Here is a 110211-nt window from a genome sequence, read left to right as displayed (position 1 = left end):
TCTTGCAGAGGAAAGCTGGCGTTTCCCTCGGGGAAACTCCTGCAGCCATGCACAGCAGGGCCTCCTGGTGCCTTCAGGCCGTGCAGGAGCGCAGCGCTGGCTTGGGATTGGGAGGTGCGGGTCTGTCTGGCTGCCTGGTGGCGGGCGAGATGGGTGTGTGTCGGAGATGCCTGAATGTGTTCCTGACTTTGTCCTCTTGGGTGCCCTCCAGGAAGGAAAAAGCACTCCATAGCCTGCCTTGTAGCACAGCTCGCTGTCACGGGTGGCAGCTGCCGCAGCAGCAAATAGGTTTGTATCAGACTGATGCTTTCTGAATACCGAATACTTCTACAGCCTTGTGCGTGCTCATTTGTGGAGCAAGCCTGTTAGCTGTAGATTAAAAAGACATCTGCTCTGGGACAGGCTGCTCCTGCCTTCCTGGGGAGGGTGCTGATACTGCCTTTGAGTGTCAGTTGTTCCCCTCCCTCTCGCAGACACTTCTTAACCTGCTGTCTGAAGTCTCTTTGCTTCAGCCTGGTGGGGGCTTCTCTGTTCGTCTCCTTCCACATGTGACGTGTTGGGTTTGATCAAGGCTCTTGTCTTGAAGCTTTATTCAAAATTCCTTTTAATACATCCCTTGTCTTTCTTGAGCAGCCTTCTCTGTGAGGGTAGGACACGTGCAGGAAATAAGAGCTCTCTGTAGTGCTGACTAGATGTTCTTGCTTCAGATAACCAGTTTTGAGAGCGGCCGAGTAGAAAAAGAGGTTGCTGTGCTAGTAGAAAGATGCCTTAAATTCCCAGATTAGGAACTTACATCTTGCCCAGGGCGAAAGGACATTGGGTGACATTTCTGTACGTGCTGTCAGTACTGCCCCCCAAGTAGGATATTCCATTCTGGGGTTTCTAAGCATTGTCATAAACGTTTGGGATCCCCTAGGAATATAAGGACTTTCTTCTCATCACAGCCTAGATTGCGTTTTGGCTGTAAAACCACCCTCCCCTGTGTGCAGCTCTGCCTGCCAGTCCCCCAAGCAGGCGCTCGCACGCTTCCCTGTCCGTGCTGTGCAAGAACTGGCCCGGGCACGGCTGCCTTTTTATGCCCCGCTGTGCCCGAGCACGCCCATCGCCTCTCGCCCTGTGCCTTCTGCGGGCTCTGCTCTCTCCCCTCCTGCAGCCCGAGCCCCCCAGCTCTGGGGGGGTTTCCCTGCCTGGGTTGCCATGGAAACTCTTCTCAATTCAGCATCTCGGATTGCTGCCTCTTCTCTCACCTGGACCCTGGGCGGCTGCCGAACACCACGCTGGCACGGGCGCTGTGCCGGGGTGTGCGCGAGGGGACAGTCCTGCACCCGTGCCAGCCCTCCTCATCCTCCTGTCTCCTCTGGGTGTGAAACCATCACCCGGCCCTGCTGCTCTGAGGGGCTCGGCACGCACGTGCTCCTCCGCCTCCCACCTTGCGGGGCAATTCTGTCTGGCCTTGACGCTGATGGGCCTGTAGGCACGTGCCAAGACTGGCTGTTTTGTGTGTGTTTAAGGAAATATTTGTCTGTTCCTGGAGCATTTCCCCCCATCTCTGCCCCTCTTACAGAGGAACAAACATCTCTGAGGAGTGCTTCCCAGAAGTTTTGCAGGGAGAAGGGAGAGGCTGGGATCCTCCTAGGTGAGATATATGGTGTTTGATAAATCCTCCACACTGGCACTTCTGCTGAACAAGGAAATGTGGAAACTGGGGACAGGTTTGGTAACATGGCAGTCACCTTCAGGAGCTGGCACCCCCTTCATATATGGATGCTGTGTCAGGCAGGAAACCTCCGGATCTCTACAGTGAAGAAAAGGCAGCTGCAATGAAACAGTCTGGGGTAATCTTTGGGCCAGGCTTTTGATTTCTCTCTGCTGAGACAGCAGTGCGGCATTGGAGCTCATGTTCCAGCTTTGCTGCTGCTGGCTGCAGGTGCAGGCTTTTTCAGCTCTCCCCTCGCGGGGCTGCACTTGGTGCACACACACCATCTCTGTGTGCATTTAACACGGCTGCATAGCCATGTGGGTTCTTCATGCTGTCCGAAATCTCGCTGGTCTAGCCTGCGCTGCGTCAGCTGCTGCTTTACCTTTGGATGCTCTTTGCAAATACAAACTCAGCTGTTTTGAAAGCCTTAAAAAGCTGCTTAACAAGCTTTTCTACCAGGAATGGCCTTTTCCCCTCCAAGCCCTTCTCCCAGGGCAGCGTGCGTGCACCCCTGGGGGGCCCTGCCACCAGGCTAGCCGGTAGATGGCAGTTGGTGTGCTCTGGACACCCTCACTACTGCTCTGGTCCTTGGTCAGAGGGAAATAGAGCACAGGGCTTCTTGGCTGGGCAGCTGGCTATTAAAGATTCGGCTTGAGAAAGCAGGGAGACAGTGGGGGGACAGGGCCCCATGCAGCAGTCAGGCCCCAACTGGGTGCCGCTGCTGGCAGGACCCTCCTGGGTCAGCGCTTCAAGCCTCAGCATTTTCCCTTTACTTGCAGGGCAGGACCGATCCTGAACCCTGCAATACTGCCTCGTAGTTATGGCTGCTTCTCCGTTCCAGGGCTCTCCTCCCAACTCCTTGCAGTTTCTTTGTTGAACCTTCACCTTCCCTGCTGCACCTTAAAGCTCTTCCCTGCCAGTTTTTGCTGATTAAACTCCTTGTCCGTGGCACACCCTCATTCAGGGCTTAACTGCAGCTGCCTGGACATGTGTCTTCACTCTGGGAAGGACACGCTTGACATTGTAACTCCCCTAGTTCTTCCCTGCCAGCATCAGGACTCCAAAAATGCGACAGAGGGAAGGAATACCCGGAATTTTTTTTCTTCTGTGCTAAGAAAACCTCCCTGCTGGCTCTGTTTAATTCATACCCGTCTCACTCCCTGCAGCAGCTCTGTCTCCTGGGAACGCATCCCTGCATGACTTGCTTTGGATTCCTGTCACCTCTGGGAGGGAGAGCAGTTGTCAAGGAGCAGAAGACTCTGCTCCAGCCTTGCAAAGAGAAGCTGTGAGCACAGCACTAGCCTGTTGTAGTGGCTCATCCCCATCCCTTCATCTCTGCTCAGTACTTCCCAGTATCATTCTTGAATTCCCAAGCCCAAACATCACAAGCTGTGCTGTTCCCATGTTGAGACCACAGGAGAGGTGGCACTCATGACACCGATCTCTAGGCTCAGACACTGTTTTAATCTACCCATAACAAGGTCTGGACATTAATATCTCCAGCCAGTAAGGCCAGAGTGAAATGTTTTCTGTCTGTTGCCTGCTGGGATTTGAAACCCTGTTAGCCCAGCATCGGTGGAAACAGAAGGCAGAGACTATATACAGCATCCTCTCTCACTTGTTGCTCTACCAGCCCTTGGCAAAAATAAGCCAGCAACAGGGTGAGGAGCTAGTGCGGAGGCAGAGAGGCTGCCCTGTTCTCTCTGGAGCACACGGTGTCACACGTACGCAGACTGCAGGATGGGGTGCGTGACAAAGGGGTGACAATTCACATCAGGGGCAGCCTATGTAAGTCCCAGTGAACTACAAAGGGGACATATGCCCTGGAATAGCTGACGCTGCAGACTGCAGAGCCCTCCCCTGCACGTCATGGGGACAGTGATGATGCCATGGGGACAGAGGCGATACCAGCCTCCTGCCCCTTTCCACCTGGCAGCTTCCTACAGCTGCAGTTGACAGTGGCATCCGAGGAAAGGGAATTTGGTACCTTTGATTCTCACTTCCCAGGCTTGCGCTCAGCAGAGCCCAGGGAGCTGAGGGGATGCAAACAGTGCTTCAGCTGTGAGCGGACTGGAGCGTGCAAGTGTTGCTCCTTTGGATTACCTGTTGCTGGAGCTGCCACGTCTCTTGTGTCTGGAGTGTTGCTTGCTCTTACCACAAGTGTCTCATTTCCAGCATTATTCCAGCTGCTGCTTTTTTGGTAGGGTGGAGGGAAGCTGATGGAGGAGGTAGGACCTTGTGCAGAGATGATTAGTGCTGTAGCTCATGTTCTTTTCCCTTGGAGCAGAAACTGCCTTTACACACCACAATCTAATAACAATAATAATTATAAATTACTCTGGGAAAGGGGACTGTGAACCTCACTGGATTTGAGGGCTTTATTATGTGTTCGTGGACATTTTCCAAAACACACATTTAATTGCCTTCTCTGGTGCACACGGAAATTGTCTTCCAGTGTGTGCATGTGGAGGGGGGGTGTTACACTCACAGAGTATGCTTGCCTGTGCTGTCAAGTGTAAACAGACCATTTCTGAACTAAAAATAACCGATCCTCTGAGTAACAGAGCAGCTGATCTCTGCAGCCCAGATGCAGGAGCTCAAAAGGGTTAGGTCACCTATTTTTCATTAATGGTGCTATTTAATTACAAGTTCCCCCAAGTCTGATGCTTTGGAGACTTAAAACAAAGTGCCTAGTTGCTTTCCCTCCATCAAGCACTTGCTTCAGTGTGTTCTCACAAAAATACAGATATCAAAGACAATCTTAAGTAACTTTGATGTGAGGCTGCCTAACAACACAACACGCATTACCAGGGGGCTCTGCAGCGGCTTTTTGGGAAGAGAAAGATTTTACCTCTTGTTTAAAATCACTCAATGGACTTAGGGTATTAACCAGTCTGGCCTGTGCTAACCTTTTCTTCTGTTGGCTCTCCAGGCACCTTGTAGATGCTAGTAATTTAAGTCCAACAGTCCTTCAGGGAGGGTAATTATTGACTTGGTGGAAGAGGAGGAATCAAAGCCTGGAGAGGCGAGAGAGTTTGCAGTGTGAGCCAGCGGCAGAGCCGGTGGTGGTCTGCTACTCTGACTGCCAGGCCAGCTCTAGGTCCGGACTGGCTTTGCATTCCTGTTCAGCCTGGAAGGCCTGTATTGGCATCTGTCAGATGGCGTTTGCATTAGACACATCCTTTTTCTGAGGCTCTATTATTGGCACGTCCTGTAACAGCAAAGCTTCATTTCCTTTTGGTGAGCTGGTCAGAAGGACTTTCTCTTGGGTCTGGATTCAGAGCAGAGAATCACACCTTGCTGCTGTTCATCAGAACGTTGTGCAAAGAGGGGAAGGTTGCAAGACTTTTTATTTGTTCATCCTGATCTCATATGTGAACCATTTTCCCCATGTTCCCTTTATTAATGTTCTGTCTAGGTTTTCTATGAATAATTAAGATCCTAATTTGCCAAAAGAATTAGGTCTCTCAAGGTACCTGCAATCAGCAGCATTTCTCCTTGAGCAAGGAAGCCACTGTTATTTAGTTGCTGACAGTAATTGTTATTGTGAGACAGAAGCAAACATAAAACCACAGGCTTGCCATTCAGCACGGGCTTTTGTAACACAAGATTTTCTCCTTTTGAAGCAAGAGAAGCATAAACAGGGAAGGGGTGAGGGTTGGGAAGTGCATGGTGGGGATGTGTTAGAGTGCTCCTGTTCTGAAACACAACTGAAGTTCTTTTTAAATGCTCACTAGAGTGGGGCAGATGGAATTAGTGTTTTGCTGCTATACCATCTACAGTAGGGTTGTCTCATTGCTAACTGCAGATTTAGGGCATTTGTGGAAATAGCTGGTGATGAATGGGTTTTCATTAGTTTAGAAGAGGGGAAGACTGCAACGGAAAGTGCCTCCCAGAACCATCCATCACACCGCCCTGCGATGCCTCAATAAAAGACTTTTAACAAATGCTGAGCACAGGACAGATCTCATCAAAAAGCCACTATTCAGATTATTCTGGCAAGGAAAAGAATTGCAACTAGCACCCGTGGGGAAGAGCGTAAAGGAAAATGGCCTCTGTTCCTGGTTCCTGACAATGGAAGAGCAAAGGAGCACAGCCAGGACTGTGACTAGCTGATGCACACCAAATGCATGCAAAGTACCGCTGGCCTCAAGGTACACCGTGAGCAGGGAAACGGCATCTCGCATCCTGCCAGGGACAGGGCGGCTCCAACGGCAAAGTTTGTTTGCAATGAACAGCCTGCTCAGGAAGTTTAGTAGATGGGCCGTCTTTGTTCCTACTGCAGAAGTGTTGATTTCACAAGAGCCAAGTGGAGGAATTTGCACTTAATATGACCGGGTGTAATACTTCCCCCACTAGACAGAAACACGACTTCCAGGGGGTTACACCTTCTCAGGATATCATATATCGGGCTGCTGAGTGTCGAGAGGAGGCACTGGTTGAGGATCCCTGCATGACCAGTGCATAGCAACGCTGTCTTGTTGGGACCCAGATACCCTATCCACGGTTGGAGCTCAGCAGCACTCTCAACGCTGATTTTACACACTGCAATGATGAGAGACCTGGGGGGCTCGGACTGCTTCCATAGGCACCTTGTGTGCAGCCACACCGGGGCTTTGGCTTCGTATGGGACATGAGGATAAGCGGGAGCCTAGAACTTGTGCCTTCTCATAGCACTGGGTTTTGGTTTTTTTTTTTAATGGCATTTTTTTAAAAGGAGTCTGGCCCCAGCTGACTCTCAGCCTGACATGAAGAGGTTGAACACTGTGTGAAACAAGGAGAGCTTCCTGCAGGATGTCAGTGGAAGATTAGCTGCAGATTCCTTGTATTTGTGACTTGTAGATCTTCTTGCACTCAACCTAGACTGTCAATGGGTCAGTTGTCTTTGCTGCAGGTCTAGGTGGAGTTCTCCAGTGATGCTAGGCTGTGCTTTGAGGATATAAAATGCATAAGGGATAAGAAGAGGTTTAAATAGCGTAAGAGCTGGGTCTCATGCTATACTGCTGCCTGACGCAGGTCAGAGCCAGTCCTGGGGAGACTGGCAGGCAGCACGGCGTTCCATGAAGCTGTCAGAGCTGCTGTCTCTGCTGAGCACCACGCTGCAGCTTGCGTCTGCCTCTCCCCCACTCAGAGGGAGTCCTGCTGGGATGTGCGGCAGCTTGACTCAGGTCCTCCCTCTCACTTTTTGGGAACGGTCTGAGCATGGCCTCCCTCGGGAGAGGTGACTCACCCAGGCGTGGCACACGCGTCTGGTCAGCCCCCATCAATGAGCAACACAAACACAGGCACCGGCCACGACAGTGGGCTATGAAATGGTCACTGCCAGAATTTAAGGATCCATATCCAGCTCCACCTTGTGGGTTGCAGCCACAGAAGAGAAGTGTGAGAGGGCAGTAGTAGCAGAGAACGCAAGAAACTTTTGCTCAACTTTCTCCCATACTCGCAAATCCCACCCTCCTCCTTCCATATTACAGTGACAGAGATGCAAACCAAACACACCTTTCTTGGAGCTGATCTCTATTTCAAAAGAAGGCTGCTCCTGTAGGAATAAAATATGAACACTGGCATGGGGTGGTAAACAAGTCCCTAGAAGTTTTTGCCACCCAGTTACTTCCTTCCCTTCTTAAATACCCTGAAACAAATATTACTACAGTAGCTCCAGTCCCATACAGTTGTGAGAACACTTCATGCAAAAAGAAAAAAAAAAAAAAAAAGAAGAAAAAAAAAGGTAAAAACCAACAAAAAACTTCCCAACCCCAAACCAGAAAAGCCCTTCCCTGCCTCTGCAGGTCTGGAAATCTCGATGTTTCCTCATCACCCCTGGGAAAGGGAAGGGCTTTGCCTAGACGCAATCCAGCACAGAGTCACCAGCAGTTCTCCACTCCAGCAGATTCCCAAGGTGCCAGACCTAAATCCTGCCCTGACTTGCAGGCAGTGCATGGAAGCTGTGGGTTCCTCTCGTGGTCACCAGGTGAGTGAAAGGAGAGGCAGGCCCTGAGGAGCCGCACCACCTTTCCACAGGTCTGCCAAGGTTCGGCTGGGTGCGGAGAGGGCAGTACTTGGCAGCCAGCGCTTGCTAAGTACCAGAGTTTCTGCAGACCTGTGAAATATTCCCAGGATTACTGCTGTCTTTGCTTAACTTGCAGCGGCAAAGAGGGCAAAAAAAACCAACAACAAAAGCCAAATCCATCAACACTCCTGTAAGGTTACTAACTACTTCTACACAGATACTGCTTCGTCATTCAGCACAGGGCTAAGCATGCTCCTAGGTAACTACGGGGGCACAGCAGGCGCCGGGGACGACAACACAACTTTCCAGGTTTCTGTGGTGCCTCCCTCAGGCCTTGCTCAATTCCTATTACTAGACAACATCTACGATAACTCACAAACTTCCCACAGGCCCCGCAGGGCACTGGTCCCAGCATGCTCCAAACGCCTCCTGTTCTCATTTAATCTGGCCAAGCATGGCAAGCTGGGACCTGTACCCTTCACAAGGAATACTGCTCGGCTGACATGGAGCAGGACATCTCTGTGGACTGTTTCCCAATAAAAACAGAAAAAAGAAACCAAGAGCAACTGCGATTTGCTCCATTTAATTTCAATTAACTGCAGCCCTTAGAGGCCGGGAGAGATGCCAGTCTAGCAGTTTGTTGGCCATCCCCTCAGGGATGTCCCATTTCTCAAATGCCCCTTTCCCAACCACGCTTCTACTCTTCTCAGCTTAAAGTTTTAACAAGTCATCAAATCCCACTGTGTTAAACTAATAAGAGCTTTAAAACCTGCAGTTCTTTTTCTTCTGGAGGATGTGACTGAACAGTGGAAAGGACACGTGGTCAGGCAAGCACCCTTCTCTGCAGTGAGGGCTCTGCTACCTTTGGAAGCTCCTGACAGTGACCAGTGTTACTGGATCCTGTTAGAAAGACACGATTTAGTTAGGGCTGGGGAGAAAAGGAGCAACTGTTGTCCTCAGTGTGCTAGAACTTCTCCTCCCTCCCTAGGTGGGGAAACAGGCAGCTTATTTGCAAAAGGCAAGTGGTTTCCTAAAAAACTACTGAAAAAAACGCGAAGGCTGCTCAGCCCCTTCCCTTAGAAAACTGTAAAAATGTTGGAGACACAGTGTGGCAGCAGGGAGGTTGGGAAGGCAGCACAGGGACACCTGCGGTCTCTGGACCATGCCACAGCCACGGCAGGGTCCAGAGAGGTCTGGCTGTGACTTGTAGATGCTCACTGTAGAGGATTCAGGAGCTCAGGTCCTCTCTGCCCTCTGTCTGGGTGTTCAGCGGGCAGTAAGTGGCTGCGGCTGGTCTCCACACTGTCCAGGCAGCTGCTGGTATGTTGGCGTATCCTGCCCGAACAGACCTCGAGGCTGTTCTGTGACTGTAATTGCTGTCAGTGACCAGTCCCAGCTCGGGCTCCTCTCCTCCGGAGGTGTCTCCTCTGAGTGTGCTGCTGCTCAGTTGCTCTCTACCAGCTTGGCTAGTCCCTGCCGGATCTCACTGAGCTCAAATATCTTCACATCCATTATCTCTGCCACCTTGGTGACCTCGTTCTGGATCTTCTCCCTCTCGGCTAAGGTCTCCGCCAGCGTCTGCTCAGCCAAGTGAAGGCGCCGCTCCAGCTCTGCGTTGCGTGCCTCCAGCTCCTGCCGAAGGACACAAGTGCAGTGAGGTGGCTGCCCCAGCACTGATACACGCTGCTCTCAGACCACCACCCTTATCTCCACAAAAGAGCCCTGCTAGCACCCCAGCGCCAGGCTACCCACATCCAACCAGCCCGGGTCTCCCATCAGTTCTTTCACCGAGGGATCTCCCTATCTTGAGCCCCAGCACTCCGGCATGCACACACATGTGAGCACGTGTTCCCCAAACCCAGGCATTTGTCCACAGTTTGCCAAGGTGTATAAATGCAGATCTCCTCACGTGCCTATCATGTCCAGGTCTGATGGCATTTGATGTTTGGACATATTATTCTGCCATGAAAGCCAGAGCCTGTGTATGGGGCTGAGCCCCGCAGCAGATCCCCTTGTTCAGCAGCTCAGAGGTAAACACAGGCAGGCAGTGCCCCCAGAGACCGCACGACAGATCGTGCTTCCATCTGTGTCCTTGCCCTGAGGTGCAGAGCAGCTTGCATCCCTCCTGCCAGCCTGACTCAGAGCTCTGCTCCCCAGCCATCCCTGGCCATCCAGCAAGCTAAGCAGAACTTGAGAGAGATGGAGGGTCACAGGGCATCACCTGTCCTGCTCCAGTCCTACGTCAGGGGCTACTGCAAGTGCTAGAAGAGAGTACATGAAGGCTGGGTTTGCTATTGCCTGCTGATTGTGCCCCATGTCATATCTCTGAGGGATACAGGGAGGGTGGAAGGAGGCAGAGATATAGGCAAGGACCTGTTCCCATCATCCAGAGGCAGAGATAGGCACGGCAGCTCTGTGGCATTCACTCTTTGGCTCAAAGGAGAAATGGGGACGGATCCCTCTGCTCTGACTGCAGAGGTGTCCCAGATCTGCCATCCTTACCTGCAGCTTCTGCAGTGTCTCCTCACGCTCGCCCTCTGCTTCCCATCGGCCACACTTCTGGCTCTTTAGCATCTGAATCTCCTAAAACACAAGGAAGCCCATCATGTCAGACCCACTCCTGTCCCAGTGGGGCCAGCTCCCGCCACAGACCCGAACCAAGGCCCCTTCCCTCTCTCCAAGGATCACATAACCACACTCAGCTCCAAGTTTTAATACCTCCCTTTCTAACCTTCTACTTCTGCTGTACCTGCCGCCTCCCTGTAAGCCGTTAGTCCCTAATCAAGCTGACCGGCTGAGTGCCAGCAAGGTTCAGTGGTCTCTGCACCCTGCTGCATCCTTGCTCAGGATCAGATCCCAGGCTCTTGGGGCCAGGATCCCTGCTCAGCTGTTGGGTGAAAGCTTTTGCACCCCTTTGCCTTGCCCCAGCATTTTTCCTTTAGCCTGAGTAGCTCTGGGGAGGGGGGAGATCTCTCTTCTCACTAAGGATCAGGAACCCCAAAACACCTCCCCTCCCCAATCCCTGCTTTGTGGCTCCAACCCTAAGGTTCTGTCCACCCACCCTGCTGACGCATGGCCACCAGCGAGCCTGCAGATGTGCAAATCAGAGAGATTCTCTCCACATCTCCCCTCCTTCACAGCCTCTGTAATTAAAACTCTGCTTTAAATCATTCATTTAAATGCAGTGAAAGCGAGAAGCAATTACTACACTAGAGGCTAACTGCAGCTGCAGACGGCTGAGAGGGGAAGGGGTGAGACACAGCCCTGTCATTTGTGCAGTGGCCAAGACTCTCCACTCAAGGCTATTTGCACGGGAAACTCCCAGCACTTTACTCTCACTCAGCTTTGCTTCTCTGGGGAAGGAGACCACTGGGGGGGCTGTGCTGGCTTACAGAGGCTCCTGGCTTGCACAGGCAGCATGTGTAACAGCACGAGCTGCCCTCTGATCTCATACAAGCTGTAATGACAGACAGGGTGTTAGTGATTGACAGGCTACCCAGCTTCAGGCTTTGCTCTGCTTTGTGGGGTATTACCTCATCTTTAGCCTTGATCAGTAGTTCCAGCTCCTCCAGGGTTTGGCTCAGCTCTTCCTTGTTGTTCTCGCTGGAGGAATCGTGAGCCCCCTGTGACTCCAGTTCTGCTACCTACATGGAAGCAAGCACAGGGAAGGAGCGCTCAGAGATACAGGAATGTCCTGACACCTTATCACCCACAGTCATTCTCTGTCATGTTTTGGCTTCCTTGCAAACCCAACCAGGCTTACAACAGGGTAGCAGCTCCCACCCTGGGGCTGTTAGGAAAAAATTCTCTCCTTCTGCTCTGCCTAGATCACAGACAGAAACACATTGCGGCAAAACTTGGTCTAGAGACCCTGTCTCTGCTTTCCCCTGAACTCTTGCACTTCCAGCAAAGCTCAACTGGCTGACATCAAGCACACGAGCCTACAACCCAAAGTGATGGCTAGATCCAGCTCCATTTACATCCCTGGGCAGAGATTGCCGAGGGCAAGGGAGTTACAGCAGCTCAACCACAGCAGAGCTGGGAGGGTTTGCCCAAGTGTACTCCCCATTCCTGAAAAATTCAGCCCAGTGGCTTAGATTATTCATGAAGAGAATTCATTTTTAAAAGCTCATCAGAAGGTCTGCAGCAGCTATTGCCAGGGCCCAAGCTTTCACGGAGCCTGCACTGAGCTCTACGAGTGCGTCTCCAGCGATGGGTACTCTCACATAGATGGGGCTCAGACCCTGGTGTGACACTTCCCCATGAGCAGGGGCGGCAGGGCAACACTGGCTGGACTGGGCCTCTGCCAGGCTCCATGTAAACAGTGGTTGTGAGCCGTCAGGCTCACAGGGTCAATCGCCAGAATCAACCAGCTCTGGTCCCAAAATGCTCCGGGTTAGGGACAATAATCTAGACGTTTCACTGAGTTAGTTTCTTCTGTGATTCTGCAAAGTCACCAGTGGTTGCCCTTCACCCAAGGCTGACAAAATCCTCACTCCTAGATCCTGGCTGTGAGAACAGCCACAGAACAGCCGAGTACGCACAGAGCAACGGCAGGGAAAAGGCAGCCCGATCCAGCCAGCCCCAAAACCGCACGTATATATAGGCACAACCAAGATCTCTGCTATACCTAGGGCAGGCTCCTGCTGCAGAGGAGAAAATTTGTTCCGTGCAGCTCTTTTCCTGTCTGACTCCAGCACTGAGAATTAGCAATGGGCACAGTGAATCCTGGGGGACGGCTGTTTACTGCACAGACTGGCCACACAACAGCCATCAAGTGGAAACAGCTGTTAATTGCTATAAATCCCTGCTGTCTTTTGAATGAGCTATTGGAAGTGAAATGGCTTTATGCCACCTTTTCCAGGGCTCCAGAGTCCTCTCCCAGCCAAACCCCAACTGTCCCAGAACCCTTTCCCAAGTACTCTGCAGTTCTTCCCTCCCAACAAACCCAACCGTGTGACTGTCACTCCTCTGCCCAGATGCACACAGGCCTCCTCAGTTGATCTGTGACCCCTCTGACATTACATAGGTCAAATGATCCTATTATTCCAACCGAACAAGGGCTCATTTGTACTGCACCACCCGGGTTTCATGATGTTGCAGCTTGGATTCGAGCTAATTATAGCAGATACAGCAATCTTCATCCTTCCTGTCAGCAGCCAGAAGACTGCCCCAATGCCCAGCTCAGGGAGGGCACAGGCCTTACTCAGTATTGCTGGCAGCTGGGAACTACCCCCAGAAAATCTGAAGGGAAGCTGGTATTTCTTGACTTTGTGCTCTGGTTTCCTCCCTTTATCCACCGGGACTCAGCACAACCCCAGCTTGCTCTGCAGAAAACAGAAGCTCTTGTGAGAGCTCCCTCGTTACATGGCCTTATTCCTTGACATGTTTTCCCTGCCAGGCTCATGCAGCATCCTGGATTTCCATCCCATCTCCTGCTGACACCCATGGAAATTGATGGGAGAATGGGGTCAAGGGCACCACCTGGCTCTGGGACGGGGCTTCCTCTGACCTGCTCTGCAAGGGCTCTCTCCTGTGCTCACCCGCTGCCGCAGCGTTTCCGTCTCCTCCTGATAAGCAGCCAGCTGCTTCTTCCACTGGTCCACATTGGCGTTGGCTTCATGGAGAGCAGCTACGAGCTTGTTGTTGTTGTCCTGGAGGCTGAAGAATTCGGCCTCCCACTGGACCTCGCTCACTGAACTGTGTGAGAGAACAGGGGAAGTGTGCAGGAGAGCGTAAGAGAGTCTCAGCAGGCAGGTTTCTTCCCCCAGTGCTAACATGCACTGAAGTCATGCTCTTGGAAGTGCTGGGCAGCTCCCTGTTTTCTATTTGGCTTTCACATCACTTCCCAAATTTAAATGCTTCTGCCAGCCCTGAATCTGCATCTCTTTCCTTTATCCCTGGATAATATTTGACTTTAAGGCCATGTATGCTTGCTTGAAACTGTAGAAACCACGCTGTGAGATTAATGGGGTGTGGGGATGGGGGAGATACAGCTCCTATAAAAGAGCTTTGCAATGTGGGACTGTGAATCCATTTTTAAAATCCTTGTTAGATCTGGGTTTGCTTTGAATAAAACCCTACCACCCCAGACTCAGGAGAAGGTAGCAAAGGACACTTGCTTTTGATTTAAAAATATTCTAAGTGTTCAGCTGGGAGCTCAACAGGAGCCACAGGGCAGAATCCAGCCCAGAGTCTTTTGAACAGACAAAGAGCGGAAGCAGCAGGGAGTTTGCTGGAATCATCAGGGGAATTAACACAAATGCAGCCCTGGGCCAGCTGGAAAAGTGTGAACATCTTCTGGTATCGCAAACTACTGATCTGTAGATAACTGGCATCAACTCATCCCCACTGCGGGCACAAAGCATTCTCCTTCCCACACCTCCTGACCAGCGGACTTCACCTCCAAGCTGGAATAACTTTCTACTGGGGAAGAGGGGAAATTGGTACGATGGAGGGTTTGAGCAGCAGCGGATACGGGGCATTACTCAGCTACCTAAAAAAGTAGCACTGGGTCAAAAGCATTTGGGATGACAGAGACATGCACCAAATCCTGCCAGAATAGACAGTTTAGGAGTCAAGAGCAGAGAGCACTTGTGGCAGCCTCACCCTTCTGAAAGCATCTTCTTCAGCCGCTCTTTCTCTGTTGTTATCTCAACATCGGCACTTTGGCTCCGGAATAGTTTATCTTCTCCTGGCCCATTGGAGCTGATGATGGGGCTGGGAAGTACCTGGGGGATGAGGAAGAGGCGGTTATCACACAGCAGTGAAGACAGGCCATGTAGCCACAAGGTCTCTGCAAACTCATTCACAGCCCAGTTTCACAGGGCTAGTTCTCAGTCCCTGAACCCCTGTGAGAAACGCTGGCTTTCAGTCCTAACTCTTAGGTAGTGCTGTGCTTGTCTACACGACAAGGGGTGGCAAAGATCCTCGCGTACGGCTCAGCAGCACCAGTCATGGCACAGCGATTACTTCGGAAGCTATGCGGACACAGGGCTTTCTCTTGAATAGGCAGGTTAGTGCTTCGCTCTTCCAGCAGCTGCCCTGCTGCCACGTCCTCCTTTCCCTGTCTCCATGCCATGCCGGGGCAGCGATCCCAGTGCACAGACACCCTGAGCAGGTGGGCTCACAGCTTGCATGCACCAGCTATTCCTCCCTCCCGACTTGAGGTACTGAATTCTCTGGCCCTCAGCTTCCCCTTGACAAATGCCAGCGATGTTACAGCCCGTAACCCGAGTCCCACGGCTGCGCACAACGCTCGAGCTGCTCAAGCTGGCCATTTCAGGGTTTTGCTGAATTCTTAATAGGATTTTCTTACTGGTTCTCAGAGCAGTGGAAAGACTTAATAAACTCTACACAGACCTGCCAGGCCACCTGGGTTCAGTCACAAGTCCAGCTTCTGTACCTTGAATTAAGACACCAGGTGCCGTTGGGATAGTGTTTCTCAGGCTCAGGGGAGGGAAACTGTGCTATTGCTCAGATGACTGTGGCACCCACTTTCCAAAGGTGTGGGAGAAGAAACTCACAGCCCCTGCACCAAAGAATACCCTTCTCTGGCTCCATATTCCTGCATACATCAGAGCTAGCAGAGACAAACACTTCATCCTCCCAGGCTGGAGGGAACTGACAGCGGAGCAGAGATGAGTATGCAGAAGCCAAAGCAGACTTTACATCCTCCAGCCCCTCCAGAAGACCCTGTCTGCACGGTCTCCTCTCGCAGCAGGAAAGCAGCTTGGCACTGACAGGGCAAACTGAGCTATAAAAAGACTCTCTGTGAGCAATGAGTCCCTGGGATCCCAAGTTGGGGGCTGTGAGACCAGGTGGCTGGTGAGCCTGCTGGAGTTCATCGGTAGCCCTCAAATGCCTGTGGTAAGGACAGCCACCTGCCTTCGGGGTCGGCTGACATCTATAAATAGAGCCAGTCAGGGCCATGAGATGTATTGAACACCAGCTTCATGAAGCCCTCCAGAGAGGGACTGAGAAGTGAGACCTGCAAAACACAACCCTGCCTCACCTTTACCACAAGGTGGGGAAACTGAGGCAGGGAAGGGGCAGAAGTTTCCTGTGCTGGTGTGCTGAGCCCTTGTTGAGTCCAACTGAAACTGGTAACAGCTGAAGATGCTCCACACCGTTTTGTTGCTTACATTATCCACAGTGATATACTCTGTGTTGGGGATGCTAAATGGCATGGGGATTGGCCTAAAAGGTACTAGAGGACAGAAGAGAGCTGCTATCCTGGGATTTCCCCAGCTTGGAAATTCTGAAGCCTAAGTAAACTAGTGCAGATGCAGAAAATGAGGGAGCCCTGATTTAATTTCAGGAGACAGATCTGCTCTCTGCTCACTTGCAAACAGAAACACAATCAATTATTCAAGGATGAAACTCATGTTTGAAGCTCTGCTAATGTAGAGACTGCGAATCAGCAGTGGGACAGTGGGAGAAGGGACGATGGGCTGATGTACGGACAGGCTGGGGAAGGCAGGAAACGCAGGACAAGATCTGCATGCCCACATGGCAGGGGACACCGCATGTGTCACTGCGTCAGCATGCTGGCTGCAGGATGGCTGCAGGCAGGGGCTGTGCATACTTGTGTCCAAGCTCTCCCACTGAGAGACAGGCAGGCTGAATAAGAAGAGTGAGCGTGGGTTCACATCGTGGCAGTTTTAGTGCTGCTGAGTCAGGTAAGAAGAACGAAGAGAGCCTTAGGCCATTTCCCTGATCTGTGTTTAACCTACACCTTCTGACCTCCTCATCCCTTCTGTTGCTAGTTGCCATCACAGCACAGGGGAGAGGAACGTGTCCTGTTGTGGCACCTGATGAGTTCTGCCTGGTGTACGTAGAATAAGAGGGAGTATCTCTACTCCCAGCCTCCACCTCCTGGCCAGGGGAGCTAGGAAATGCAGGCCGCAGCTGGCCATGAATCTCTGTCTTGGGTAATTATTACTGACCACAGGCTTTTACCTAGAACTTTGGTTCTGCTAGGAATGCTCTACTCTACTCCCTTCTTCATTTGCCACCCATTAGGATGGGGCTTAGAGCTAGCAGGAGCCAAAAGCTAGGCAGATTTTCCCCATTTTTGCACCCCACATGACATTTCCAGTCTCTGCAGAGCCACCGCCTCCACCTCCCCCTCTTTTCCCTGCAGGCCAAGGTACTGTTCACACTCCCTCCTCCTCCTCTGCTGCCACTCCATCTGTACTCAACCCAGAGAACGCAGTGTCCCCCATCTTACAGCTCCTCTCCTACTGTCAGGAGCTCTGGGAAATGCAGAGTCACCTCTGGAGTGAGCTATTTGGGAGGGCAACTTCACCATCAGCACTGAACTGCTTCACCATGGGAAAAAGCAGGGTAGAGTTCTCCACAGCTTATCCTCTCCCCTCCATCCCACTGCTGCTGGAGGTGGTTTAGCTATACAGGGAGAAAGGTAACAATTGCAAGTGCAATGCATGTGAGAATGATCTGTGATGGGCTTGAGCTTTCTGGCTTGGTCTCCTGGGGGAAAGAAAATTGAATGACTGGCTGTCATGCGTGCAGTTCTACCTTAGGGGAGAGTTCCCAAGGGGGGGAGTGATTTCTACTCTCATAGCACAGCGCCTCTTCCACAGTGGAAATATAACAGAAACAGAAGAAGTCTGGCCAGGACTCCTCAGTCACCAGCTGTAAGAAATCACTTTGTTTTTTCATGGACCCCCATGGACAGCACCATCACCTATCAGAGACACTTGGAGAAGAACCCCCTGCAGCCCAGAAGAGGAAGAAAAATGGCTGGCAATGCCACATGTCTTCCTTGCTATGTTCTTCAACCAGGCGACATGCACTCCTGCATGCTACTTGCCTGTTCTTGTCACGCTGAGCCCAGGGAGAGCCAGCAGCTCTAAAGAAAAAAAGAAACACAACGAAAAACACCAAACCAAAAAATCCCAACTACCACAACAAAAAAACCCCTACACCTCCAGCATGGCTTTGTAAAACATCGAATGGTTTTGATAGTTTAACTGACAAAGAGGGAGGAGCGTGAACCTTCCCAGGAGCTCCACTGAAGCACTACTTAGTTAATCTACATCGTGTGTTTCAGTAGAGTGACCTCAGGGCCACAGGTGTCATCAAAACGTGAAGCTCCAACCTCAGTGTCTGGCAAGAAAGCTCCCAGAGAGAAAGGGATGAAAGCAAGAAGTTACTAGAGGAGATCAGCACAGTGGCCATTTTCCCTAGCTGTCATCGCTCTGCAGTGAGCTTTACTCATGCCTCTCCAAGCATTACCTGGTGAGATGTGATATTCAGGGCAGGATTGGTCAGCTCTGTTTTATCCTGGGACTTCTCCCTCGCCAAACGGGCTGCTTCTTTCACTTCCTGGAACTTCTCTGCAAACTGGAGGGGAGCACAAAAGTCACTCCGGTGCTACACTGAAATGCGGAACGAACTAGAATTGATGCCTGGGTTACTCCTCCCTTTGCAACTTTGTTCAACATGCTTTTTAATTTCTCTTCAACTAACAATAAAATTCAGGGGATAGCCCCTTCCTGCCCCTGCCCATGATTCTGGCACTCGGGGCTGTGGGGTTAGCTAAACAGCAATGACAGAAGTTGAGCGTGAAGTCCTAATTCAATTTGTGATGCTCAAAACACTCTGCAAGTATTACTTCAAAGCTCCTCCTAGCATCTTTGCATCTTGCATTAGATTTTACCACAGTGGGAACAGCATTACATCAGGTTCCTAAAGTCTCTTCTCCAGAGGCTGATCTCCCCTTCAGGGTTTCAGGGACATTCCCCCTGCTAGCATCAGGTTTCTGCCAGCACCTGCAGCATTACCTGGGAGAGATGTTGCTCCGAAGCAAAGCCCAACCCATACACCGTGTTGGCTCGGCTGTCTGCCCACTGTCCAAATTTCTGGGACGTCTTTGTGAAGGTCATGTTGGGGGTAATAGTGCTGTTGATGATCGCCTGTAGAGAGAGGCAACAATGAGAGTCAGAGGAAACTCCAGCCTGCTGCCCTGGTGTAGTGGTGTGGGACTGATCACTATAATCCCTGTGTACTCTAGGAACTAAGGGTAGAAAGCTCTGGCTTTTAATCTATAAGACAACAGTTTGGGCTTTTGGTGACAAAAAGTCTTTTGAGCTTGGCTACGTGACACGAACACATCTCAATCATCTTGTCTACTGAAAAAGAAAGAAAAAAAAAAAAAGCCTCGGTATCAACAGCTTCCTCCATTGCTGGAAAAGCAGATAAGAGACAGCATGTCTCTGGGGACTTAACAACTTTCTGATGTTCTCCATTTTCATGGCAAGTAAGAAAAAAAAGGCTTAAACAGCAGTCAGGACTAGCTATTACGAAACACTCTCTGCTGGTTAGGGTAGCAACAAAATAAATTGCCTGGCAAGATTGCTGAATCTCTGCCATCGGAGGTCTTCAAGAACAAGTCAGGAAAATGCCTATCAAGAACAGTTTAGGGAGAGTTAATCGCATTTTGTGGAAGTGACTGAACAGACTACCTCTGAGACTCCCTCAACCTCTGTCTCTCATTTCATTATATCCACAGGGGTTGGTTTTAGCACAGGATAAAGGCTCTCAGAAAAAGCTTGTTTTGCATGCGCGGGGGGTGAGAAGAGAGTGGGGCAGGGAGGGACAACATCAGACCCTAGGGCACATTTTTCATCACCATGGATTCTAGTATCTAACACTAAATACACTTGAGCATGGAGGCAGTGTTTTACCTTCCATTCCCTGCAGTGAAGACGCTAGAGTGCCCATGCTGAGAACTGACCAACTTGACACCAAAAACATCAACACCGGAACAGACTTTGGCTGCAGAAAAACCTGCTGTCAAGCTGTGTGATGCTGTCAGCAAAATGCCCCCTACCTTGGTGCCCCCCACGCTGATGATCCGGTACACATTGCGTGTGGCATCGTAGAAATAGGAGACAGTCAAAGCGTGCTTGCTGGCAGGGATCCAGTTCCGTTTGGTGGCAGGGTCAATCTGGAAAACATGGGCCCTGGTGCTGAAGATTGGCTGCTCCCTGCAAGAGAAACGAACAGGGCTCTCAGGGCAGAGGGGAAGCTGAGCAACGGGGGAAGTGCATCGACTTCCTGGCACTCGTGTTGCATTATGCACTGGCAGCAGCACTTCTGCTATTCGCCTTCTCTCCAGGGATCTGAGATACTAGGTGCTAAGCAGTGCAGCCCCCAAGGACGCAGCATCTTGCAACCAGCAGCCCTTCCCTGAGCCTCTGTGCAGGGAGTAGCAGCTCCCCACTGCCTGGGCTGGTATCGTCTAGCGTCCCTTTTTATTAGGGGAGTCATGACCCAAGTTCTCCATCATTCCTGTGAGCTGCTTTTCCAAGACCTCTGGGCTCCTCTGGGCTCTCTACAGGAGCCCTCCACGTCCTTGGCACTCTTGTAAACCCCATTTTAGCAGCTGAGGGACCACTGGCTGATGACCCTGCAAAGTAAAAGCCCGCGGCTGTTTATGCCTCCTATTTGCCCACCATCCAGGCAGCATGATGACAGCAGCCTTCACTGCACACTAGTGACCTTGGTCTATGAAAATAGCCTTGGCACAATAACAAAGCTACCAGGGTGTTTAACTACAGGTACAGGTTTTTACCATCCTCTAGAGCTTCTCTGTCCTCCTCTGCAGCCTTCAGACATTTCCAAAGACCGCAGCCTGGTCATTCCAGCAATAACAGACTATGCCCTCAGGTTAGTAGATCTTATACGCACGTTCACCCAAGGATGGGCACAAAACTTGCAAGCAGAAGCACAAATAGGACATCACAATCTCATGTTTGGGGCATACCAGATGGCCCTACACAACACAGCCAGTGTGGCAGAGTTATGCTAATGATTAGGGGTTACATTATTTTTAGCCTGACTTGAAGCTTTCTTTCACCATCCCTCAGCACCTTAGTGGTCAGCTCATGGCAACTTCATCAGGTATGATTTGTCTGGTTGCTGTATTATTTATACTTTATAGGATATCTCCAAGCTGGAGCTCTAGGGAAATGGATGGATGGAGGATGTGTTTGGGATGTGAGCACAAAAAGCGCCTTCCCCTCAGCACAGCTCTTCCTCCCTTGAATCATGCTTGGGAAGCGCATCCTGCAGTGAGAGGTCACATCGCAGGATTAAAAGCAAGTCACTTAACAATGAATTAAAGGAAACACTTCACCACACAATGTGCAGCTGCTGCAAGAAAGCACTGAACCAAGCACTGCCCGGATTTTGTAACCAGTAATATCTGAGCTGAACTAAGGAGTTGAATCTCAGGCATCAGGATGCAACGTGAGCATTTCAGGAGGCAGGAAGGAACGTTCCCATGACACAACAGTCCAGGTGCATCAGGGCTTGGGGTCTTTGTTTGCCTTTGGTTAAAACCCAAGGCACTGACCATTGCCACACTCCTGACCCAAACCTAGTGAAATGTGATGTGAGTGGAAAAATCCCACACTCCCAAGACAGCTGCAAACAAGGCATAGTTGCAATCCTGCTACGTGCAAGCTCCCAGAATCCAGACATTTATACTTCCTCCCTATTCCAAGTCCTCACAGCTGCAATGAGCAGACCTTCCCATCAATCCAAAGACAAATGTACCTGGTGCTTTCTGAACCCATCACCAAAACTTGGGAGGGAGATTAAATACTCCTTGCTACCTCCTGGTTTCAAGCCTTGTTCCCAGGTTACAGCCCTGACTCAGGTCTCTTGTGACTGCATGAGGGTCTAAGCCAGGCCCTTCTCCGCATTCTGCCTGGTTTTATTCAGCCACAGTCTGGTTTTGGAATGAGATTCAAATTTTCCAGGCTCCACTAACAAATACTAAATTTTGCATGGATCACGGCTTATCCTTTGAGACACAGTATCTACAGAGTAGGGAAAAACTCATGTTTCTGCACCTTAACCCCCAAGTCCTGGGCTAGTGTCAGAAAGAACAGAGGAAGGACATTACCTAGTTGTTGACATTTGTTAGTAAGGGTAAGACAGACTAGAGGCCAGTGGAGTTAGTATGCGTCTCTCCTCCAACAGCTTCCTTCTCAGGTCTCCTAGCTGGACTGAGGCTCCTTTTTGATTTTGCCTCCACAGTGATTCATTTCCTAGCGATGGAAAAGTCAGCTGTTATTTATCACACAGAGCACAGACAGAGCGTTCAATCAGGCAGCGTTTAGGGGCTTCGTTTGTCCTAAACTCACAAGAGCTTGTAATTTGTAATGATTTCTCATCACTGAACAAGTTTTCTTCCCTGTCATGGGAGATAATTGGGTGCGCTGTGTAACTGGAGTAAATCCCTTTGGCAGCAGGCGCTGGCTGTTGGGAGAGGGCCACAGAGGAGCCTGGAAGGCTCTAGTGTTTCCAGTCATGCACACGAGATGCTGGCTGCATGACGGAAAGCCCTCCTCAGAGATCACCCCTCACATGCACAGCAGCTATTCCTGTGCTCACTATTCATCAGTCAGGTCTGCAACCGGAGCCAATGGAAACCATCCTGCTGACTACAGCAGGTTTCGGACCAAGTGATGTTTCAAACAGCCCCCTGCCATGCACCCTGACGGAGCTCTCTGACATTCTCGGAGATAACCCTTCTCTGCCCCCAGGGACGGGGTTTGCAGCTGCGCCTGGGAGATCAGCCACCATGTGCACCCTGTGCTCCACAGAGCCAGGCACGATCCCAGATCCCAGCAGCGAGGAGCCCCTGCGGCTGCCCTGGTGCTGCCTCCCCAAGACATTCGAGACAGCTGTGCTATTCATTTGCTTTGTAAATTAGTCTCTCCAGTAAATGGTCCCCACCCTGCTCTCCCCCGTATCAACTGAGATTGCATATCTCAAAAAGGGAGCAAAAGTGTAAGAAAGAGAACGTGTGATGAAGGATGCCTGTAGAAGGGGTAGAGAGCCCAGATCTCAGCCTCTCTGCTAAGTCAGCCTTCAAGCAGGTCAACTTAAGAGTGTCTTAATACTTGGAAGGAAAACCCCACTGCCTTCCTGCTGATCACTCCAAGACAGGAGAGGCTCAGGAGGCCACTCAGATGTCAACTGTACTGTAATTAGTGTCACTAACCACAAAAGCCAGCATTACTTTCCTTCTGAGCACCAGGAGTAGAAAATAAAATGCCACTGGAAGGCCTGTCAGACAGGAGAAAAGCCCATCTTCACAAGGGTTAGCTTATGCTTTTTCTACTCACGGGGCTGACTTGGCTGCTCCCTCGCCTAACACACAGCCCCTGGGCGTGCATGCTGTTTTCCTGGTCTCAGGTACACCGAAACATGCACTGCTGATGGTGCTGATGGGGAAGGTGCTCTACTTTTTGTGCCTTCACACAATCACTGCTGTCTCACTCTCCTCATACATTTGTTTGTGCCTTATGGTCTCCCTGGAGCAACAAAACTTCATGCTGTCTGCGAGAGGTCTATCCCTTCCAGTTACAAATGTGAAAGTCTTGCAGACTCTCCGAACAGGCCTGCTGCCAGTTACACCAGATGTGCTTTGCTTCCAACAGATAGCAAACTGGCAGCAACAGTGCAGAGCGTGTCGGCAACTTCACCTGCCTGCCTGGTGCCAAGGAGGGAACTCCTGCACCCACCTCCCTCTGAGGAAAGCAAACTGCAGAATCTCCTGAAATTATCTTTCACGTCTCCCCTTTCCTCACCACAAATGGGAACAGTGGCTGCCAACTTGTACGTCCCTAATAATGGCAACTGGAGATTGCTTTATGAGGCCAACACATTATTGCCTTCTCACAACTACCTGAGTATAGTGCCAGCCTGGCACGGGGACAGTGCTTTCTAGGAAGCAGTTGCTAAAGCTCTGTAGGTAACGCGCAAGAAGAGCTTTGTGCCCTGCCTGGGAACAGCACAGAGATGTTCATGCTCCCTTTGCAGTGTTTGTGCAGGGAAAAAAAAACATGTTCGTTTTTGTTTGTTTTAAATCCAGCAAATGATACAATTTGTATCCACCTAATACCAGAATGTCATTGTCAAGGATGCTGGCTAGCCTGGAAATCTGCCTTTCAGTACTCACTTACTCGTCTGACAAGGTTAAAGCAACAGCTACAAAACAAAAGCTCTCCTAGAGTCTAAGTGGTGGAGCACAACAGAAAACATTCAGAGAGTAGGCAGCAATGCAAACCAAGAGAGAAGAAAAGCAAGAAAGTCTGCACATCTAGGGGCACATCTCTAAGAAGTCACAAATGGCTTATTAAATGGAAAATGGCTCTACCTCACCCTTTCTATGATTCCTCAGCAGCAGAGAACCACGGCAGGGTTTGACACAGCTCGGCACACCTGAGTGGATTAGCGAGGTGGGGACGCAGGCAGGACTGCGGGGCAATGGCGTACGTGCTGAGGGAAGTTCAGAGCAGGAAAAGCACAGGTGCTGAAAGCCAGATCCGAGATGTACGAGCCGAGAGGAGCACCCATCTGCATTCAGCTTGCTTCTGGCCAAGCTGCTGACCTCTTGTTTCCAAGAACACTAAAAAGCATTTAAAAATAGTCCTGAAAGTGCCTAGGATTCAAACTGTCATGTTCTCTCTCCAGCTACAGCCCTCTTTTCCCCTGTGTTTTAAGTGTATATGCTGGATACACCATACATCCCTAAATGCTGACACTTCTTTTCCTGCTCCCAGCTGGGAGTCCCCATAACAATACAGACACAGCAGTGAAAAGGGCATGTGTAAATAAAACCACTTACATCTCCCCAGGGCTGTCCTTTGCAGATAATTAAGAAAAACTAAAGCAAATGACTGAAAGGACAAAGATCTGGCTGAGACACAGACACATCAGCAAGTGCCTCATGGCAACTGGAAAGGATCCAGGTCTCATTGCTGCCAGGATTTGTTCCCAGTCCAGGGGGGAAGGGCAAAATTCAATACCCCACATCCCACTGCCAGCTTAAAAATGACCTGTCCCCGATGAATGTTCCCTAACGCTCCAGCAGCAGGCTTCCAGCTACCAGGGAAAACCAAACAGCTGAAAATGAAACGAAGAGATGATCTAACTGATCTAGCTATTCCTAATGTGTTCTTCACATCAGCAAAGCACCTGGCTCCAGGGTGCTGCCTGAGTAAAGGCCCAACTGCCTCCTCCTGTGGTTTCTCCTTACAGAGAAGCTAGGAGAAGATCACGGGGTGTTTGGGGAGGACACGTGAATATAGGGTATGGATCAATCATTTCCGATTTGCTCACTGACTGGAGTCTCTGACTCAGTGGTCATTAAGACAACATGTAAAACTGCACGCTGGTCCCATTTCCACCTTAGTTCTTATATTATTCTCCTCTCTACAGCATCCAAATTGATTTCTTAATGAATAGCTGCTTATTTCACCATTGCCAGGAGAGCAAATCATTATTTGTCCTCTTAATTTATGGTCTCGGCAGAGTAGCAATGGACTGAGCAGGCCAAAGGGACCGAGTTCGCTAAGGCTGGATGAGGGACCTCGTCAGGTCAGGACACGCTGACGCACTGCCAAGACCCTGGAGGAGAAGCACGCCCTGCAAGCACTGCCCTGTGCCAAGGAGGTACAGATGGCATCAATTCAGTCCCTTGCACCAGCACCACATTTTACCTAGCAGGGGAACAGTGGGCATAAAAGGTGCCAAAGTCTGGAGAAGACTAAAACCAGCGCTGCCCCCTCTACTCTGAGCAATCTGAACACATATGTCACCGGATGCATGGACTGTCCTTGAGTGTCCTGTCTGGATGTGGGCTCTACCCTCCTGTTTACAGGCACGCGGGCCTCCTCCTAAGTGGGATCTTCTAAAATAACCCCATGCCGCTACAGAGAGAATGCAACAGAAAGGGAGATGAGCCACCTCCCAGAAAGGCCTCTCCAAAGAGGGACTGCAGCATCTCCTGTTTAGGAGGCAACACCAGGGACTGGTGCCAGGATCGTCCCATGACGCACCTGCAACGTGTGAGATCGTATGGATCGGTACGTACGTACACAGGCATCACAGTAACACAGGCCCACCACACTGCAGTAAAACAACGTCCAAGCTGAAGCAGAGCTGCTGACACCAGGCTGCTGGGAGCTGGGCTCGCCTGCCCTGCCTCAGAGCCCATCTAGCACAGAGGCTTCACCACACACATCTACCTACACTTTGAGCAAGCCACCTTTAATCCCTCTGCTAGATATGTCTTTAATAGGGGGATTTCACAGAGTCCTCTCTCTAATCCTCACCAGAAAAATACTCTCAAACCTGCAGACGAGTCCAATAGCGGAACAGAAGTAAAAAGGTGAAGAGATTTTTGGTTTAAGCCACAGAAGTCACAGACAGAGCTGGGAACTCTGTTCCCCGCTGCATCCTCCAGCCTCCTGCCACAAGGTAATGGCATACAATCCTATAACGAAACATATCCCATTCTAAGGAATAGCCCAGGCTAGGGAAGGGACAGCACCTTTGAAAGAGCTGTTCGGCAAAACGTTTATCTTCATGTCTAAATTTCAATAGCACTGTGGCAGCTGCAGTGTGTTTCATTGCATGCTCACTACCTTCTCTCTTTGCCCCACCCCAACTTCAGCTGCCTGTTGGGGTCTTTACACCTCAGAGAAACTGTGTTTTATTCCTTTTACTTTCCCAAGGTATTTCCAATGCAAATAGCACCTCTTTGGGAAAATCCTGTTTGACAGTTACAGGCTCGCTCTCTCTTCAGCAGGTTCCTAAACCTAAGGGCAACTGCTAAAACGCAGCCCTCCTGCCAGACCTCTTCGAAAAGGAGAGAGGGACAGGAAGAAATCAGGTTTTTATTGTTTGCTTTAGATCTTTTATTGCATCCAGTGATGTCTTTGCTCAATAGCTTCTACACCGGGTGTGGGGAGGGCTCTCTTTCTGACTGCACAGCTGCATTTGACTTATGCTTTGTCCTTGTTCTTCTCCAATTTTCTGTGCAATCTGGAATATTTTTCCCACTGAGATCCTCTTATTTTTGTTCTCAGTAATTCTCACCTTACAATCCTGTCTGCCTGCCTGTGACATGCCCATTTAGTTAACTGAATTACTTATCACATCCTGCTCACCTGCCCCCACCCTTGGCTGCATGACCAGAGAGAAGAAACCTTATGTTTGCTGTGGAGAGGGAAGCTTTGAGTCACCATTCCCCAAATTTATATTAATGTTTCTGTCCTGTTTTCAGTTCCAAAGCGAGGTATGCAACAAAAGAGCAGGATTCAAACCTAGACACACGTATAGAGTTTTAAGAGAGAGATTTGGTGGGTGAGTCAGAGTTCAAAGCACTCCAGGGACACAAACGGTGAATAGGTCTGAGGTTTGGAATAAAGTCTTTTAGCCACTTAAGGAAGCAGCTGGAACGTGCTGGGGAAGCTGAGCTCGGTCCTCGTTAACTGCATTTGCCTTGGTGCTCCTGGATGGGGTTCAGTCAAGGGCATCTCTAGGAAGTCCACGTGCTGTTCCCCAGCCTGCACCTCCTCTCACTCACTGCAGCTTCTCTTTGCAGGGATATTCATTTACTTGTCAGAGAAAGGAGCCTCTCTGCACTTGGACACAGAGAGGCTAATCACTTCAAACACTTTGCTCTGCATCTAGGCAGTCTGTCGTCCCCCTTCATCTAAAAACCAAACCAGAAATGCCTTCCAAGAAATCACAAAGTACCAGATCAGCAGAATCATTTGTTTCTGTGGATCATGGGCAGAAACTCAGCCACAAGGGCAGGGAAGGGCTTTGGGGGTGCGATGTTCCTGCTGACAGCAGCGGGATACCTTCAGAGTGCAGAGACCTAGGAACGTATTTTTGCACTGTGGCTGGGCTCAATGTGCAGCCACAATGAGCAAGCCTCCCAAAAAAAGAGGTTATCTTCTGATGAAGGCCCATTGCCAGCCACAGCAGGAGGTAAGGATTTCCCAGCTGCTGCGGTGGGAACTTCGCAATTCTCACTGCCATCTTCCCAAAAGTCCTTTCTCTCGGCAAGGTCTGGTTTCCTGGATGGGTGTTCCACAGGGCAGCTTGTGCAGAGCAGAAACGGGTACGTGAGAGCATGTGAGCACGAAAGATATGTGGCTCAGCTCTGGCACTCAGCCCACCGCCACGCTGAGTCAGCTGGGAGGCCGTGCTGGCTGCGTCAGGGCCAGGGCTCTCCCTTCTGTTGGATCGCCAGACAGAGCGCTCGGGTGTGAGAAGCCCTACAAAGCAGCACGGTCCAGGATAATTTGAGGGAGGGGGCTGGCCAGGGTGGATGGGGGGGGGGGGGAATGTATTTCAGACAGAGCCCAGTATTACAAAAGGCAGAGCTGGAGCGCAGAGAGGGCCTGAGAACCAATCTCCTCCTCCTCCACTGCTGTCTGTCATTGTTTCCTTTTATCTTCCCCCAGCAGCCTGAATAGCTGCTGACTGTATGTCAATGCTGGCTGGGGAAGAACTGTGGGTTAATGAGAGTCAAACCTCTTCTCTTTCCCTTTGCATTTCTCCCCAAAGTCTAACCCTTCCTCTGAGCCAGGGACTGGGTGTAACCCCTCCGGAGCCTATGGACTCTACTGCTTCACTGTAAATGGGTGCAGAGTGTGCTTTGATATTGCCGACCCAGGATTTGGGCACAAGCCCCCAGGACACTGGCTGTTAGACACTGAACTGCAAAACTGCTTTGGGAACAAAGTTTGGGAGGACCGATTCCCAGCCCTTTGTTCTAACCACCAGGCAGGCTTTCAAGCCCTCTTAGCTGCAGCTTCGCTTTCGTTCTGTGCTGCGTAATGTGACCTTGGGGAAAACGCATAGATGCTGCTAGTGTCCAGATGGGATTGAAGGAGGCCAGGCTTCTACCCAACAGCCACAAAGGGAAGGTGGAGTAGCGCAGCTCCAGCAATGGGAGCTGGCTAGGGGCTGCTTTCCCTTCTGCCTCCTGCAACTCCCAAGAGATTACCCAGCAGGGCTTAGCACAGGAATGAAAAGCAGCTGCCTCACAGCCTGTCTGCAGATAAAGGGCAGCAAAGGAATCCTGGCTGAATATGCTCCTGTTGGATCAGCGTGGGGAACACTGACAAGCATGCAAGGTCAGGCACAGAGACAGGGGATCAAGGGCATTTAAAGACGCAACGCAGCTGAGAGAGATTTTTCTTTTTTTTCTTTTGGAAACCAGTCTCCATCTACAGAGCATCTTGGCTGCTGAATACTACGCTACTGGGTGTCTACAACACAATCTGTGCATTCACCTTCCTGGGACAACTGTTACTTCTGCTACTAAGCTTCAGCAGCTCTTTCTTTTGAGACACACAGACCGTTGCTGGAAGTCTGTACAGCAATTAAAAGTTTAAAAAACCCCAGCAGAGCCAGACTGCAGCTAAGTAGTTCTTTATACCTTCCAGAAAATATGTCCAGTAATAATTAGAACCAGAGAAGTTGAGATACATGCACATTTCAAAATGCTCCATGCCTCCAACACATTCTGCCTCTGCATCTTCATTATAAGCTACAGGACCCGTAGTACTTCCAGGCACAGATGCCTGCTCAGCTTCACTAGAAAAAGTCCCCAAGATCTGCTGCTATTTTCAGCCTGCCCTTGCCAGAGCTCCAAAAGCACAACCAGCAGCCTCTTTGACAAGGACAGTTCAAATTGCCTGTTTAGCAGAGGTCAGTGGGATGACAGTATAGGTAAGAGTGGGTGAATTAATTTGCTTGATGTATGTGACAAGCAGGTAAACTCCACACTGCTCAAATTAGAAGCCAGTAAGTTGCATCTACCTGTATTTATATTTGACAATGCTATCAGCAGAGTCTCAGAGAAATGTGAGTAAGTGTCCACTGAAGAGTCAGCTAGGACCTAACTAAATTCACTTCCCTCAGGATCAAGTGTTATTTACAACTGTCCTCTTCAGAGAGGAAGTGCTAATGCATTAATACCTACAGCACAGTGGATACAAAAGAGTCCACGGAGAATTTATCCATGAAAACCAGAACATGATGTTACAAAGAAATCTAATATGGAGGAATGAAACCACAATCCCTGCTTTAAAAATAAGTTAACTAAAATCAACTGCCAGAATGTGATGTAAGAGGTGATGTGCTTTTAATCTCTAATGCTTTGTATCCAGAGTAATCTAAACACTGCTGAAAGCTACTCAGTATCCCCATGTGATCAACGTACAAGCAAAAAGACACTTTTATCTCAGGAGTTAAGTGGAAATCAGGAATTTTGGGTGGAAACATCATCTCTGGCTTAACAATAGTTCTGCTACTACACCACTATAATTATACAGTGAAGTCTAAGCAGACTTGAGATGGTGACACTATCTCAACATGTTCCATGGGAGTCTGGTGACCCTCTAAAGAAATCACATAGCTGCTGGGTGTACCTGCGGTAGGTCCAAGAAGGATTCATCCACTAACTCTAATAAAGTGCTAGTCCCAAGCTATCTGCTTGTTAAACCCTTCCTGGCAGTTCTAGAAGTTTTACAGTAACTTTGTGGATCACAGGAAAAGTTACAGGGAAATAGGGACACTTTCTGATTTAACCTGGATCAGCGCATACTCTGCCAACTTCAAAGGATCTAGGCCAGATTCACACTGCTGTCACTTCTGACTCTTCACCTCTACCTTTTCTGCCTCCTCAATCTGTGCCTGACTGTTCAATCATTTTATCTAGGTAGTCCAAGAGGATAATTAGCAAAAGGAAAACAAGCCCCTAAGAATGTTATTTATTTCTCCTGCATTGTCAAACCCACACATTTGGAGGGAGTTGATCAGACAGGCTTCCTACAGATCCGCTGTGCTTTCAAACAGCCACGAAGAGTTTATTGCACAAGAAACTCACAACAACATGTCAGGTCCTTAAAGTTACATGATTGAGACTTATAACTAGGGCATAAATTAAATACCAGACTAAGCTCCTATTTCCATGCCAAAATCCACTGCCACATCATGCAGCATTATTTCACTCTTGGAAAATCCGAGGGGGATCATAAACTAAGTCATCAGGGATTTTCAATCAGCTATTTATCCATTTAGAAATGCAAACAGGATCCATTTTACTGAATGCCAAAGTCACAACAGCCAAACAAAATCCCTAATTTCTAACTTCTGGAAAAGTTTATGAACACAACCCGGCTCCAGTCCTCCCACCCACCCTCCCAGTTTGGATTTCATGCAACATATAGATCACTAGAGGCTTCCCTTACATAGGAGTTTATTTAAAGAAGTTGCAGAGACTTGCAATTACCTACTTTCTAACCCATAAAATAAAAGGCAAGTCTGAACTTTAAAGCTTGCAATGTGGACAAAATACAATTTAAAACCTTCATTTCTTTTGCCATTACCTTAAAAATAGCTCAGCGGACACGAATAATAAAAACAACTCAAGAATAATAAACTGCCAGTCTCACCCCATCTCTGCCGGGTGTCAGCTTCTTTCTCTCCCGTCCTTTCTTCAGCTGCCGGAGATTCTCTCCACGTTTTGATTTATTTCTCCCTTCCTCTTTCTTTCTGTCTTTCTCCGGATCCGGATGCTCTTTAAATTTCCTCCGGAATTTCACTTTGAAATCTTGCTAGTTTTGCTGTTGGCTCGAAACGCCCAGTAATCCCCGAGCGTGCGGGGCAGCGAGGGCAGGGGCCGCCCGGACCCCCCCGGGCTGCGGGCACCCACACCCAGCACCAGCCCAGAGCCCTCGGCGGGGAACTCGGGCACTCCCCCGGCAGCCGCAGTCCCCAGCAGTTCCCCCTCTCTGGCTCCCAGGATCCCTCCTTCCCTTCAGCATGGGAGGGGAGCAGCAGGATTAGGTGGTGCTTTTGCAAGCCCTTTTAGACAAAGCCGTCTGCTGCTCCGGCAGCCCCGCAAGTTTTTCCCCGCAGCCCAAGAAGTACAGCCACCTTCTGGATCGCGATGTCTTTGTTCTCTCTCTTCTCCTTGCCCCCCTCCTCTTCCCTATCCGCTTCCTCCCTCTGCCAACTGCCCCATCTCAGTCACATTTCTCCGTTTCTTCTCCCGACTTTATTCCCGGGGCCGGGGCCGGCTCGGCGGCACCACCTGCCGGGCAGAGCCGGGCAGAGCCGGGCCGAGCCGGGCCTCCGCCCGCCGCCCCCGGGCCGCCGGCCGGGGCACCCGGCGGATTACGGCGGGCTGGATTACAGCGCTGCGCTGGGATTTGAATGGGCGCCGGCTACCCACGACAACCAACACCGTGTCCTTTTATCTTAGTCTAGACATCTCCTATCAGAAACAGGGCGCTCTTTGTTGTTCTGTCTTTTATGAAGTCATTTATACAAGTGGAAAATTAACATTAACCATGAATACGTTTTGATGAAATGGGAAAATACCCTGGGAAGAAGGGAGGCTGAAAAGGCTTGGGGAAGCGGAGTGGATAATTAGCAATCAGCCACTCCCAGCGTGCTGCTGTGGCCAGAGGAGCTAATGCAGTCCTCAGCTGCGATAACCAGGCACTGAGCGGGAGAGGGAGAGGAAGAGGAGGAGGAGGAAGAGAAGAAGGAAGGGAGAGGAGAGGAACCTCTGCTCCCCTGGGGAACATTCTGCCCAGGTCTAGTGCCCACACCTCCAGGATGCGGAACAACTGGAGAGCGCTCATGGGAGACCCATGAGAGAGAATAAAACACGCTCCGTATTGAAAGAATAAAAGTGCTTCATCTGTTCATCAAAGAAAGGATACGGTGTGACTTGATCATAACCATAAAAAACTTCCTGATAGGAAGAAATTTTATACAGGAGTGCTTTTCCGTTTAGCCCGCACAGGTGGAAGAAGCTCCAAGGGCTGGAAGCAGATGCTGAACAGGTCAGTCTAGGAACAAGACCCATTTTTAATCATGAGGGTAGAGATGCACCAAGAGCCTGGCCTCATGAAGGCAACAGAAGGCCAGACCAGGAATGGATCTTTTCGTGCCTGCTCCTTTTCAGCATGACATCCAACAGGTTTGCAGTAGAGATTTTGCAAACGGCAGCTGCTCTGGGTGCTGCTCGCATTGTGTTCTGTAGGCAAAGCCCAACGTGCATCCACCCCGGTGTTTCCACACGTAACAAGGAGAAGGATGGGGCCCACGCGTGAACGCTGCCTGTTCTAATGTGTGTGTGAAAAAAAATCAGAATTGACCAGTATCAACTGTACTGGGCAGGGTGAACCAATTCTACTGCCTGCAGTTATCTGGGGCTTTAAGTCAGTAACTTCGAAGCTGTAGACAAGTTTTACACGGTTTTTAGAGCAGATAGTAACTGTGCAAGCTTCTCATACAAACATGCCTAGTAAAGAACCTGAAGCCTGGCTTTGGCAGGAAACTGTTTCTGCATTTCCTCCCAGACATCCCTACCAGTACACTCAAATCCTGATTGAACACCAATACTCCTCACTCGATTCCCACAAGTGCCTCAGTTTTGCCTTAAAATACACCACTACTCTAACACGAAGCTTCCCATGGGCAGACTCAGTGGTGCTGAGTTATGTCGCTGCTGGATGATCCCAGTCCCCTTTATGCTCCTTACTTATCAGGACACTTTAATAGGAAATCTTCTCAAGAGAGATTTTGTTAATCCCAGACAGTTCTGCACATTAATTTCCCTGTGAGTTAATAAATTCAGAACTTGCACAAAAATAGTAAGCTCTGTGCTAGTAATTTTACAATAAAAGGTGGAAGTAGCATTCATGATTTAGCAATATTCCTATCAGAGTCAATACTAGCAGCATAAACGCTACCAGTAACACCACTTCCCACGCTCCGCTTTCTGCGTTTTAACCTCCACTCTATTTTGTCATGTATTTAGAAGGGAGATTTACTGAGACAGGTGTAATTCCTCCTCTCCAGTGTCCCCACTACTATTGCCCCTGCGTTAGGGTCATGGTTTGCTGCTGTTAATTTTAAGTGTGACATCAAGATGTATTTTGAGCACACTAAAGTAATGCTCTGTTTGAAACAATGGCAGCAGCTGTCAGCACAAAAGATTTTTGGCACCAAGAGAGCTGAACCGAGGTTAGAAGCAATGGGGAAGGTTTGTGTTTTCACAGCGTGTTGGTGTACGCTCAGAAAAGCCATTGCAGGGTGCACGTCGGAGCAGCGCTGGATAGCTGTTCGGAGCTGGCAGCTGAACAAGCAGCTCAAGGACTACCTGGGCTCTGTCGCAGCGCTGAGCACCAGCAGTCCCCTTGCCCCATATTCTCCGTCCTTCCGACGTGCAGCGTGGCGACCAATGACAAAAGGACTACAACTGCACCGAAGACACGACTGAAAGTAGGGCACAGTATCTTTCATATCGACCTGTTAACTGTAGCTTATCTATGACTTCTCTTAGAAGCTAATTATTTTACACATTTAAATTAGGGTAATTAGATCAGCAGGAATTGAACTAAAACCAAATGCTGGTAGCCTTGTGAGGATTTTCTGAAATGGGGTTTTATATTCCATCTCCACTTCCTTCCACTATGGGAAGAGAGTAAGTGTCCCCAAAGATAAGAATGGAAATTTCGATCACTTCCTATGTTATTAGTTACATACCACTATCCAGTCTGCATCATTAATTTCCATATAGCCCTTTGCATATAGGGAGTAGGAATATAGGTAAAGGAACGCTGCAAGGAAGTAGACTCCCTGTCAAACTGAGACAAGATATGCACCGCAGATCTTGTTTCTGCATTGCACTGATACAATCACTGAAATGCAGCCAGGCAGGTCTTGGCATAACGGTTTGCCAGCAGCTAGCCAGTCTTCTGATTTTCAGACGTCCGTTTTATATAGTTCTCTTGTCCACACTTTGTGCCTATGGCTTCACCTCGCTAGAAAGGCTGACATTGTTCCCCACCTTTACATCCTTCCACGACAGTGCAAACATTGCTGTGTTGGTAAGTAGCAGCGTAACAGACACACACAGTAATCCGTGAATTTGCTTCTTGCAAGTTCAACAACTGGCCTCACCTTCCTTCTATGGTATTTGCACATAATACACAAGAACCTGTTGTTATGAAGCATAACAGAAGAATAACTTGATCCAGGGAGAAAGAAGGCATCCAAAAAAAAAAGACTGTGACTTTGCTCCAATGTAAAGAAGCTTAACCTATTTACGTCTTAAGGGAGAAAAACCACCGAAGAGCCGCGTATCTGGTCCTTCTTCCTATCCAGGTATCTGTATCGTACACATCGTCTTCATTTCCAAGCATTCCTGTTTAACCTGAAAGCAGGTGTCTTGCTACAGCTGGTACAGACTTCCACATAGGAGAATCCATTTCCAAGCAGGCTTCTCCTTCCATAGCTATGTGAAAACTGGAAAAAAATGAGCTGCCTGTGTCTAGAAGAGCATCAACCTTGTACTTTATGCGTGTCTGGCAAGAGACAGAGTGAGGCAGCATAGCCTTTTGTTCAGGGATTTTCGTGATCAAGAACCCATATTATTTTCCAAACAAGAAAATGTAAGAGAACATTTACTTGAAAACGAAGAAAAAAGTGTCTCAGAAAAAATGCTCAGCTTTCAATGGCCTTTAACAAAAGGCGCTACAATGTCTGAATTCTGACCACACCTCAGAAATAAATTCAGAACAATGACGCAGTACGTAAGTTGACTCATGACATTTTTGGACAGAGGAAGATGTATCATAAAGGTCACTAAAAACACATTAGAAAAAGAAATGTGTGGAAAGGGTGCTGAAAGCCTACAAAAAGGGAAAGGAGAGGAAAATAGAGAAAGATAAAATATAGGAAGATGACTCAGGAACTTCTAACAAAGCACCAGATCTGACACCAATACTCACTATGGTCAGTGACAAGTAATTTAACCTCACATGTAAAATGAGGATAGTAGCAACCTCTTGGGGCACTAGGAGACTTAATTAGTTGCTATTCGTAGATTAAACAGAAAGTCTGAAGGTGAAAGCACTAAATGCTAAGTATTATTAGCTTCTGAAGTATTAATTTCTGTAATTGGGCAACCCCAACATTACAAAAAAGTGGATCAGTGTCAATTTTTGAAAGAAATTTATTCTTATGGTTCTATCATGTCAAAAAGGTACCCAAACAAGGAATTTTGCTTTTAAAAGTAGTAACTGGTAACACATCTATGTAATACACAATGCAGCTTGTCATCTTCAATTCAGAGTTTCTGACTCCTACCCAAATTTACATTCCACATTCCTTAACAGGAAACATCATGTCATCGCAGCCAAACAGCTCTGTGAGCTGCAAGCTCCCAGAGCTCTCTGTGAAACTCGCACTGTGCTGTGCACTGGCGCTGCACTCCTCAAGAAAAGCTGACAAGCGTTGATTCATTAACACAAGACACGTTCGTTTGTGTGGCTGAACTCTTCCTTACACTGCCTGCTCCCTCTGTAGCCAGTGCTGGACTTCCCAAGCCAGCTGTACTAGTGGTTTTTGAGCTGGTTTCTCTGCTCTTCCAAGGCAGAGATAAATGACCCTTGTAGAAGTTCCAAACCAACAAGAAAAAGAAAAGAAGAGCAAACCCAGCCCCCAGGAGTTTTAAAACAAGCTTCTCTCTTTGGTTGTCCACAGATTTCTGTTTTGGTGCCTCGTTCAGTAAAGAAGGTGGTACTGAAGACTGAAAACCCTCCATTCCTGCTTCATTATGCTTATTTGCTGCGGCAGTAACATTTGCTTCCTCTGTCTTTTCTTGGGCGTAAAGGGCATAGCGGGCCACAGTGATAAGGAATTCCTTCCCTTTGGACTTCTCTACTGAGAGACAATCATAGAATCCAGCTGCATCCATTGTCACATTAAATATTGCTATTCCTCCATCATAGAGGAGATACTTAGAGTCCTCGGCCTGAAGTCTGCTCCCATTAAACTTCCACACTACGCTTGCCAGATTTGACAGAGGAACGCATTTAAGATGAACATTGTTTCCAAGGGTAAAGAGACACTTTCTCACACTGTTTTCTGAAATTATGTAGATAATTTTTTTAGGTAAGAACACTGGGGTTTTAGTTTAACTTACATAACAAAATACATATTCAAATAAATATAAAATTTAATTCACCAGTCTTGACAATGGGTAATGAGCAGGTAAGGGGTAAAGACAAAGAAATCCCATTACTAACAGGTCTGACTATCAGTGACATCTTGCTGGCCTTATTCCCACTGATGTGTAACAGAATGAATACAGGACTAGAAGTTTAAGACTTCCAGATTTTAATCTGATTTTGCCTCACCTGTACACATAGCCATGCATAAATAAATTCACCTTTGTATGCCTCAACTTCTGTATTGGTTAATGACATCTCTTCACAGAAATGCTTTGATGTCTGCACAATGCTTATACCAGCTATGTAAAAGTTCCCCAACTGTCCCACTGATTGCCTTATTATCATTTGTCATGCAGTCTAAAATATACAAGACTAAAGACAACTCTGACTTTAAAGAGACGTAAGTGGAAGTAAGAGATACATCTTGTGTCATGAAGAAAGCAATGTATCTTGCAACTCATCACGAAGCCACTGCATAATAATACCAGATCACACACACCTGCAATTCTACATTAAAAGTAATTAATTTCCCAATCCCGCTAAAAATTATAAAAGTCATTTTAAATGGCTGATAACAAATAGCCTTCTTTTTAAGTGTACTCTTGAATAGTATGTCATGTATCTGCAGAACAGCATGCTAAAGCAGTGACAGATTTAATAGGACAGCTGACGTGTCATGTGATTTCTGCACAGTGGGTGTGGGAGGGACACCAATAACTTCAAACGGGTCACATTTACGCTTCCCTTGAGAGTAAGAGTTTCAGTCTGAACTGAGGTATTCTGACATTTAGACTGAGAGGGTTAAGAGCATTAGGCAGTACCAGCTCAGCTCAGTGTGGTTTTTTTCAGTCTTAGTTCAAAAGTAATAATCAACATGATTTTAATTCTGTGTTTTTCTAAAATGCAAGAATTCCAGAGAGCACAAACTGAACAAGCATTTTGATTGCATGAAGTTAAAATATTCTTTCTTAAAACAAACGTTCACATACCTACACTAAGGCAGCTGGAAGCATCCCCATATTTCACACTCTGAATTAAATTCCTGGAAAAAAAAACAACAAAAAACCCCAAAAACCAAACAGATGAAAACACAGACAAGAAGTGTTCCAGCTTGCATCCTTCCATTTCTAGGAATCACCCTAGTTTTGTGTTACAGACATTAAGAGTGCACTGATAAAGCAATCTTGCATCAGGTGTGCAGGGGAAACAATAGCTTTTTACTTACTCCGTATGACCCGTTCGATTTGCCAGAACACATTCCTTAGCAGACTGAGACCACGCGCAGTAAGGATCCCTCGCCAAGATGCAATCCAAGCAGTACTTGTACCGGTGGCACTCAGAAACTGGAAGCTGCACCACTTGAGATAGGGACCCCACATAGAGCATTCCCTAGAAATGCAGGAGGGAGTTCTTTTACAATAGTGAGCGAGATTTTAAGCTGTTATTTTCTAATATGGATTGTAAGATTTTCTGGTATTTATTAAAAATACCAGTAAATTAAAAATCTTGTAAGAATAGATGGCGATATGAATGAGGAAAAAACCTAGCTTTCCACAGCATGTGAAATGACAGAGCTCCTTCCCTAATTTTTTAATGAACATAAAGGCTTGTTTCAGTTATATTTTGACACACACAAATTCTTCTTCTACAGAGAAAAGATGTTTCGTGCTTCTGTTATTAACGAATACATGATAGAAGCAGAATTACGAGACATTTAGGGGCTCTTTAAAACCAGAAGAACACCACAGAAGAGCAAGGCCTGAGGCAAGCTATTAGAGCAGTCACTTTCCATATGCAGGCACAGAAGTTCTACCTTTTGAGAAGACAGCTGGAGAGACTGTACAGGCTCAGGAGACGGAAACAGCTGTAGCTCTTCCACAATGAACATTTCCCCATCACAACTGAAAGCTTTATGCAAATATCCATCATCTACATAAAATGAAATGTATTTCTAAAGATAAACTTGTTTAAACATAGCATAACATTTTAGCCTGATAATTCATGTTGAAATTAGACAGAGATTTAGAAGACATTCCTGGGTACAGGGAATTTTTAAAATTCTTCAAAGCAATTCTTATTTTTTTCTTTCAATAAGAGAGAAGCAATGATTTTTTTCAGGGGGAAAAAAAGACCTCAAACAATCCCTGAATTTGCAAATATTATTATGTCAAGTCTCCTTTGATATGGAAAGTTTCTAAAGAAAGCCTTTTAATGTCCAACAAGCCAAACACATTTAATCTAACTGGGATGAAAATACTAAACTAGCAAGACAGCTTCTGAATGCAAAACTTCAAACAGAGCTGATGAATACTTTTACTTTTTTGAAGCCTCAGAAAAAAATTCTGGAACAAAATACATAAAAATGTATAGTATCTTTTCCTAAAATGAAAGCACTTACCTGTTCCTAGAAACATAACATCGTATGTTTGTTTATCTAGGCCAGTGACTCTGTCTACTACAATCCTGGTGTAGTTTGAACCTCTCTTCAGCAGCACCGGTCTATTACCAATTGGATTTACAGAATTATCCATTAGAGGGTGATCTCTAACAAACTGCAAAACTTTGTCAGGCAAGTCAGAAGAAGTATTATACCCAACACTCCGGGCAAAATTATCAATGCACTAGAAACAAAACATAACAAATGTGATTACAATTGCTTTTACATTTCACCAAGGTATATAAAAAAGGTGTATTTCCTTCTAAACATTCAGTTATTTCTACTTATCTTCAAAAGATAAAAATCATTCTTTTCCTCACGCTTTATGAACTAGCTAATAATCCCACATCTCTTGTGGAGCAGAACTGTAAGCAAGGCAGCTTTTCTAGGAACCTTCGTATGATGGAATGAGAAAGCAGGTATATCTGCTGATTATAAAGACTGCATTTATATTGGTAAAACATGAGCTAATGATTTGCTGCCAAAAAAGACAATCCAGAGGCTGTTCTTTAATTGGAACAAGTAAATTCATATTTACAGCACCAGGACGTGGAACTGGCACTTCTCCCCTATATACCATCCACTTAACAGGGGAATGTTCTACAGTTACTGGTCCTTTGTAGCTTCCTTTGGAGAAGACTTCCTGAATATTTTTCATACTGTATGCACAAACAGCTGATATGTCTAATCTTCCCCTTAGAAGAAAAAAAAACAAACACAAAACAACAGACAAAATAAAAGCAAGTTTTATTGGCTTTTATATAGAAAGAAATACTGTAAAATAACCCAATCTCCACAGTGCACACTGCTGTATCTTTTTCACGATTAGTTAAAAGGTACCTAACACTAAAAATACTTCTCTGTTGCAGTTTTCATGATTCACTAAAAAGAGAGTAAAACAAAGATATTAATAAAAGATGGTATTAAATATGTTTTTGTTAAAAGTCAAGTAACCGCCCTCAAATAAATTGAAACAACTTAGAGAATGAGGACCTTTTGACAACCTCTCTTGTGAACAGACAGATGAGCCGAAGTATTATGGTAATCAACGTTTTGACAGGATTCTCCTCCCTTTGGCTCCACACTTCTGACACAGACCATTAATTCTTCTTCTAATCCCTTTAACTCATCTCACTGAAAAACACAATACTTTTCCTCTTTGCTTCCAATTATAATGCTTTTCAAAATGATGACTGAAAATTTAGGTAGACTTTTAGGAGGGTCTGGATCAGACACTGATGTGAGTTCAGTTCTACCAGTGAATACCAAGTCTAAGTCTCTTTGCCACACCCAAAGGAATAAATGTTCTACAAATTCCTGTCTTAGGACACATTGAACCCAACCTGCCATAACCAGAAATAAAATTCATATAAGCTCCAGTGGGTATAAACTGACAGGTAAATAGGTGGCAGCAGGTTAAGCTGCACAGTGCTGACTGGGCTGCATTCCGATAATTCTGATGCTTTTATAAAACATGAGAATTACCTACTCACGGCTACTTCGTCATTGGTATTTTTTGACATGTGAAGTTTTGATACACTTTGTCTTGTTTTTCTTCATTAGTCAGAGCATTAAGAAAAAACTAGTTAACCCTAAAACTTGTAAGGTATTTGTTTGGAGTTCTGTTTTCATTTTCACAGAATATTACATTAGACAAGCAGGCCATGACAGATACTTCTTTTGGAACAGGAGAATAATTCTGCACCTTGAAATGTCAGCTATTTCCTTTAGTGCTATAAAGACCAGAAGAATCCAAGGCTTTGTGTATGTAATTATGTAATTTTATATGTAATTAGTTTTAATTGCCCCACCATCCGACTAGAGAAAACATAACTCTAAAAACTTGGCTTAGGAGAAGCTTTTGGTTAGTCTTTAATTGAAGGCTTTGGCCCAGGAACCAAAAACGTTTTGTTTCAAATGACAATGTTTGCTCAGTTGGATCAAGCTGTAAGAAAAACAAATGTGGTCCATTAAAATATGCAGCGTAAGTAGCTGGTAGCTTGTTGTTCTGAGTTAAGGCCAAAAGGCTGTACTCAGGCTATTAATACTGAAGTAAGAACCCTTACTCAGTTCATTACAAACTTTAGTAGCATACATAGCCCTCTATCTCACCATTGTTGGGAAAAAATTCCATAAAATACGCTGTCCTGCCACTTTCTTCTCCTAAGTAAAAAGATGTCCTGGACAACATTGAAATGGAAGCTTAATTCTGGAATGGAACAGGAAAGGCGGGATTTTAAAAATGATGTCCATCTTCTCTGCAATATGCGTTTTCCACCAAGATCACCCTAAATGAAGGAATAACGTTATAATATAAAAATATAGTTGGCCTTTCAATACAAATCTCAGTTCAAAGGCAAAGAAAAATGGTTTAAATGTCAAATGCAACCTGAACAGCTGGTTCTGCTCTAGCAGGAAAAAGAGGAAGCTAGTTCAAAAATAAAATGTATATGACAGAATTTTGTTTGGTTAGCCAGTGTAGATACCATTGGTAATCACTCGACTATGAAACTTCATCTGAAACATACTAAACAAAATCTTTACACTACAAATACTAACTCTGCAGATACGGGCAATTCTGGACACCAGAAGCTTGTCATAGAATTCAAATTCAACAGCTGTTTCAGTGAAGAACACATAAATTTTATCATCATCTCCATTTGGATTAGATTCACTTTCATGCACTATTTCCATGTTGACAAAGCTTGGTTCTGAAACACATAAATACACAATACATTTTAAGTTTATTCCATGAAAAACATAAATGCCAGGTATTATTTTAAAATTAAGTCTAATTGAACTTTTTTGTGGACTAGTGGACAAGGGAAGGGCTGAAAAGTATTTATGAATCTATCAAACATTAAGAGAAGGAACTGTGCTTTCATAAATGGAAAGGGGCTATGGCTTGTCTCGTCACTGTAGTCCATAGTCACGAATTTCTTTTAAATTCTGTCCTTAGTTCAAAAGCTCACACGACAAAATCAATACATAACATACTACTACATTCTAGAGAGAATTCATACACCAAATTAAAGTTCAAGAGACTGAAATATATAAAAACACTTCATACCATTTAGCCACGATGTTTTAAACTCTGTTCTTACAGGATTTCTCATACTGCGAAGTATTATAGGTTCTGTTCCCAAGAAATTATTTGAAGTAGCCGAATAAAATTCCCCATCTGTAAACGTTTGGAAGAAACAAACAAGTATAAAGTACTTATTTTTAAAATGCAAAGACATATCACAAGGAACAAATTGAGGTTGACATGCAAAAAGAGAATTAGGGTAACAGTATCCAATAACTTAGTTTAGATGAGAAAAATCACTTCAGGTTGCATGTCAGTCCAAACATACCTACAAAAACAGACGCATACTTCAGAGTTGGTTCAAACGGACACTTTCCTCTGCTCTCTTCACCTCTTCCTTGCAAGCTTATGTTCGTCCCATGGATAACCTATGGCAAACAATCATTTAAATAGAATGAAAAAAATAACATTTGATAAGTAATTTTCTGGTCTTTCATACTTTTATAAAAGAATTAGGAAACTTTCTAATTTTCAACAGGAATATTTTGAGAAAGGTCTTTAAAGATCTGCCATACTACTCCAATATCTTCAGTAAAACCTGTATTCAAACATAATTACCATATGATCACAAGTTGGGTGATATGCATTGGTTCCACAAACATATAAGTTAGAGTAATTTATCTTATGGAGGAAGAGGATGTAGTTCTGGCATCTTATCTAAAATAGAAAATAAAAATAAAATTTACATAGCGGATTGCATCTGAAAATTTCCTGGTGTCTTAGCAGCAAGCAAACAAACCCAACAGATTTAAATGAACTTGCTTTTACTTTGTTTATTAAAAAGAAGCTTGATACTGTAGCCATTTTCATTGTAGTTAATAACTTAGAGGGGGAAAGAGAAGTTCCTACCTTGTCCTTCCCTCTACGAATACATTCCAGTTGTCTTTCCTGTGTAGCAAACCAGTATTCCTAAAAGTCAGAAATACTTGTAAGGTGGTAGGTTGCAAATTTTTTTTCACAAAATTATGTGGTAAAAAGTCCCTAAATAATCCTAACTTTGAACCTACTGGGGTAAATAAGCATTTTTCTATGGATCTCCGTGAGATACAAGGCGTAATAAATAACCCAAAGAGAGGTATTGCTTTGCTTAAAAAAAAAGTTCTGTGATAAAGTTTCAAGCCTTGAAATAGTAATACTTTTATACATTTAAAATCAGAACATTATGTTCAAATTAAGAGAACCACAAGCAAAGTATTTTTTTAAAGAAGGTATGGGGAAAAAAAAAGAAAACTCTTTAAATTACCCTGGATATTTCTCTAGAAATATTATTCAAGTCAAGAGCAAACACTGCATCTCTGCCTCCAACAAATAAGGTATTCGTTTCTTCATTCACAAGGAGAGTAGAAACATTGGATAATCCTTCTTTCATAAAAGTGTTTATATTACCAGCTGCAAAACATAGAAGATAAATTATTTAAAAAATATTTATCACTAGAATCACAGTGTTATGTAATAAAAATTCCAGACTGAAAACAAACTGTAACAGAACAAAGGTAAAAGCTTGTACACATTTCCAGAACATTTTCTAAATAATATTAAAGTATTGAATAAATGCATGGATATTCTTTTCCCAATTTATTACAGGAAAGTAAACAACACTATTATTATTACCTATAAGCCAGAACCTCCAGCTACAACAATTACTGTTCAGGCACTCCTCACTGTCATTTGGATGAGTGCATCCGCAACACCCGAGGTGAAACAGTCCATAGCATTCTTTCTATGCCTAATAAAAAACAAACTCCCAACACTGTGCTATGTTTCTTTCTGCTTGTGAAATTACTATTTTTCACTTACTTTGGTATTTTACTGTTTTTCTGGGAATGCAGTTCACAACAGATGCTTTTGTCTCTTGTATTAATTGCAAAACAAGATAAAGGACAACAGCAGTGCTACGCATTTTCAGAGATTCAACTAGAAATAAGTTCTTCCCAGTTTTTATTCCTTGTCATTAAATAATTACAGGCAGCAATTTCTTCATGGTTCTTGAAAACGTCCTGCAGAAGCCCTCCAACATTAAGTATCTGCAGTCTTCAAATACTTTCTGAAACTTGTCAAAACCTCTTACATTTTCTGTTCAGATAAGTACTTCCAGACATCCTAAAATTAAAAGCAATTTAAGTTCACTGTAATATTTGGTCACCTTCATTTTTATAAGAGATGGACAGCCATGCTCTTTTACAAGACTTTGTAGCTATTACCTGTATTTATACTAATCAGAAGTAGACACTACTTTGATGGCAATTCCAAGCTATTACCAGCAAACCAAGTTTTGCGCCAAGTCTGTGATTCTCATTTGCAAGCTACGGTGTTTCAGATTTTCTGCAGGGCATCCAAGTATTATTTCACAAACAGTAAGAACGAGTGGGAACATTTTGCAGCAGTCAGCTATTTTAAGTATTTAAGAAAAATCGTAGCTAAAACTGCTTTATTTACAGTAATTCACCAGTTCTTATATATATGTTATATAAAAATAACATATATACATATCAAACCAGCCATATGTTATGAAAAAAGAATTTATATTTTATTAAGTTAATTAGAATCAGTTACTCTTATGCCTGGCATTTTGGCAGTCCACCTGAATGAACATGCCCTCCAGCCAACGCTAGAAAATTGAGCAAAATTAAAGCTAGGTAGTTGTCATCTGCAATTACAGAAACCACAAAGCCAGGTTCCAAATCTGCCTTCATAAACAAGGGAATCTCTGCTCTTTCTCCACTTTCATCTGTAGGGAAATGCCCACAGCTGAGGAAACCGTTTGCATTAGCATAAGCCAAGTAAAATATTGTTTGGGTTAGAATACTTTTAAATTAGTAAATCAGGTTGGAAACTTCAGAAAACTATTAACTAACTTCTGTTAACCCCTGTATTGTAACCCAGGGTGTGACACTGCACGGACACGTTGCCCACGTGCCAAGACGCTTCCTTGGCCAACAGCACCTATCTCCTAGGACATACAGTATTTGAGAACAGACTTTTTCTACCGTCCTGTTTTATGCTTTCCTGTGAGCTGCTTTGTTCACAGCACCCGGGACAGCTGATCCTGGCACTAATGGCCACCAGGAGTTTACAGCTGCCCTGTCCCATCACATCTTTGTTTAACTGGACAAATCTTAATTCTGACCCTGGATTCCCACACGTTTTGCTTTAACCCCTTCCCTGATGGGCATTTCTGGACAGCATATGTGGTGCAGAGGTGGCCCAAGCCTGAGGGACAAGGAGGTATGCGACCGCTCATGGCCCCAGGCTCCCCAAACTACGCCCCAAACCAACATCACTCCGCTGAGCCTCCTCGCCCCTCAGGGGACTCCCCCACACCCCGCAGGGCCCCAGCACCCAACGCCGCTGCGCCCGAGGCCAGACACCCACCCCGCTCCCCTCAGCCCACACACACCCCCAAAATGGCGCCGTCTCCCTCAGCCTCCCCTCCGTCGCCTGAAGAGCGACCGTTGGCGCCCCCCCCCGCGGCCACGTGACACCGCCCACCCCAGCCACGTGGCGCCGCCCGCCGGGGCACGTGGGCCGTGCAGCGCTGCGCCGGTGGCGGTGGCGGGGCCGCCCCGGGGCAAAGCCGAGCGCGGCGGAACGGGGCAACCCCGGCCCCGGCGGCACAGCCCCTGCCTTCCCCCCGCCGGGGACCGGGTGACCAAGCCCCTCTCACCCACTACCTGCCCTAACGTGTGGCTTCTCGCTAGATGACCGCGGTGGGACCGGGGTATGGAAGCTACTGGTGATGCTGAGCAGAAACACTTGCTTTTTTCTGTGTGACACCCCTAAACAACCGATCATCTTTAGTCTTGGTGTTCCTTTTTGTGAGTCAGGGGAAATGCACGTAAACTACATAGGCATATGGATGAGAACTGATCTGCATCCTCTTAGTGACTTAATTACCAGGATTGAACAGTAAAATAAACCACGGATTTTTCTGCGCTCAGTGCGCACAACAAATGAGAACTTCGCACAACTCCCTCTACTAACCTTCCTGCCGTTGACATCAGTAAATAACACACAGTAACTGATAAGGCATCAGATAAAGCCAGAACTTACGGATTCTCTTTTCATTTTTGTGTTGTGTGACCTCTTAATGCTCTCTCATTTTAGATTGTTCTTCAAAATTCTTATTTTCCATCCAATACTAGTTCCAGTTTCTGAAATAGGTCTTGTAAACTGTTCAAAGATGGAACTTTTGTTAGCCCCACGAATCAAACAGTCTATAATGAACTTTTGCCAAAGAGGCAGCTGTTTTAAAAATCAGATTTTATTGCTTTGTATTTGCGGCTTTACTATTGCTTTATTACCTAGTGGCAGGATAACGAAATACGACTTCCTCTTCAAAGCAAAGTCTTGCCTAGGAGATAATTTTCAAGGAAATCAGCACAACCTTCTAATGACGTGAATTAGGCACGAAAAGCTGAAGAGAACACACTGTGTGCTAGCGCTTTCTTAAACAGCAGTAACTTTATTGCCCACAGATAATGCAAACATTTTCCACACTTGCTGCAATTCAGCAAGTTACCTACTTAACAAGGTTCACAAAAGCTATTTATTTCAGAAGTACCCTATTGTTCTTTGAGCATATTCTCTTTTAAGGTGTTTATTATTGCTCAAATCTACAGTCTGGTTGTGATTGGCCACTCAGTCATGAGATATGCAGAATTAAAGATGATACAGGACTTTCAGGAATTCTTTTTTAATTAGAAAATATACCTGCTTGTAGGATAGAAAACAATCCAAAATAACAGTATTTGAATTTCTGAGTCCAGACTTTCTTTGGGCACAATACATCAGGATTAACTTTAAAGCAGAACGGAATATCAATAGAAAAAAATACTGTACATTGATTTTGAGAAATAACATCTCAGCACAGATTAAGTGTTCACACTAAGGATGTGGTAGTGTCTTCTAAAAAAAACCCCAAAATAAATAGGAAAAAGGTCATTGGTATTACACCAAAGAAAAGCTTTGAAGGCAAAAAAATGAAAACACCTCTATTAGTCCAACACAATTACTCCAAACAGTGTATTATTGACTGTAGTTTTCTTACGCTGTTAGGGCACCTCCCCCAAAATGGGGATCTCCTCATTTCTCTCCAACGAGAGCAAATGTCCTTTCTTCTAGAACCAGGTCCTTACATATAATAAATTTTTGAAGGAAAAGGAGGAAAAAGGTGTAGCCAGGGCTTGAACTTGCCTCTGTAAAGCTTTTCCTAGCTGTCAGTATAAAAGCAAGGGACAGGAGACCTGGCTGGTATCTCTCGCAAATGAACACTCTCACTTTACCTCTCGATAGAAGGCAGCTGCACAAGTGTTAAATTTCAGTTCGTTGCAATTTTCCCCCTCATATCCTGTCTAAAAAAGGAATTTGAATTTAAAGGCAACAGTAAACCACACACATGTAAAGAGAAAGTTTTGCTGTTTTAAAGTCAGTACACCGAGAAAATCAGAGAGACAACTAATTCCTGGGATATGTGAATAAAGGGTAAAACGGTTTTGGCGTTCATGTGGAAAGTAACACCGTTGTGTATGGATTTAATGCACTAGAAGCCACACAAAAAAGTAACTAAGAAATGATTTAGTGGGTATTCTCAACAGAGACATTTAGCAGCACAGAAACAGAGGGACCTTCCTTCCCTCAGACACTATAAAATCCTGCTTTACACTAATATAACACTGCATAATCTCAATTCCACTTGTTAGTGCCAAAATGATGCATATCTCTTACAAATGGCCAAATTCACAAGCAAAACATTTAAACCAGAAATTGTTTAGTTCTACATTTATTGCAGATATTAAAAGATTAACAATGCTAACATGTTTACTTACACTAAAAAGAAATGTCAGTTATCCAATAACATAAGCATCTAATTGTTACTAGCTTAGCACTACTGCCAATTTGCACGGAACAGAAACTAGCAAATTGCTCTACAAGATTAATGGCAAAAAACCAACCAAAAGACAGTAGACACACCACTGAAGTTAGTTAAAATGTTCACTGAAGCTTGCAGTCTTCATGGAAGAGAGCCTGGAACTAAAATAACAGAAAAGAAGCTAGTAAACTTAAACAAGGCAATGTATCTGCATAACAAATGTTTCACATGTACAAGTATTTAAAATTTTCAAATCAGAGCTGCCTGCAAAAGCAGGTCAAAATAAAAGGAAATTCCTTTTGCAAAAGGAGCGTAAGGTCATCTCTTGGTAAAACAAGATAAAAGTGGCAAACGGTAACCCACTTGAGAGCAACACTGGAATCTCAGCACCAGTACTGCTCTGCTGATATCTTGTCCAAAATTAAAGTTTGGCACAAGAAAGACAGACCATACTACAGTCATCCAGGGTAGCAGATTAAGGTTTTCCCAATGTTCACCTTTATTCTCAAGACAGCATTATTCTCTAAATTGAATTGCGCTCAGAAAGGACGGTACCATTTTCCAATCTGGATACCAACAATTCTCCTAGATTGGGTAAGCAGGTGTTTAGCAAATGCACCCCGAATGGTACTATGCCCAGCAAACTCAGGTTAAATCAGAGCAGCGCAGAATGCTGATCTGTGTCTGAGAGAGTGGATTTCAATCTAGCGTGAAACTCCACTTCGCCTTGTGCCTTTCTGCAAATAGTGTAACGTATAATCAAGAATCCTTCCAAAATGTAAATGTGAAAGAAGAGGTGAACTGGAAGTTTGCAGGGAAATAAAAATTGTGAGCAGCAACACTGGCAGCTTCATCAATGAAACTAAAAGAAAAGCTAAACCCTTTTGAGTGGGTCTGAGAAATAAATCAGAGGCCAACAATATTGGTTCCGGAGTGTCATTCTAAAATGGACTGTGACTGACAGATCTCCTTTTTGAAAGGCTCAAGTTTTACACTGTGTAACTGCTAATTAGGCACAGGAAAGAAAAGAGGGGCAGCGAAGAACACACCCAAATAGGAACTTAACAGGTGAGCATACACTGCCAAATACTGTAACCAGTGATCTTTCAAGTAGCCTGTGGTCCAAAACGTTTAAGGATTTTAAGCGTCTCCAAGTAAAGCCTATGAGAAACGTCGGGGCTATCAAATGTCTTTAATCAAGTGTGACAAACAGATAAACTTATTTGTATTTACAGCCTTCATGCTTCAACTTCTTGTAATGTAAAGGTGAAGACACATGTAATGTTCATGGAAAAACAGAACTACCGGCTTATTTTTCTATACCTGCCATCGTGGTTTTATTTAGTGATTATGTGCTTCAAGGCAACTAAAACTGAGTGATCAGAAAATTATACTGCAGCATGATTTTGCTTCTTATGGTTTCAAAGACCCATACAGTAAAGAAAAAAAACAACTTGCATTCATAAACTAAAACTGGTTGTTACAAGCAAGGAAAAGTTTGGTGCTACAGAATGAAAATGAAGACACTCCCTTTCAACCAGCAGGGTTTTTAATGGAGAAAGAATATAATTTTTTTCTTTAAACAGCAGGCACAGGCAAGTTGATAACTGAAGAACACATTTTCTTGCATATTTGTCAGTTAGGAACTTGAGATGCTGCCACATTACTGTGGGGTGCTATTAGTGGTGTACCACAGGCTCTTTGCTCTACAAGAAGCATGGTGCAGGATGGAAACATCAGCAAGACAGCACTCACTGCTAGTAAGCAAAACATGCATCAGCTCAAGATCAACTCTTCAAAGAGAGCTTCAGTGAAGTAGGTTTTGGTACTATAACATTCAAGTGAAGACTTTTGACTAGTTTTAGAAGGGTAATGATGGAGAATGAGTACACTAAAGAGTGCGATATTAAATGCTGTCACTTTCAGTAATCCAGTCACAGATCCCTTATTGATGTGCAAGTCGGAAAAAGATGAATGATCAGATCTTGAATGTTTACTGGTGGTAACACTGCTAAATCTTTCATGTCTTCAGAGCTGCTTCACCAAGCAGTTAGGTAATGCTTTTTGTTGAAGCACAGTAGATTAATCCAGTCTTCTCTTTCAGTAAGTTCTGGAATAGTCCCTTAAAAAGTACAAGCTTTTTGTCTTATTTCTTGGGATTTTTCAATAAAAGAACTTCTGCAAAGCAAATATTTAATAGAAACAGAAATGACTCTCTAAACTGATGGTCTTATAAAACTGATGATCCACTTCCAGATGACTTCCGAATATCTGACTTCCAAGCGTTTTCTTCAGTTATTTTCTGCAGACGCATGAATTGCACCTGCTCATGGCTTAAACTTCTTTGAGAAGGAAAGAAATTATTCCAAGAATTTGTTGGAGAAGAGCTGCAAATTTGTGTAAAAACAAAAAGTACACTTAAAATATGTACTACTTGTTCATTACAATGAAAAACCTTAGCAGCTGAGGTTTTCAAGGAAGAGTTTAGTGTTCTCAGACTCAGATGAACTCAGTTATTCATCCTACACTTAAAAGTCTAGAATCCTATACAAAATAAGCACGCAGGTAGAGACTCTTCTTAAACTGGCGTATGGAGGAAAGGAAACTGCTTTATGCAGACTCCAGAAGTAGATGAGAAGATTAGCCCATCAACAAAATGTAGCGTAATAAAATCTGAACTGCCTTGCAAGATCTGAATTTGAGAAGATTCTTTGTTTCAGAAAGGATCAGAGCCAAACCAGGCTAGTCATATTTTTCATGTTGCTTATTCCGTTTTTTGGTAAGCCATCTCATCGCGAAACAGGCAAACTTGGCCAAAGAGAGAGGTAAACAGGCACTTCCGAGAACAAAATCAGTTGTTTCTTCCTCAGAAGATGACATCCAAGTTGTTAGCTTGCACAATTAAATACAAGACTAACTTTAATCTTGGAAAATGTTTTAATACATTAGTATTCAAGTCCACTACTATAGAACAAAGTGTTCTTCATACTGGCATACTCTGCTGAAGATCTTTCACACAGCAGCCTTTGCATATCCGTGCGCTTTCTAGCGAGCGAGTCTCTTATGTCAAACCTAGAAAGTAAGATTTGGGGTAATTCAGCAGTTCAAAGCAGTTCAACGTAGGTCTGGATTCTCATGAAATGTTAAGAAGCCAGATATACTCATGGAAACAGCAATATTTTCTTGGTAAAGGAAGACTTAAAAAGCCCTGGTATTTTAATGTTTGCAGGAATTCATAAACCAGATGTGTCCATTGCACATACCTATTTACTTGCTCTTTTCTGCCTGTACATTTGTATCATTCTTTGACGGAAAACATCAAATGCATCTTCTTTATTTTCTTCCCCTGCAACACCCAAGCCCTCCCCTGCAGAGGTAGCACCCCTAGGGAGTAAAATGAATAGTTAGAACACTCTGTTTCTGTTACATTTGACAATGTGCAGAGAAGATCTAAACAATAGCTTCCAACATAGACACAATTCAAGTGGAAAGTAATTCTGCTTCGTTTGGGGGAGCAGGGGAGTGGAGGCTTGGTACCTGGCATACCAAACTATAAAACGATTCCCACCTCCCATTACACATGCAAATACCCACCAGAAGAAAATGCTCCTATGATATTAACGGAGCAGTGAAGATAGAGTCATCTAACAGAACAAATTCTTACATGAACTTTAACCACTTTATTCATGGTAGATAGGCTCCTCTGTTGAAGAGATGGCAAAAATTGCCTTGTTTCTTACATTTAAAAAATGACAGAAGTCAGAGACTTTGAGGAATGAGTAGGAAACACCACATAACTCTGGATAAAAGATGAAATTTTACCAAGGGAATGTAATGCTGCTTGCTTAAAATTTCTAGCACCCAGAGCAAGCTGAAGTCTTGTAGGACACACACCATAGACAAAACCTGGAGCTCCTGCCCTTCCAAGAAAAATGAGTCATTAACTCATCTCTCTTCATCCAAATGTGCCAACAGAAGCAGACAGGCCTCAACAATATCAAAACAACTTTCTGCCCTGGAAGTAGATAGAGAGGATGACCCACAAGAATGCAGAGATACAAATAATTAAAAACGATCTCTTTCTCCAGGCTATGTGCATAGAACATAGACATTACAAAGCTAAGATTAATGAAACTTCTGCCACAGGAATGATCCTCTGTGCCAGTTTTATCCTCCAGGTCAGTTACATTAGTGTTATCTGTTAAACATTTCATTACGTGAAGTAAGAACATTTAGATTGCCCCATGTACTGAAACTGGGATCGCTGTACTATCAGGTTAAAATCTGAGGACCTTAAGTAGAATAAAGAAAAATGATTCTTATCCAATTTCTGTAATAATAGGTCCACTGAAGCCAAGCAGATTGTTGTGCAATTCTAAAAGAATATTCACAGACTCTAAAAAGCAAATTCAACTTTACAGTCCACAGTAGAAACCCTGGGTGCTGTTTTTGATTCCAAATGGTACAGAGTTGATATGTACAGAGATCATACAACTGTATGATCAAGTTAAGTTACATTTTAAATTACCGTTAAAAGTAAAGTCACCTAAAAGACCTCCCAAAACTTTGCTTTTTTTCCTCTTTTCTAGTATGACCTGTTTGAAGCAGACTCTCTTCATTTGCTGTTTCCATTACACAATGGCTGCTTCATACTTCCAAACAGAACAGATTTTTTTTTTCTATTTACACCACAGTTCCTCTTCTAGATTACTTTCAGAATAAAAAAAACTAATCAAAGACTTGAGATAATTACTCAGAGGAGGGTCTATCCCGTAACAATGTTCTGCCTTTGAGTGTGGAGTTTTGTTTTTTTAAACATCTCTTGAACCGTAAAATTGGTCAGACCCATAGCTGTGACAAATTAGTTCTCAAGACAGGGAACAGCTCACAAGACAAACATGAAACTCCATTTAAAATTTCTGGACCCATCATTTCCATGAGTCGTCACCATGCAATTCGCATATCTTTTACAGTAACTTAAATAAAAATCTCGTCAAACCTGCAAATATGACTTGCTCTCACAGCCAAAGACAAGCTTTAAGCTTTCCTAACAAAAAAGGGCCTCAAGTTTCTTTGTGTAACAACTGATGTGCCTGAATACATCAGTTTTAGATATCAGTGTTATATAATGATCAAGGTATGCTCTACACTAGAATTGGAGTCTCTCCAGTTATTAATCTCTCTTTTGCTCGGAGAATGAGATGAGACAGCACATGGAGTTTTAAACAAGTCATCAATAGAAAAGCTGGTAGTTTTCAAAAGGGGAGGAAAAAGTAAAGGCTACAGATTACTAAATGAAAAAAAAAAAAAAAACAACCCGCACTGTATCAAAGCAACTAACAAGAGAAAGCAAAATGTTAAATTGCACTGGTTTCATCCTCACTGAGATTGTCCCAAAGCACTGTCCAAAGAATGACTTTGATGGGAAAGTAAAGAGAGGTGCACACCATGAAAATAATCAATAATATGGAGTTCTCTCTACATTACAGAAAAGGTCAACCAGCTTTTGTAAGAGGTACAGAAAGCAGTTCTTCATTACTCTTTGCAGGTGTCTTTACAAGAGCGACATAGCAATGGACTCAAGCTGGAAAAACTGTATTTTCACATATTAAAAATGCAGTTCTTAAAGATGGCCAGAAACTTTTAGAATGTGGTGGGCTGTCAGACCAGATACAATTACATAGCTCGTGATTAGCTGTGCAGCGAAACTTGTGCCAGGAGCTACAGAAACAAAAAAATTACTCATATATTTGGTCCCAACAAGTTTTGAGGTTAAGAACCAAGGATCTAACACAGATGAATACAAGAGAGCTACAGGCGAAGTAAGCTGCTTTCTCATCGTCCGTTTGCTGCTGAAGAAGGAAATACAGAAAATATACTGATGGCCACTGGACCACAGGGAGCACTAAGGAAAAGAGAAAGCAAACAACCAGAAGTATCACACCAACTAAAATGACCAGTACTGTCCAAGGCACGAAGAGAACATAGAAATCCCTGGAGAAAGAAGACTGTTAAACCACAGACTACATGCGTGGACTAGAAAGCTTGTTATATGGGTTCAGAAAGAAATAGTTTCTGCCTCCTTATTCAGTCAGGGAGTTGAAGGAGGTATTATCCATTCTCCGTGCTGGCAGCAGTTGACACTGGATACAGCAACTTTAAGGGACAAAATGAAGATTCAAAAACAAAAGTATATTTTAAAGGAAAAAGCACACTTACCTTCTGGCAGATTCACTTACCTCTTTCAGTATGCAGTGGAATGAATCACATAATTAGAGTGAAAATAAATTTGTTGCCTAAACCTAGGAGTATTGTGTATGACATTCCTAAAGTCTATTTATATATTATGTACCTGGTGTGGTAGCAAGATCCCCAGGATACTACTATGTGTTAAAAAAACCCTTAAATACACCAAACAACAAAAAACACCTCCTGAAGAACAGGGGCACCCATATATCTTTAGAAAGTGTCCGCACACTGCAGCATTCATGCTGCAGCCTTCAGTGATGTCAAACTGGATGGCAAGAAACAGCCACCTTCCAGACCAGACTTGGCCCAGCCTGGCCAGAAAAATGCGTGAAGTCTCCACGCTCAACTTTGCTGAGGCCAGAGGCCAATGTCAAGAAGGAAACAAAACACTGAACTGGCCACATCTAGGTGGGTCAGATAAACATAGTTACTATTAGAATCCCAGCCTTTTCCAGAGCTGTCAAATTTCTGTAGTGTGTTCCCATTACATACACTTTTACAGGCTCTCTGATTCCTTTTCCTCGTGTACCAAGGCCATGTCCTTCTTGCCAGCCCATCTTCTGAAGCATCTGGAAACCCACATTCCTGTTTGTCAGTTTCTTGTGTGAAAATTCTAAATCTTTTGGTTTCTACGGAGAGGAAGAAACAGAAAACCAAAGGGGTTTTTTGTTATACAGGGAGATCATGTATTAAAAATGCCTCAAATCCCCCCCTCAACTAAGTGTGTTTGAATTTCTGGATATACAGAAATATCTTCTAAGCAGCACTTCACTAGCTACACAGAAAAATTCTATCAGAGTAAATACCTGCCTTGCCAGTTTAAAAAAAAAAAAAAGTATATATGTCAGATTCTCAAACTGTTTAATTACATTATTAAAATAGCAAGCAATAGGCCTTCATATTTTAAAGAGTAGTTATGTTTTTTAATAACAAATATTGAATCATCTGATGACTGAATCCCTATTACAAATACAGAAGCAGCCAAATAACATCTCACCAATTTTGGAAAATTACGACATATTTTCCAGACAGCAATGCACTGATTTCTTTTTTTTTTTTTAAATAGAAGGCAAGATTAACACACAGCTTTTCAATAGTGCTCTAATCATAAAATGTTTGATTTTGACACAGGTAGTTAAAAGACAACAGAAGCCCCGGCTCTCTTCAGATTTAGTCTGTTTTTTTCAGGATCAGGTTCTTCAAGTTTTAATTTGATTTTATGACAATTACACAATTACACATTTTCAGAGGCTGTCTCTTGTAAAGACAGTTGATTCTCAAAATACAATAGCAAACCAGAAGAGTTCTTTACCTTCTTCTTCTTTGTAACTGGGCAACCGCGAGGCCTATCATAAGCAATTCTGACAGGTTCATGCACTGCAAGTCAAATCAAAGACAAAATTCAGCTGTAAAGAAAAACAATTTTAATACAGAACTCCAAAAGTACATCCCAAGTGGGACTCTAACTCAATGCCTTGGCCTAAAATCAGAACCAAACAAGAAAGATCAGAATTAAAAAAAAGAAAAGAAACGGTAAGACCTTTTTTTCCCCTCCACCACAAACAAGGTAATTAGTACATGCATGTATTTAGTTTTGGACCTATCATGCCAGCAATGCACTGATGGATGATATACTATAAGGACTTTAGATCTTTCATTTCCCTAAGCTTCTGTAATACTCTGATAGAAAATTCAGACTGGATTTAAATGAGGTTATTGTATATCATTTTCATATCACAAATGACAACCTTCACTAATAAAAATCATTACGCAAAGAAAAGACATTTGTTAAAGTAGCTGCAGAGCACCTATAATCAGTTTTAAGCTACTTATCTCTCAATTCTTAGAATATCAAGACCCACCCCCACTGTGGCCATATTGACAAAATTTGACAGGCCAATTCAAAGTCTAAATGTATTTAGTCAAAGACTCAAAATACGTTCAGTGCTATACTTAAGTCTGTTAAACCTTCCATACACTGATAGAATGAACCCCTCAAAAACTACTACTGTGAGTTTTTTAAGCAGCAGAGAGAGGATAACATTCACATACACTTAGAGAATATTTGAGGAATGATGTTTGATGCAAACTTTGCTATTGCACTATAATACAAAAGCTGTTACACGACTCATTCAGATTCTCCTTTGTCAGTTGAATGAACCTTTAAAGTGAACATTGTATTCATTTTTGTATTAAAGAAGTGTAGTTCTTTTAGCCAATAACAGTCAGTAACAAAGTACATAAAAATCAGGAATTCTGTACTGATACCTACAAAATATCTTAAGTAACACTCACCTTTTGGTTCTTCTATGAGGCAAATCCTTTTAGATGCAGGAATCATACCAACTTTCAGAGACTTGCTGCTGATTCGTTTGCGAGGAAATAGGGTACCAGGAGCAGGAGTCGATGCCTGTGTCGACAGATTTGGTATAGCACCATCAGATGATGTGGCTAGCTGCATTTCACCTGTTGAAATTTCCTCTCCTGTTTTGGAAATCATCTCTTCAGCTAGGTTTTCCACACTTCTACCTGCTGACACGTCATCCTCTTCTCCCTCCTCTGCTTGCTCCATTTCCATTTCTTCCAAAGGCTGGGAGATATCCTCCTCAAAATCAGCTTCCTCCTCATTATCTTCTTCCTCTTCTTCTTCTTCATCCTCTTCCTCTTCTGAAATATCGAGATTTCTCTCTTCAGGTTTAGCACTTTCCCCAGCATCAGTTGCTTCTGACACAGCACTGAAGTTAATAGATGGACATAACTCGTAGACTTTCATTCGGTAAAATTTGAAAGCGGAACTGTTTCGATCCTGTAGAAACCTGAGCAAAAATTACAGCGAAAATAATATCAGAAAGAGATTTTCTTTAGCTAGCATGAAGCACGACATTAGAAATAAATTTCTTATTAATTTCCAGGTGTGTTTTTGTAAACTGTAGGATTCCTCAACAACATGTACTAAGAACAGCAATCATTCTCCTCATTTCTTACAGACTGCTTTTTATCAGCACTTCTCAAACTGTGTTGTAAAGAATTCAGGACAATTATCTTCATTATATAGATGGAGAAGCTAAGACAAGATGCTAGCTCTGGATGACCCAGAAGGCAAACAGCAGACCCTAGAAGAGAATTCAGGTCTTCCAAATTTCAGTCATGTGGTCTATAGGTGTATTGATTCTGAGAGACAGAAGAGATAATAGGGCTCCATTTTTGTTGGCACAGTATGACTAAAAGAGAAAAACCTGTGCTAATTTACACTAGAGCACTTAGGCCATTGTAATCAAAGCCTCACTTAAAAACAACAACAAAAACCCCCAAGATTGAAAATCCTTTGGCAGAACACTGTTTCAAGATGCAAGCTGATTACTTAGGATATAAAAGAAAAAAAATACAGGTATCAGTGCATGTACGCATTTGGGAGAAGTGTTTTTCTTCGGTTTTTCAGATATTCGCCATTAATGGAGGTGCTGAGCAGGACAACAGGGAGTATTGCTCAAAATCCTCTATTCCTAAACACGTTGAATAAAAGCATACATCTCAACAAACAATAAAAGGAAATACCTCTTCAGTAATTGTTTAAATGCATTTTGATTTTTCTTATCAGCCCACTTACACAGATAAACGTGTAGGTTACTCACCAAAGGTCTGGGTTATCTGCGCTGTTGTCTATGCTGAACTGCTCAATTTCTGGTCCTACCTGAGCAACAAACTTGGCAAGCTTCTCAGCAGTTTCCATTGTTTTAGCATCCACTGCAAGAAACAGAATGCTTGTTATCTATAGCTTCATACAAAATCTGCATCACTGGAAGGTCAATACAGTTGAGAACTATCTACTTTAGCAAAATAAATGATTTTCAGAATTTCCAGCAGAACACTGTATGCAATTCTTTTCTCATGTAATTTACAATTTAAAATCTAATCTTGAATCTTCACTTACCATCAGGAAACTGAGAGGACAATGGTGGGAAAAGTTCAGGTGGCGCTAACAAATCCTCAGAATCTGCCCTTTCTTCTGCTGGCGGAGAGACCTCTGAACTGGTGGCACATTGCGAGGATGACGTGGTATCGAGGGAAGAATTCTTCTCAGACAGGCTGGTTTCTGATACAGAAGGCTTTGACTGGACTGAACCTTGAAGATGCTTGTCTTGGTGCTTCAGCACTGTACCAGCCGAAAGCACCGTCTGTGTCCCTATGGTTGCTCTCCTCACCTTCCTTCCTCGAATACCATGTTGTGCGATAATTCCAAGCCTTTTTCTTTTAAATAGCCTTCTCTTAATACTTGCGACTTTCCTGGCATACAACATGGCCCTGACTGATTCTGTTGCAGATTCTTCTAGTGTTCTGCCCTCACCACCCGCTTCCTTTCCAGATGATGTCCGCCTTTGCATCTCTGATAACTTCAGTCTGTAATACTTGTATTCTAGACTATCTTCATCAGACAAGAACCTAAATAAAATCATATAAATAAAATGAAAGCCTAAGCTGAAAGCACAACTAATCTCAAATTCTCAGATCAGAAACTCAGTAGCAATCGATCCTTTTTTCCAGGGGTATACACAAGTTGCTACATTAACGTTAGCCTGCATAGGTTTTTCTCAGAATAGCAGCCAACTCCACTTCTAAAGCAGTAAGTAAAGTATGCCAAGCAAATAAATGATGGAGGGTTTTGACATAAATCATTTGGCTAGTATTTAATCAGCTATGCTGCAATTCACACATGAAGAGATACTGTCATATTAAAAGATCATTACACTTGGAAGTGTCTCAGCTTTCCTTTTCCAACACTATTCATAGAACACTAGATCCATAAGTCTGTTACCTTACTGTATGTTTATATTGACTACATTTGCTTACTATTTTCATCTCGTTAATGTAAATTGCTTTTAATGTCTTGTATTTGGATTGACATACAGTCATTATTGACAGACCAAAAGGAACGTGATCTACTAGACAAAACAGAAGCAACAGGACAATTTCAAAGGATATCAGGAAGTATTAGTAGCCTAGGAAACATTTTCAAAAAGTCTGATTAAATATACAATAGGCTTTGATCTTACACCCATTGAATGAAATACTGAATTTAATTAAATACATTCCAAATATCTTCATCAGAGAGTAGTATTACAACATACTGTTCAAACACACCTACCAATATTCAGGACAGTTCTTTTGAGCATTTCTCTCTTTGGCAGACAAGGTTCCTGAAACAATGCTAGTCACTAGCTGTTCAATTGTCTCTACAACTTTCCGATCAGCTCGCTGTGGGGCTGTAGGAAGAAATAAAATGCAGTCATTGTATTATTCTCATCAACAGAGTATCAATACGTTGTCTTTTTTATTCTTTGACATACTGACATTTGCAATTTTTCAACATATTAATACAAAAAAGGCTGTACTTAATACTAGAATAAATTAAGGAAACCTCAGAAACTTTCTGTTAACTCAACTTAGGTTCTAGAACAGTTTATTATGAGAAGCACTGTGGTTTAAGAAACTTATCCTTTTCCATCCTGGACAAGTTAAGCCATCCTTTAAATGGCAATTACTTATTGCACCAAAAGGGTTTTGTGCAAAATAAGTATATTTGAACACTGCTCTGAAGGGGTGAGTTCCAAACTATCAGCCATTCGGTGTCAGTGCTGCAAGGCCTCCCTGCAAAAGTATCTGAAGTTCAATTAGGAAAAACCAGATAAGTATAGTAATGAGTAAGAATGCTTTAGAGAGGATGAACTAGATGGCCTAATACAGTAGAGGAGATAGTATTCCTATAGATGGTAGTATATAAACTTCAAAGAAATACGCCTGCATCTGAAAAAAGTGGTAATGGCAACATCTCTGGCTTTGCTTATAGGCAAATACTTACTCTGTGACGTAGCCAGTTACAGCCGTGGTTCTGGCCTCCCTACCTCGAAGTTGTGGAGGTTAGGGGCAGCTGAAGCAGCCAAGGGCACAAGGTGAAAATCCTAGATTTAAAGTATAAGCATGTGCAGGAGAGGGGAGGAAGGAGACACGCTTTCACCAACAAAGCTGAAAGCAATTGCTACAACAGGTAGTATTTACTACTCACCTCAGCACTGCTAGGGATTTACATGGAATTCCCAGAATTAGGAATTCCTGACCTAATGAAACCATAAAAATTAAGATAAAATGCTAGTGACAGACAAATAAAGAGATTATATACTGCAAAGTATCTTACAACAGTTCACTCACTTTTAACTTTTGTGTCAGGAGAAGGTTTTTTAAGCTGTACTGTGGACTCTGGTTCAGTTTTTTTCATCTGAATTGGATATCCACTCTTCTCCAACCATGCCTTCAAGTTTTCAATGTACTCTCTTCCAAACAATGTTGAATCATCAAAGTTTGGGAATAGTGTTGGTGCTGGAGCCATTTCCTGGAGCCCTACAGCTTCAAGTATTTTCTCTTGCCTAAAAACAGATGCTAGTGCGAAGGTCTGACCCAGAAGTGCTAAAGACTTACGACAAAGAGAAACAGTGGTCTCAAAAGCACTTGCCATTTCTCTTGGATTACCAAAACCGCTTGTCTTAATACTTAATTCGTAAGCATTGCAGGCCATAAGCAGCGGTGTAACACCTTTTAGGAGGCGGTCTTGTAGCCTCATTATGTATTTATCAAAAGGTTTTATTATTTCAAAGAAGCAGTTCTTTGTTTTCACAGCACCCTTGTCCAATAGCATATTTAAAAACTCATTGTCCACTTTGGGAGTTTTCAGAGCAGCATGTTGTAAACTCTTGATAGTAAAGAAACAATAATCTCTGTGTTCTGGCTTTAAGGAGCATTTGAACGAAGCAAGCATTTTTGCACAGGTTTCTGTCTCTAGCTCAAAGAGAGCTCCAAAGAGCCGGGAAAATTCTGCATCGTTTTTTATTGCATGAAACCCAGCCCATTTTATAATTTCTATTCCAAACGTTGAAAAAATGTCCGATTTGTCCACAAGGTCAAAATTGAGATTTCTGAAAACATGCGCAGGCTTTGGGAGCCTGAGAATAGGTCTCTGGGTTGTTATAGTCGGCCTCTGATTAGGTCGTGGAGGCAACTTTTGATTAGGGCGCTGGACGGTCACCGGCCTCTGGTTAGGTCGTTCAGCAGTTTCAGGCATTTGATCAGGTTGCATAGCTGGCTTCTGATCAGGGCCTGGTGGCAGTTTTTTAGTGTTCCATTTCTTTAGGGGAGCTTTGATATCTGCTTTGAATACTTTAGTTTTAACAGCGCCCCTTGTAATACGCTTTCCTCGCAGAGCTCTTCCCCTGCCAATGTTGCCCCTCCGTATTGGGGGTCGGAACTCGCTGTCAGACTGAATTCCAAAGTCCACATCATACTCCTGATTCTCCATGTTGCCATATTCATCTTCCATGAGTCCTGGTGATCTAAAATCACCTAAAATATCTGAAGAACTAAAATCAGTTTCATGTGGTCCGGTGGATTCCCAAGAGTCAGGAGGGCCATAGTCCTGGTCATGAGAAGCCAGGCCCCCATACTCCCGGTCATGGGAAGCTGGGTGTCCATATTCCCGGTCATGAGAAGCTGGGCGCCCATACTCCCGATCGCGAGATGCTGGGTGCCCATACTCCCGGTCATGCGAAGCTGGACGCCCATACTCCCGGTCATGCGAAGCTGGACGCCCATACTCCCGGTCACGAGACGCCGGGCGGCCAAATTCCCGGTCACGAGACGCCGGGCGGCCATACTGTTCATGGTAATAGTTATCTTTCCTTATGAGAGGACTAGTAGATCTGTAAGAAGGTCCTGGATAGTCATCTCTAGGGTCTTCACTCCAGTCATCATGTGGATGGTGCTGGGCATTGTCATGAGTATATCTTCCATCATCATGAAAACTGTCTTCGTATCTTGGTCTTGGGACTGGCCTTGCATGAGCTGTAACGATAAAAACATAAATATACCAATGCACTGCAAGTAGTATTAAGAAAAAAATTTAATAAATACATTTAGACACTTACAAGAGTCAACACATCAAAACTTCTGAAGAACAGTACACACATCTAACTTTAGGATATTCCCATTTGCTTTCTTACGTACACTGAATAATTCATAATAAGCAAAACGCAACAAATGATTAACAATGCCTAAACACACATGACAAAACAATTTATTAAAAATTCTACTCTCACTAAAGCTGAAACGCAAGTTCTGCTATAAACCCCATTTTCTACTTGCTCACGACTTTCTCAGTCTAGGAAGATGCTAACGTTGTGCTGATAATGCTTGTACTTGGATTTCTCAGATGTAAAAATACCAAAAGCATGCACTTTCTGTTTCCACACTGAATGTTGGAATTCCACAGTTAAACAGAATATCATATTTTCTACAAACTCATACACAATTATCTAAGATAACATTAAAGTCAGAAATACTAGAATTTCCTGCAAAGTATCCAAGAATCCCTATTCCCTAATTCCCGTAGTTAAATTCAGAAAGTAAAGAATACTTGAACAAATTAAGTATTTAAAATAAATTATTTCTTTGGAGCTTCTACAACTTTAGGAAAACCAAAGAGATCTCATTTTAAAAACCTCAATTCCGTATGAATGTAATCCAAGTTATTTTTCTAGACATTTTAAATACCAAATTTAGAAGATAAAAGAATTTGCAGATCATGTTTTGTATACGTTCACTAGATTAATGCCCTGCTTTTAGCTTTTTCTCCAAAAATAACATGAAATACAAAGACCCAAAGGCTTCAAATGCACTCCTACATTTATTTAACTTATCGGACATCAACAGAATTCCATCCTGCAGTGATGTCTCTGGAGACCTCCCTGAAATTGGACCCGCTCTCTGATGCAGCCTGAACAGAATTCCTTTGTTTGGAATTCGTTTTTTTGCCTGGAATTTGCATTCCACATTGAAATAGTGTCAGTCATACCAAGCTATTAGCCTCTTAAATAAAAATGGATGTGGAAAAACACCAGCACAAGTCCACGTTTTAGGCCAATATACATAAATGGAAGGCAAGAAACCTAACATAGCTGTTACCAGAATAGCTTGTATAATCCACGGCACGTCATGCCCGGGTTCCATTACCTTTAAAATGATGGATTGTGTCCTCTATAGCATCACTCCGGTCCATGCGGTACCTTTTAACTTTGTCCTGCACTACAGCATCAAACGTTTCCCGTGTGATCCGCCGAGAGGCCATTTTTATCCTGTAGGAAAACAGCACAATGCCGTCCCTGACCGGGGCACGGACGCTGAGGCAGGTCCTCCCGCTGCCGAGCCGCTAACGCTGCCGGCACCTTCCCGGCGCCCCGGACCCCCCCCGCTGGGCTCGGCCCAGGTGGATTCCCGTGAGCACGGCGTGGGGGTGCAGCCAGCTCCCTCCCCCGGTTCCCCACGCGGGGCGGCCCAGCCTGAGGGGAAACGCAGCGTGAGGGGGAGCCGCCGCCGTTGGCGCCTCCCGCCTTCCCACCCCTCACCGGGCGACCCCCGGCAGCTTGCTGCCCACCGCCCCGCGCTGCCACACGCGCAGGCACCGGGAGGGGGAGGAGGAGGAGGAGGATGAAGAGGAGGAGGAGGAGACGCCCCCGCCCCGCCCCGCGGCCCGCCCCCGCCGGGAGCCGGCCCTGCCCTCACCGAGGCGGCGCCCCCCGCCCCGGTCCCGCAGCCTCCCCGCCACACGGGAATCTCCCAGCAGCCCCCGCGGGACGCTGCTCGCCCCGCCCCCTCCCCGCCGTCGCGCCTGCGCAGTGCGGGTCCCGCCGCGACGCACGCGCGGCCTCCTCATCCCCTCAAAGCGGGTGGTTTCGGGGCAGCGCTGCCTTGGCGCGGGTCGGTACTAACGGTGAGGGTGCGGTCCCGGGTCGAACGGCGCGGTAAGCAGAAGGGGAGCGGGCGGGGGCGGCCCGCAGCCTCCCGCTCCGTCGGCGGGGCCCCGGGGCACCCGCTACCCTGCAGGCCCGCCTCAGCCGGCTCCCGCATACTGCGCCTGCGCAGAAGGCGACCGACCGCATGCGTGTGGCGAGGGAGCACGTTACGGGGAGGACGCATGCGCACTCGGACGTCCCGGGTTCTTTTTCGCCCCGCGTTTTTTTTCTCGTGAGGGGGAGTGGCGTGACTTTTTGCACTGGTGCATGCGCACTGAGAGGGGAGGGGTCGGAGCCAGCTGTGCCCGCCGGCTGTGTACGGCGGCCGAGTAGGGCCGGTCCTCTCAGCCCGCTGCTCTTTGTCAGGCGGGAGGAGCCCGTCAGGGAGCGGCGCTGCGGGCGGCGAGGGACGGAGGTGGGTCGTGAGGAGAACCGAGGCCCTTTGTGCGGCCGGGAGCTCCCCCAGTACCTGCGCCCGGTTCCTGGGCCCTCTCCGGGGCAGGCTTCGCCGAAAGACTGAGGGGTGGGGTCCGCCTCACTGGCTGGGCCTGCTGAGGGGGATGCGGGGATGAACCGGGCCCTGCTGTGGGAGCGGGAACAGAAGCTGGCCGAGGGGCTCTGGGCTGTGTTAGCCCTTAGCGTGTGGGGTCTCAGGGCTGTGTGTGTCCGGGCAGACTGCCCACCGTGCCCCTGCGGCAGGCGAGGTGCAGTGAGAGCCGTGTCACGGTAACACACCCATCCGCAGCAGAGCAGCAGCGGCTTCCCAATCCAAATCCTGGACTTCTGAAATTCCTCCTTATTTCTTTTAATTGTTATGTTTCTGCCCGTTAAAAAAACCCACAACAGTTATCCCTTTGACCGTGTATTGTTGGTTTTGAGTTCTGTGCTTTTGTTTTGAAAAAGAGCAAGTCACTTCCTTTGTTTCTGATTAACATTAGAAGGTTTTGCACCAAAACTAGTTGTGGACTATCTTAATGACAGGACGAGGAGGCAGTTTATCCCATTCGAGTAAAATGGGATCGAAACAGATTGCGCAGGAAACATTTGATGATGCAGTGCAAGAAAACATTACAGAATTTGAAATGGATCCAGAAGAGGCTGTAAGAGAAGCTGTGCAGCAGTTTGAGTCCCAAGGTATTGTAAATTCATCTGCTTTTGCAGTTCAAATTATTACAGGCTGAGGTTTTACATATCTTAAAATTTAAGAGAACCTGCATGCAGGGATTGATCATCCAGTATTGAAAAGAAGCCTTTGTGAAGTGGAACATAGACACTATTAATGCTAACCTAGTTTCATGGAGTAATTATGACTGAAAAACTGCTTTGAGTGAAACTGCAGGGTGCAATTTGGTCAATGAAAGTAAACTCTTCCACCCCTACTCCCCCCCAGTTGACATTTAGCTAGAATTGATGCTTTGTTCCAGGACGTATTTGACCATTATAGTTAGACAGAACTTTAGCAACATTTCAGCATCTTTGTGCATTGATCCACGCTTTACAATAAGTTCATCTTTGTTCACTGTGGTTAACTTGACAAATTTTACCCAAGCTGCTGTAACTAATATTAATCTTGTTCTTGTTTTTCCTTTTTAGGTGTTGACCTAAGCAATATTGTGAAAGCTGTGCGGCAGCCTGCCTCTGAAAATGGTCAAAAGCAAAAGCATGAAATTTTGCTGGTAGGAGCACAAATTTATGTTGTCTTCTAAGGATCAGGGTTATATAATAGTTTAAGTAATAGACTAAGAATAATGAGACATACCTTCTACTTCTGCCTCTGTCCCATTTCTCTGTGAGCTCTTCAACAAGCAGTTAATCCCATCTATTCTGCAAACTAGGAATAATATAAAAGTTCAAAGAGCTAGCTTGCACTTTTCGGTGGAAGTATCTGTGTAAGTGCAAAATGCCAGCATTTCCTGCCTAGGAAATGCAGAGACTGCCTTTCATAACTTAGAAGTAGGGTCTGCTGTTGTCGGGTAAACTCAAACCACAGAAGAACTTTAATGAAAGAAATACAAGTAACCTAAGTGGTAGCTGTTAGCTAGCTCTTCTGAGGGTAGATGAAAAGATTGAATACAGTCCCTCACCAGCAAGAATATAAAAATACTCATGCACACCATTGACCCCTGTGAAATGTGCTGGTTGGACCCAGTTCACCCACTGCTGGTCAGACTGGCATACAGTGATGGCGTGACAGTGATGGCAGAAGTACAGAGAAGCCCCCATTCCTCCAAGGGTTCTGGGCATGAAGACAAAATGCTGCTCTTTGAGACAGCCTTTTCTTAGATACGTCAAACTAATTTTAAATTTAAAAGAAGACTATTGTTATAAATAAACAAATTTGACTGACTGTAAGGAACTGGCTCTTGTTCCTTCACGGTTCAGATTGAAAGTTAAATGTTATTCTCTTCTTCAGACTTTAGATTCCCTTGGGAGAGCTGTTGCTGACTCTGATCTTGCTGAGATGGCCGAGCAGCTAGTGGTCTTCACCGATCAATGCAAAGAACAGCTGGCTTTCCGCTACCTGGCTGGGCAGAATGGTGCCTATTCTGTAGTATTCTCTGCCTGCCAATTGGCTTCAGGAGACAGAAATTTAATGCTGAAAGCCTTTTATACTCTGTCTGCCGTCTTGGATGGGCAGCCAGACCTACTTGATTCCGCTGGCCAGGATCTACTGCTACAAACTCTGAAAGAATATAGGGAGGATGCGGACGTGACACTGGCTGGGATCCGATGCATTCGCCACGCTTGTCTGAAACACGAGCAGAATCGTCAGGACTTTGTGAAAGGTGGGGTTCTGCCACTTCTGACTGGAGCTATAGTCCAGCACGGAGACAGTGCCGATGTCGTCCGAACGGCCTCCTCAGCGCTCAGGATCATGACGTTTGATGATGACATCCGCGTGCCCTTTGGTCACGCTCATGATCATGCTAAAATGATTGTGTTGGAAAATGATGGGTTAAGAGTCCTCATTGAAGCTGCAAAAGGTAAAATTAACCCCATCACTGTTGATCCTAATTTTGAATCGTCTGTGCTTTATCTCAAAACTGTGCTTTGTCGTAACTTGAAGCTCCCCAGAGATGATTCAGAAATTTGCTACTAAAATGATGTTAATTCTTTTGATGAAATATGCCCCCGGAGAGAAAAATAATATGACTGCTCCAGAGGCTATCAGCAGCACCAAGGTGGCAGTTATCAGAGCTATTTGTCAGTCATATCTAGGAAGTATTTTAGAGCCCAGTACAGGTTTACAGGCACATTATCCCTGCTGAGGTGCTGCATTCTTGCCAAGAAAAGATATTCTGTCTCTGTCTAGATACAGAGTGAACAGGATGTCATCTGTGCTGTTCTAATACATAAGATGAAATACAGTGTTTCCTGTTTTGTTTTTTTTAATGGAGCAAAGTGAAGCACCTTGATTCTGCAGCACCCCTCCTTGCTCGTAGTTACTCCATTCATCATCTCTCCTCTACAGCATTCACAGATAACTCCAGTGTTCTCAGTGAACTGTGTGCCACCCTTTCTCGCCTCTCTGTCAGGAACGAATTCTGTCAAGAAATTGTGGACCTTGGCGGCTTAAATTTTATGGTGGCTCTCCTGGCTGACTGCATTGACCATCCGGTGAGCAATATAAAGTGTACTTGGGAGTGGAGGTGATGTAGCAAGGCGTGCTTTTCATTTTAAAGTCCTGGCTGTGAATGGGCCTTAGACTATGCATTATTTTCGGTGCAGTTAGGGTTGCAAGCCAACCATTGATCCCTATTTACAGCCTTATATACAGAACTAGGTTACATGTGCTCTGTCAGATAAGAACGCACTAATTCTGAGCCCATTGCTCATAGTTACTTCCTCTGTCCTCCACGCTCCACGAGCAGAACTCTGCTTGTTCCCAGAAAAGCTGAGCTTCTGGTTTTCCAACATTCTAGCTAGAAGAGATTCAAGAGGGTTTAGATGCTTGAGTCCCAGAGGGTTGATATTTGATTCTTCAAGCTGCTTTGAAAACCTCTGCCAAACTAACAAGGTTCCTTATTGCTCTGTCTAGCAAGACACTGTGACTGAGAATAGCGTTGCTCTTCGTAGCTGAGAATTAAAACTGTTTGAATGGGGTTGCTGGGGGATGTTCTGGTTGGTTTTCAAAAGTCTGTCAAACTGTCTCTGCAGCTTTCTAAGCTGTTTTTTCTTGATGAACGCAGGACGTGGTGAAGCAGGTGCTGAGTGCCATCCGAGCGGTTGCAGGTAATGACGACGTGAAAGATGCCATCGTTAATGCTGGGGGAACGGACCTTATTGTGCTCGCTATAAGCCATCACCTTGCCAACCCTCAGGTACGCACCTAACTGGTTGATGAAGTCCCACCGGGGCTGGGAATGGAGATCAGGTTTGGGCCGCATAATGCAGCGGCGTAACTTGTCTTGTGTAGGGGAACAACCTACAGCGTTGCTCTGACTTGAGATAAACAGCTTATGCCGAGAGCAGATATGTTCTAAGTACAGTTGTTAAATGATTGCAACTGAGCAATGTATTAAACCTTTAACATCCAGTTGTTGTAGAGTGGTTAAGTGCATGCTTTAGCAAATATTTGCGTAAATGTAAAGGTATGTTCACTTTACTATATTTAGGGTTTTTTCTTGTTCCTGAATCAGATGGATACTGGATACAGCGTTTTACGCCTCTGGGGTGTAAAACTTGGCTTACATGCCAGAGAAGCAGGATTTTTCAGTGGAAGAAACTTAAAAAATAAAAATAAATTTTAAAAATTGCCAGAAAGGGAAACAAACTCCAAACAGTTTTTTTTTTTTTTCCCCTTAAAGTAACATTTTCAGCCAGGGAGTGTCACTTCCCTTTTGTCTTGCAGATCTGCGAGCAAGGCTGTGCAGCCTTGTGCATGTTGGCTTTGCGCAAACCCGAGAACTGTAATGTCATCATGGAAGGCGGAGGGGCGTTGGCAGCTCTTCAGGCTATGAAAGCACACCCTCGAGAAGTGGCTGTACAGGTATTTGCCTCTGTCGTGGTTTAACCCCAGCCAGCAACTAAGCACCACGCAGCTGCTCGCCGCTCCCCGTGGGATGGGGAGGAGGATTGGGGGAAAAAAAGTCAAACTCATGGGTTGAGATAAGAGTAGTTTAATAACTAAAGTAAAATAAAATAGAATACTAACTAATAATAATAAAAATATAATAATAGCTGTGATGAAAAGGAATAAAACAAAAAAAAGAGAGAAATAAAACCCAAGAGAATACAAGTGATGCACAATGCAATTGCTCACCACCTGAGCGATGCCCCAGCAGCGATCCGCCCCTCCTGGCCAACTCCCCCCAGTTTATATACTGGGCACGACATTCCATGGTATGGAATATCCCTTGGGCTGGTTCAGGTCAGCTGTCCTGGCCATGCTCCCTCCCAGCTCCTTGCACACCTGCTTGCTGGCAGAGCATGGGAAACTGGAAAGTCCTTCACTTAGGATAAGCGCTCCTTAGCAACAACTAAACCATCAGTGTGTTATCAACAGTATTCTCACACTAAATCCAAAACACACTGTACCAGCTACTAAGAAGAAAATCAACTCGATCCCAGCTGAAACCAGGACAGCCTCAGAGCACTTGATTATTTATTCAGGATTGGTGTTGGCTGTGTTCACTGCTTTGTTGGGATTTTGTCCTTAACTTGACAAATACCAAAAGGTTCTGAGTGTGTTGGGAATGCAGGATCTAAATGCAGGACTCCCTACAGCTGTCACCCTGGTGTGATCAGAGCAAAATTTAATTTGGGTTTCAAACCCACCTGAATTCAGGTTCAAGCGACTGTGGAATGCCATGCTTCTCTTCCAGGCATTATGTCTCCTCCTCAAAAGAGCAGGGTGAGGATAGGCTCTTTCAGACCCAGCTTGTGCTATGATGTTATCTGTCCTATAGGAGACATTGCCATCTCTTCTCCAGAGTTGAATAAAACACCTACATGGCAGAAGTTAGCCTCTGGTTTCTCATGCAAGTCTCAGTAGGTTTTGTGTGCACTTTTGTGGCCTCCGGAGTATTAAAATACCATAGAAAATATTTTCTGAAGGAGTTGTTTAAGCTAAGTGCCAGGGAAGGTGCCTGGAACAGCATCCAAGGGGCTGGAAAGATGGGTCTGCTGTAATTTGAGAGTTCTGTCTTAGCGTTATTTAAAGAAGTACTTGGTGTTGCCTGGCTGGTGTTTGAGATTTGCTGGTGTTCTGACAGAAGCAAGAGGTTTTGTTGTATAAACTTCAACGTGAAATAGCAGCCATACTTTTGTCCATAGATTTTTATTCTTCCAGGAAATAGTTTGTTGCTGTCTACAGCATCTCACATTTGGTTGCCCAGAAAAGATTCTTTAGTTGGTGCCAGACCTGCTTTGTGTGTGCCAGCATCCTACATGGATGGTGTTTCCCTACGAAAGACACTAATATCTCTCATTTACCTCTCTCCTCAGAAACAAGCTTGCATGCTGATCCGCAACCTGGTCTCCCGGAGCCGGGACTTTTCTCAGCCCATCTTAGAGATGGGAGCTGAGAACCTAATAACAGAAGCTCGTGCAGCACACAAGGACTGCGATGATGTGGCCAAAGCTGCCCTGAGGGATCTTGGCTGCAAAGTGGAGCTCCGAGAGCTGTGGACAGGTCAGAAGGGAAGCCTAGCTCAGTGAATCGTCACTCCACTGAGCAGTGGAGCTTCGAGACATCTATGTACATGAAGTTGTAAGGGGGGAAACAAAGTGGCATGGATTAATTTGCAGTTACATTGAACTGGAATATCTGAAGCAAATGCCTGGCTTGTGAGGCTGCAGTGAACTTTTTATTGGGAGCTACAGCTGAAATGGCTTTATGCATTCACAGGCTGCAAATCAACTCTGTGTAGTAATCATTCCCCAAATCATCTAATGCCTGAAGATGATCTGTTCCCCCCTGTTGTTATGTATGTTCCTTGTGTACAGAACGGGGCTGTTCCCACGTGCTCTGTTCTATACAGTAAGAGCAAAAGCGGCTCTTTTCTGATAGGAGTTTGGTACGTACCGTGGCAGCTGGTTCCAATTTGTTCCTCTGCTCTCTGCCGATGGAGGCTAGCAGCCTGATCTGGTAACGGGATGGATGAGGCGGAATCCCATCACTTGTGAATGTGTTCTGTCCTGTTGTACTGTTCTACTAACTGTTATTTTACTGTTGACCATATTCTGTGTTGCTGCTTTGTTTTGGATTTTCAGCCAACATAACATTTTAAACAAAAGCCAAGTAAGGATTTTGGATAGTGTGGCCCAAAGCAACATGCTTTATGACGTTGCTGTTTGCACCCAGGAGGAAAGTTCATGTTCTCTTTCAGTGAGATGAGCGAGTCGGGACTGGTAGCGAGGACGGTAGTTTCAAAGCAAGGACAAACTGGCAGTGGTACCACGCAGCAGGAAGCCAGCCCTGGGGAGCCCAGGCTCTTAGCAGGGCGGCGCTTCCCTGAATCCAAGAGTGCTGTAATTGTCACGAAGAGGCCGTGCGCCTCGTGGACTGAAGACAACTGCAGACTTGGGGGTGAAACAGGAGAGGTGAAACATCCAGAAAGGCTCTGAAGTCTCAGCTAAAGGCTTCTGTGTGCCCCTGTTTCTTGCTGGGCTGTGTTGTTACCAGCCATGCTCTGGTGCTGAACCCTCCTCCTGCCCTGCTACTGATGTTGTACTGGAGTGAATGTTTTCTAATGTGATATTCTCTGTAGAAATGTTGACCCTATAAAACATAAAAACGTACAAGGGTGGTTGGCTCTTTATGGAGCCTTTTTGAGGCAGGAAAAGAAAGGTGCTGAGTTTGTAAGTAAAGCCTGCTGCAGCCCTGCGCTATCTGCCAGCAGATAGCAAAGGTCATTGTGTTCTTCAAAGGCTTCTAACCCCTCGAGAGCGTTTGTATGAGGAGAGGCTGCCTGGGTCTGCTCTCCTCCTGCTGCGTGAAGAGCTTGGTGTGTTTGGGCACTGCTCTGACCTCCTAGCCAAGATCCTCCGGTGAAGGCGCCCCGCTCTTTTGTGGCAGAGTGGGCAAGAAGAGCTGATGAAGAGACCCTGAGGTCCCAAGTCCCCTGGGGTGCCCTGTGTTGGAGAGAGAGCCTGACTGCTCTGGGGAGCACGTTTGGCGCAGCCTAGCGCTCTCGGGCAGGTCTGGGATGGGTGAGAGGCAGCACCAAGGCTTAACGTGGTGCTGTGAGAGAATCAAACATGGAGTTCCCCCACAGTGGCAGGGAAGCTTGGATTTATTTTCCTTCTGCTTTAAACAAGCGTCGGTGTCATGCTGAGCTTGTATCGACAGTCTTGGTTTTAACCCCTGGGGGAGGGACAGATCCGGTGTGAAGGGGCTGCCAGGCAAAGCCCTGCTGGGACGCAGCCCTGTAGGACACCGGGCATGGCACACAGCCACGCAGGACGGGGGTCAGGCTGGGGGCGGGCAGCCGGGGAGGCAGGAGGAGCCGGGCAGGGCCCGCTGCAGGCAGCAGAGCCCGGGCGCTGAGCACGGCCCTGCGCGGGATCTGCGCGCCCCAGCACCGCGCAGCGCCGGGCGCACCCCGCCTCCATACCGAGGGGCCGCGCAGCCCGCCCCTTCCCGGCACCGGTTGGTTGCCGCAACCGCCTGTCAGCGGCCGCGCAGCCACTCCCCTCGCACGGTACTGCCCCTACCGCGGCGATTGGCCGCCCGTCAGGGCGGGCCCCGCCTCACGCGGGCGCAGGCGGGGGAGGGGGAGGCCTGGCGGCCGCGGGGAGACAGCGGCTGAGGCGGCGCCGAGCGCGGAGCGGAGCCGAGCCGGTGAGTGCGGGCCGGCCCCGGGCCCCTCCGCCCCGCGGCGGGCGCTGACACGGCCCTGGGCGCCCATCGCCGCGGCCTCGCGCCTGAGGGCCAGGCAGCCCCGGGCCGTGTCGCGGGGCCGGGTGACATTGCCGCGGCCTCCCGCGGGGTCACCGCCGCTTCGCCCCCCCGTCTCCCTCCGTGCTGTCCCGGCGGTCCGGCCAGGGGCGGCGGGGCTCTGGCTCCTCCGGCCGGGCTTCGCCGCCCCCCTCTTCTACCCGGGAGTTCGGGGGAGCGGCTGGAGCCGCGCCGGGAGCCGGCCCGTGCTGCAGGAGAGCGGCGCTGGCCTTTGCCGTGGTCACCGCCGAGCTGCGGCACCGTGCCGGAGGCCCAGCCCGCCCCCGGGTCGCGCTGCCCGGTTGCCTGCAGGCTGCCCACCCTGCCTGCCTTCCCGGCCACTGCCTGCTTGCCCCGCTTGGCCACCTTGCCTGGCCACCTGCCTGGCCACCTGCCTGCCCTGCCACCTTGCCAGCCTGTCCCGCTGCTCCTCTTGCCTGTTTCTGGCCCCCCTGCCTGTCTCCTGCCTTGCCTGCCTGCCTACTGCCTTGCCAGGCAGTCCCGCTTCTCAGGTGTGAGGCGGCGCGTCTGTGTCAAGCGTGTCAGGCTCCTCTTCCCTTCAAAGTCTTTTGATCAAAGCTGGGCTCGGATGAGCGTGCATCTCCAGATGTGCGCTTAGATGCGAGATCTGATCTTTGTTTTGTTTTTTAAGTTGATGTGAACCTGAGAATAAGGCAAGCTTGTGTTTCTCTGCTGAGGGGTGGATGCCAGAGGGCAGGGGAGACATTAAATGCAGATCTCTCGACGTCTTGTGCTTCTATCCTACTTCATTGTAAGCAAAAAGTTGCAGAGCAGGGGTGACTGCCCTGCTTTGCCTTCAGATATGGAAATGGAAGAAGCGTCTTGGATTGGGTTTAAATTGTAACGTAAAAAGACACATGGAAAATGCTGGAAATGATTGTGCAGGGTTAATAAACACTGTTCCACCTTCTCTGCTGCATGCAAACGTGTAACTCGCTGTACCGCAGGCGTAGCAGTTGGTGCTGCAGTTGCTTTGTTGACTTTAAACCTACACTCCCCTGAAGTTTGGAGGAGTTGAAGATGTGTTTGCATTTGTTGACTGTGTTTTTCCTGTTGGCTGTTAATTTAGCAAACTGCGTAGAGTGGGTTTGGAGTCTGCTGTCACTTGGCTCTTTTTGGTGTTGGGTTCTTATGCTTCATGGTCACATTAACTGCAAAGCTTTTTCTGGAGGTTGTGTGCTCCTCCAATGTTTTTCTGTGGTTTGATGAATTTAGAGTGTTTTGAAAACATTCTGGTTTTTAAATGGCTCTCTCGTTTGGGAGAAGGGTGTGTGTGTAAAGGAACAGAAGAGATGTCTGTGGGTGTTGGAAAATGGCTGAGGGAAAAGAGACTGTGTAATAAGGGTACCAGAGGGTTGGTATAATCATTCCAACAACCTGTGGGTGAATGTATTTAAAAATAATCGTGTGATTGGGTGTCTGAAACACCAGGGCTGGATTCTAGGTAACTCTGAGTATCTCTACATCCCGCTAGAGCGGTGGATACTCAACACTTATTTTTCTTTCCCCCAGCAAGTCAAAATCATTGTTTAGGACCTCTGAATGTTGGTCTTGAGGAGAGCTGCTGTGGAGGGGGGGACTGGGACTGGGACTGGGACTGTCCTTGGTGTTGGATTTCAGCAGGAGCTCTCTGGCCCCAATGATTGCTTCAGGCAGGGGAATTTTAGGGGGAATTTTAGCTCTTGATAGCTGTGGTGGTTTAACCCCAGCTGGCAACTAAGCACCACCCAGCCGCTTGCTCACTCCCCCCACCCAGTGGGATGGGGGAGAGAATAAAAAAAAACCACAGCTAAACCTCGTGGGTTGAGATAAAGACAGTTTAATAGGCCAGAAAGGAAGAAAATAATGATAATACTACTAAAAGAATTAGAACATACAAAACAAGTGATGCACAACGCAATTGCTCACCGCTTGCCAACCGATGCCCAGTCAGTTCCAGAGCAGCGATCCGCCCCTGCTGGCCAGCTCTCCCCAGTTTATGTACTGGGCATGACATCATATGGTATGACCCTTGGCCAGTTTGGGTCAGCTGTCCTGGCGGTGTCCCCTCCCAGCTTCTTGCGCCCCTCCAGCCTTCTTGCTCACTGGGCATGAGAAGCTGAAAAATCCTTGACTCAGTATAAACACTACTTAGCAACAACTAAAAACATCAGTGTGTTATCAACATTATTCTCATACTAAATCCAAAACATAACACTATACCAGCTACTAGGAAGAAAATTAACTCTATCCCAGCTGAAACCAGGACAATAGCACAGCAGTATGAGTCAGGAGCTGCAATAATTTCTTTTTGCTTGACCTGCAGCTGTAGCTAGTACACTGACTTAGGCAGTCCCCACTGTGAGTGCATGTTTCAGGCATATCTGGTATGTTAAACTTTGCTTCAAGAGGTTACATAAAATGTAAGGTGAGCACCAACACGGAGTGTGTGGTTACCTGGTGAAGCAGATGGGCTTGATACAGGTCAGACAAGTTTGCTGTTAGAAAAAAGCTCAGGAACCAGGAATAATTTTCTTCTAGTAACTCTGCTGCTAATTGTGGGAAGATGCATTCAGGTTTGTACCTTCCTTATGTGAAACTGGTACCAATACTCCACACTGCAGTGCTGTTCTCCGTTTTCCAGGTGGTATATAAGTATTCCTGGTAGCTGTCTTACAAAGGGACATTGTGTTTTGTGTTGTATGGAAAGGTGAACTGAAATGCAAACAGCTTACTCCAGGTCACAAAATAAATGAGTGTTGGAGGAGTTCTTTGCTCTCTAGTTGCACTTTAAATCCGCTACTCCTTGCTGTTGTGCAGTTAATGATAAAGGTGTGTCTGTGTCATGTGCTGCTAGGCCTGAGTTACCATAACATAATCAAACTCGATTGAAATCTGCAATGCTTTGGCTAAGCAGAGTTGATGCTTAACTTTTACATTAGTTTTTGTACGATTTAGAGTGAGAACAACAGACAGTGGGGTGGGTAACTCGCGGTCTAGCATGACTCCGTACAGTCAATGTGGAAAGCATTGCTGTTAGGAAATGACACCTGCTTGGCATGCTTGTGGGTCGTTCTGCTTAATGATGGAAGATTTTAGTTCTTTATTTTCCTTTTTTTCATAGGCAATTTAAACTGCTGGGATTTTGGAGCACAGATTGTAATTATCCATTATTGTGTTGAAATAGTTCCTGGCAAAGATTGCTCATGTATTGACTGGGGGTTGCTTGTATTCCAAATAATCTCAGTTTGAATTCAAACATTTCGTCTGTGCTGGGATCTGTCACTTTGGGACCTTGTGTGTGCCTGTGGTGACATTCAGGTGAGCATATTTAGGATCCACTGATGGGAAAGCTTGTATTTGCATGGGGGCCTGCTGACCAAGAGGTCATATCTAATATTTTACTGTCATTTCTTTATGACATTACCTTTGAGAAATAATTTTTGAGAGGAGTATTCAAGCTGGGAGGATGCTTGGGGTTTTTTGTGTGTGGTTGGTTGGTTGGTTGTTTTTCTGCCTTCTGTTCCTGAAGGAAGGTGATTGCTGTCTGACAAATGGAGTGGGTTCAGCAGAGGGCCCCTGTGATTCAGTCTCCTTGTTTAAGTGCTCCGTTCTCCCTCAGATAAAGCTGTTATCTGTCTTGCAGATAAGAACTGGTCTTCAGTTTTTGGCTGTGGAAAGCATAGTTGAGGTGTTCCAGCAACAGTCGTCTTTTAGCAACTGAAGAATGAAGCACTGTTTTTTTCTTGCCAAGAGTTTCTGTGTTCTGTGGCTCATGCCTTCCTTCCAAGCTTAGTTCAAAATGCGAGTCTCTTGGACTCCTCTGAATAATACAGCTGGCTTTGCTAGCAGAGGTTTAGATTTAGCCATTTCTCAGTGTTCAGCAACTGGCTTAATTCAAGTCAGATAATCTAAAACCATGGAAAGAATTTGTATCTTTATCCTCGGTTTTATTGGCAGACTTGAGTTATATCTGGCTGAGGGAGGCAGGAGGAGCATTTATTTTGTACTTTGGAGCTAAGAAAGCATGTAAAAAATTTAAAATCTTCCAGATACTGTAATTTAGTGAGTCTTTTAGTCAATGATTCTTTAAAATCATGCTAACAGTTTCTGTACGGACCTTTAAAGGAAGAAGTGCAACGGACTATTCATAGCTAATGTTTTGGGCTCAGATTTGTATGCAACTGAAAGATGAATGTGACTGAAGAGAGTTGAGTCTGCAGGGCATATCTGGTTTTGATTTTTAATGGCTTAATCAAACTGGAAGGCAAAGCTGAACCTCAAAGGGCTGTCTAGTTATAGTTCATCCCCCTGTTCGGAGTGTTTCAGCCCTTTTTTCTGTGATTTTCTGTGGTGCTTTTGCTCCAAGGGTGAATTTAAGGCTGCAGTAATCTCAGCTCTTACCACATCTCTTTCTCTGTCAGGCTCAATTGCTCAGTTTAACAATAACAATTGAAGGAAACCTAATTGAGCAACTTCCCTGGGTACTGTTTAACTTCAGCCCGCCTGGGAAAATGTGTGAAAATTTCTGCAGGAACTCTCTCGGTTTTCTTTTTTCCTAATTTAATTAGATGCTTTCATTAGTGATGTTAAGGACATAATAAAAAAAAAAAAAGAAGAATTAGGAACTGGATAGCTGTTGAGTAATGAGGGAAGCTAGCATATCTGAATGGAGTTATACAAGTGACTTTACCTGAATGAAACTGAAATTCTGCCCCAGAGGTGAACTGTGACTTCATCCAAGTCTGTGTAACAGTAATGTCTGTGAGCTGGAAGTATGGTAGGTGCTGTACGCAACTCCCAATTATTGAACAAAAAAGTCTTCTAAGTTTCTGTATGCGCCTTGTTTTGTCTCCTCGTTTTTGGTAATGATTAGAGAGAAGTAGATAGCAGGACTAAGTTTCTTCTGCCTATCTTATGAATACAGTGCATTTTGTGGGCATCAAGTCATAGCAGCTCTTGCCTGCTGAAACTATGTGGTTTTGCCATTACCTGTCTGTCAGGGCACTCCCATGTCCAGGGCTCTAAACTACTTTCATAATTACTACTGGAGTTGTCCAAGGAAAAAGCAAACATTTCTTAGCAAATAGCTGCCATTGGATTCAGATAGCTGATGGTGCTGTTTGCTTTGCAGTCTATCTGCTGTTCTTGCTGGATAGATGATATTCTTTCAGAAATCTTAGTGTTTCGTGACGGGTCTAAATTCCAGTGGAGAATATCAGACAAACATGTTTTTTGGTAATGACACATTGCAAGCCAGTCTCTGGGCTGGATGCCCGGGCTTCTCCTGTTTTCTGACTGTGTAGTAATGTGCAAACTGTAATGACTAGGTCTGCTTTTGTAGTTAAGGTATTTTTCTATTAACAGGTAGTTTCGGGTCTGCCCGGGTGTTGGCAGAATGGGAGTGGTTAGGATGTTAGTGAAGCCTGGAGAGGATGGGCAGTGTGATTTCAGCCTCCATCAGCCCCGAGTTTTGTGCAAAACCCAGATCTCCTCCTTCCTGCTGCTCCGAGAAGTTGGTGGTGTTGATCTGCTGTGGGAAAGCATGTGCGTAGCTGATAAAATACATGAAGGAGGGATTTCAGGCAGGTTGTGCTGTAATGTGAAGTCAAACTTTTAAATAAGCTTTAATTTTGAAATACAGAAATGTATAATAATCTGCAAGCCTTTACTTCAGCAATGTGATTTTAATTGTACACACCCTAACTGGAGAACTTGTGCTTATTTCTTAGTTGTGATGCTGGTCTCTGAAACTCATTGGCTCTTCTGCTGAGGAACTAATTATCTTATGGCTGTGTAATTTAAAATATGTTCAAATGAAATAGCTGAAATATAGCATCATGATTGGATTCACAAGTGGCTTGGACAGCTAGAGCTGTTTTTTCTCTGAACCCCCACTCCCCTTTGGGCAATGAACTGGCACCTGCCTGTAAGACATTCTTCCTAGTAGGTTGCTTTTATCATCTGAATAACTTGATTCTGTCTCGCCTGTCCTTTTAATCAAAATCACCACCAAGAAAAGCAGAATGTCTAACTTGTCAGAGAGTCAATTTGACAGCTTGATTGAACTTGCTCAGGTATTCATTAAGCGCTGCTAGAGAGAGCTGGGAGAATGGAAAGGAAAGACTAACAATGCTCTAGTTTTTAATGTGCAGAGCATATTCTGTGCATCTCCTGGTATGCAGGGAAGGAAACTTGTTTTAGCGCACGGATGTTTCTGCAATTGCTAGAACACGGGCAGGATACCTAGAAAGAGTCCCAGGGCTCAAAGGACCGTCACAAAACAGAGCGTTGCAGCTAAATTCATCGGTTTGTCTAAGATGCCACTGCCAGAAACGAAGGGCCTGAGCTTCCCTGTTTCGCAAGTTGGTAGATAATCTTTAATCTGTGACTGTGATTTAGCACGGCTAAGTTACAGGCAGTGTTTTCTAATGGAGTTGAAACTGGATGCCGGAGTAAGTGCTTTGTACTTTCAATAAACTATCATGAATTTTGTTGTAAAAGCACAGCATATGTTACTCATTCAACCTCTAACTTTTGAACTCGCCTTCGCCAGCAATTTTGCTTTCTGATTATATATTCTCTTAGGGGAATGGTTTGCTCTACAGCATGTAGTACTGAGGAGTCTGGATCCAGATGTGTGACAAGGACTCGTGTAACTACAATATAAATAACACAGAAGTGTGTTATAAAAAAATAAATCTAATCCACAGCTGTTTTTTTTTTTCTTGTTTCCTGGGGCTTTGTAAACATAAGTAATGACTGTGTATGGAGCTATACAAAATACAAGGATTTAACAAATATCCTGCTGCTCCATGTTGGGTTTCAGTGGATTACTTAATGAGCAAGTCAGATATGCAAAATAATGGCTGACTTCTAATGGCCAGGCACTACAAATTCACACTGAAACTTTAAAGCAAAGCTTTATTCTCTGTGGCTCCAATGTGCATTATTGGTCATAACAGCCAGAATTCATTTAATAACTCACCGACATCAGAATCCAGCCCAACTCCAAAATAAAACAGAGCTGCATTGCTTTGCAGCGAGCAAATGTGAATAAAAATAATAAATGCTATTTTTACATTTAAGTCTCTGAAAGTTTAGAGCCTATGTTTATGTAGAGCATGTGGGCAGTTTTAATGTGTAAAATTGAGCATATAGACAGGTGTTTGTAAGATCAGGGCATTGGGCACTAAAAATAAAAAAAAGAACATGTCTGAATAGGATCAAAGAGAATATTGTTGAGTAAATGGATATCATCTTTATGCATGTGCATCTTCTAAAATAAGTCCAGGCTTAATAACATCAGTTTAGTTTTTAAAATTTCCTTTTAGTCATCTCTTTCTCAATCATTTTTCAAAATCATGGTTTAAAATAAAGTTGCATATTGCATTCCTAAGCTCTTTAGCATGATTTCTATTTTTGTGGGTTTATTTTTGGTAGAGATAAATCTGATATTGTGACCTACATTTCTTTATTTGAGACAGCTAGGGATAATATCTCTACCTGCGATTTCTTTCATGCTTTTGCTGAAAGGCATTGTTTTACAATACATTTTCCAGGTACGTGAGATAAGAAGGAAAGGAAGTAACTGCAGACAGTAATTAGAAATAATCAACAGTCTGTGTTCTTCAAAATAATTTAATGAAGTGCTCTGCTCTGTAGTGTTATGAATCATCTTTGGTCTTGATCCTTAAGGGAGTTTTTGTTCACATGGTCTAATGTGACCAAGCTTCCGTGATAGAACTTTTCAAGTGCAAACATTGATGCTGTTTAGGCCATGCTTTGGCCTGTCAGATGTTCTCTTTCATTAAAATTTTGAGTTATTACTCTCTGAGCAACATCCTGCGATCTCCTCTTTTTGAAAGCACCCTCAGGAGTTGTAAACACATTGATACGTGTCTTCCCAAAGCTCTAGCAAGTGATGTCTGGCATTAAAGATACCCAGGTGTGTTTGTCCTCCTTTGGACTGAGTGCACGGGTCATGCATAGCTTCATCATCACAAATTGGTCATGCACGAATACAGACAAGGCTGATCTGTCTCTGGCTTTGCGTTAATATCTCTGCTGCAACCAAGGGGTTTTGAAAGTGAAGTCTGGCACTAATTTATGAGAGCAATGTGGGGAAAAAAAATAGGTCAGCAAGTATGAAAGGTGCTGACAAGCATATAATATCTAGAGATTGTTAAAACGGGGAAAAAAAAAAATAGTCTTAAGACGGTCTTTCCAAGTAAGCAAGCCGTTCTGCCTGAGGTTTCCTAGGCATCAGAGATGGGCAGAGGTGAAGTAACTTGCTGGAGGATATGTGAGAAGGCTGTGGCAGAACTGGGGAGCAATTCAGGAACCCAGATTTCCTAATACCACATTCCTTGAAAGGAAGCTAACAGGATGGAAATGTGGCTATTTGAGCAGGCTTGTTGCTTAGAAAACTGATCTTTGTAGTTACACACCCCATTTGTGAATAGATTCAGAACTCGGAGAGGCCACCTTTCTGTGCTAACTCAAGTTTTTCAAACTTTAACTCTTTCATTTCTGCGTATTTAAGGATGAAAAAGTTGCATCATAAAAAGCAGAAATACTAGAAAGTTAGATGCTAAAGTGATAGCTTCTATTTAAAGCATTTTCTCTGCATTTATACTCTGCAGCTAAGGTTAGACTGACCTTGCATTTCATGAGGCAAGTGAGAGCATGTATCACAGCAAGAAACACCTGTGCAAACTGCACTGATTCACTAGCTACAAGCACATGTGCATTGCAACTGTGAAGAAAGGGAGTTCTGAAATCACTGATGTGCTGCTTTCAGTCAAATCGCTGGCATCATCAAAATAGCCTTTATGGCACGTGTGAGGCATTGGATCTATCTGTTTCCTAAAATAACCTCCAATTGCTTATGGCAGGCTTTTGGGACTTACTGCTGTGACTATTTTTTCCATTTTCCAGGGCTAGGTTTTAAATTTCTATATGCCTTCTCCAATATCTAGATGCTCAGCAATCAGACTGAGTAGCAACCAAAATCCTCACTGTAAGCGATGGAAGAGGGCAGAGCAGGATCTGATTGTTCTCTCTAGAACCTATGGATATTTTGATGTTGTAACTTGCAGCCGAGTTCCTTGTGGGCTGAAAAGAGTGACTATGATTGACACAGTTTTTACATAGCACCAAAGTACCCCTCCCCGATACACTTGCACCTTAAAGGAAGGAAATGGCGCTAGGATCCTGGAAATGCTCTTCATCTGGGAGCTTGGGAGAGGGGTTTTCCTACTGAAAATGGCCCTGGGAGTAGGTCACTCCTCCTTCCTGTACCAGCTTTTTATTACCTGCGTATTTCCTACTTTTGACACTAACTCTTGCTTTGTTCTTGTGTTCAATTTAGGAGCCGTAGCTCTTCTGCCCACTTGTAAGTGCAACTGGTATGGGTAATGGTGTGAGAGAAGGTCAAGTGGATTTCAAACGGCAGGATGTGGAGCCAGTTACATCAACCCATCTCCCATCAGAGGTAAGAGCAGGAGACTGTTGGGTATATGCAGTGGGTTTGAGAGAAGAGCTGCGTGGCTAGTCTCCGAAGGAAGCATCTCAAGGGGAATTGAGCTGCCGAGTCCTGAAAGGGCTGTAGTGCGTGTGCAAGCCACATAACACGTAACTTCTGCTTTCTCTGAGGATGGCCAAGCAGTTCCAGCCCTCTGGGAAGAGGCTGGGCATCGCTCACAGCTGACGGGCAGGCAGGGCTGCATTCCTTGTTCAAGGTTATGTCTTGTTATGTCTTTAGTGGCAGTGCTGGGAAGAGAGCCATAAGTCTTGGTGTCCCTGCTCTTGCTGCTGTTGCTAGACTTTTGTTAGAAACACTGGAAGAGGAGGTGATGCTGAACCTTGGTCTGATTTAGACCAAAACTCAGGCTGAAGTTCACACAGTGCTGCCTTGCATGGCTACCCTTGCGTTTACATCAGACAGGCAGAGATTAGAACGGAAAATTGAACTGAACCATGTATTTCGGTAATAAACATTAACTTTTTAGCTGTGAAACATTCTGAAAAAAGAAAAATGTTAACTCCTCTTCTCCATGAAAACACAAAGCATATCAAAAGTTAACATTCTTAAGCCTTGTCTTGACTTGTCTTTCAGGCCATAACCTTCACGGTGTTAGATTTCAAGTCATTTACTTGCTTTCTGCCCATGTGTTATGAGAAGATAGCTGCTTTATAAATATGAGCTGTGGCAGGAATGTCAATAACAAAACCACTTCCATTCTGTTTGTCATAGTAGGAAACCTGTCTTGTTTTATTCTTAGGATCTTGGGAACAATGTGGAAGTAGGTTGTGTGTTACCAGAAGGGCAAGAAAGAAACTTACCTTCTCTACATGCCTAAATCATGAGGAGGTAGTGGCTTAGCTTTTAGAAATCTGAATGGGGAGAAAACAGTACATGTAAGAGATGGCAGACCTTGGAACTTTGCATCTTGGCAGACAAGTCTAATCTTTGTGCTTCGTGATCTGACCTGGAATTTACTGTGCTTGACATTTTGAAGAGAATTTTGACCCAAGTCCTTGAGAGGGAGTAAAAGCTGCAGCAAAGATAAAATATTACAACTTTTGCTTAGGATTGACTGTGTCATACTGAACAATGCTTTTTTCCAGGATAACCAGGAGAAAAAGAAAGTACTCAACTCCCTGATGTCTGGTGCATTGGCTGGTGCTGTTGCTAAAACTGCAGTAGCTCCACTGGATAGGACAAAAATCATGTTTCAAGGTGAGTCCCGTTGGCTTTTGCAAAATGCTCTTACTTCATTGTTAGCAGAATCCAAAACAGCTTCTCTGATGTGCTCAGCCAGCCTGTTCTCCAGTGCTTTGTCCTCCTTCAGTCTGCAGAGACCTGGCAGGATGCAGACAGAATAGTGACGTTACCACAATGAATTGAGTCTAAAAACCTATTGTTTGATTCTTGGTAGGATTATTGCAGGTGTCAATCAGCTGTGCATCTGGCCCGTACTATTGGATCCAAGTCTCATGGTAGTCAGCAAGAGTTTTGCTATTTCAGTGCAACGCAGATGCACACATTGCTGGTTAGAGACGGATGCCTGTGGCTCATGAACGTTGGCTGGCCACGTGTATTCTGTGACATAAGGGAGAGTTTTGGAGTGCAGGGTAAATAGACGCTGTAAAGGCAGCGTTTGAGGGGATGATTGGTAACACTCTGTTCAGTTTGGAGAAATAAGGTGGGGAGGGGAAAGGAGCAATCTAAGGAGATGTGGTGACACTGGAGGGAAGTAATTGAGCTGTCTGAGTTTCTTGCTGAAGGCTGGATACCAGGCTGTGCCTGCTCAAATGCATGCAGTCTTTTCTACTAAGAGTTGCATTGTATTGCAGCTGAATTGTTTTGGTTAGAGTTGAAGTTAATGATGAAAAGTACTGCAAGAGGCATTGAAGCTGGCGTACCTAGCTTTGTATTACAAAGCCCTTTTTGGAACTCGTAAAGTGTGTAACTGAAAATGAAATGAATAGAAAATTCTCGCGCGTTTAGCGGGATTTGGGATTCAGCCCCATCATAGGCTCTGTTCAGCTCCCGTGTCAGTGCAGGAACTGTCAGCTACACTAATTGTCCCAAAGAGTGCAGACAGTTAATACAGTAGACATTTGGCGAGGCCAAGAATTTTAAATCTGGTTGACATCCCAGATTAAATGAATTGGGTAGGTTTAATCTAATCCCTGGATGAGATTTAATTTTGAATTGACTTTCATTTGACATGATATTCATTCGCAACATAGCAGGGGCTGAGGTCTGGAATAGCAGGGGTATAGATCAGGGAGTTCAAGCTGTAGGAAGCTAAAGCCTGGGCTGGCTGCAGGCTGGGATTGCATCTGTGACCAGATGCTTGTGCAGCAATGAGTACGCGCTGTGCTTTCTCACCACAACAAACACTGCAGTTCATCTAAGGTTGGAAATGTCAGGATCAGAGGTGAGATGGAAACTGCAGAACTGGGGTGAGTCAACAGCTGTCTGTATAAATCACCTTTAATTTGTACAGGCCTACATTTATAAAAAGACCTGTTTGGTTTGGCCCACTAAACTCGCTGCAAAGGATATGATTAAAATGTGCCCATTCTGACCAATTTCTTAGTATCTAATGGATTTCTTAGACTCTTACTCTCCTAAAGGTTTTTAGTCTGGGGCCTCTTCGCTGTCTGTGAAGAGGGAAAGCATCTTTGGGTCATGGGAGTGTAGGAAGGTTGTCCCTTGAACTAGAGACTGAAGAATTTTCCTGTGGGAGAGGGAAGAGAGCTCTTTTTCATTGCAGAGCCGGCTGCAATTGGTTCTTGAGGTGTTTTTATTTCTTTAAAAAAAAAAAAAAAAGTGTTGAATTGCATAAAGGAGCAGCGTGGTGAAAATGTATTTGCATGTGATTGTTTGATACACTTGAGAGCTTACAAGTCTCAAAGGAGTTTGAAAGAAACTGCAATAGACACTTAATTGGAACCATGTTTCATTAGCGTTGCCGTTTGGGTTTTAGCCTGGGTTTCCTTCCTGCTGTAGGAATGTTACAAAACAGAGCTGCTGTATGCCAAATAAATCTTGCTTCCAAATGCCTTGAGTATTACATAGTTAAAGAGATGCTGTCAGTTTGAATGGATGCAAGAAAAGAAACTGAGTGTTCATTTGAGTTTTGCTAGGATGAAACCATTCTTGCGTGGAGCCTCACTAAACAGACCCGTTCTTTGCTGGATTCTGGCATAAGGCCGCAACCTGTGCATGGAAATGCTCTACTAAAATAAGTGGTTGGTGCAGTTTGGGTTTGTTTGTTTTTTTTTTTTTTAATTTTTTATTTATTCATTTATTTTTAGTGCTTTAAAGTAAGAAGTGTGACAGAAACTGAGCGTTTTCATAACAGTAGGTGGAAAAATGAACTTGTGTGCTAAAGAGAGTTTAGGAGCACTTACCTGTGGAAAGTCTTTGTTTATTATAAAGAATCTCTATTTTCTCTTGCATTAATTCTTTTGTGTCTATTTTTATCCCTTAGATAAAATGCCTGTATGGTTTATTTGATCCATCTAAATGTATTGCAAGACCTAATGCTCATTTTTTCTTTTTAGTGTCTTCAAAAAGATTTTCTGCCAAGGTGAGGTGATGTGTCTGTCTCCTGTTGACCTGAAGTGTTTGATTAATGGTAGTAATACCCCTAACAGCATCTTTTGTTTGTATTTATTTAACTTTCTTGCTTGGGTTTTATTAGCAGCACTCATAGTGAAAGAGCATAGAGGGAAAGACTGGAAACAGTATTGTTTATAATACTCCTTAGGACAGTGCTCTTTCATGTTCATGGTTTTGTCCAGTGTCTAGCACAGAGGAGCCTCAGTCCTCATTCATACTCCAGGTTCTAGCTGTGACATGACAGTAAATGTTGTGGCATCGCTCAGGGCTTTGTTTTGTTAGGCCTTCTCCTCTAGTGGTTGCTTTCTGTGCCCCAGCTACCATTGGAGTTGTTTCAGAGTATATAGGAAATTTGAATTTGGGAGCTGATCGCTGTCATGGCTTGCTGAATGTTTTGTTGCATGTGCATTACGGCTGTTCCATGTGTGCTGTGCTAATATGTATAATCCAGATGTTTCTGTCTTATACTAAGAAGATTAATTTGAGTTGAGGAATGGTTTGTGCAAACAGCAGTCCAGCTCTGTGCCTTGCCTTCGGAGGGAAAATGAAGATGTCTTGAATCTAAATCTCTGTCTTCCTGACTCTCGTTCTTTTTTGCTTTAACGTATCTGATGCAGTCTCCCCAGAGAAGACATTTTAGTCGTCTTATTCTGGAGTCAGGGTTGCGAGTGTAAACAGCTGATACCAGCTTACTGTGGTTGGGGTGGGAAGGAGGATTTGGAGAGGTTAAGCTATAGGGTCACCTTTTCCCCCTCTATTGTTTGGACTCCTTCTTATCATGATCTCCCTGTCTGACCTTTGATCCGTTGCCTGCAGGAAGCCTACAGGCTGATTTATCGCACCTACCTCAATGAAGGCTTCTGGAGTCTCTGGCGGGGGAACTCAGCCACCATGGTCCGTGTGATCCCTTACGCTGCCATTCAGTTCTGTGCACACGAAGAGTACAAGCAGCTCCTGGGGAGTTACTACGGCTTCCAGGGAAAGTAAGAGGCAGCGTGGCTTTGATCCTTGCAGAGGAGGATGGAGCAGTTTGTGGGACTGTAGATTGCAGGGAGGGAGCACGTTTCTCTGCTTTGTGCAGGCCTGCTGAGTTGAAAGCTCTGTTGGTACAGAGTTGTGCCAGCCCCTCTCGTGATGGCTTCGCAGGACAGGGTGTGTGAGGGGGTTAAGCAAAGGGCTGGGCTTCTAGTCTTGCACAGGGGAGATCTCTGTGAGAAGACGACCCTGGCTTCTAGAGGCGTGAGCAAGAAGTGGCCTAGACATTGAGTTAGCACTTCCCTGTGCTGAGAGTGGGCAGGCAAAACAAAGAGCTTTTATTTGCAGGAGAAGCAACAAGATCCAGCCTTGCGCTGTTATCTGAGCCGTGTGTGTGGCCTGAGCCTCTTGCTCTTGGGCATGTAGTGTCTGAGACACCCCAAGTCAGGCTTGCTGTCCTCAACAGAGATTTTCTCTAAGCTTCCATCTTGAATGGCTGTGGCAAACCACAGCTGCTGCAACCCCCACCCACCCAACTCTCTTCAGTACACAGGCAGGGAAGGGATTCAGTAGCAGATAGAGTAGAGCCATGCTCAAAAGCCACGTAGTATTTCCATCTCCAGGTGATCTGTTTGGTCTCTTCTCTCACCTTACTTTAGAGCGCTGACACCCTTTCCTCGATTCATTGCTGGCTCTCTGGCAGGCACAACGGCTGCCATGTTAACCTACCCCTTGGATATGGTCCGTGCTCGAATGGCTGTCACGCCGAAGGAGATGTAAGTGCCTAACGAAAGCAAGTACAAGCACCACGAACAAATGCAGAACTTTCTGTTAAGGTCAGATGACTTTATTCCCATTTTCTGGGTCACTTCTTGCTCAGAGCCTTTGGTGTAATAAACCTCTTACTGCTGGGGTCTGAGCACTGATTAAATGACCAGAGCCCTGGTTAGTCCAGGGGCTGGAAGGAGATCGATACTGAAAGACCTCACTAGTAAAACCTGTGTGTTGTTTCTTTAGGAGGCCAGCTGGCACAACGCCTCCGGAAGAGATCTAACAGACAGGATAGCTTGTTATGATAGGGCTATAGGAGAGCTGGTGACTGGCTTCTCCGTTTGCAGACAGGCTTCTGAAATCCCTTCTGAGCTGTTTGATGAGCTCAGAGCAGAATTAATTAATTGTTGATCCTTCAGAAAGTCCTGTTGGAAATATTACTGGTGTGTGCAGTCACTAACCAGCACAGATTTGGTTTTCCTGTGTCCACTTGCTAGGTACAGCAATATTGTTCATGTCTTCATCCGAATATCCCGAGAGGAAGGATTGAAGACATTGTATAGGGGATTTACACCAACCATCCTTGGAGTGATTCCGTATGCTGGGCTTAGCTTCTTCACCTACGAGACGCTGAAGAAACTACATGCAGGTAAAAGCAACTTGGTTTGCTTTCAGATGAAATGGTGTAGGCTTTTGGCCAACTTGAGATGTTTGAATTCAGTGATACAAGTCCTTTTCCTGGCCTTGAAGCCAATTGCAAAGTTCTGTGCTTGTGGAGGATGCCTTGTGCCTCCCTCTCTCCAGTTCCATACTATGAAGAAGGCAAGCTGCAGAAAAGCAGTATCTCTGGGTTGCAGATGAACAAGAAGATGCCAGTCCTGGGTGCAGAAGGACTTGGTTACATACCAAGTCAGCTAACAACCAAGTTGGGAACAAAATCTCAGGAGCTCTGGCACTCAGTACTCTCTTTGGCTCTCAGTCCACTTGACCTTAATCATGTGTTTATTACAAGAAGCTTTCTACACTCTGCTACTTTCTCTTTCCCAGATCACAGTGGGAAATTGCAGCCATCCCCTCCAGAGCGGCTTTTGTTTGGTGCCTGTGCAGGCTTGATTGGCCAGTCAGCTTCTTACCCCCTGGATGTGGTTCGCCGACGAATGCAGACGGCGGGGGTTATGGGACACACGTACAGTTCCATCCTTCTCACCATGCAGGAGATTATAAGAGAAGAGGGACTAATCCGTGGCTTGTACAAAGGACTCAGCATGAACTGGGTCAAAGGTCCAATTGCAGTGGGAATAAGCTTCACAACCTTTGACCTGACGCAGATCCTTCTCCGTAAATTACAGCACAGCGCTAATGTTGAAAGGTAGTAGCTTAATCCCCACAGCCCTTGCTGGGGAAAAGTACAACACGTGTAGAAAGAGCAATGCTAGCGTTCCCTCACTTTGTACATGCTCTCCTGCAGCTGAGAACCTACCTTTCTTGTTTGTTTGTTTTTTCTGTTGTTGGGTTTTTTTTTCTTTTTAATGAGCCTCTGAGTTATTTGGAAAGCTCCACCCGAAACTAACTCTTTCCTAAGCAAAATTCTTCTTACAATTCTGCAGAACTGAGTCCTCTAAAGTAGCTGCCTCACCCTTCTGTTTTACTCTTTGATACCAGGAGTGGAGCCTCTCAAACAAACATGTGCTGCTGCTGGCTCCTCACCTGGTCTCTGTGGGCAGATGAAGCGGTGGATGATGAAAGAGAGGACTCAGTGCTGTTGGAATGAACCCCTGAGTCTGGGAAGTGACTGCTGCTCCTGGTAGGCAGTTTTTAGTTACTGAACTTGTGTTAGCTGGAGGCAGTCTGCCAAGTGCAATATTCCAGTTAGTCTGTAGGGAATTCCAGATTCCCCTGACCTGTAAGCATCGGTCTCCATAAAACAGGACACGGCAGGGTTTAACAGGTCCAGGTCACTTCTTTTGTTCTGGAAGCTGAATGTGAGCGCTGGCTGGAAATGCTGCCCTTTTTCAAATGTTCTTCTCATTTCTTGCTTGAGTTGCATAAAATATCCCTTGCTTGCAGTGTCCCTCTGAGATTACCAAAGAGTGTAGACAGCAGGGCAGGAAAGTTCTGAGCGGTTTTGTAAATCAAATTCTCACGTTTGTTGTCAGTGTTGTTGAGTAGGGGCTGTGCCTGGATTCACAAACTGGATTGAATCAAGCTGGAGTAGTGCTTTCGGGCTACCCAAACCCTTCCGTTGTTGTCGTGGTCTTAAAGGCAGCGTTTTCTGAGGGATTTGGCAGACTGCAGTGTTGATGCACTAGAAAAGGAAGCGTTAGATACTCAAAATCTAAGCAGTTTTATCCTTCAGTATTATTGTTGCCGCTTTATGCACGGTGCGAGAACAAACATCTCAAAGACGCACATGTGATGCAGACTTAGCTATCCTGAAAGGCTGTTCATGTCTGGTGAATGCAGCCTAGTAGTTGACTCAAGCTGCTGGCCCTGCTTCTGAACAACTTTGTTGTCTTTTGGTGCCTGCTGTGTAGGTTGTGTCCCCTCTGTTCATTAGTCCACACCTAAGCCCACTTGCTTTTATTCCTGGAGTTCTTCTGGACCAACTGGGTCCTTGGGAGAATGGGCACCACAGCCAGTATTGACCCTTCAGAAATTATATATAGTGCCAATCATTTCCAGTTGCAATTTGAAAATGAATGGTAAAGTACTTTTCAGTGTTTCTATTTCAAATCGGTTTTCAGGGAGATGGAGATCCGGGGTGGTTTTGTTTTATGTTCCATTCCTGTATTAAATTTGGAGTGCAAGAGATGTCAGAGCAAACTTTAGACTTCTCTGAGAATCGGATTACGTAAGTCAAGATTAAAAATCCCTTTCCAGCCGACATAGTCCATAATGTAGAAAAGAAAAATAAGGCATAATTTAAAAGCTGTCGTCTTCTGGTGTATGTATTTTAGCTGTTGTAGTTTGAGCGTTGTGTCATGGCTTTATTAATGGGAATGGAGGTAATTGCACAATTGGTAGAAATAGCTTTCTCCTTTCTTTTGTCTTTGCACTTGTTCTTCGGAGCATAACTTGCTTCTAATGCCAAATATTTCCCTAGGAATTGAGCACCTACACTTCCATTTTGTGGACATGGCAGAGAGCCAGCCTACTGAAGTATTAGCATGCGTGTTGTTCCCAGAACACGTGGGATCGATCATACTTTAATGGTTGTGGATGGGCGGGGTATTAACCTTAGTAGTTTCTGCCTCCAAGCCCACAAATGACGATTTCCGTTGTGAAACTTGACTGCAGTCACTGATTTACCTTGTAATTAAAGAAATGTTAGGTGTTGTTGTTTTAAGAGTCTTTAGCGATGATAGCCATGAATTCTGTGTGTTTTTTGCTCCCGTTGCTAGTGGAAGATGATCAGCTGTTCTCTTCATTTGGATGAAATTTTGTTTAGTCCTTTGCAAGAGCTCTGATTTCTTTTCTCCAATGGAGAAGCCAATTATTTCTGCTCTTGTCTTTATCTTGTCTGGCCCAGTGAGGAAATACTAAGGCAGTTGCATCCTACCGCAAAAGTGAGGTACAGACCAGCAACTAGGTGTGTCAGGAGTTCACTGTGCGTATGTATGTGTGTCTGACTGTGTACAATCCATGCCAAGTTCTCTCTCAGCTTGGAGGCTGCCAGTTCAAAGCACGGTCCTTTCTGCACAGCCGATGGGTACTATATGAAGACGAGAGGAGGCTGAACTGTGGCATCCAAGTTAGAGCGGGCTCCTTTGCTCCACAGTACGGTAGGTCATCTCAGAGGCAAGCGCAGCAGAGCTTGTCTTATGAGATGTTGAGCATCACTGAACCCCTATGGCAACAGAGGTGGCTTAATTCCTCCTGGGTCCTGACTGAGAAAGGATTTACACTGGATGACTAGCCTCTTGTTTGGGACTGAACGGGAGGGCAGATCTGCACAGGGTACCTTCTGCCCAACGTCAGGAGTGCAGCTAGTATATTAAATGAACGGGAAGCCTGTGGAGGAGGCAGCTTCTGGCTGGCTGACCCTGGCATCACCCACCTTGCAGCCGAAACGCGCTGCAGGCAGCTCATCTAGAGCCTGGGGACTCTCAGAAACAAGACCTGAAGCACAGCCAGACTTGGAAGCATTGGGCTCAGAGAAGTTGTTCCTTAATTAGCAGCTGCACCTGATTTTAACTCAATGGAATTTTAGCCACACGTTTTTCCAAGTTTTGCAGGCTGAGTGTTTGTTCAGAGACAGATCTTTGAATTCAGTCTGTAATGGTTTTGGTGCTTTTGTTTCTTGGGAAAAGTGTTCAGAGTAACTGTGTGTTATTGCTTTGGGTTGTTTTAAATAGCTTTTTTTTTTTTTTCCTTCTCTGATTTGAATGTAGAAAAGGAGAAACAGAGTGTTCTCTTCCCTTCCCTTAATCCTTGCATGAATTGAGACATGTTCCAGATCTCTCTGCTGCCTGGAATAAGTGCCCGAGGAGTTTTGGGCATGCTGATTTAGAAAGGGAGGGTGCCTGTGTGCTGGCCAAGAAGGTCCATTGCCTTTAGCTCTGAGAAAGGAGACAAGTCTAACAGGAATATTCTCTAGTCCTTCTTTTCTTTAGAACTTCTTTACTACCACAAATTCCCCAATTTTTAATTTTATTCTTCTCAAATTCCTTGATTTTATTTTCAAGTCACGTTTCTCATTGTTCCTTAAGGCATTACCGCCAAACATTGATTTGTGCTTTTTTCCTTGTCTACTCTCCCTCCCTCCCTGCTTCTGCACCTTTAGTCCCGCACTAGCACTTCGAGAAAATCAGGTCCAATGAAATGCATCCAAAATGACAAAATTGCAGCTTTGATAGAGATGCCCAAACAGCCCAACTAGGCTTCCCACTCACAGGCAGGGGTGCTTGTGGGGGGGGGCAAGAAGTTAAAGGCACTAGGTGACGGGGCAGAAGGTTTTTTGAAAGGTTCTTGAACTACTTGTCCTGCCTAGCGCCTTCGCTTCTCCTAGCACCTTTCCATCACAAGCTGTGAAATGCTGCTGCTTGTTGTTGTTTCCTCTTTCGGTACCTCCACGTGATGCCCACTTGGTCTGTGAAAGCGGCTGCTTGCTGGGTAGGTAGCTCGGGGAGAGCTTGTCCTTCTGGGAGGCTCAGAGGGTCAGTTAGGGAACTTGAATATGCGAGAGGTTGGACCTGAGCTGGCTTCTTGCAAACCCCTTTGCCCTGCATGCCCCGTGCAAACCTCTGCCAGTTCCCCAGGAAGGCAGAGCTGCCGAAGAGCCGGCTGGTGGTTGGCGGGACCGTGGTGGAAGGATCAGGAGAGGAGTCACAGCCTCCTGAGGCATGAAGTCACTGAAAGCCATGGGGTGGGTAGTGTGGTGTAGCGTTGGTACTCCGTGGGAGCTCTCCAAAAGGAGTTTCATAGCTTCTGTGGAAAAACAGTGGTACTTCTGTTAACTTCTTACCGCCTTCCACCTAGAAGGACTCCAGCACTATCATCTTCACACTCTGGTGTCTTTAACACAAAAGCAGGTGACGCATGAAAGGAAACTTTGAGCAGAAGCACTGTGGCAATCCCGAGTGAGTCTGGTGCCCGTTCTGGGTGGGGAGGAGGGGGAGGAAATGTGGTGGGATGCTTCCCATGCCATTTCCCCAGTGCCTGGCTGGGTACTTGGGCTCTGCAGAGAGCCAGGGTGTGTGTTACGGACCCTCCCTGCCTGGACTGGGCCAGAGGAGGAGGTGGCCTTCCTACAAAACAGCCTTTTTTTTTTTTTTTTTTTTTTTTTTAATTGTGGGGGCTGATTCCTCCTGCTACCCCCGTCTCCCCCTTAAATGCCATGTGATGCAGGGTTTCCCAGCACTGCCTGTGTGGTCTATGCATATATTAGCACAAACACTGTTAAATGCCTTTTGTCAAGACGTGTCCTCACCATCAATGTGTGCGTGTATGTGTGTGTGTCAATTTTGACTGCTTTTCTTGGATCTGGAGTTCTATTTTATTGCAGTGAAGACACTTTGTTATATAATGTTTATATATTTTAAGATTTGTGCCAAGAGAGGATGTATATTTAATAAAAAATTATAATTGACTTTGCAGGCTCTCTGAGGCTGTCTCCTGCTAAATGTTGCTCGTAAGAGAGAGGGGCCTGCCACATCTGGGTGGATTTATTGAGGGACTAAACATGGGGCTGTCTGGGTGGGGGGGCTGTGGCTGGGGGTGCCTCTTGTGGGGCTGACTGTGCCCCCAACCACACACGTCTCCTGTGCACGGAGCTCCCTCCGAAGCGCACGGGTCGGTGCTTTGGGCTTTGTGTGGAAGCTAGGAGAAGGTTGAAGAAGGAAAGCAACTCTGGAGATGGTCCGAAACCTGTGGTTCCCGCAGAGGAGGCCTGCGCTGTCCCTGTCCCCAGCGCCACAGCGTGGGACGGGACGGGTGTGCAATGGCAGCAGGTGGCACTGTCGGCTTAGGCATGGCCCGACGGCTTCCCCGAAGTTGGGGACCCCCGGCTGCTGCTCAGCCCTGCTCAGCTCTTGGGGCTTTCAGCTGCATTTCAGGTCTAGTGTGGATGTGACACTGCGATGCCTTGCAAGGTAGGAAGGTCTCAGCAGTGAGGACAGGTCCAGCCCTCCCGGAGTAACCTCCCTGTAGCCCACGTGCTTGCAGAGCTGATGTCCTGCTTGTACCCCAAGAGAAACTGAGACCCAGAGGCTGAGACTTCCACCAAACCTTGTAGGAAGCCTGTGGCAGAGCTGGAGAACGGTCCCTGGCCACCTCCCCTGGACCAGCTGCCTCTCAGACCCTTCCAGCTGAGGGTACCATCCCTACCTTTGGCTTTCTGGCTCCCTGTGTGCAGGGGAGCATCCACCCGGGTTAGTTTGGGCTGCCGGCCACAGAGAGAGCTGTGATTAGAAATTTCCTGCTGCTCCAAGCAGGAACAGCTCTGCAGGATGCAGACAGGACGGCAAGGGGATCTCATTTTGGATGGAAGTGGGGTGGGAAGGCAGGGCTCACTGCTTCCCTCCCTGCCAGGGCATGAAGGAAGACCTCCAGGAGCTGCTGCGATCCAAGCCCTCTCCCCAGCCCGTGGTTTCTTGCCAAGCGTGGCTCGGTGGCCACCGAAGGTAGGTGTGCACCGGGGGAGCAGGGGTGATACGAGGCCAGATCCAGGTCACAGCGGGGACTTCTGGTGCCAGTCTGAATCCTGGTGCCAGCGGAGCCTCTGCAGCAACGAAACCTCTTGGTCCCAGCTGCTCCCCTCTCCGCTGAGAGCCTGAGTGTGGGCCTTTGCAGAGCCCAGCCCGTACCCTATTCTAAATAAAGCAAAGATACAAAGAGTAAAAATAATTCTGGGGAGAGGAAGATGGGGGGGCTCTTTCATTTTATTTGATGTGGCCCAATTTCAGTGCCTGTGGATCTGTCTCCTGCTCTTGGCTAGTCTATCAGTCATTGTCCCCGCCTGAGAGGGTCACGTCTGGGCAGATCTCAGGGGAGGAACTGTCTGCATGTCTGAATGCAGCACAACCCCAGGCCCTAGCAACCGTCCTCCTGCCGCGAAGGCTTCCCTGCCAGCTCAGCCCCCGGCTGCTTCCTCCACATGCTTAAGGAAAATTAGATAAATGAGCCATCAAGGCAGTTGGACTAGCTTTTAATGGGACAGCGCAGGCTGGAACAAGTCCCTTCTGCATCCTGGCCCTGGGGGAATCGCTTCTTCCTTGCACCTTTCCACCCATGTCTTGGTGACAGTGCTGCTGGAGCCAAATTCCTCCTGGCCCTGTGCAGGTTAACGGCACTGCTCTGGGCTCTGGTTGCCCCAGCTGTTTGCAGAAGGGAAATTTCCCCATAATTTTTCACAAAAGGGCTTTTACTGTGTCTGAAGCTTGGGTACTCGGGAACCAGGCGGAGGAGGGCTGTCTGGATTAGCCCTGTTAACACCGGGCAAAGGGCTGCCTTCTCATCTCGGCCCTTAGCAAGAGGGAATTAAGACCATTACAAGGCTATCAAATAGGATCAGAGCCCCTCTCCCTTTCTCTGAGCAGCCCAGACCTGCTAATCCTTTTTCATGCAGCTGGACCGGCACCCACCGTGCAGTGGGGAAGAGCTTGGCTGAGATGGACAAGGGGCCGTGTACCCCGTTCTCCCCCCCCGCAGCTGGGCTGAGCAGTGTGTTATCGGCGGGGGTGACATCCCAGTGCCGAGGGAAGGGCGGGCCAGGAACGGGCACCGAGTCGGGCTGTGATGGGGTGAATGTGAGGTCTCCTCCTCGAGTGCGATGAGGCCGGGCTGCAGGGTTTGTTGAAGTGCTCAGCCTCTTCCCCTTGCCGCAATAACCTGTACGGGGCTTTGCTGCTTGCCCGCCTGCCCAAAGGCAGCTGCCTTCGCACCGTGGGACCCCCTGCCCTGCTGGAGGGGCTTCGGGGCCGCAAACTGCAAACAAAGCAGCAGCTTTTGGAGTGGCAAACAGACTCTGGGTTACTTATTTATTTCTAAAACAGCCAACAGCTGAGGCTGCTGGGCCTGAGGATTTCACACAAAGCAGAGGGATGACACCAAGGAGCTCCGACCCACCTGGCCAGAGCAGCGACCCTACAAAAATACACTCACCCTCAGCCAGTGGAGGCAAATGCTAGGCAGAGCAAACCCCAAAGTCTGTGCCGGCAAGCCAAGCTGCCGCTTCAGCCCGGCTGTGAGGTCTCCACCATGCAAGGGCAATCCCCACCGAGTCCTCTGCCCAGCACGTACCACCCGGGGCTGCCAGGAGCCGCTGCCCTCGAGAAAAACACAGCGGCAGAACGTCCCCAGGTCAGGTCAGAGCAGGCAGCAGCAAACCTGGCTGCAGGGCTTCGGCTCGTCCATCCTGCGCGGGGCCAGGAAGGGGAAGAGGGGCTGGAGGGACGCAGCCCTGAGCAGCAGAGAGGCGAGAGCAGGCACGGTGGTGGTTGGCAGCAGGAGCAGGCGATGCCCACGCTGGCCCGGATGCATAAAACCTGTCATGCTGAGAGCTGGCGGCAAAAATATCCCCACGTGCGTGTCCACGTGTGCCACCAGCACGTGCAAAGGGGGAAACCAGCCAAGGCAGGAGCAAGGGGACCAGCAGCCAGGCACTGACTGCGCCCCGAGGCACATCCCAGCTCCCCCCAGTCAGGAGGCTGCCAAGTACTGGTGGAAGTAGAGGCCGAAGAGGCTGGTGACGACCTGGCAGGCGGCCACCCACCAGGTGAGGAAGGCGAAGAGTCCGCGGAAGAAGAGGGGGGTGAAGATGCCACCCAAGACGCCTGTGATCTGCTCCACCGCGGCATGCACGTCCTCCCCGTCGGGACGTGGTGGTGCTGTGGCCGCTGCCGGATGGAGGGGAGGGGGCTCTGGATACAGCCCCCACGAGTGGTGCCCTGCGTGACAGAGGGGACAGGTCCACGGGGTCGGTCCCTGCGCTGCAGCCCCATCCGCATGCTACAGACTGAGCTGAGTCCCAGCAGACTCACTGCATGCATTAGATTCATGCCAACTGCAAACCATGTCTTGAGAGCCTGGGGATGCCTCGGATGCTGATGGCTTGATGATGACTTGCAGGTCTCATCCTGCCCCTCCCGAGCCCCCGTGTTCCCCGCATTCCCCCCGCCGCCTCCTTACCCAGCGTCTTGAGGAGCAGCGTGCAGTGGAGGGTGAGGATGACGGGTCCCAGGTACTGCAGGCTGACCACGGAGACGTAGCAGTAAATCCTTGTGATCTGTGGGCAGTGTGGATCAGTAGGAGGCCGGCAGCCATGCCCGGACCCCTGCTCCCATCCCATCTCCCGCATCCAGACCTTGCGCTGGATCTCCAGGATGGCGATGCGTCCGGCTTCCTTCCTCATCTGCTCCACCCAGCGCTCGGCCAGGCCCAGGTACGCCTGGAGGTGATGGCGGGTGACGGCCAGGCGCAACAGGCAGAGGCCGACGATGGTCCAGAGGCGCGCGGTGTTGTAGGCAGAGTCTGACATGCTGGGGCAAGAGGAGGGGGCTGTCAGGGAGATCTCGAGGGCCAGAAACCCCCCCTGTGTCCCAGAGAGGGTGTCTGATGGGAGAGGTGGCAGCGGTGGGGAGGATGAGGGGCTACTGGTGTTGGAGAAGGTGGACTGGTGTGCCCGTGCCTCAGTTTCCCCTTGGAGTGAAGGATGCCGGAGCACAGAGTTGGACACTTACATCTGCACCGTCTGCTTGCCCATGGGCGCGTGGAGCAAGAAGTCCCGTGAGATGGGCTTGATCCACATCACCACCACCAGGACAGGCGCCAGGAAACTCACGTGGAGCAGGACCCTGCGGCGGAGCCGTCAGAGACCCCCGTGCAGCCTGGTGCCCCCCGCTCCCTCCATCCCTCCGCGGGCAGGGACCGGTCCTCACCCACGCCCCCTCCACCCTCTCCCACCACCAAACCTCCTCGCCGCCCTGCAGCCACAGAGCCGGGGTGGGTCCCAGCCCCTGAGATGCCAGCACCGAGCCCCTCGCCTCCTTCCCCACCCGCAGATTTCACCCAACTGGGTCAGGGGCTTGTCGGCAGCCATCCGGAGAGCGTCGAGGTGCGTCTGGGCCAGGCGCAGTCCCGGGAAGGTCAGGCAGGCACCCAGGAAGGAGCACAGGGCCACCAGCCCTAGCTTGAAGGCCAGCTTGGCAAGGGGCAGCCTGTGGAGAGAGAAGGTAGCGTGGGGGGGACGGGACGGGTCAGCCCCATCCCCGGTGAGCCCCAGAGGGGTTCCCACCCCAGACCTCCAAAAAAACCTTCCAAAAACCCCATTTCCCTCCCTGCCCAGTCATCAACTCACGTCCACTCCCAGCCCCGCTGCTTCAGGATGCTCTCCAGGTTGCTGCTGATGCCGGCCAGCCCTGCGGGGAGCGACCCCCCCCCATGAGTGGGGTGCCCGCAGCCCCCAGGGACCACCTGCCCGCCTGCCTCTCCCTGTCCCGCCTCACCCACCGGGCTCGAGGCCGAACTCCAGGTAGTCCTCACGGATGACCAGGGCCACCATGGCGAGGAGGAGGAAGAAGAAGGCGAAGGTGAGGCAGACGGAGCGCTCGCCCCCCTCCTCAGAGCGGAAGTAATGGCGCATCACCATGAAGAAGACCTTGCTGTGGGCGAGGGGCAGCCGTCAAGGAAACCAGGGGCTTTGGGACCCCCCCCCCTGCTCATTAGCACATCGTAAAGCATCCACATCGTTAGGCCACTGCCACCTTCTCTGCGGGGAAAGCTCTCATTAGGCACCTTTACAGCTCATCAGCGAGTGGTTTATAAATCCATAAATTTAAGTTTTCCACCTCAACTGGCTTTTAATGGGGAAAAAACAAGGACGGCGGGTTCCCTCTCCTGCCCACTGGCAGCCTGGACCCAGCGGGTGGTGGCAACTGCACCCCAAAAGTCAGCAGAAGGATACACGGAGAAGACGACCGTCAGCAGGCACCAGAGCACCCCGATGTTCATCTCCTTCTGGGGTTCCACCAGGCAGTAGTAGCCCTCAGTGAAGACGTACACGGCGGTGGAGTAGACAGCAAAATCCACGAACCACTGGTACTCCAGGAAATAACGCAGCACTGGTGTGACAGAGGGACACATCACCGTGCTGTGGGGACCCACGGTGGGTCCTGGGCACAGCCAAGGGTCCCCAGTCCAGGGTAATACTGGGTGCTGCATGCAGAGGGAGCGGTGGGTGCACAGGGGGTTACCAAGAGCATCCACAGCGGTGATGGGGCTGGTGTCCAGGCGGAGGTCGATGTCCCGGGGCACGGAGAGGGGCTTGTCATCCGTCACGCCATTCATCCTCCTGCAAGGGAAACCTGGGCTCGGGACGGCAGTCAAAGAGCTGGCTTGTCCCTTGTGTCCCACGGTGCCGAAAGCCCGTCGCGTGGCAGCACCTCCCTGGCTTGAGGCTCCTCGTCATCGGCCCCGAGCCCGTCTGTGGCCGAGGCTGTCACTGCCGTACCTCCCCAGGGGAGTCCCGCAGCGCACCGGCATGACTTCCATTATCACCAAACCAAAATATTTATCGTTTTAAGTCCCTCCTGCCCGCCAGAGCCGCGGGCGCAAGCTGAGCTGACCTGTCCCGCTTGGCCTTGGGCCGCTGCTTGCCTGCCAGGGCGCAGAGCTCCTCCTCCGAGGGGTGCTTGTAGCGGTGCAGGCTGGAAGGGAGCAGTCGGGTGTCAGCGGTGCCGGGTGTCCCCGAGGCCCCACGGGGACGAGCAGGGAGGGACAGGCCACGTACCTGCCGTTGCAGAGCAGCCAGCGAGCGAAGGAGCAGTGCGGGGCCATCTTCTGCATGACGCTGGCTGCCAGCAGGCTCACCACCACCTGCACCCCCATCACCGCCTGCGCCGGGGACACCCTCAGGGGTTCACCCCGGCACTCGAGCGCCCAGAGCCGGGGGGGAGCTGGGGAGCCCCCCACCAGCCTGCAACACCGGGGCTGTCTGCTTCCCCCAGCCCCTGTCCCTGCCATGGGACAGCCCGGGCATGCACCCCACGGGCATGTAACCCCCCGGGACATGCCGGGCATGCACCCCCCGGGCATGCACAGCCCTGGGACACCCCGGGCATGCACACTTGGGCATGCACCCTCCTAGGCACACACCTCCCGGGCATGCACACCTGAGCATGCACCCCCCAGGCATGCAACCCCCGGGACAGCCCGTGCATGCACCCCCAGGCATGCACCCTCCCGGACAGACACCCCCGGGGCCAGCCCCCCCCCCTCCCCGGGCAGGCACCCCCGGTGCGCGCTCACCATGCCGGGGTCAGTGCAAAGGCGGCGGCAGGAAGCCTGCCCGCCGCCACCGCCCCCCCTGCCGGCCAATCCGCCGTCGTCCTCCCTCTGATTGGCAGCTTCTCAACCAATGGAGAGGCCGTGCTGGGCGGGGGCGGACCCTCCGCGGCGCCCGGTTCCGCGGGCGCTGCTTCCTGGGAGCTGTGGTCGCCGGGCGGCCCCGGGTTCGCGGGTTCGAGCCCCGGCTGCGCTGCGCGGAACAGCGGCACAGCCCCAGCAGCGGCCGCATGGCTGTATATATAATAAATCATATACATGTATATGCCTGCACCCGCTATGTATATGTGTGCACACATGGGGGTGTGCATTTGCACCTGAATGGCCCCTTCAGGCTGAGGCTCTGCAATACCCGTCCCTGCATGCAGCCCCCAGGCATTGTATTTTGGGGGCAAAGGAGGGCACAGGGGTTTGGGTGGCAGCAGCTCGATCCCCGTGGCCTCCTCGTCCTCCTCCACCCTGGGCCTGGGGCTGGCTGAGCTGGGACCTTCCCCTTCCTGGTGCCCTCCCTGGAGCAACGATGCCACGGGGCAGGCTGTAACCATCTTGCGTGCCGTGTCCTTTTGCCCCCGTCTTCCTTGCGAGATAAATGGGCTCCTCTCCTGCATTTATCCCCCCGTTGCTGCCCGGCTGCATCTCCCTGTGGGCACTGGAGGAGCTGAAGGTGGACGAGGCCAGGGCAGAGCCTGCTGGGTGCAGCTCGTCCAGGCTGACGGTGGGTAAGGGGCTTCAGGGCCCACCACGGTGCCAGCGCCTGCGTCACAGCGGGGGTCTGCAGGCATTTCAGCTGAGCTCGGGGTTATTTAGGGCTGTGACAGCCCTGCCCTGCAAGGAGCACCCACTCACCCTGATGAGGAGCTCCATGGGTGCTGGTGGGTGCCCCTGGTCCAGGCGGGGTGCTGGTGGCCCCGAGGGGTTGCCATGGTTATCGATCTCCCAGGTGACAGGATGCGCTTCCCGCTAGATGTCGCTTCCGCCCGTGCCCCGAGCATCCCCCACGGGTTGGGGTACCCAGGCTTGGGGGGTGTCACATCCCCCCCGGCCCCAGGCACCCCCAGGGCAGCCTGGGCATGCAGCCCCCAGTGTGCCCCCCGTGCCAGCTTTGGCCAGGAGCTGAGCAGCCCCTCCGCCGATGGCGGGGAGAACTCAGGGGCCGTGATGCCAAAAAACCCCCCAGCCTGCCCGAAGTGGCCTGATCCTGGCTGCCAGGTGCCCCTGGCTGCGAGCCGAGCCAGGGGCAGGGGAAGCAGCTTGCTCCATCACCTTTGCTGACCGGGCACAGCCCATGTCCTGGCCCCCCCAGACACCCCCAGCCCTTGCACCGGGGTGCAGCGCTGGCCACAGGCTCTGCAGAAACTGGTGGCTGCGCCTCTCTGGAACAAATGCAGGGCCCCAGGATCCTTGCAGCCCCCACGGCGTTGGCTTTCAGCTCCGCCGAGACACAAAAAAGGAGGGAAAGGTGGAAGATGGATGCTCAGAGCACCCCCAGCCCAGCCGCCCTCCCCCAGGACACAAAAGCCCCTTTGAGGTCTGATTTTACACCGCTCCTGCCGAGATGCCCAAATCAGCATCAGCAAAGGGAGCTGCCACGACAGGCGCTGTCGGTGCCGCGGTGAAGTCATTGAATTAATAGGGTGCCCCGGCCCTGCACCCGGTGAGGGGGTGCCAGGCCCAGCACGGTCCCCGTACGCACTGCAGGGATGTTTCCTTGAAGGGCTGGGGCTCGGCAGCCACGCGGCACCCACCGAGCTGGAGCCCAGCCCGGGACAACCGAGCTCCCGTCAGTCTTGCAGCCGGGGGACCCCATGGGCACCGTGGCCAGGGACCAGCTCGGGGACTTCCCACCTCTGGGCGATGCTGGGGGCAGCTGGCATGCCGGGAGCCGGTCTGTGCCCGTTCCCCCCCCCAGAAGTTTCCCATTTTGCACAAAGGCGGCGGCGGCGGGCATTGTCCGGGCTGCATCGCATTACCCAGGGCTCCCGGAGAAATCACTTGTATTTCACGCTCCATTGAGCAGCTGCCTGTATATATTTTCTGTGTTGCACTTTTAGCATGACAAAAGGAGAGGGCCTGTGAACTCCTTGCTCTTCAGACCTCTCCGACACGTCCCCTGAGCGGAGCCCCCCTCGGTTAGCATAACAAACTGCCACGCTCCCTCCGACGTGCTCCGGCTCCCTCCCGGCCCTTTCCCCAGGGTAATTTAATGTATAGCTCAATATTTGGGCGTCTGGGTCGCTGGCGGTGGCGGGCGAGCGCGTGCTGGGGGGGTTCGGAGGCAGGGATTTCGGCAAGGACATCCTTCTGATACATCCGCAGGGGAGCTGGCCCGGCCCCACGTCACCCACGCTGTGTTTAACTGGTCACCAGAAACACTGGTGGGATCTTGCAGCCCCCCCTGGGGAGGGGACTGAGCCGCGGCAGCCCCGGCTGGACCTGGCACCGGCTTCATGGCTCCGGCACCCCAATGCCGAGTGAGCAACCGGAGTCACCAACCTCTGCGGTGACGCTGTGCACCGTCCCCCGTCTGCTCCTGGAGCTGCAGGTCTCTAGGCTCTATTTTTGCCTTGAAATTTGTCTTAAAGACAGAAAAATGGGGGCTGCGGGGCTGGAGTGAGTCTCAGGACCAGCGGCACCAGCTGGGGCTGGAGCAACCAGTCAGTGCACTGGGAGCTGGTGGTGGTGGCTGGGTGTTTGTCCCTCCCGGCTCCCCATTTGCACAACCTCTCCCACCCGTCCCCCATCAGGGCCACCCCTGGGGAGCCATGTGGACCAGCAAAGCGGGGCCAGACCCAGTTCCCAGGTCTGGGGTGGAAACGAAGAGAGGAAGAGGGAGCGAGCGTGAGGTGAGATGTGCCCGTCCCGACATGGGCCAAGCCCGAAGCCGGGCTGCTCCTGCCTCCTCCCAGCCCAAAAGGGACAGGACATTGTCCCCTCCGGGGCTGGGAACCCCTTGGGGCACCCCTCACCTCCCTCCGTGGGGAAGAAGAGGGCTGGCGAGATAAAAGCTCGATCCACTGGAAAGGAAACACATCCCAGACAGCGGGTCTCGCAGGGATTTGGGGGGTCCTGCAAGAAAAAGGGGTGAAATTCTGCTCAAAGACCAGCGGCATGAGCGAGACCAGGCTGTGACACGGCTCGGGGCTTTGAACACCTTTAATGCACGTGATTTTTTTTCCCTTTTGCCTCGTTGAGCTGCAGACCTCGTCCTCCCGATGCCTCGGGCTTGGTGGCAGCGGCTCTGTGTCCTTCCAGCTTCCTGGGATGTCATCTCATGGTCCGTGCACCCCGTCTGGCCCGGGTGGGACCCCCTGGGCACATCTGGCTTCAGCCTTGGGGCTGCTTATAGGGGAAAGGAGGGAGCAAGCCCTTACCCTGGGGATGAGAAGGGCATCTGCACGGATCCTGCCCACGCTTCAAACCGAGCCTTGGCTTTTCTCCAGCCTTTCTTGGTCACCCAGGCCCCACGGCATCCGCTCATGCCACCTGTTAATGGGAGAAACTGGTGTGAGCCCAGTCCCAGCCTGGTGAGAACCGGGGCCGAGTCCCTGCGGGATGGCCGGGAGGTGACCGTGTCACCACCACGCCAATTCTCTGCCCAAATAATTTCTGCCGTCCCTACAACCACAGTCCCCATCCCGTTGTGCACTTGGGGACATTTCTGTTGGGGTCTGGCTCCAGCCTCCGGCAGCGGGGACAGGCAGGAGTTTGGGGTCAGCATGTATTTAAGTGGCTGGTGACACCCTGGGACATCTTGAAAGAGGGCAGGTGACAGCAGGAGCAGGAAAAACCATGTCGCTGCCGGTGTCTAATGGGGAGAAGAGCTCCTGCCCGGGCAGGAGAGGGGGTCATGTCCTGCAAAACTCATCTAAGTCCTTTAAGGCGATGCTCCCAAAGCAGTGAGAGCTCTGGGGGACCTGGGCACTGCCGTGGGGTTCACGGGGTCCCCACCTCCCACCCCGTTCCCACGGGCTGCTCCAAAAAAATCCTCACCGAGAGTCACGCTTTGCACCGGGTTTCTTGCAAACAGGCTGACCCTCACGCCGTCCCTGGGGCATGCCGTGACACCTCTTCTCTCATGTCCTTGTTGCTGCTGGTCGCTTGCCGGGGGTCCCGATGCCCCGACTGTGGGACGCAGTCAGCAAAGCCCCCGGTGCGCTGCCAGGCAGCTGCCTGCGGATGAACATACATGGCGTTAGCTGCTGCCTGCACCGGGGCTGCCACACCACGTCGCGGTGCACGCACCCCTCCCCTAATTCCACTCTCCTCCTGCGTTTCCCCCTCCTCCCCATGGCTGCATCCCCCCCCCAGCCTTTCCCTTACGCAGCTTTGCAGGGCCTGAGCCCGAATTTGCTCATTAATTGGCCAGTCAGGGCATCCTTCTGTTCTCCCTTCACGTTCAGCCTTTGGCGTTGCTTTATGGGGTGCTAAAGCTGTGCTGACAAGTGCTGCATGGCATAAATCCCCGAGAAGTGCCTGTTCTTGCTGGCTCACCCAGCCCTGATCCCCTGCAAGGGCTCTGTTGGCTTTGGGGTTCAGGTCCAGCTCCCTCCGTGGTCTGCGTGGGGTGGGGAATCAGTGCAGGCACCCTCCTTTCCTTGAGCCCCTCCGACCCCGAGCACACGGATGCCCTCAGGGATGCACACGGGGCCATGCATCCCCCACGCGTCCGCATGGATGCCCACGCAGGGCTGGGGAAGGCATGAGCGCGTTTGCACGTGCTGAGATCGCCTGATGCTTCAGCATGAATATTGCTCTTAGAAAAGCTCCTCCTCGATGCTTTTATGCTTGGGTTTTGCCAGAGCCCGCCTGGGCTCTCCTTCTGGGATGCTGCAAAGCCGCCGGGGTGCAGGGAGGATGCTCGCTGCCAGAGGGGTCCCCTGCAAGGCCAGGCTCCCTGCAATCCCACCCTTTCCCACCACAATCCCACTTCAAACCCTCTTCCCGGATCTCCCTCACCCCTTGCCTGCGCTGACAATACCACATCTGTGCCCCATCTCAAAGGAGCCTTGTCTGGGGGATGCAGATGCCCTGGATTCCCCTTTCCGGGGCCGGCTGCGTTGCTTCCTTACGGGATCAGGGGTGCGCACAGAGGCTGCCCACGCTTCCCAGGAGCTTGGGGTTCACAGTGGCGCTTGCTCTGCCTCCCTGTAGCCAAGGGGGTCCCCGTCTGCCCCCCACCTTCCTTATCTTGTGAAGTGAGACCACTCAAGCCGAGCATCCGTGCAGCGCCCAGCTCAGGGAGGGCCGGGGCCGGGACGAGGATCTCAGCAGCTCATTCAGTGCGACGGGAATGGGAAGGGCTCGATCCTGCTGCTGCTGCACACAGTGTGGATTTAATTAATAAACCAAGGTGTGTTTTGGGCAGGAAAAGCAGTATTTCTTATTTATCCAAATGCTCAGCTAATTTCTCTTTTCCCTGATGAATTGACCAACGCCTGCGGCTTATGGGACACAAAGCAACCTGTTCGGATGTCCCCCCCCACCCCGACCTTCGCCGAGGTGCAGCGAGAGCCACCGGCGTCTTCTCCCTGCTCCAACACGGGGGCAAGACACGAGGGACCCCCGGGGAGCCCTGGGGCAACTTGTGGGCCCAAGCCTGGGTTTGTGGCATGGCTCAGCGCCGCTGGGGCAACTGCCTGGGGGGGAATAACCCCCGTTATTGGGGTGCCCAGGGGGTCTGCACTCCCTCCTCCCCCGGCTGCCCTGCCCTCACCAGGCTGGGAACAGCTTGAGTGTCCAGGCAGGGAATTCATTTAAATAAATTTCCATAGGGATTAATTTCGCCCCTTCTCCAGCAGCGTGGCGGAGGCGAGCGCGCGCGTGTGTGTGTGTGTGCATGAGAAAAGCTGAGCCTGTTTTGGGGGAGCTGGGGAGATGAGGAGGATGGGGGGCACTGTCCTCTCCCTGCAGCCCCATCCACCCTCGCTGCCCTTCATCCCTTCATTTCCAGCTTTGGGAAGGTTTTGAGCCGGTCCTCACCCACGCGCAAGCCCGGCCCAGCGGGTGCTCGGTGCCAGAGGTGCTGGTCCCAAGCAGGGGGGATCATCGAGTGCCCAAAAATTTCAAAACTTTCCAAACAGAGCTACAGCAAGCTAAGAGTCAGCGTCGGGTGGCTCAAAATACCATCAGGGAGAGAGATTTGGGCTGTGCAAGCCGGCGGGAAGAAAATCCATGGGATTTGCCGTGATCAAAAGCCCACAGATGCCCCCCCCACACCAGGAGCCTTGTCCTGGCTGCGTCCCGGTGCGGGGTTTGCCCTGTGGACGCCTGACCTGGGTCCTTCTGCACCAAAAATCTGCATTTTGCTTTTCGGCGCTCCCTGAGCAGCACGCCGGGATCCCGGGCACAAAACCACGGCGGGGCTGGGATGAGGGAGGGATGCAGCGGGGGTTTCTCCATCCACACCGATGGGCTCCGGCACGGGGGAGCACCGGCACGGGGCAGAGGGGGTGCACGGAGATGCCACCAGCAACTCTGCTGCCGAACGCTCCCACGCCACTGAGTAATTCAGCCCACGGGTCCCCCCGAGCTCTGCTCACCCGCAGCCCCGGCAGCCTCTCCCCACCGCAAACAGGGATTTCGAGGGCTGGGAAAAATACCCCTGGAGTGGTCGCACAGTCTGGATGCTTGGAAATGCCAGGAGCCAACACTGCCATGAAGTTTTTCAGCTTTTCCAGCCCCCCCAGGACCCCTGGCACAGGGGCCACCCTTTCAGCGAGGAGAAATGATAATCCCCCCCCCGTTAAATGAGTGCAAGAGCATCTAAACGACAGATGCAGGTTTTTTTCCATTCTGCTTAGGATTTGGGATTCAAAGCGCGAGACGGATTCAAATAACCGGGGTAAATAAATCAGGGCTAGTGAACACTTGGAAACAAGCAGAGCGATAGCTATTTTTGGCTGTCAAATTTGGGAGGTTTTAAGGCTCCTTCAGGGCACGAACTGCTGCAAGAATTCGTTACCACTGCAGCAAAATAAAAGCACGGCGAGGAAGGAGAGTTTCCTTTCTCCTCCCGGGGAGATGGAGATGGGCAAACCCAGCAATGCCAGGTCTGCCGGGGGCCTTGGACCCACAGAAATGTTGATTTTGGGCTCTCAGGTGGAAAACAGGGACCCTGGGTGATTCCTGGAGGGAATGTCCCCGTGGAGGGTCCGTCCTGGGAACCTGCCATTGCTCCCAAGTGGAGTTTTTTCCGTTGAGGATGGAGGTAGCAGAATTAAACCCATTTCTTTGAAAATGCCAAGTGGAGCACAGAACGTCACTGGGATTTCTTGAAAACTAAAAAATACCCTTTCCATTTGGATTTTCTGCAGGAATCCCAATTTTTAAGTGGCTCACCTACCCGCTTTGGGAAGGCGAGGCTGCCGGAAGGGCAGCTCTCACCGCGCGGTGCCAGCCCCCACCAACTCGGGCTCTAAAGCACCCACCCCCGGTTTGGTTTGGTGCTGCAGCACCCGCCGGCACCCAGCACTGCCCCAGTGTCCTGCGTCTCGTTTGCTTGAGTTTGTTAAGGCTTGGAGACGCAGGGAAGCAAGGAAAGCCCGCAGCCCCGCCGGCGGCTGGGCTCATTATTGTAATTTTGGAAGCCTGGGCTGCCCTGCCGCTGGGCATGGCTCTGCCTTTAAACCCCGGCAGCTCCAGAGCTGGGCTTGCAGGGGATGGAGACCAGCTTTTTGGGGGGTGTACAGTGTGTCCCAAGCCCCCCTTTTTTTCAAGAAAAGGTTCTGCATGCTGCACACCTCCTGTTCCCAGGTAAACTGCCCTTGCTTTGTGTCCCCAGCCTGGCCCGGAGCCCAGAACAGGCACCCATGGTCCATCCCAGGGTGGGCAGCCCCCACAGGCGCTGGGGACCTGGTCCATGGGGCAGCACCCAAATAAAATGAGCTGAATTATAGTTTAAGGCAAAGCTCAGCATCAGCATGGAGGTTCTCTGCTCTTTGCCATGGAAACAAGCGTTGCTAAGGGATTGCTTAATAGGGAGTAAAATATTCTAAAAATCTAAGTTTGGTGGCAGCAGGATTGAACCCCCAGTCCTGGGGAGCGGATGGCGCTGGGGGGGGCTGCCCTTGCAGCAGCTCCCACGCACAGCCGAAAGCTCCAGTTCTCCGTCCATGTGGAGAAACCCCTGGCATGGGGAGAACTGGGCACAGGGCAGGGGTGCCGGGTGATTTGGGGGGGGCATGGGCTCCCCGGCCACGTTGGCATGGTCCTGGGGTTGCTCCAACGCAGAGCCGGGGATGTCAAGCCTGCAACCCTTTAAGCATATGTTATTAAACAGACTCACAAAAGGGTCCCACAAGGGATAAAGCCACCAGCACTGCCCCCTCGGAGTGGGTGCAATGCTGGGCTCTTGCACGGTGCCTCAGTTTCCCCTCCTGCATGACCGACGTGGCTGCCGCCGTCAGCACCCGCTTCTCCCGGCGTCCTCTGTGGGCACGCTGAGCCGGCGATACCTGTTTAACTTTATTAATTTTCTGGGTATGAGGAAAGGGGCTGGGGACGGGGACGGGGAGGGGGGGGAATAATACAGGCAGGGGCCACCTCTGACCTTGACCCCCGTCCTGGCTCCCCGTGGCAGCTGGGCCGTCGCGCCTCCGCCGACAGCTCAATGGGCGCTTTGTCTGCGCCCGCCGGCCCCGCGCAGCCCCGTCGCCCCCAATAATATTTATGGAGTCGGCAGTCACCTTCTCCCCTGCTCCCTGCATCTCAATAACAGCTGGGCTGGTGAGATCCAGGGAATCTGGGAATTTATAGTCCGGAGAGTTGCTGCTCTTTAGCCCCGTGGGGTGGGGAGTAGCGGATCCTGCCCCTCGGATGGCGTGTGTGCATGAATAACACACCCCGGCTTCGTTTCGGGTACTGTTCACAGCCCTCGAGCTTTTTTTTCCCCCCTCCTAAAAAAAGCCTGTTTAAAAGCAAACAGGTGGGGGGGAATTTTCTTGCTTTTCCCAAATCTTGCAAAGCCGCTCTGCTCCCAAACCAGCTTTGGGGGGGTGGAAAAGGTGGTGAAAATGCAGCGCTGATTTATTTTACTGTGTTTCTGCTCACTGTCCAATTCCTCCATCAATTAAACCGATCGAAAGCTCCTTTCCAAAGCTCCAGCAAAGGATATTTTAAGATTCTTCTGCCAGAGATGCTGCGGATGGGTGCAGCCCCAGTACCCCTGGGCGCGGGGGGATTTGGGTCTGCCCTGAGCCCATCAAAGTCCCCGGGAAGCTCCCTCGGCATCCCGGGCTCCAAAGCAGATGATTTAAGCAAAGGTGCTCGTTCAGGAAGGGATCGACCAGGGAAACCTTAACATTTGGGGAAGAAAGAGGAGGATCGGTGAAGGCGCATGGCACAGCGATGACCCTGGTTTGCTGGGATTTGGAAAATCCTGTTAAAGGGTAACTTCTCCTTGATGGGTGATTCGGGGCAAGAAGGGACCGGGCGTGAATCCAAGTTCCTGCGGAGTTATTCCAAACTCTACGGAAAACAGGGCTGAAGCAGTGGATCTCTGCGGGTGGGAAATTGGGCCAATGTGGGCTGTTTTGGTTGTTCCCAGATGCTCCAGCTGCACAGAAATTGGTCGATTGAGTCAGATGCTACCACC

The 110211-nt window shown here is 47.6% G+C and overlaps 5 protein-coding genes across 11 annotated transcripts; 2 read left to right on the top strand and 3 right to left on the bottom strand.

Moving 5' to 3' along the window:
* Positions 1 to 7133: 7133 nt before the first annotated feature.
* On the bottom strand, positions 7134 to 46263 carry HOMER3 (homer scaffold protein 3). 4 transcript variants are annotated; one of them, XM_050910416.1, is made up of 20 exons: positions 46171 to 46263; positions 43364 to 43509; positions 42970 to 43029; positions 42679 to 42777; positions 42389 to 42488; positions 42103 to 42213; positions 41592 to 41743; positions 41145 to 41320; positions 39571 to 39727; positions 38994 to 39216; positions 38409 to 38524; positions 37821 to 37984; positions 19567 to 19723; positions 18518 to 18649; positions 17970 to 18077; positions 14319 to 14440; positions 13253 to 13409; positions 11243 to 11353; positions 10212 to 10292; positions 7134 to 9341 (listed from the first exon to the last, which is right to left on the bottom strand). In XM_050910416.1, the coding sequence occupies exons 2-20, from the start codon at positions 43487 to 43489 to the stop codon at positions 9153 to 9155; spliced, it is 2541 nt and encodes an 846-aa protein (XP_050766373.1). In that variant the 5' UTR covers positions 43490 to 43509; positions 46171 to 46263; the 3' UTR covers positions 7134 to 9152. The 4 variants fall into 4 exon arrangements, with proteins under 4 accessions (XP_050766373.1, XP_050766375.1, XP_050766376.1 ...); XM_050910417.1 differs by lacking the exons at positions 7134 to 9341; positions 10212 to 10292; positions 11243 to 11353; ... (3 more) ...; positions 18518 to 18649; positions 19567 to 19723 and adding exons at positions 35594 to 36509; positions 37585 to 37637; XM_050910418.1 differs by lacking the exons at positions 37821 to 37984; positions 38409 to 38524; positions 38994 to 39216; ... (7 more) ...; positions 43364 to 43509; positions 46171 to 46263 and adding exons at positions 21649 to 21793; positions 31016 to 31531.
* A 1822-nt stretch (positions 46264 to 48085) lies between these two features.
* Positions 48086 to 63699, bottom strand: SUGP2 (SURP and G-patch domain containing 2). 3 transcript variants are annotated; one of them, XM_050910506.1, is made up of 11 exons: positions 63685 to 63699; positions 63293 to 63414; positions 60443 to 62125; positions 59382 to 59499; positions 58170 to 58678; positions 57871 to 57982; positions 56534 to 57054; positions 55551 to 55615; positions 54731 to 54867; positions 51253 to 51373; positions 48086 to 51061 (listed from the first exon to the last, which is right to left on the bottom strand). In XM_050910506.1, exons 2-10 carry the CDS (start codon positions 63405 to 63407, stop codon positions 51253 to 51255), a joined length of 3381 nt encoding a protein of 1126 aa, XP_050766463.1. In that variant the 5' UTR covers positions 63408 to 63414; positions 63685 to 63699; the 3' UTR covers positions 48086 to 51061. The 3 variants fall into 3 exon arrangements, 2 of the variants coding, with proteins under 2 accessions (XP_050766463.1, XP_050766464.1); XM_050910507.1 differs by having other exon boundaries at positions 48105 to 48150; XR_007767674.1 differs by having other exon boundaries at positions 48114 to 48150; positions 50979 to 51373.
* A 1220-nt stretch (positions 63700 to 64919) lies between these two features.
* ARMC6 (armadillo repeat containing 6) lies at positions 64920 to 72401 on the top strand. The gene is made up of 7 exons (XM_050910546.1): positions 64920 to 65205; positions 65665 to 65747; positions 66485 to 67055; positions 67544 to 67689; positions 68262 to 68393; positions 68924 to 69061; positions 70519 to 72401. Exons 1-7 carry the CDS (start codon positions 65046 to 65048, stop codon positions 70729 to 70731), a joined length of 1443 nt encoding a protein of 480 aa, XP_050766503.1. The 5' UTR covers positions 64920 to 65045; the 3' UTR covers positions 70732 to 72401.
* Positions 72402 to 72832: 431 nt separating this feature from the next.
* On the top strand, positions 72833 to 93444 carry SLC25A42 (solute carrier family 25 member 42). Of its 2 annotated transcripts, XM_050910638.1 has the most exons (8): positions 72833 to 72856; positions 82326 to 82448; positions 83585 to 83696; positions 86036 to 86061; positions 86910 to 87076; positions 87728 to 87844; positions 88337 to 88488; positions 88887 to 93444. In XM_050910638.1, exons 2-8 carry the CDS (start codon positions 82365 to 82367, stop codon positions 89210 to 89212), a joined length of 984 nt encoding a protein of 327 aa, XP_050766595.1. In that variant the 5' UTR covers positions 72833 to 72856; positions 82326 to 82364; the 3' UTR covers positions 89213 to 93444. The 2 variants fall into 2 exon arrangements, with proteins under 2 accessions (XP_050766595.1, XP_050766596.1); XM_050910639.1 differs by lacking the exon at positions 87728 to 87844.
* A 2863-nt stretch (positions 93445 to 96307) lies between these two features.
* On the bottom strand, positions 96308 to 104807 carry TMEM161A (transmembrane protein 161A). Its single transcript, XM_050910784.1, is given in 15 exon segments — positions 96308 to 97225; positions 97467 to 97563; positions 97642 to 97816; positions 98018 to 98131; positions 98351 to 98494; positions 98635 to 98695; positions 98787 to 98938; positions 99241 to 99397; positions 99530 to 99627; positions 99902 to 99982; positions 100066 to 100169; positions 100584 to 100640; positions 100643 to 100727; positions 100729 to 100812; positions 104659 to 104807. Coding segments are annotated over 15 exon segments (1806 nt in total). The 3' UTR covers positions 96308 to 96977.
* Between the last annotated feature and the right edge of the window lie 5404 nt (positions 104808 to 110211).

The sequence above is a fragment of the Gymnogyps californianus genome, chromosome 24 (genome assembly GCF_018139145.2).
Source record: "Gymnogyps californianus isolate 813 chromosome 24, ASM1813914v2, whole genome shotgun sequence".
NCBI classification, from domain to species: Eukaryota; Metazoa; Chordata; class Aves; order Accipitriformes; family Cathartidae; genus Gymnogyps; species Gymnogyps californianus.
The sequence above is the reverse complement of the archived record's forward strand: the minus strand, read 5'-3'. Positions and strand labels throughout refer to the sequence as shown.

Excerpts from the sequence above, each read along its gene's own strand:
- HOMER3 (XM_050910416.1), bottom strand. The coding sequence starts at position 43,489 with ATGAAAGAAGGATTATCCAATGTTTCTACTCTCCTTGTGAATGAAGAA. Across the intron at positions 42,214-42,388 it reads GTATGCGTCTGTTTTTGTAG|ATGGGGAATTTTATTCGGCT; the intron begins GTATGTTTGGAC and ends AAACGTTTACAG. Across the intron at positions 18,078-18,517 it reads CGGAGCAACATCTCTCCCAG|TTTGCAGAGAAGTTCCAGGA; the intron begins GTAATGCTGCAG and ends GCTCCCCTCCAG.
- SUGP2 (XM_050910506.1), bottom strand. The coding sequence starts at position 63,407 with ATGGCCTCTCGGCGGATCACACGGGAAACGTTTGATGCTGTAGTGCAG. Across the intron at positions 58,679-59,381 it reads AAGAACTGTCCTGAATATTG|GTTCTTGTCTGATGAAGATA; the intron begins GTAGGTGTGTTT and ends GATTTTATTTAG. Across the intron at positions 55,616-56,533 it reads CCTCATAGAAGAACCAAAAG|TGCATGAACCTGTCAGAATT; the intron begins GTGAGTGTTACT and ends TTTGACTTGCAG.
- SLC25A42 (XM_050910638.1), top strand. The coding sequence starts at position 82,365 with ATGGGTAATGGTGTGAGAGAAGGTCAAGTGGATTTCAAACGGCAGGAT. Across the intron at positions 87,077-87,727 it reads TACTACGGCTTCCAGGGAAA|AGCGCTGACACCCTTTCCTC; the intron begins GTAAGAGGCAGC and ends ACCTTACTTTAG. Across the intron at positions 88,489-88,886 it reads GCTGAAGAAACTACATGCAG|ATCACAGTGGGAAATTGCAG; the intron begins GTAAAAGCAACT and ends TCTCTTTCCCAG.
- ARMC6 (XM_050910546.1), top strand. The coding sequence starts at position 65,046 with ATGACAGGACGAGGAGGCAGTTTATCCCATTCGAGTAAAATGGGATCG. Across the intron at positions 67,056-67,543 it reads CCTCATTGAAGCTGCAAAAG|CATTCACAGATAACTCCAGT; the intron begins GTAAAATTAACC and ends TCTCCTCTACAG. Across the intron at positions 69,062-70,518 it reads CTCGAGAAGTGGCTGTACAG|AAACAAGCTTGCATGCTGAT; the intron begins GTATTTGCCTCT and ends CTCTCTCCTCAG.